General features: G+C 47.8%; 1 protein-coding gene and 1 pseudogene across 3 annotated transcripts; one reads left to right on the top strand and one right to left on the bottom strand.

Moving 5' to 3' along the window:
* Window positions 1-8579: 8579 nt before the first annotated feature.
* Window positions 8580-59613, bottom strand: Steap3 (STEAP3 metalloreductase). Of its 3 annotated transcripts, none has more exons than XM_004659655.2 (5): window positions 59562-59613; window positions 28403-28902; window positions 26019-26546; window positions 17904-18068; window positions 8580-9852 (listed from the first exon to the last, which is right to left on the bottom strand). In XM_004659655.2, the coding sequence occupies exons 2-5, from the start codon at window positions 28880-28882 to the stop codon at window positions 9571-9573; spliced, it is 1455 nt and encodes a 484-aa protein (XP_004659712.2). In that variant the 5' UTR covers window positions 28883-28902; window positions 59562-59613; the 3' UTR covers window positions 8580-9570. The 3 variants fall into 3 exon arrangements, with proteins under 3 accessions (XP_004659712.2, XP_045006782.1, XP_045006781.1); XM_045150847.1 differs by lacking the exon at window positions 59562-59613 and adding an exon at window positions 58691-58774; XM_045150846.1 differs by lacking the exon at window positions 59562-59613 and adding an exon at window positions 50656-50788.
* An 11325-nt stretch (window positions 59614-70938) lies between these two features.
* LOC101597992 lies at window positions 70939-71345 on the top strand (annotated as a pseudogene).
* The last annotated feature ends 58185 nt before the right edge of the window (window positions 71346-129530 follow it).

The raw sequence follows: 129530 nt of genomic DNA, 5'->3' as shown, positions 1-129530 counted from the left end.
AAACTAAGGTAGACAGCAGTTAAGGAAGGCATTCGGTGTTGATCTCTAACCTCCACACACACGTGCATTTGCATCTTTTTCCACACACACATGCACACTAAAAAGATGACCTGCTTTATATTTCAGTGAATGAATTGAATGTCTAGATACATTTAGGGAAAACTGAAAGCTCTAAAGCCTTGTCTCTACCTTACCAAAATGCATGATATATAGCTTGCATTCTTTAACGTTTTTAAGACAATTCTGTAATGCTCTCATCACAGGCCTCTACAGGTAAATCATGTTTATTTTATGTAGCTTATACTTTTGTTGACATTGTAACCCATTTTAAAAAGTATATTACCGTTTGTTGTTAGCATAGGAGGATTTCGGAGTTTATTATATGCACATGTGTATGTGGGCATATGTGTTTTCATATCTAGGCACATATGTATCAGTAGATTTTGATACTGATGAAATGCAATTTCATGGATAAAGTCATATTTAATATAATATAATATAATTTAATAATATAGTATAATTTAGGTTCTTTTGGTTTTCCAGTGTGGGCAGTTGTGTTACCTGAAAATAATGAGTTTCATATATCTTTATATATGTTTTAGTTCTTTCATTGTTTGCTTCTTTTGCACTGGCCAGGACCTCTGAGATATCATCCTAAATAGGAGTGATAAGCATGCTTGTCTTGGTCCTGGGATTATTTGTTTACTGCTCTGGTCATGCTGGGGGTGGACTCCAGTGCTCTGAGCATGCCAGGTACTGCTGGATCAAACACTCGCCCAAAGCAGCTCATGGTTGGAAGGTTTACTTCAGACATAGGTTGGGAGAGAAGCTTCATCACGCTAGAGCAGGAAGCACCACCTTGCTGGGTACAGGTAGTCTCAGTCCTGGGCTTGGAACTGGGCTAGTAAACGTCAAGGTCCAACTGTAGAGACACACCTCCTCCACCTTCCAAATTGCTAGCCCTGGGGGTTGGGTATAAGGCTTAGTCACAAACACATGAGGCTGTGGGAGGGAAGCTCACATTCAAACCACCTTCCTGGACAAGTGCTTTACCACTGAGCTACACCCCAATTCTTTTTTTTTTTTTTTTTTTTTTTTTGGTTTTTCGAGGTAGGGTCTCACTCTGGTCCAGGCTGACCTGGAATTAACTCTGTAGTCTCAGGGTGGCCTTGAACTCATGGCGATCCTCCTACCTCTGCCTCCTGAGTGCTGGGATTAAAGGCGTGCGCCACCACGCCCGGCTACACCCCAATTCTTGTTCTTAATTTTCAAGTGCAATGTTTCACCACTAGAATGATACTTCCTTTAAGTTTTTAATAGATTATGAAAAATCCCTTGTACTCCTCTTTATCTAAGAGGTGCTTCTTTTTGTTGTTGTTTTATTTTTATTTATTTATTTGAGAGAAAGAAAGAGGCAGAGAGAGAGAATGGGCATGCCAGGGCTTCCATTTCCACTGTAAATGAGCTCCTGATGCATATGTCCTCTTGTGCATCTGGCTTATGCAGGTCCTGGAGAATCGAACTGGGTTCCTTTGGCTTTGCAGGCAGGCACCTTAACCACTAAACCATCTTTCCAGACCCTTGTTGTTTTTTGGTTCTAAAACCATGGGTAGTATATGAGTTTGTTTTCTGTTGCTATAACAAAATACCCTAGGTTCCATGCATTTAGTTCACGTTCGAAAGCCACAAGTTCATGATTGGGCAGCCCTATCTATTTGGCCTCTTGTGGCCTCATGGTTGGTGACATCACAATCATGGGAACACCTGTAGAGGGAGAGATATCATGGCAAGAAAGAAGCCAGAGAGCCTCCAGAAAGGGGTCAATCTTGCTTTTTTTTTTTTTTTTTTAAATGCAATGACCAACTGTTATGGGAATATCCAGGGTCCCTTGAGAACTATATCAATTCTTTCCGAAGATGATTACCCCAGTGGGGACCTAATAGCCTTTCACCAGACCTCATCTCTTAAAGGTTCTGCCACTTAATAATGCCATGTAGGAGAACAATTTTCTAACACATGGACCCTTGGAGGACACATTCACACTATTTCCAAACCATGGCAAATGAGTGTAGGATTTTATCATTTTCATTTACTCTTTCTATTGAGATGATCAAAATTTTCAATGTGGTGAATATGGATAGTGATATTTATAGAGTTTATGTTAAGCCACACTTGCATTCCTAGAATAATCCAAACTTAGTCATGATGTCTGATCTTGTTATATATCACAAGATTAATCTTGTTAATATTTTGGCTTGACATTTTTGAATCTGTTAGGAATGTGAGTAGACTTCATCATATATTGTCCAGTTTTAATTATCTCTCATGGTCTCAGAGAATAAGCTGGGAAATAATTCAGCTTTTTAAATACCTTTGAAAGAAATTACAGCAGGTAGAATTATTTCCTTTTTAAAACCTTAGTAGAGAGCTGGAAAGATGGTTCTCAGTGGGTAAAGGTATCTGCTTGCAAAGTCTGCAGGCTTGCGTTCAGTTTCCCAATCACTTATATAAAACCAGACTTAAGTGGTACAAACATCTAGCATTTGTTTGCAGAGGCAAGAGACCCTGGCATGCCCATACACACACACACACACACACACACACACACACACACACGTCTAAGACCAAATGGTTTTGCAACAAAACTCTACTAAAGCTTCTTAAATTTATGTGTGTATGTGTGTGATTTAAAGCTACAGATTTGATTCTTTAATGATTTTATGAATATTCAAACAAACCCCTCCCTTCCTTCCTTCCTTCCTTCCTTCTGGGATTTTGTGTGCGTGGTGTGCTCATGTGTGTTAGCGTGACCATGCGTGTGGAGCTCAGAGGACAACCTCGGGTGTCCTGCCTCGCCTTCCACCTTCTTTCAGACCAGGTCTTTTGCTATGCACTATTGTATTCACCAGTCCAGCTTACCCAGGAACTTCGGGGAGTCTTCAGTCTCTGCTTCCCCTCTTGCTGCTGCCCTCTGACCTTACAGGACACACAACAGCATCCAACTTTATGGGGGTTCTGTGGATCTGAACTCAGGTACTCATGCTTGTATGGCAAGAGCTTTACCTCTGAGCCAGCTCCCCAGCTGATAGGTGAAACTTCTTAATATTGTGATGCCATGTTGTCATCTACAAAGTTCATGCCTGAGAACCGCGTGATCAAATTACTACAGAAAATTGCCCAAACTCTTATTTTTTGACAATTTTTATGTATGTAATGTATTTTCATTATAATCCCCTCCCATGACCTTCTCTTCTTTAACTAGGTCAACAACCTTCATACATATAGGCGATATTCTATGATCCATGACCTCACAGTGCCTGACACTACGTGCACAAGACCATCATAATAGGAGGAAAAGATCATAACATCAAAATAAAAGAGAGACTCATTGAAGGGGGGAGGGGATATGATGGAGAATAGAATTTCAAAGGGGAAAGTGGGGGTAGGGAGGGCATTACCATGGGATATTGTTTACAGTCATGGAAGTTGTTAGTAAAAAATAATAATTATTATTATTATATTTTAATTAGCTAACAAGGAAGTAGGTTCCCATATAACTTTTCTGTATGTCTTTAGCTTTCGTTAGCCCTCATGCCTCCTCTCTTCCTCCTCACTCCATCCCTGGTATTCTCACCCCCGTAATTTCTTACCACATGTGCTCTGCTGACTAAAGCCCTCCCCTTCCTTTCCCCCTTTCTCCTGGCCCATTTCTAGCTTCTCAGCATCTACTGATTCCTACTTACATATATAGCTCCTATGTACATATGTATCTAGAAATTTGAAGCTAGGAACTGCAGATGAATGGGAATACATGGTGCTTGCCTTTTTGAGTCCAAGCTCCATCTATTTTTCTTTATAACACAGAATTTTATTTTTCCTTATGGCTGAATAAAACTCCATTGTGCATAGGTCCAACATCCTCATTATTCATTCATTAGTTGATGAGCATTTAGGCTGGTTCTATATCTTAGTTTTCTGAATAGCACAGCAATAATTGTGAACGAGCAAGTGTTTTTGTAGAAACCCATTGGGTTCTTATGATATATGCTCAGGAGTAGTTCTGGTGGGTCATACGGTGCTTCTATTTGAAGCTTTGTAGAAACGTCCACACCGATTTCCATGGTGGATGCACTAGTTTGCACTCTCACCAACAGTGAGAGGGGATCACAAGGGCATGCCACCATCATGTCACTGCCACTGGCATTTATGAGTACTAAGGATTGAACACAGGCCCTCATACCTGTGAGGAGAGTGCCTGACCAACTAAGCTGTCTTGTCTCCCCAGCTCAACTTTCTTATTTTTGACTCTACTTAAAAAAATTCAGAAGAAATATGATACATTATTATCATAGTCTTTGTTCTCTGTACCAGTTTCTACTCGTTGAAGTCCGTGGGGATGCTTCTCTTGACTCCCACCCGTGGTTTGTTGATTGTGGGCACTGTGCTCCTATTGAGGTGTTATGAACTAAGGTTGAATTTTCACCAGAAAGGACTTGAACTTGCCTCTGCCATGAGCCAAAGAGCATTTTGTTTATTTATGTATTCCAGTTTGTTTCTTATTTTTGCCCTGGTGTTTTCCTTTCCTCCTGAGCACACAGCGATGCTTTATAGTGTGTGTGTGTGTGTGTGTGTGTGTGTGTGTGTGTGTGTGTGTGTGTGTGTCTAGGAACAAGGTATTTCATAGTAGGAAGACTCTTCAGGAGGGATATTTCCATTATTGCCTGAAAGTATATTTTCAAGAGTGGGCTCTGGGTATGATGGGGGTTTATGGGAATGAGCCAAGTCTCTGGACCAGCAAGTGAAGGCAGCACTCAGCGACAGAGGGTCATTGTTCACCGCATGCGAGGGGAGGGTTTGGTTGTGTAGTGCATCGCAGGTTCCGTTTGTGACTGCTCATTTCTGAGCAGAGAAACCAAAATTGGAGCCAAAGTTTGTCTGATGAACCGTTACAGACCAAACAAGCAGAGATATTAATAATCTAGAGTCAATATAAAAATTTGTGGGGGAACAAAATCCACTTTGCACACTTAGAAAGCACAAATAGGTCTCTTTCTTTCACATGGACATTGACAGCGGTGTGTGTGTGTGTGTGTGTGTAACGTATGCATGTGTGCATGTGCGGGTGTGCATGCGCCATGCACACACGTGGTCAGAGGAAGACAACGGTGTTCTCTTCTATCACCCTTCTGCCTTATTTCTCTGAGACAGTCTCTCACTGAAACTAGAGCTCACCATTTTTCCATCAGACTGGCTGACTAGGGAGCCCCAGCGGCGCCTCTCTATGGCCCCCTCAGTGTTGGGATTACAGGCGTGCGTGGCCGTGCCTGGCATTTCACGTGGGTGCTGGGGATTGAACTCAGGTCCTCATGCCTGTGCAACAAGCACTTTTATCCACTGAGCCATCTCCTTAGCCCATAGTTCTCTCTCTCTCTCTCTTTTTTTTTTTTGCGGTAGGGTCTTGCTCTAGCCCAGGCTGGCCTGGGATTCAGTGTGTAGTCTTACTTAGGCTGGCCTCAAACTCAAACTCATCTTCCTACCTCCACATCCCAAGTGCTGGTGTGAAGGGTGTGGGTCACCACACCCGGCGAAAATATTATACATCCATTTGTTTGTGAGAGAAAGCATGGGCACACCCGGGTTTCCTGCCACTGTAAACAACCTCCAGACTCATGTGCCATGTTGTATATCTGCCTTCATGTTGGTACTAGGGAATCGAATGCAGGCCATTATACTTTACAAGAAAGCGCCTTTAAACACTGAGCCATCTCCCCAGCCCCCATAATTCTCTTTAGACAAAAAAAAAAAAATTGTTGGGCTGGGGAGATGGCTCAGTGGGTAACATGCTTGCCCCCAAGCACCTGAGTTCAGATCCCCAGTCACCATGCAAAGCCCAGCACGGTGGTGTGCGTCTGCAGTCCTAGTGCCGGGGAATGAGACAGGAGGATCACCGGGGCTTGCTGGCTAGCTAGTCTGGCTAAACTGGGGAGATCTAGGTTCAATGACAGACCCTGCCTCATAACATGCAGAGCAAGTGATTAGGAAGCTCCACATCAATCTCTGAACTACACTTACATCCTACACACATGTACCCAGAAACATATAAACATACACCACACATCACATACACATGCAAAAAGAATGTGATGAAGTGTTTTCACTCCTTAAGTTTTCCCTTTCACTTTTTCCAATGATTTCCATACCTTCTCAACCCCGAGAGCCCAATCTTCCTGCTTCCTGGGCACTTAGTAGGTGTCATTGTTCTCACTCACCCAGGGCCTCTGCAGGCTCACTCCAGAGTGCCTGTGCTTACCCCACTGGCCCAGAATACTTGAGTCATCCTTCAACTGGCTATGTCATATGACCTCACCCATTTCCTCTGGTTTGTCACTACTCTGCGCTCCTACCTGTCCTGCCTCAGTGGCTGGCTCTGGTATACGTCTCTGTGCCCACCCTGGCGATGCAGGCACGTTATGCATGGATGATTGTGTGCAGGCTCCAACCAGAAGTCTGCCATTGTGGCCTGGGCATGCAATGTCCTGCATAGGCATGTTTGAACGCTTAGGAGTCCCCAGCTGGTGGTGCTGTTTGGGAAGGTTGTGGACCTTCAGAACGTAGACCCTTAGTGGAGGAAGTGGGTCATTGAGGGGTAGGATTGCAGCCTTAGAGCCCGGCCCCAGTTCCTGCTTCCTGAATGCACATGTACCATGATGGACTGTACCCACTGGAACTGTAAGCCAAAATAATCCCTACCTCCCCTTAACTGCTTTTGGTCAGGTTTTTGGTCACAAAAACCAGGAAAGTAAGTAACACAAAGGAGCCAGTGTCTGCACGATCTGCTCACCAGAAGCAAAAGCCTTGGAGCTCACAGGCTGCATGTTTATTTTCACTGGTTCTGACACAAGATCTACAAGGTGGAAACAAATAGACTCTGTCAACAGTATAGATTTGACAAGTGCCCCTCAGGCTGTGGCACGTAGGATTTCTAGAGCACCAGGCGTAGGCACTTCTGTACCCAGAGGCACACACTTACCCAGGTATAGGAAGTGACCTGCTTTCTTGGGGAATGCCGCCACCAGCTTTCTGGTGACACGGGGCGGAACCTCAGAGACAGACACAGGTCAGGGCCAAGAATACAGCTCACCTTCAGTTTACAAGTGGATTAATCTAGCACGGGTGACAGACAACTCCTCTGCCTCACCTCCCTCTTGGTAAGCACCTTCAACAGGAAGAGGGTAGGGAATGGTGTCTGTGGGGAGAACACCCTTGAGTCCCCCTGTGTGGCATCTTTGGTACAAGGAACCATGTCCCTTCAGGGAGGGCTGGAGAAGGAAGGTAGCTGATCCCCACTGGGGTAAAACCATCTGTGGCTTCCACTTCCTGCTTCCAAACAAATGTCAAACAAATGCTCAAATATCTTCTCTGGGGCTGGAGAGATGGCTTAGCTGTTAAGGTGCTTGCCTGTGAAGCCTAAGGACCTGTGTCCAACTCTCTGTATCCCATGTAAGCCAGATGCACAAAGATAAGGCAAGTGCAAGGTCACACATGCCCACTAGGTGGAACAAGTGTCTGAAGTTTGATTTCAGTGGCTAAGGTCCTGGCACACCAATTCTTTTTCTCTCTCCCTCTCTCTCAAATTAAAAAAAAAAAAAATTTGTAAAGTCTGTTCTGCTTGAACCCATTCTACAGCTTCTGTGTGGCCTGTGGATGGCTGATGGTCCACCAGGACCAACTTATGTCACAAGCTCTCCCCTCACGCTGGAGAAGAAGCTGGAAATATCTGCAAGGAAGCAGTCAGCTGCTCCAGTCCAGCTATAGTACTCGGGAGAGGTTCTTCTGAAATCGAGCTTTTATTTACTTTACACTGAAGGACCTTCATGTGCCTGGAAGCCACCAGGGACATTTTATCCTGCGCCCTCTAGCTCTGCCACACAGAAGCCCAACTGACCTCTACGTTCTGAAATGAGTTTTTGGTAGCAGATTACTCTGGCTCTGGGGAGCCCAGGGAAACTTGTCTGGGAACAGCTGTTTCTCCACAAGGGAAGTAAACCATTGTCAGTGTGAACCAGTCATGGATGGCCCAGGGCTGGAGGACAGATGTCCTTTGGCCCTGGAGGTGGTCTGGACCCCTATACTCTGGGGAAGCTTAGGGTCCTTAGGCTTGTAGCTTTGGTGGTAAAGACCCCCTCCCAGCTAGTTTGGGTTATAATTACAGTCATCTCCCCGTATCCGCAGGGCCATTCAAGACCCCAGTGGATGTCTGAGCCCACAGTGCTGCACCCTATATGTATGTGCTGTAGGTTTCTATCATTCATAGCTGTGATAAGGTATAGGTAGTAAGTTGGCACAGGAAGAGATTAACAACTGATAATAAGATTAGGCAATTATAACAGTACATTGCAATAAAATATGGGAATGTGATCTCTCTCAAGAATGCAGACAAATAATGATTTCAGACTGCAGTTGGCAGGGAGGAAGGTGCATCCACAGACAAGAGGCACTGTTACACGCCATCAGGAGGAACCCGGAGCTGGTGTGGATTTCTGGGTACTTAGAAGGGAGGGTCCACAGACAGAAGAGAACATTTGTAAAGAGGTCTCTGTTATTTTCCTCAAACCCAACTCAATGAAGATAGTCTCAGCCCCTGGGCAAGTCCAAGCACGAGCTGATGCATCCCCGCCCCCTCTGACTGCGCTGTCAAGAGTCGATTCCACGCCTTCCCAGGAGACGGCCGCATTCATGACAGAAAAGGTGAGAAGGCACAGTGGTTTGGAGAGCGGTCACCACTGACTTAATGGAGGGAAAGCAATTACACTTGTTCCGAGGGCCAGGCTCATTAGTGGCTCTGGTGAGGAGGTGACTTCACACCTCCGCAGAAGGATCAATTTGCAGACTCCATGGTGATTCCGGACTCCTCAGCTCAGAGAGGATCCGTTGGAGGTAGCCCTACCCTGTCTGTGCAAAAGAGCAGCCTGTGAGGGCTCTAGGACAGGTTCTAGGCTCTAGGTTTCCTGCTGGGCCTCTTCCCGGCTGCCCAAGGGTGCAGGGAAAAGATAAATCCAGCCACCACCAACCTGCCTCCCCCCCCTCCGCTTACCTGAACTTTCTTTAGCCCTGGGGTGACAGGTGGACTGCACCCAAAGTTGTTCTTGTCCCTTGTCACTTATGAGTGTCAGCTCTGCACCAGCCAAGGGAAGTGGGAGGGAGAGGAGAAAGGGCGGGACCTAGTAAGGTTCAAGTGTCGTGTAGGCCTCTGCCAATGTCACATGAGTAGGTCTGCTGTTTAATACGTGGCACTTGCTTTGAAATATACAAGCTGAAATCTCAGGGGTCCAAGTTGTTAACTAAGCAAGAGTAACTACAGATCCTGTTATATATACGAAACATATGTACATACATATCACCCGCATGGATGTGCCATTGTGAATACCAGTGTGCATTTGCACCCCATGAATTCCGATCTCAAATCACCCATGCATATATTTATCATCTTCCCACTGGACCGCCCAGAAGAGAGTTGAACTCGACTCGGGGGATGGATAGGTTGGGCCTGGTTTCTGAGGCCGGCACACTTTAAACGTGGCTTGTTTTCTCCACCAGGACCTGGTCAGTAGGCGGCATGAACTTGACAGCCCGGTCCTTTTCCCAGCCCCTGCGGATCTTGGCCAGTCTGCGGCTGAAGCAGGGCAGGAGGAAGAGGCCCTTGGCCAGTATGATCACGCAGGGCAGGAGCAGCGTGAGTGTGAACGTGGGTGGCAGGAAGAACTTGTAGTAACTCTCCTTGAACGCGCGGGTCCAGCCGTAGGTGAGCGTGTGCAGCGTGCACAACAGCAGGGCTACGAAGCCTAGTGTGGACTGCGGAGGGAAGAAGGAGGGTGAGCGGGAGCCTGGGACACACAGCCTGTGGCTCCTCGGAGCGGGGAGCAGAAGGCCATTAGGACCACAGCTGCGTGTTCCAGTCGCAGCCCCCCCAGCTTGTCCTCCCTCCTCCTCCCTTTTTGTTCTCCTTCCCTCCCCTCTTCTCTCCATGTCCATCTAATGGAGCCCAGAGTAGCCTTGAATTCTCTTTGTAACCCTCGATGACCTTGAACTTCTGACCCTCCTGCCTCCAGGTCTTCCACCTCCCCAGTGCTGGGGTTGCAGGCATGGGTCATCACACTGGCTTTATGTGGTGCCGCGCAGCAAACCCAGGGTTTCCTACGTGCCAGGTAAGGCCTCTACCAACCGAGCCACATCCTCAGCCTCCATTACTCTTTCTATGGAAAATCTCACGATCGCTTCTTAAACTCTCTGTGCTTCAGGGTTCCAAGCAGAAAATGGGGACAATACTTCCACACTGCAGGCATATGGGGACTGACCCTGGCAGATTTCACAAGACGACAATGTTTTCCTATAAATGTGTTGTTTTGGACCTCTGGTGCCTGCTAGTTTTAGATTAAATGACTTTGAAAGGGGATTAAGAATGTTCTACTGGCAACAGGTGTCTGTTGACATGCCTAAACCAGAATTCCACAGCTGATGCCTGAATAAGGTAAGACTGGCTTAAAAGGGATGAGGCTGGGGCTCGGTTAGAGGAATCCTTGCTTAGCATGCACGAAAGCTTGAGCTCAGTCTCCAGTACTGCATAAAAGTGGGCATGGGGGTGCACACTTGTAACCCTAACACTTGGAAGGGAGGCAGAATGATCAGAGGTTCAAGGTCACCCTCAGCCACATAGTGAATTCCAGGCTAGCCTTGGCTACATGAGACCATGCCTCAAATAATAGATGATAGACAGATAGACAGATAGATAGATAGATTTGTAAGTTGACTTGAAGAAAGAGAAACATATAGTAAAAAGAAACAGTAAATAACTTACAGATGGCACAGGGACTTGGCAACAAGAGTGAAAGTGGCTCCAGGGGCCTGTAGTCTAGGTGACCTGGCATTTTACAGACAGCCACCAAAGACCACACAGAAGCTGTCTGTACTCTGACCCTTGATCTGCCCCACTTGGAACTAGAACCCGCCCAGGACTCCCGCCCCTGGAAGGAGGTGAAAGGCAGCGCAAGCCCCCATCCCTGCAGCATCAGGCAGCTTTTGTGAGTCCCTTCCAGGAAAGAGCAGCTCCTGACTGGACTCCCCACCAAAGGCCAGATGGGAAGTGCCCTGGAAGTGAAAATTCCCTAATGGCTTTTGCATGCTAGCAGGCTCTTGGACACAGGGGGAAATGCAGATTCTGCCATGAGTGCTGTTCTCTCTCAGCTGGCACCGACCCTGAGCATGCCACTTTGTCAGCCTCAGCAGGAAGCACAGGATTGACAGCAAGTCTCTGAGATGGAGGCCCCACACTGCGCAGTGGTCTGCTTGGGGCACGGGCAAGGGCCTAGGTATCTCTGGCTAAAATTCTGTGCCACTAGGAGCCATTGGGAATTTTATTTATCAGCTAAGTGGCCCATCAAGAAATGAGCACTCTGGGGGGGGAGGGAGGGCATTACCATGGGATATTGTTTACAATCATGGAAGTTGTTAATATAAAAAAGTAATAGGGCTGGAGAGATGGTTTAGCAGTTAAGCGCTTGCCTGTGAAACCTAAGGACCCCAGTTCAAGGTTCAATTCCCCAGGACCCACGTTAGCCAGATGCACAAGGGGGCGCATGCATCTGGAGTTCGTTTGCAGTGGCTGGTAGCCCTAGTGTGCCCATTCTCTCTCTCTCTGCCTCCTTCTCTCTGTCGCTTTCAATAAATAAATAAAAATAAAACAAAACAAAAAAATAATAAAATAAATTAAATAAAAAATAAATTAAAAAAAAGAAATGAGCACTCCACAATTTCTCCAAGGAGCCATGCCCTGGTTTAATTAAAATGTGGTTGCACACCAATATGGCTGATGCTGCTGCTCGGCAGACATGGATTTGAAGCTTTCTAGAAAAGCTGCAAGTGGCCTGGTTTGTCAGCATAGGTCCGAGGGTCCTGCTGAGCGATCTGCCTTGTTTGAGCTTCTCTTAGACACTTTCTTGGGAGGCCATGGACGTGTGTGTGAGGTGTGCATATATGTGTATATATGTGAGTGCACATGTTTGTGGGGGTGCCACTGTATGCACATGCATCCAGAGGCCAGAGGCTGACACTGGGTGTCTTTCTCAATCTCTTTCCACTTTGTCCTTTGAGACAGGGTCTTTCTATGAATGGGGACCTCCCTGATGCAGCTGGACTACACAGATTCCTGTTTCTGCCTCCCTAGAGCTGGAATTACAGGAGTGAACCACCACATGTGGTATTTTATGTGGGAGCTGAAGATCTGAACTCAGGTCCTCATGCTTGAGTGGCTAGCACTTTACCTGCTGATCCATCTTTTCAGCACCTTCAGACAGCTTTCCATATGAGGTCAGGGGACTGGTTCAGTGCTACTGCCCTTACCCAGCATGCACAAGGGCCTTGGTTCCATTGCCATCACGGCCAACGAACTTTTGACAAGAGGAATGACTAAATGAATGGCTGTCTCTGCATTGAGTCTTATTCTTTCTCATTGCTCCTGTGCAAATAGCAGGATGGGGAGCCCCAGCCAGTGAAAGAATACCGCACACAAGAATTCCTTGGAATGCTTCTGCTCAACACAATAAGAAAGCATTTCCTGGTGTCTGCACACTGTGATTTCATGGACAGCTTCCCAGGGACAATTTTGCTCCAAAAAAATACCCAAATAACAAAGAGCCTCCCTGGCCTGTATCTATCCTTCTTGGCCATCTCTGGTTTTCTGGTGTCTGCTTCAAGCATCTTATCTTATCCTTAATATATCCCCTCTCAGTGAGGCCAGTTGCATAGACGTTGTTGGCTTGATGCTCTGACCTACACTTAATACACATGTCACCTTAATGCCATCAGTTCTCAAATGGAAGCCTCCTTGACTGTAAACCACGTGGAAACACTTGTCACTTCCAGAAATGTCTGTCAAGAAATGTGTCTCAGCAACTTCCAAGCCCCACTGACTTTCGCTGAACTCTGAACTCTCACCATGGAAGACTTAAGGTTACAAAGGTCTCCCAGCACTGGCCATGGAGATAAGTCTTGAATAGCTTGTCAGTCATTCTGACATTTTCTAATCAGGTGTCCAGTCCCAGCTGGTGGTCCCCTTCCTCCTTTCTCTTTATGGAGTCACTGGGCCCTGAGATAGCCAGGCAGCACTTACTATCCTGGAGAACCGATCAGTTGGCAACTGCATTCAAACCTATGCTAACATGCTAAGAACACCTGGGGAGGGCTGTGGAGATAGCAGCACACAGTGTTTGCCTCCAAAGCATGAGGATCTGAATTCAACCCCCAGAACTCACATTAACAAAAAGCTCAGGGGCTGGAGAGATCCCTTGGTGGTTAAGGCACTTGACTGCAAAGCCAAAGAACACAGATTCAATTCTCTAGGACCCACATAATCCAGATGCACAAGGTGGTGCATGCGTTTGGAGGCCCTGGCACACTCATTCTCTATCTCTGTCTCTCTCAGATAAATAAATAAAAACACAAAATTTTTAAAAATCTCAGAGTATGTATGGCATGGTGGCACACACCTTTAATCCCAGCACTCAGGAGACAGAGATAGGAGGATCATTATGAGTTTGAGGCCACTTTGAGACTATATAGTGAATTCCAGGCTAGTATGGGATAGAGCAAAACCACACCTTGAAAAACAAAAACAACAACAAAGATAAAATCTCAGAATAGTGATAGATTCTTGTAATCCTAGCACTGGGGAAGACAGGAAAAACCCTGGGACTCTCTGGCCAGTGAATTTGTCCTTATTGGTAAGCTCCAGGCCATTGAGAGACCCTGTTTAAAAAAAAAAATAGGTAGACAGAGTTCAAGGAATGACACCTGACATTGCATCCATACTCACACCCACACATATGTACTTGTGTACACACGAGCACACACGTGTACATGTGCATGCACATACAAACACACACACACACACATACACACACAATGACCTGAGGGGTTAGGGAAAGAATTTGAGCTCCCCAGCACAATCCACAGAAATTCAGATTAAACTGGTTTGGGGTGGGGCTCAGTCATCTGTTGTTTTTCACAGATCAGCAGATGATACAAATGTGTCTCTAGGACTAAGGCACTAATTTTGGAAACTCTCACCCACACCCTTCTAGCTGAAGGTTGAAGAGCCCAAATGGGTCCCGGTGCTCAGGTTGCTCATTGGAAAGAACATAGACCTATCTTTCCTTTAGACAGAGACCCACTGGGGACCCTTGGAGCCCACATAATGTGTCCCGGGCTTTCCAAGATGGGGTAGCAACGAAAACCCACCCACAACAAATGCCCCTCAGGTCTAGGATAGTCTCAGCATCCGGGCCATGCCAAGAACCCCTAGGGTTTGGTCCTCTGCGGCCCTCATTACTCCATCTGGACCCAGAAGAGGGAATACTGCTTGCCTTGCATTGGCACAGTGTGATGTTTTCCCCATGGACCCACCAGCCACAGTGGGCACCTTCTGTTCATGCATCCTTTTTCTTTGCCTTCCAAAGTCTCATGGCAAAGGTGGCAGGCATTAGCCTTGGACTAATTGTTCCTAGCAAGGGCTGACAGCCACAAGGCCAGACCATGAAAACAGACCCTTTGACTTTCCAATCCTGCTGGCAAGCCTGGATAATTCTAGAGAATTTGTTTTCCCAAAACTCCTTTTCTCTGAGAACAGTTTAAAAATCCAAGGATGGCCAACAGAGAGCAGAAGAACAGGAGAGCTGTTATGGACCATTAATAACCCCTCCCCCGAGGTGGGGCTATTTTTATTACACAGAAGCTTGTTAGCCAGGAGGCCACAGCGAGGTCGCTGGTAGCGCCCCACCAGTGCTCAATTACTGTGGCAGGAAGGGGCCGTGGCAATCACTCACCAAGTGAGGGTCAGGCTGGTCTCTGTCATTATTTCAGGTAAGTAGCTGTACTGAGGCGAAGTCAAGGGAAGCTCCTCTAGCTCAGGAACAATGTCAGCTCGGGTGCTAAGAGCTCACCCATGGGTGTTTTATGAGAGTGAGCTTTACCCAGGCAGGCACTTGGGGATCGAATGGCACAATGGGTTGGACCGGGAGAGTTCAGCACAGCACAGCTGAAGCCAAATGAAAACACCCAAAGGAACACAAAGCAAGGGGCTGGGGAGACGGCGCAGTGAGTAAAACACTCGCCACACAAACGTGCCCTGAGTCTGGATCCCCCGCCCCCAGCGGTACACACCTATAATCCCAGTGCAGCGGAGGAGGATCCACGCCACGAGCTGGCCAGCTAATCTAGCTGTGCCTGGGAACTGTAGATTTAGTATGAGACACTCTCTCAATCAGGTACACAAAGCATAGCACGGTGCTTTCGTGCTTTTCGTACATACGCAGCCTCTCATTCTAGCTCACAAAAATCCCCTAAGAAATTCACTGCATGTTTTAAGAGTGTCCAGGGAGGCTCAAAGGGTAGAAATGGTCTTCCCGCACTTATAGAGCAGGGAGGGTCATGAAAGGGCCACTGGAAGTGGACTTCTCGGCGCTGACTGTGCCTCCCCACACTGCACTCTCATAAGATAGAACAGCAAGTTTTTCTCTTTTTCTCTCTCCCTCCCGCCCTTCTTTGCTTCCTTTCTTTCTCTCTTTATTTCTTTCTGATAGAAGTACAAGCATTGGATTTCCACAAATGAAACCCAGACTGACTTTCTACCATCCAGCTCCTTCCCCATTCCTTGCGGTGGCAGATGGACTTTCACATTTTTATTGTCACTCGTCAATATGTAAAGCACAGTGTGGCTTCTGGGGTCCCCGTCCGCTTCTGCTAACAAAGCCAAATCCATAGGCTTTCTCTGGCAGCCAGAGCCAGGGCGTGTAATCTGTGGTTGCTTAAAGAAGGAAACTTCTGGAGAGGGGAGCAACCTGCAGTGTGCTGTAATTGTGGACAAACCATATACTGGGGTTACTCCAGGCGAGACAGGAAAATCTGAGATTTGGGTGCAAGGCACTCGGGTATTAGTGGGCTATCAGTAAAATTCCTTCCCTCCCCGCCCTCTTAGGCTAGCCCTAAGCCTCCTGTAGGGACCTTCTGAGACAAGCAGAGCCTTGGAGATCAACAGACATATTTTAAAAGCCAACCTCAACTATTTGTTTCTAAAGTACACTAAGGGTCCCCAGGCACGAATAATTAATTTTGGTTACATAAGAGCAGGATATTGTCACTGTCCCTCTGAGTCCTTGCTACACAGAGATCTCAACAGATTTTAGTTGACAGTGGGGGTGGCTGCAATGGCTGTTCTCTGCCCTGATGCACTACAACTGCAGTGAGTCAGCTCCCATCCACCCAAGAGATGAGTTCATCCGCCAACACTGACCCCTTACATACTTGCGGAGAAGAGCTGGAGGCGCCTGGGAATTTAAGCGTGTTTGGTCCTATGCAACTGAAATAAGACTCTGCCAACTTTGACTTCTTGCATCCAGGCTTAGCATGGTGCTTGGCATGCAGCAACTGCTCATTAAGTGTGTTCTGCATTGACAAATACATGGAGACCCATTCTCCTGACGTTGTTTCCTAGAGGACTGTCAGCTGTTTTCTACCAAGGAACAGAGACAGCGACGTTGAAAGTCTGTTTAACAGTGGTTTGTAGGGCCGGAGAGATAGCTCCGTTAGTAAAGTGCTTGCCACACTGGCATGAAGACCTGAGTTTGATCTCCGGTAATCATGTCAAAAGCTAGGCATGGTAGCACATGCCTGGAATCTGGGTGCCTGGGAGGCAGAGACAGAAGGATCCCTGGGGGCTCGCTGGCCAGCTAGTGTAGCCTAGTTGGTCGACTTCAGAGACCCTCTCTCAAAAATGGTGGTCACCTAAGGAATGATGTTCCAAGTAGTTCTCTAGCACACACACACACACATGCTCACACACACTAATGCACACACAGACACACACAGCAAAATAGAGGTCTGTTTGTTGTAGACCTTACTACTAGATTCTTTGATGTGCCAGAGTGTGTGTGTCAACAGAACAGACTGGCCCCCCTTTTTTTTAAGGTGAGAGAACAAAAGAGAGAGAGAGAATTGTGCACACCCCCTTGTGTGCATGTGTGACACTGGTGCTTGTGCCATTGTATGTCTGGCTTATATGGGACCTGGAGGGTGGAATAGAATATAAGTCTTTAGTCTTCACAGGTAAGTGCCTTAACTGCTAAGCCATCTCTCTCTCCAGTCCATATGTGACTCTCTTGAGGGAAAACATCTTTTCTACTGTCTGTTCATCTATCGCTCCTAGCTCATATTGTACTCTATCCCATCCCATCCCATCCTATTCTACATTTCTATTACAGTGCTAGGAATTGAACCCAGGACCTCCCACATGCCAGGCAAGTGCTCTAGGACTGAGCTACATCCCAATCCCCAGGCCTCTGTTTCCCTGGATTTGTCCCAGGAACGCTGTCTTGCCTCATCCGGTATATACGTAGTGATCCTCATTCTCAACTCTGATCTGCACTACATGGGAAAAACTGCGCCAGGTTAAGCTGAGAGCACGGAGGGTGGACTAGACGTGCCCAGAGCTCACTCACCCCTACGTCCACCAGCAAGCGCGCGGTGCCTACGCTTCACGGTCAAGCATGGTGTTTCTCAAGGAGGCTCAGCACAGGGTTCTGTACTCTGCCCACCGGCCTAGATGCAGCCTGTGTGTGACTTCCCAGGGTTAGAAAGAAGAGCTTGTCCTAGGCAAGCTGAGATCAGATCAGGAGGCTGGGGGTGGGGGAGCTCATGGGGCAGGAAGGCCTGGACACCTGGCAGGATGGTCTCACTGCGCCCAGGACCCAAGCTGGGGTATACCGTTCATGGAGCGCAAGAAGGGCGGAGCAGGGCGGCGCTGCAGCTGGCTCCTGGCAGCGAGGGCGGGGGAGGGGCGGAACGACTCACTTTACCTGCACGAAGCTGAACTCTCTCCAACTGAGCGAGTTTGCAATGGACGGAAGTGAGGTGACAGCCAGCAGGGACAACACGCCGAGGGCCAGCACTCCCAGCGAGAGGTATATCTCCATGCGCCACACTTCCTCCTCCTCCCAGTAATGACTCTTGTTGGCCAGGACCTGACACAGAGGGAAGGAACTCAGTGACCACTGGGGCAAAGACGGGCACCCTAGGACGTGTAGGGATAGGCACCAAAGAACCGGAGTAAGACGGTCACAGCTGTGTTCATGGCGCAGCAAACAGGTAACATGGGCCTGGTGTGTTCCAAGTGCTTCTTGGTCTTAGTAACATTTAATCTCTCAACCACCCTCTCAGATAGAAATCACAATCAATAGACATGAGAGACCAGATCAGGTTGCTTTCTCAAGGTCATAGCTCCTGACAATGTGGCTGACCAACTATAACGATCACCTCAACTGGAGCATAGAGGGTCAGAAAAGTTGACAGGCTATTCAGAATCTCATCCGGGCTTGGCGGTATGTGTCTCTAATCCAGGCTGAGGCAGGAGGATCACCAGTGGAAGAGCAGCCTGAGCTACAAGGTGAGACCTTGTCTTACCCTGTACTCCTCACCCCCCCCCCAAAAAAAGAAACATACACCCTCCAAACATGACCATGTCTCACTGCTTTCTGGGCCCCACGGTGCAGGATGGCAGAGTGACATATGCCAGCTCAGAATCTCCCTAGCTGCATGGCCCACATCTCTGCTACCTGCCTTCCCTCCCAGCTGGTCTGCCATGGACCTAATGTGAGCCTGTCCCATCACGGGCTTGTCATTCAGGGCACACCATGATATTCACTGACCCCTTCACATCTTCTGATTGGAAGCCCCTCATTTTTCCCCCTTGTCCATTTCTCTGTGAGGCATATGGCTCTGGCTCAACTGCTGCTAGGCAACCGACTGACATCCCTTCACCAAGAAGTTCAACAAACAGTTTGGAAACACCTACTATGTGCTGGGGCCTGGGCTTGAAAGGATGAGCTATTAGGGAGCTGGGGTCCTCTCACACCAAGCACCAGGGAGTCGCTCTAAGCCCATAGACCCTTCCTTCTCTATGTCTGGAGTCTCCCTCCAGCTGAGCCCAAGCTAGCACTCCCTTGTCCAGCACCTGCAGGAGGAAGAACTTGAATCAAGGTCCTTCCATTAGAACTGTCATTTCCCAACTGGCCACAGCAACCAGTTTCCAGGAAGACTCTTAAAATGCCCATGAAATTTGCGTACTTTTCAATTCTTCCAGCAGAGCAAGTGACATTGCTTTCATGAGGAAAGAGTGTTAGGAGACAGGTCTCTGCCTCTCCAAACAGAATGACTCAGACAGGGTGTTTTTTTCTTTTTCCTTGAGAAACAACTTCAGCAGGAAAAAAAGGCAACATAAGCCCACTTATGAGATAAAATATTAAAAATGAATCCAGGGGCTGTGCAAAAGTGGTTGCAAAGCTTATAAAAGACAGTTTAGCTGGGCATGGTGGCGCACGCCTTTAATCCCAGCCCTCGGGAGGCAGAGGTAGGAGGATCGCCGAGAGTTCGAGGCCACCCTGAGACTACATAGTGAATTCTAGGTCAGCCTGAGCCAGACTAAGACCCTACCTTGAAAAAGAGAGAGAGAGAGAGAGAGTTTAGGGCCGGAGGTGTGACTGCAGTGTTGAATGCCTGCCTAGCAGGCACAGAGCCCTGGGTTTGATCTCCAGCACCACATGAACTGGGCAGGGTGGTGCATGCCTGTCACCCCAGAGATGAGGGCAGGTGGATCAGGAGTTCAAGGTCAGCCTCAGCTTCATGACAGCCTGTCTCAAAAAAAAAAATAAATAAGAGGAATGGGGCAGGGGAGGCTAGTGGGTAAGAGCACTTGCTGCACGAGCATGAGGACCTGAGCCTGACCCTCAGCGCACACGTCAAACGCCAGGTGTGACCACACCTGCCCGTAACCCCGTGAAGAGGAAGCGGAGACAGGGTTCCCTGCCTTGCTGGGATTCCCTGGTTACCCAGTCTAACCAACAAACAGAATGCTCCAGGTTCACAGAGAGACTCAAGGAAAAACAGGACAGAAGAGCAATAGAACACCCAGTGTCTTCCTTTGGCCTCCACGTATGCATGCCTGGGGCGTTCCTGCATGTATGTGCATACACCACATGTGCACACATATACCATACATACTACATATATATAACACATGTGTGCCTGCACACACACATACGGAAGGTTTAAAAATGTCATCCAGTGGGCATGTTACCTACAATTTGTGAGACAATGACTGCCTCTGTTATTTGAGGGCAGACTGGCTTACATTGGTGTCTGTGAGCCTCAAAAGAACCAGGAGTCCGGAGACCTGCATCTTTCCTAGCCACTAGCCTTGTGGGATTTTGGGAAAGTGTCTTTATCTGAGAGGTCTGAATGAGGCCATGTCTAATGCAGGGATTGTTCTCCTAAGCCCATGATGTGGTGGGCATAGCTGAAGGGGCATTAGCTAGGAAAGTGTGGCCAATCTGACCCTGTAAAGCGCTCAGGTCCTGCTGTTAGCTGCCCTCAAGGAGAGTGACTCACTGTTGGTGGTGTTAACTCCCTAAGTCATCTCTGCAGAACGGCTGTTCATTACTCATCCCCCTTGCTGAGCTTTAGTGGTAAATGTCACAAGCCAGGCTTTGGATAGCTGCAACACATCCATTCCACAGCAGTGTGAAAAACTTGTTTTTTTTTTAAATGCATGTGAATGTGTGCATGCACACACACCATTGTGTGTGAGGGGCTTCGTGTGCATGTGTGTGTGTGCATGAGTGTGGAAAACAGAGGACAATCTCAGGTGCTGTTTCTCAGGACTATCACTCACTTTTTTTGAAGCAGGGTCTCCCAAAGACATGGAACTCACCAATTAGACTAGACTGCTTCCCAGTGAGCTCCAGGGATCCACCTATCTCCTCTACCCCAGTGCTGGGACTACAGGTATGGACCACCACACCTGACATTGATATGTGGGTTCTGGGGACTGAGCTCAGGTCCTTTACTGACTGAGCCATCTGCCCAGCCCAAAGCATCGCCCTTTGCTGAGTGAGTAGTTACCTTCTGTGGTGATGCTGCGAACAGAGGGACATGGTGGGAATGGGAACCCTGTATGTGGGGAACCTGCCAGGGGTCTGGATCACTGCCACCTTTAACAGCCCCTGAGAACCAAGTGAGACCTTGGAGTCCACAATGCTGGACTTGCAGCTCCTTAGAGGCCAGTGCCATGTGCCTCATAGCAGCTCACATCTCTGGCTGGATTCGAGGCCCACTCTACAGGAAGGCTCTCATGCCTGGTACTGTCAAGCTGGCCAAAGACACTATAGCTAGGGACAGAGGCCTAGGGGGACCCTCCTACCATAGCTATAGTGAATGCACAGCATGTCAAACTGCCTTCTGAGCATGCATATTTACTCCCATAAATTATACCTGAAGCCTTGACCACTAACTTTCTTAGTACAACAGGCACTGGCTAATGAAGAGATGTGAGTGCCCGGTGTGTGCTCAACCTCGAAGAGGACATCTAAGCCACCCCATCTAAGGTTTAGGGAACTTTATGTGTGTGTGGGGGGGGGGGTTGGAGGGGGTGTAAGAGAATGAGGATGGGGAGGAGAGCTGCAAATGCCTTCTGGATTCAACATGGCTGTTACATGCATGAACTCATAGCAGTAATGGTTTCCAGCACAAGATTGAGCCTGTCAGTGTCTCAGAAGGATACACGAGACTCCAAACCTCCGAAAGTAGCTACTGGCGCTGGAAGAAGGGGAGTCAGGTTTTCCAGGTGTATAGACAGGTGCTCATTCCACGCTATATAGCTGTCTACCCATGATCATACCAGCTAAATGGGTTTAAAAAAAAAAGGCAGAAAGTAAGGTGGGGATTAATGGTGAATAAGGGAGTCAATGGGGGCTGGAGAGATGGCGTAGCGGTTAAGCGCTTGCCTGTGAAGCCTAAGGACCCTGGTTCGAGGCTCAGTTCCCCAGGTCCCACGTTAGCCAGATGCACAAGGGGGCGCACGCATCTGGAGTTCGTTTGCAGAGGCTGGAAGCCCTGGCGCGCCCATTCTCTCTCTCCCTCTACCTGTCTTTCTGTATCTGTCGCTCTCAAATAAATAAAAATTAAAAAAAAAATAATAAGGGAGTCAATGGGAGGAGGAAGAAGAGAGGCTTAATATCAAAACACATTATATATATGTATTGCAGTGTCAAAAATGGAAAAGAGTAAATACATTAATAAAAAGAGAGAGAGAGAGAGAGAGAGAGAGAGAGGCCTGCCTATATTGGCTTTGTGTTGGCCACTTTCACTCAGTTAATGAAGATGTCCTTGGACTCTGTTAGGAATCACAGGTCTTATAGTGTGGAAGATTACAAAGTGGAGTGTAAGAAGAATGATAGAAGTGTTTACAAAACAGCTGATTTCAGAGGTGGGACTGGGAACGGGGACAGGCTGGAAGAACATAACAAAGGCGGAGTTTTGAAGGAGTTTGCCAGACTGGGTATTCAAGGTCAAGCAACATGCCTGGAAGACAGCAGAGGTGACCCTCAAGTGATACTGAGATGGGTCAGGCAGTGGGAGCTGTTTGAACCTGGACGTGCTTAAGCAGGAGTTGATGGTCCACATATCAGCCAGGCCCTTGGGTCGTGGGCGTGAGCACTTGAGGGAGTGCTGTATCCAGTTCTTGATGCTCTATCTACAGGGCTCGTGCTGGGCCTCAGCTACCTCCCAAGCTCTCCCGTGGCTGTTGTCCGCTCTGGCTTCTGTAGGGCCCTGTGAGTATAGGGAGGCAGTCGCCTGAGCACATGAAATGCTTTTCAGTAGTGACATGGTTGGGTAAATTTTGTTTTATTCTCTGGTAGTTCTTGGGTGGATTAGAGTTGAGGCAAGGACAGGAAAACTGTGTGGGTTAAACGTTGCTTTCCATCTTGATCTTGGACTAATCAGGAAATGCATTGCTAGGCAAGTCAGAAAGTGCTACATGTACTCAACCGACAATTAGGGTTTGTTTTTCTGGAGAAAGCAGTATGGGCACGAGCATGGATCTGGAATAGAGCGGCTCCTGCGGAATGTGAACGCTGCTTCTTATTGGCTGTGTAGCTTTGGTCAAGTTACTTAAACTCTCGGTGCCTTTGTTTTCTCATCCGAAAAGTAAGAATAGTGGACTTGAAACATAGCTTAGCAGTTAGGTGCTGGCCTGTAAAACCTAACAACCAGGGTTCAATTCCCCAGTAAAGCCAGATGCACAAAGTGGCACATACATCTGTATTTTTTTTTTTTTTGCAGATGGTGGCCCTGGCATTCCAATTCTCTCTCTCTCTCTCTCTCTCTCTCTCTCTCTTTCTGCTTGAAAATAAATAAATAAAAATATATAAAAAATAAGGATAGTACAACGCTTGCCTTACAGAGGAGAATAGGGTTTAGTGAATCCACAGTGGGTATGTAAAGCTTTTAGAGTAGCACTCGGAACACAGCAAGCTTTGTGTAAATCTTTGTGTGTGCATGTGTATGATGTGTGTGTGTGTTTATGTGGGTGTATGTGTGTCATAATGTACATGTGGAGGTCAGAGGCCAGCCTTGGGTGTTGGTCCTTGCTCTCTATCCATTTGTGACAGCATCCCTCATTGCTCACCACGATGTTCACTGGGTTACGTGGCTTTGGGGTGAGCTGCTGGGAATGCTGGGATTACAGATGTGTGCTGCCACATCTGGCCTTATGTGGGTTCAGGGTGACTTGTGTAGTAAGCATTTTAACTGTAGAGCCTTGTCCCTAACCCAGAAAGCTCTTTGTGAAGGGCTCATGACTGTTCTTTCTTCCCTTCCTCTCACTTCCAGCATTCTCCCCGCTTCTCTGCCTGAAGTCTGCGGTTCTTCCTCTCTCTTAGGAAAGTCTAAGCTCACAGAGGCGGCAGTGCCAGGTGTCCGTGGGTGGGAAGATGGGGCCTCTGAGAAGCTGCCACCAGGAAAATGGGAGCCCCAAGAGTGGGCAAGGGCGGAGGCCTGTGGTTCCCAAGCAGCACTGCAACCTTGCTTGCTGGTCTCCTGAACCCCCATGCTGAGGGGATGGCCACATGGGGAGCATGCCTAGGCTGGGGTGGCCTCCAGAGCAGTGTGCAGGGCCCTCCCGGGTGGAATGAGAGCTGGAGGGAGACTTGACTCATTGGGACTGGGCTGAACCCTTCTGGGGGTTAGAGATTGGAGGAAATAAATAAAGGCATGGTAGGGCCAGGGAGATGGCTCAGTGGGCGAGAATGCTTGCCATACAAGCAGGAGGGCCTAGGAGAGTTGGATCACCAGCACTCACATTAGAACATGCTTGTCTGGGACCTCCGTTTTGTGGTGGTGGGGGGATGGAGTCAGGGAAATTGTCAGTCAGTCTGATGGGGGAGGAGTGGCAATTCTGGGTTTGGGGACAGATTCCATCTCAAGAAAACTATGGGGAAAAGAGATGTAGGAAGACACCTGCGTTGTCCTCTTGCCTCCATACACATGCAAAAACAACCAAACAAGAGGGCCGAGTACAGGGCTCAGTGGGTAAAGCGCTTCGGTGGAAGGGCAGCTCCGAGTTTGGACCCTCAGAACTACACAAGGCGAGATGCTGTAGTGCGAGCCTGCCCTTCGTCCCAGCAGGCCTGCTGCAGGAAAGGAGGTGGAGACAGGAGGGTTGCCTGGAAGCTTACGGGACAGGTAGCCTGGCAAACGCAGCAGTGAACAATGAGACACGCTACCTCCAAAGCGAAGACCTCCACGTGCACGACATGACGCGTGCGCGCGCACCCCCCCTCCCCGCCAAAGAAAAGCGCAGTGTCTCTTGTAGGCCTGAGCTTGGGGCCAGGAGAGAGCTGTGGGCCCGCTTCCGTGTGCGCAGCTGGCTGCCTGCTTGCTGTCACTTCCTGTTCCCATCTGCTTGGCTCAAAGATCTCTACTGTCCAAGAACCTGGTGAGTCAAGGGACACCGTGTGGCTCTCCTAAATAAATAAACAGAACACCGCCCCCCAAATAAAAAAAAAAAAAAACACCACCCACCAGAAACCCTCAGCCTGTGTGTTTCCCATCTCAGCGGAGGGCAATTCTATGTTCTGGGTGCTTGGCCATCAAACCCATATTTTCCATCAGCAATGCTGTGGACCTGGGCTTCAACTTCTGCCTTCCAAGCCTGGAGAGATGGCTCAGTGGATGAAGCACTTGCCCCAACAGCCTATGAACCAGAGTTCAGCTGCCCGACGGGTGTGGCAGCTCACCTGCGACCCCAGTTTTTCGAAGGTGGAGACAGGGGATCCCTAGGGCAAGCTGGCTAGCTAGACAGGCTGAATCAAGGTGAGCCTTGTGTTCAAGTGAGAGACCCTGCCTCAGTAAATAATGTGGAGAGCAAATGAGGAAGACATCGGATGTGAATCTCTGGCCTCCACATGCACTCGCACATATGTGCGCCCATATGAACGTGCATACATATACATATACATATACGATTGCACACACGTGCACATCATGTACACATACACGTGCAAAAATATCCTTCCCATAGTCCTGCCCAGATTGGTCCCACCTATTCCCTTCCCTCACCATCCCTCATGAGGGGTCTGGTATCTGCCTTTGAACCCTCCAGTCTGAGCCCAGCAACCAGTGAGCTAATTTCAGGCACCCCAGGCATATGCTCACTCTTCAAGCCAAAACCTTTCCCTGGCTTTCTGGACCCTTCAAGGCCCAAGGCCTTCCTCTGCCTTCAAAGCTCGGTGCCTGGCTGCCCCACGCCTTTCAGGCCTCGTCCTGCGCTCCCCGGGCCCCAGCTCCCAGAACTCCTAGCTGCTCCTGCACTGTGCCAGCCCTGCTTCTAAGTTGAGGGCCCTGCTCTTGCTGCCCCTCAGCCTGCAGCCCCTTCTGCTCACACCCCGCCCACTCAGCAGGGCCTTGGCCACCGCCTTTAAGAGGACCCACATCCTCGCTGCTGCTCTCCGGCCCTCGGGTGCTCCTGACCTCGTAAGTGCCTGCTCTCAGCAGGGCTTGTCTTGTTTAGCTTTGTGCTTTTTCATCATTGGACACAAAGCCCTGGGCAGCCCCAGGTGGCCAGGCGCGGGCGGTACCTGCTTCACGGCCAGGTTGACCAGATCGAAGCGGTGGGAGCGGCGCAGCGGCAGGCAGAAGCTGTACAGCGCGTGCAGGACGGCGCAGAAGAAGCTGAGCAGGCCTATCTGTTTGCGATGCTGCAGCCAGTGGTCCAGCCAGTCCGGGAAGCGCTGGTACTTGGTGCCCCGTTGCAGCTGCAGGGCGGCCGCCAGCACGCCCGGGAGGTAGACCAGTGACAGCAGCACGTAGGCCACACATGGCAGCGTGGTGTTGACCACTGACACAGGCAGCTTGTAGAACCTGTTCTTGCCTTCCTGCACGTACGGCTGCAACACATCCCGGGTGAAATTGTAGGCATAGAAACACACGAAGAGTCCCAGTGCCAGGAGGGTGGGTACCTTCCAGCCAGGGAGGAGGCGCAGGGGTATGGCTTCTATCTCCCGGGCTGAGGCCAGGGATCCCATATCCAGGGGTATGAAGCCCATGGCATGCGCCATTTCTGACACAGCACGCTTGGCTTCCGGCTGATCGCTGCAAATGGCCACCTGTGGAGACACAGGACGGAATAGCTGGCTGAGAGGTCACAGGCATGGGCATGACCTTAGGGACCATCTGGGCCAAGCTCCTCCCTGAGCAACACAGGAAACCCAGGCACAGAGGGGACGGGACCTGTCCCGGTGAGTTGTCAGTTGACGGGTCAGCCAGGAACTTAAAATAGCTGATTCCTAGGCCAAAGGACTGCCCAGGGTCCCTCCTCACCAAGCCCACCATTGCGAGACAGAAAGCTCTCCCAGTAAGTGTCCTGCTGGCCCAGTATCCTCATATCCAGGGCAGATGCCTGACCAGGTAGCCCAGTGATCCCCAAATGGCCGTTTCCAAACACCAGGGCCCCAGAGATTACCATTGCTCTCAGCACCTGCTTAGAGAAGCTTCTTTTTGCAGTTACTATGGAGACTCATAACTGGTCAAAGGGCTGAAAATATTTGCCAGTTGAATGCTGAGCCTTCAAAGGGCATCTGTATCACCTCCTTGAAGACTTAAGGAACATTGTGGAAGAGGGAATAAAAGAATGTAAGAGAAACTAATTGAGAGGGGGAGGGGATATTATGAAGGGTGGATTAGTGTAGGGGAAAGTAGGGAGGGAATTATCATGGTTTACTGTCTATAATTATGGAAGCTGTTAATAAAAAAATAAAAACAAGAAAAGAAGAAGGAGGAGGAAGTAAGAGCCACAGGATGGGAAGGAGTGCTGTGAAGTGCTGTCTTCTGCACCTGACATGGGTGTTGCACACATGAACTCACAGCAGCTGTCGTTATCTATAGAAGACCTGCACAAGATTGGGCCTGTCAATACTTCATCATGTATGGGGGCTCCACCGCTCCCTGAGGAGCTGCTGACAGGTGCTAAAAGCAGAAGACATTTTCTATAGTGGTATCGCCCTTGGCAAGTTGCCCATGTGCAAGCATAAGAGCCCAAGTGAGCTTGAGACTGCCCGAGTCCAAATCCCATCTGGACATGGCCATGCACACCTGGAGCCCCAGTCCCACAGGGAAGCAAAGCCATGAGAACTGTTGGATCCCCACAAGCTCTAGAATCAGTAAAATAATAATAGTAGTAATAATCATAGACTCTGGCTTAAAATAAGACCTGGCAGAAGAGCAATGGAGTGGGACACCCAACAGTCCACTCTGGTCACCGCAGATGAGCATATAGGGTGCTTCAAGGGCAAGTACAAGTGCATTTACCACACACTGCATTACACACACAACACACACAGTATGTCACACACACACACCCCACAACATTACACACACACCACAACACCCAAACAAAAATAAAGTAAAATCACCTTGTCAGCTGGAGCGACAGATCAGTTTGTAAAGAGATTTGAGACCCTGATTTCAGTCCCTAGTTCCCTTGTAAAAGACCACTTATACGCCCCAGTGCTAGTGAGGTGGAGGCAGGTGGACCCCTGAACTTCCTGGCTAGCTAGTTTAGCTGGAACAGTAAGCCCCAGGTTCAGTGAGAGACCTTGTCTCAAAAATAAGAGAGGCTAGGTGTGGTGGCACATGCTTTTAATCCCAGCACTTGGGAGGCAGAAGTAGGAGGATCTCTGTGAGTTCAAGGCTGCCCTGAGACTACATAGTGAATTCCAGGTCAGCCTGGGCTAGACTGAGACCCTACCTTGAAAAAATAAATACATAAATAAAGAGACTGAAAAGAATAAATAACGAAAGAGATTGAGGCAGACCCCCGAGATTAGCCTTTGGTCTCCACGTGTATGTGCACACCCATGCACACACACACGCACACACACACATTGGCCCATACACATGTACACATGCCTGGCCTGCTGAAAGCCCCTGATTGTGCTGCTGGCTGCCATTTCCCAGAACCTACCTGCCTGTTCCCATCCCGTGGGCCATGCTGCATCGTCCAGGCAGAGATGACGTTGAAGGCCTTGACCACGGGGCAGGCAGGGAAGAGGGAGGCCAAGTACTCTGCATTGGACTGGCAATGCTCGTGGAGCTCCCGCTCTGTAGGGTTGCTCATATCCACCAAGATCTTTCCGGCCAGCTGCTCTCGGAGAGCACAGAGCGAGGGATAGTGCTCTCGGAACATAGCCACGAAGATGATCTCAGGAGAGCTCACTGCCTCTTCCTGGAACGTCACCTGTGCCGAGGAGGGGAAGAGCCCAGCTGTGCGTTTGGGGTTCCTGCTGCCCACCACCACGCTGAAGCCCGCTCCCACCAGGCGTGTGGCCAGGGAGCGGGCAAAGTCCCCGCTGCCCAGGATCCCCACTTTGGGGGCCTCGCTGGGGACCTGGGCCAGACTGCCATCGCTGTCCACCAGGTGGCGACTGATCAGTGGCTTGTCCATCTGCCCTGGCGTTCCAGCGGCTGCAAGAGAAGACAGGGACATGGTTACTAGAGGGGCCCCAGGTGACCCCGCCTGCCATCGACCCTCTTGTGTCCAGAAGTGGGTCAGTGGCCCGTGTGTAAGCACAGGGTCCAGGCTGAGCAAGACCAGACCCTGCTGGGAAATGATTCAGAAAGGGCGTAGGGGATGTCTGCTCTCTGAGGAAGGATAGAAAGATAGGGAAACTTAAGGGGACATGAGAAGGGAAAAGGATGAAGCTTCTTTCAAGCTAAGAATCAAGAAAATTCTAAAGCTGGGTATGGTGGCACATACCTTTAATCCCAATACTAGAAAGACTGAGGTAGGAGGACTGCCATTGCCATGAGTTCAAGGCCAACCTGAGAGTACATAGTGAATTCCAGGTCAGCCTGGACTAGAGTGAGACACTACCTCAAAAAAAAAAAAAAAAAAAAAAAAAAAAAGAATTGGGGCTGGAGAGATGGCTTAGCGGTTAAGCGCTTGCCTGTGAAGCCTAAGGACCCCGGTTCGAGGCTCGGTTCCCCAGGTCCCACGTTAGCCAGATGCACAAGGGGGCGCACGTGTCTGGAGTTCGTTTGCAGAGGCTGGAAGCCCTGGCACGCCCATTCTCTCTCTCTCCCTCTATCTGTCTTTCTCTCTGTCTGTCGCTCTCAAATAAATAAATAAATAAAAATATTAAAAAAAAAAGAATTGCAAAGAAATGTCTCAGTGACTAAGGGTAGCACTTGCTTGCAAAGCCTGACAGCCCAGGTTTGATTCCCCAAAACTCACATAAAGCCAGATGCATGCATGCATCTGGAGTTCATTTGTAGTGCCAAGAAGCCCTGGCACACCTATTCTTTATATCTCTCTCCTTCCCCATTAAATATATAAATAAAATATGTAAATTTATTTTTTAACTTTTTAAAATTTTTATAGAGAGTGAGAGAAAGAGAGAGAGAAATGAAGAGAGAGAGAGAGAGAAAATTGGTGCTCCTGGGTCTCAGCCACTGCAACCGAACTCCAGATGCTTGAGCCATCTAGTGGGTATGTGAGGCCTTTCACTTGCCTCACCTTTGTGTGTCTGGCTTACGTGGGATCTGAAGAGTTGAACACGGGTCCTTAGGCTTTGCAGGCAAGCGCCTTAACCACTCAGGTATCTCACCAGCCCTATTTTTTTTTAAGGTGAGAATCCCAGCACAATTAACATGTGCTGTGAAAGCTGCCTACAAAGACAATTCTTTTCATACAGATTGTAAGAGACTGTTAAAAGGGGGCTAGGGAGATGACTTGCTGATAAAGTGCTTACTGTATAAGCCTGAGTTATGCTCCCAGCACCCACATAAATGCAAGGTGAGAATGGTAGACCATCTATAATCTATAATCCAAGAACTCAGGAGGCAGAGACAGGGGCAAACTGGCTAGCTAAGCTCAATCAGAGAGCTCATGGGTTCAAGTGCGAAACTCTCCCTCAGTAAATAATGTAGAAGAGCTATAGAGGAAGAGACCAGATGTCAAACTTTGGTCTCTATGCACATGCAAATGAACATGCATCTATACATCACGAGAGAGGGATAGAGTTAGGGTAGCTGGACCCCTGAAGGTGAAAAGTGTAGGCTGAAATCTTATATTTTGCCTAGTTCCCTACAGACCTGCTTTTCCATAAACAATCAGGTCCCCTCTGGGACGGAGGTCTTTCATAGGATTTAAACATTGTGGTTGGTCAAGTTTAGCCCCTGGAACTTGGTGCCAAAACTAATCTCTTCCTGAGACAGCCCTTACCCCTAACCAACGAGCTGTCCCTCTGGTTCACATGGGCCAAAAGACAGCCCACCACCCTAAGGTCATAAATACCTTTGCTAGGGGAGGGCAGTATCTCCCCCCCACTCTCTCTCTCTCTGAGCACTTGGGAACTTCTACTGTGGGTGAATTTTTCCCTTGGCTGGACCTGGGCTGGCTTGTCCTGGGCCCATGCCCAACCAGGATGGCCCCTTAGTCCTTATTTTCTGCATGGGTTCTTTATCCCCTCCAGCTCACCATAAGGTAGGGGCCCCTTGAACTTTGTTTTCTCTTTTCTTCCTATGCTGTTTTCTCCCCAAGCCTTCCATGTGGGATCTCTAGCCATGTGGATGTTTTCCTTGGCTCTACTTCCCTCAATAAATATAATAATTTAATAATTATCCTTCTCAGTTTTCTTTCAATTCTTTGGCTAAAATTAGAAATGAACCTAGGGTTTGGGGTGCACAGACTTTCCTGGACCCTTAGCACCCTGTTACAATACATGCATACCATACACAAACCCAAAGGGGGGGGGGGTGGGAAAGAATGTGGCTGGGCAGGGTGGTGCATACCTTTAGTCCCAGGATGCTGTGGTAGGAGATTACTGTGAGTTCAAGGCCAGCTTGGGACTACAGAGTTCCAGGTCAGCCTGGGCTAGAGTGGGACCCTCCCTCAAAACAAACAAACAAACAAACAAACAAACAATCAGAATATTACGACTATTAAAATAGCAGGGAATAGAAAGGGGGGAATCTGATAGGATGGTGTTGTATATAGGTAAGTAGAAGAACAGATTAATGGGGGAGAAAAGGCCTAAGTGAGGTCAGGGGAGGAAATTGAGTAAAGGAAAGGTAGACGCAGGGCTAATCAAAATCTAAGAGGATATAAATAAATCATATAGAAACCTGCTTTTTTGGACAGTGGAACACACAGGAGCCATAGATTGTTACTAGAAAACTTTCAGTGACAGGGATGGGATACTTTCCAGTGAGTTGTTGGCCAGGGAGGTCCCTGATGCCCCCAAAACATTATAGACCATTGCCAGGGCCCTTGGTTTCCCACCATGAATAGATGGTAAGACACTATTGCTGAAGACTCCACATGCTTGACCTGAGAAACCCTGCTGGAGCTGAGCTGAAAACCTCCTCCATGTAGACCAGCTAACATGACAGAAAGCTCAAAAAAGCCACAACACATGCAGTTCAATGAGAGAGAGAGAAATCACCAGTGGAGATACTCAACAGTGGACACTGCAAGCCTTAAATTTGGCCAGCCAGGCAAAATGAACCAATGGGTACAACAGTGGCACGTCTGTTATGGGGGAAGCCAACCATCCTCTAATTGGACTGGAGGCCTGCTCCATTGGGAGGGAATACATCCCTGATACTGAAAACCTATAAGGGTAGTCTTGAGCCCTGGGGGTGTAACATCTGTTGCTGTCTGGCTAAATGTATATACTATGCTCACCAAATTGCCCAGTAAGCACTTCTCTTAATGTTCATACCTATATATTAATGCTACTCTCACTTTCAGTTAGAAAACCTTCTCGTTTCAGATGGCAGTGACCTTGGGATGACTCAGAAGGCATCATGGTGCTGAAAAGAGGTGACAGGAGTGCTCAGCACTGCAATATTTCAGTCATACCTTCCATGGCTCAGGGTCCATGGAGGCAAAGGTGGCGGGAGGAATGTAAGAGCCAAAGGAAGGGGAGGACTCCTTACAACGTGCTCCTCCAGGCACAAAATGGCCTGGATATCCGTGACCTCACAGTGCCTGACCCTACCTACACAAGACCATCATAATAGGAAGAAAAGATGATGACATCAAAATAAAAGAGAGACTGATTGAGAGGGGGAGGGGATATGATGGAGAGTGGAGTTTCAAAGGGAAAGTGGGGGTGGGAGGGAATTACCGTGGGATATTGTTTACAATTATGGAAGTTGTCAATAAAAAAATAAAAATAAAAAATAAATTAGCAGGGAACCATGCTGAAATAAACAAACCAACAAACAATAAGAATATTATGACTATTAAAGTAGCAGGCAACCATGCTGAAGGCCTAACCCTGGAAGACTCTCAAGCCCAGTCTCAGTCTTTTCCCAGTCACTTTCTGGAATCTCACAGCCTACTAAAGCTTTGTTTACAGAAATCACATCTGAACTTCCCCTGCAACTTTTGTAAGCTAGGGCTTTACCTTTTCAGCTGTGACCCATTCAATGCATAGGAATCATCCTAGGACCTTATTAGGATCCTCAGTCACCCTTGGGCATGCAACTTCAGAAGCCACCAAACACTAGAAAGACACTTAAGCATGGCGTTCTTAACCCTCATACTTAAAAGCTATATTAGAAATGTCTTCTGAGGGCTGGGTAGACAGCCCAGTTGGTAAAGTGCTAATCTCACCAACACGAGGACCAGAGTTCGATCCTTAAAAGTCACATACAAATGGTGGGCATGGTGGTCCTTGCCTGTAATTCCAACAACACAGGGAAGTGGACCTGGGAGGATCATTATGGCTTACTGACCAACTAGTCGAGCCTATTTGGCGAGCTCCTGGCCAATAAGTGACACTGTCCAAAAAGGTTTAGAAGGAGAGCTGGGGAGATGGCTCAGTGGTTAAAGGTACTTGTAAGGCCTGCTGGTCCAGGTTCAATTTCCCATTGCCCATGTAGAGCCAGATGCACAATGTAGTGCAAGTGTCTGGAGTTTGTTTGCAATAGCAAAGGCCCTGGTATGCCCATTCTTTCTTTCTCTCTCTTTTTAATAAATAATTGAATCAAATATTTTTGGAAAAAAGGTAGGTGGAGTTGCTGAGCATGACACACAAGTTTGTCCTCTGACCTCCACACACACGAACATACACACACACATACACAAATGTGCATCAAGCATGTCGCTTAATAAACCCTAGCTCTTCTTCATACTGGTGCATTTGGAGATTCTCACACTGAAGTCAGCGACTGGGCTTTACCAGAGTGGAGGTTCCTCAGAGACTAAGGGAACCCCCCAGACTGTGCTGCTGGGATGGATTCTATGGCCACCACCAGCCAGCACCATGCTTCTTAAGGTGTCACAGTGAGCAGTGGCATGAGCCAGGAGTGACACTTCAGCACTAACAGAAGCACTGCCAGGCATCATTTGTGACCATCAGTGTGATGAGGTGTCCATGTGCCGTCTCGCACTCTGCAAGGTAGAGCAGTTAGTCCTTCTCACGCTCTTCCTGAAGTAGGCCTGAGCAGTCCAGGGCCTGCGCCTCCTCGTCACCATCTTTCATGGGGCCCAGCAGTGAGGCGCTCAGTGCTTGCTGAATGAAGAAATTAATGGATGGTCACTGAAGCATTGTTCTCTGGGGGGACTACAACCAAGTCTGGGACCCCGAGGCAGCACAGGAATAAGCTTTAGGGAAGCGCCAATCTAAGTGGACAGCTGGATACAGGCCAGGACTCTGTGGTAAACTTGGATGGGAAAAAATATTTCTTTGAGGGCTAGAGAGATGGCTTAGTGGTTAAGGCACTTGCCTGCAAAGCCTAATGATCCAGGTTGAATTCTCCAGTGCCCACTTAAAGCCAAATGTACAAAGGCATCTGGAGTTCATCTGCAGTGGCTCGAGGCCCTGGCAAGCCTGTATTCTCTCTCTCTCTCTCCCCTTTCTACTTCCTTGCAAATAGCTAAACAAATAAATATTTTTAATATATATATATATTTTTGAGTCACAGCCTCATGAATCTCAGACTAGCCTTGAACTTGCAACTTGTTATATAGTTGAGGGTTACCTTGACCTTCTGATCCTCCTACCTCCACCTCCCAAGTGCTGGGATTACAGGTGTGTACCAGCATACCTGATTTTATGGCATGCTGGAGATTTGAACCCAGGGCTCCATGCATGCTAGGTAGGCACAGGACCAAATGAGACACATTCTCAGCCCAGGAAAAATGTTTTTCCCATAATTGACACTGGTGATTTCCTTTAGGGATGAAGGAGTGCTGGAGAGCTGGCAGAACTTGTGGCTTTGTTACCAACACTGATCAATGTCAAATCCCAGATTCTACTGCAGCTGTGTGTGGTGGTTCACACCTATAATCCCAGCACTCGGGAGGGTGTTGAGACAGGAGTATCACCTTGCCTTGAGTTCCAGTCCAGCCTGGGCTACAGAGTGAGACTCTGTCTCAAAAAAAAAAAAGCAAAAAACAAAAGCCCCAAACCAGGACCAAAACAGTTTCCATTATAAAAGACCTCTGAATGCTAAACTTCTTTAACTTAATGTTATGATGGAGCTTGGTGTTGACACCTTTAATCCCAGCATTCAGGTGGCTAAAGTACGAAAGTCTTGTGAGTTCAAAGCCAGACTGGGCTACATTTAGTTCCAGGTCAGCTTGGGCTGGTGTGACACTCTGCCTCAAACTATATAAATTATGATGGTATCTGAGCTGCCAGCAGATCTTGTTTCTCAATGTTGTGCTAAAGGAGCAATGTATATTACTAAAACACATTTCTTTTTTTTTAATATATTTTTAAAATTTTTTATTTATTTGAGAGTGACAGACACAGAGAGAAAGACAGATAGAGGGGGAGAGAGAGAATGGGCGCGCCAGGGCTTCCAGCCTCTGCAAATGAACTCCAGACGCGTGCGCCCCCTTGTGCATCTGGCTAACGTGGGTCCTGGGGAACCGAGCCTTGAACCGGGGTCCTTAGGCTTCACAGGCTAGCGCTTAACCGCTAAGCCATCTCTCCAGCCCTAAAACACATTTCTTAATAGTAGTTATGAGGCTGGACAGATTGCCCAGCGGTTAAGGTACTTGTCTGCAAACCCTCATGACCAAGGTTCTATTTCTCAGTACCCATGTAAAGCCAGATGCACAAAGTGGCGCCTACATCTGGTGTTCATGTGCAGTGGTTAGAGGTCCTGGCATGCCCATTTTCTCTCCCTGTCTCTCTCTGCTTACAAATAAAATAAAGTGAAAAAAAAATTTTTTTAATAGTATCTGTGTTTCATACTTGGTGTATTGCATGTTTTACACATTAATAGTTCTTTTATTTTTCTCATGGAGCCCAGGCTGGCCTTGAACTCACTATGTAGTCAAATATGATCTTGAACTTCTGCTCTTCTTGTATGCACTTCCCAAGCACTAAGATTACAGATGTATGCCACCACACACGGTGCACATGATGCTGGGGAATCGAACCTAGGCCTTCAGGTATGCTATGCAAGTGCTCTACGCACTGAGGTACAACCCTAGTTCCCAATAAGCAGTCTTTTAATTTTTAAAAAAAGTTTTTCAAGGTAGGGTCTCACTCTAGCTCAGGCTGACCTGGAATTCACTATGTAGTCTCAGGGTGGCCTCTAACTCGCAGTGATCCTCCTACCTCTGCCTCCCGAGTGCTGGTTTTAAAAGCGTGTGCCACCACGCCTGGCTTTAAAATTGTTTTAAAATTATTTTTAAAACTTTTAGTCTCTCAGTAAGTACTACAAACAGCTTCTGCTCTGCACCAGAGCCAAGTTTCTCCTCAGGCTCTGGAAATTAGAGAGCTGGCCTAGAGAAGAGGCAGGCAGGGACTTTGTGAATCTACCTTAGGAACCCTGTGCCCTGCCGTCTGGAACCTAGGGGGAGGTATGTCTCAGCCAGACAGGGAAAGAGAAATCACTCTGAGACTCCCACATTTGGGAGACTCCCCAACTGGGTCCCCTTGTGGAAGGAAGCCTGTCCCCCATCTCTGCTTTCCCCCTCCTGAGGTTGGAGGGGCAGGAGAGTGAGGTTTGGAAGCCCTTGTACAAAGCTTTACAAAAATAGCTTTGAAAAAAATTGGCAAAAAGAAGAAGGCTGGAAAACCCCTGGCCGAAGCAGATGAAATTCAGCCACTGTCGTAAGTACAGAGGGACTCTGGAGTCCAAAGGTGACTGGAAGCACACCTCAGGATGGAGAGTTAAAATGCTAATCAGGGATGGGGAGATGGCTCATTGCTTTAAGGCACTTGCTTGCATAGACTGATGGCCCTGGGTTTGATTCCCCATGACACATGTAAGCCAGATGCACAAAGTAGAGCATGCATTTGGAGTTCGTTTGCAACAGTGCACTCATATTCTCTCTCTCCCTCTCTCTTTCTCTTTCTCAAATAAGTAAAAAATTTATAAATAAAATGCTAATAAGTGCAATAAACAAAGTTATATGTAGAACTATGGTCTGGAGAGATGGATTAATGGTTAAGGTGTTTGCCTGAAAAGCCTAAGGACCCATGTTTGACTCCTCAGAACCCATGTAAGCCAGATGCACGTGGTGGCACAGGCATCTGGAGTTGGTTTTCAGTGACTAGAGGCCCTGGCATGCCCATTTCTCTCTCACACACACAAATAAATGCATTAAAATAAAATATTTTAAAAAGATTTTTGGGGGGCTGGAGAGATGGCTTAGCAGTTAAGGGCTTGCCTGTGAAGCCTAAGGACCCCGGTTCGAGGCTCAGTTCCCCAGGACCCACGTTAGCTAGATGCACAAGGGGGTGCACACATCTGGAGTTCGTTTGCAGTGGCTGGAAGCCCTGGTGCGCCCATTCTCTCTCTCTCTCCCTCTTTTTCTCTTTCTCTGTCACTCTCAAGTAAACACATAAGAATGAACAAAAAAAAATTGTTTTTATTTTTGAAGTTCTATGTAGATCTATGTGTAACAAAGTGTGCACAGAAAAGCTGATACTATTCAAATGATCTCCTTCCCCTTATGTATGTGAACGCTAAACTTTTTCATTGCTTTGGCCAGCTTCTCTTGTCCTCTGCATTTTTTTTTTTTGCATGTGTGTGTGTGGGTGCACATATATAAGGGAGGTGCTTGTACACATGTGTGCTTGAGTGTGAGAGTCAAAAGTGGGCATCAAGTGTCCTCAGTTTCTTTCCACCTTTATTTATTTATTTGAGGCAGGGTCTTACTTTAGCCTGGGCTGACCTAGGCCTCACTGCGTACCCCAGGCTGGCGTTGAACTCACCACAATCCTCTTACCTCCATCTCTTGAGTGATGAGTACTGGGCTAATAGGCATGAACCACCACGACCCGCTCCATCTTGTTCCTTCTTTCTTTCTTCCTTCCTTCCCTCCCTCCCTCCTTTCTTCCCATCTTTCTTTCTCTTTCCTTCTTTCTTTCTTTCTTTTGAGACAGGGGCTGTCACTGAATCTAGAGCTCACAAGTTGGGTTAGACTAGCCAGCCAGCCAGTTTAAGCCCTAGGGATCCACCCACCATTGCCTCTGGAGTGGTGGGATTACGGGTATATGCCACCACCCAGAGCCGTTCCATGAGTGCTGCAGATCTGCATCCAGGTCCTCATGTTTACTAGGGAAGCACTTTGCCCACCGAGCCCTCTACCAAAAACTTTCTCTGCTTCTAAATTTGGTATGCGGCCACTGAGGAGAGGCAGGTAGGTAGTCAGGCGGGTAGTAAAGGCCATGGGGACTGAGCCAGGTTGCTGGATCAGTTACCACAGCTGCTATTAGTAGCGTTGGGTGAGTTATTTATGTCCTTGGTGCTGTAATTCCCTCCACTTTAAAGTGGAGACATTGTACTTCCCTGTGGTTGTCAAAGGATGAAATGGATTGATAAGCGCAAGACCTCAGAGCCACCCTTTCTGACCATGCAGGGGTGTGTGCGCATGTGCACGGACTCACCACCCTCTGGCTTCTTCCTGGTCATTGCCACGTCCAATTCACCTGCTTCCCAGTGCCCAGTACAAGGTCTGAAACTGGTCTGGAGGGCAGTGGGTGGGGGAAGGGTTCATGGTACAAGCCCTGGGGATCTGAGAGGCTCAGCAAGCCCTCTGTGGCCTGCACAGTAGAGGAGAGGGTGTGAGCAAGCCCGTCTGGGCATTTCTCAAGGCCCGAGTTCACCTACAAGCTCTATTTATAGTCGAGGGCACAGGGGGGAGGGGATCCAGTTGCAGCTGATTTATCCAGGCCTGAACCCTCACACACAGACCTGCTGACCTCCCTGCCAAGCTATGGTGTCCCTGTCTCCTCTGGGTCTCTGCCCAGGCTTCCTGGGTCCTCCCATTTCCCAGTAGGGCAAAAGCATGGGCAGTGATTGTGGCTAGAAGCCAAACTGGCATACAGACAGCCTTCTGGCTCCTGCCTGAGCTTGGGCAGGCACCAGTGGTAGGTCAACAGTCCTCAGCCTCTTCTTCACGGACAATGACAACCTTCTTGATACAAAGTGGCCAAGGCAGGCCACCATTAATTCTTGGAGTGCAGAAATCCTTCCAAAATACAGTATATATTATAAGGGAAAACAGGCAGATTCACACCCAGCATTCAGGGATCACGAGCTGGAGAAATGGCTTAGTGGTTAAGATGCTTGCCTACAAAGCCAAAGGACCTAGGTTCAATTCCCCAGGACCCATGTAAGCCAGATGCACCAGGCAGCACATGCATCTGGAGTTCGTTTGTAGTGGCTGGAGGCCCTGGCATGCCCATTCTCTATCTGCCTCTCTCTCTACTTCTTTCTCTCTCTCTCTCTCAAACAAATAAGTAAACAAGTAAAATATTTAAAAAGAAGAATTCAGGAATCACCCCAAAACACAGTGAGCTTCCTCTCATGTTTTTGTCTTTGTATGTAGCGTGTGTCCACCCAGGCCTTTCATATGCTAAGTACGCATTCTACCATCATGCTACACTTTCTGCCTCCTTATGTTTTATAACTGCATTCCGTAACCCCAGCTATCCTGGAACTTCCTAAGTATCAGAGGATGTGCTTGACCGCCTAATCCTCCTGCCTCCAACTTCCAGGTGCTAAAGATTACAGACCAGTACCACCACGTAGCAAGGGCTGGGGCACAGGGCTTCACGCGCGCCAGGCAAGCACTCTACCAACTGAACTGTGTCTCCAACCCTCTCATTCTGTTGCCATATAATATTTTTGCAGTCCCCAGCCACCTCCCTCACAGTCAGGGCTTTGTCAAAGCTGTCTGTCTGCTGTTTGGCTCCACTAGGCCCTTTCCCAACTCCAGGTTTGATCAACTTACTGCAGATAAGAAATTCCCAGTACCCACCATTAAGGACGTGAAGGGCTTACCCACAGAATGGCTTGTCGCATATCGGATAAGGCACCTGTCTCAAAATCTGGAAAGAATGATTGCTCAAAAACCACTGTTACAAACACAAACAAATGTCATAAAACTAGACAGAAATTTTGAACAGGATTTTTTCCAGAGAAGATGTGAAAGTGAAGCGGCCACCTATCCTGAAAAGGCACTCGATATCATTATCCTTCACGGAAATGCAAATTTTAAAACCACAATTTCTTCACACCCTGCAGGATGGCTAAACAGATAGTACCAAGAGTGGTGAGGAAGGGGAGAAGACAGAGCCTCGCACACTGCCGTGGGGATGGGAAGTGGCGTGGTCACTGTGGAATACGATCTGGCAGGCTCTCACAAAGTTAAGCAGAGACTGTCATACAGACCCGCTGATTCTGCTCCCAGGAGACCAATATATGAAAACATGTATTGTAGTTTGAATCAAATGTTCCCCCATAGCTTTGTATGTTTTGAATGTTTAGACCCTAACTAGTGGCAATCTGGGAGGTAGTCTGTCTTGCTGAAGGAAGCGTGCTGCTAGGGGCGGTGGGCTTTGGGGTGGTATAGCCAGCTTCCCCCTTGCCAGAGCTCAGCTGGCTTGCTGCCAGCTGCTGTGGCAGAGGTGCTGTCCAGCCTCTGCTCGGCCACTTCTGTCATCCTGAAGCTTCCCTTCAGGACTGTAAGCCGAAATAAACTCTCCTCTCATCGGCTGCTCTTGGTCAGATGTAGCTATAACACATAACCATATAAAAATACGTATGTCAGTGCTCAAAGCAGTAGAACGAAGAAGAAACCCAGATGCTTGCTAACCCATCCATGGTTAAATGAAGTAGTTTATCACCCGATGGCACACACAGCCATGAAGAGGAACTGCCTACTAATACCTGCCCCAGTGGGGATGAACCTTGCAAGTATTATCCTTCCCAGAACCTATGTGGTTGTACAGGAAAATGGCAGGTTTGAGGCCAGACTGGGCTCTTGGTGAGACCCTGTCTCAAACACACAAATGCAAGTAGTAAGTAAAGAGGAGGAAGGCATCACAAACGTACGTATATCATATGATTCCGCTGATAGGAAATGCTAGAGCAAGCAGATTTGCAGAGACAGAAAGCAGGCTAGTGGTTTCAGGGAATGGGGGACTTGGGGGGAAGTGGGAGTGAGCTCACCAGCACCGGGCTTCTTTCTGTGGTAATGAAATTATTATAACATTGATTGTGGTGACAGCTGCACACCTCACTACACTGCACACTGGGCTGGTGCAGTTCAAATGGATGAGCAGCAGGGTATGGAGAGTCTAGCTCAGTTAAGTGTTATAAAAAAGGCTTATAGCAGACTGGAGATGGCTTAGCAGTTAAATGCACTTGCTTGCCAAGCTCATTTCCTCAGCACCAACATAAAGCCAGATACACGAAGTGGCACATGCATCTGGAGTTTGTTCACAGCAGCAAAAGGCCCTGTTTTCTCTTTCTCCTTGAAAATAAATAAAAATATTTCAACAGTTTTCTAGAGGGCACATAAGAATACAACCTAATGGGAATAAGACCAATGTATAATATGTTCATACACTAAATTCCCAGTAAAGAGTTACAGGGCTGGGGAGATGTTCCAGTGGGTAAGGTCCTTGCCATGCAAGCATGAAGACATGAGTTTGATCCCCAACGCCTAAGTAAATCTGGGCATGGCGGTGTGTACCTGGCGAGTCAACAATAGGAGGATTGCCAGGATTTGTTTGCTAGCTAGCTTATTTAGCTGAATTAGTGAGTTCTAGGGTTAGCAAAAAATCTTGTCTCAGAAAATGAGATGGAGAGAAATTGAAGAAGATACCCAATGTCTGTCTTTGGCCTCCACATGTGCTTGTACACACATGAACATGCACACACATATAAGCAAGTATGCATGCATGCACACCACACACATGTGCACATGCTAAGAAAAAAAAGTTTGGGGGCTGGAGAGATGGCTAAGTGATTAAAGAAGCTTGCTTGCACAGTCTGATGGCCTGGGTTCAAGTCCCTAATACCCATGTAAAGCAAGGTGCACTAAGTGGCGCCATGTATCTGGAGTTTGTTTGCAATTGTCTCTGTATCTTTCTTTAATAAATAGAAACTATTTTTAAAGTTTTATATGTTTTTCCAGCATCTGTGAGACCCTAGGCTCATTCTACATGCACACACACACACAAATTAAATGAAAAAGACAAAAAAAAAAAAGAACTTGAGAGCCAGAAACTGTTGTGTGTGCAAACGATGAGTTAACACGTTTTGGGTGAGAGCCTGGGCTCTATACATCATGTTGGCTCTGTCATCTCTTAAGCTGCTTCCTACTCTTTTGTGTGTAGCTGAGGTCTCTCAGCCCCATGACCTGCAGAGAAGGGAAGCTTATGCAACAACCACCATTAACTGTTGAAGAAGCAGCCGTGCTCGCTGCGTCTCACCAGCCCCCTTACCCTTGTAGGGCCCTGTGGCTTGTGCTTACCCACAGAAGCAGGCAGACATTCCAGGGTGTGTGATCCATGTGTAAGTGCCGAGGTCTGAGGTCTGCTCTACAATAGCTGTGTTCCAGGGTAGACAAGAAATGGTACAGATGTGTTCCTATGGAAGGGCTGAGAGACATCACCTGCTACTCTACCAAATCTCCATGGCTTAATTAAGGGTGAGCAATAAGAAATGGCACCCAGCCACAATCTGGGAGGAGCGGCACTGGGTCTCATGAGTTCCACTGGTTAGAATGTGGTTTGCCCCCTCTGAAACTCACAATGAAATGTTATGAGACATGAAGATGTAGGACCTTTATGAGGTGATGAGAGGCTCTGCTCTTATGAATGGATTAATTCACTCATGTAATTGATGGGTTAATGGATTAGTTCTGGAGTGGGTGGACTATAACAGCCAAGGGGGTTGGAGCGGAGCTAGGGAGATGGCACAAACGCTTGCAAAGCAGACGTGAGGACTTCAGCACTTACACAAATTCTGGGCATGTGTGGAAGTACACCTGTTACCCCAGCACGGAGAGATGGAGAAAAGAGTATCCCCAGGTCAATCTGGCTCACTAGACTAGAAGAACTGGTGAGCTCTGGGTTCAAGTAAGAGATGCAATGTCAATAAATAAGGTGGAAAGTGGTCAAGGAAGATCCATGACATCAACCTCTGGCTTCCACATGCACCCACACACATATCTGTGTCCACACACAAGCAAACATATACACTACATATACAAAAAGGAAAACAAGCCAGGTGAGCTAGATTTCTCTGTATGGGATACCCTTCACTACTTGAGGGCTCTACCAGCAAGAAGTCCATTACTAGACAAGGCTCCTAGACCTTGGAGCAAAACCAGGAGCCACAATAAATCTCTTTTCTTTGTAAAACACTCAGCCTTGGGCATGCTGTTCCAGCAACAGAAAACAAACTAAGACTCCCAAAGTCATCCTTTCCCTAATTATAGAGAAAATCATATTAGCTCCTGGGACTCTACAAATTATTCCCTTAGGCCACAATCAGTCCTTGGAAGTGGCCCAGCCTAACCTGGCTTCTGCCCCAATGCTACCATCAGAACATGAGCTTAAGAAAACATTTGAACAGTTCTGGGATAATTCAGGATCCTTTCCTTAGGAAAATGCAAGGTCAGCCAGCAATGTGTGTGCTGGGAAAGTCACTTTGTCACTCTGAGCCTAGTCTCTGCTACATAGGGGAAGGATGGCATTATTTTAATAATTTGTAGTAAGTGGGGCTGGAGATATGGCTTAGCAGTTAAGGCACTTGCCTGTGAAACCTAAGGATCTAGGTTCGACTCCCCAAAACCCATGTGAGCCAGAAGCACATGTTGGCACATGCGTCTGGAGTTCATTTGCAATGGCTAGGGGTCCTGGCGCACCCATTTTCTCTCTCGCTAATAAATAAATAAGAATAAAATCTTAGGACTGTTCATGTCTTCTGAACTTCCAGGTTCCTGTCCTGGCAAGCCTCCCCTCCAAACAACCAGTCAGGCTGAGACACAGGGAGACCCCAACCTCTACTCCAGCAAGGGCCTCTGCCCACGCCTGCCTTCCACGTGGCAGGAGCTCTCTCCACTTTCTTCGCTCTACTCTCTAAACCACTCTTCATGTTTCTTCTAGGCCCATGATCAATTCCCACAATGGCCCTCACACAATGTGGGTGTATCCATTTCTCTTCCCTTGGTCCATACTTCCCTGAATAAATGCTATAATTTAATTTAAAAAAAGAATAAAATTTTTTAAAATTGCAGTAAGTGCCAGGGATGGTGGTGCACACCTGTAATCCTATGTAATCCCAGCACTGGGGAGGCAGAGACAGAGCCTCCCTGGGGCTCACTGATTAGCTAGATCTGTGAGCTCTAAAGTCAATGACAAGCTCTGTCTCAGAAAACAAGGTGACTGAGAAAAACTCCTTATGTCAACCTCTGGCCACCACATACATGCACTAGCACATACATGTGCACCCATGTACATATAAACATGCATGTATGCATACCACAGGTACACACACATGCAAAAAATGGTGCACTGATAAGAAAAGAGCCTGTTAATTCACTCAGTTTTCACTTTATTCCTCTCTGTGTAGGATTTTATCTGTGGAAAGCAGAAATAGATGCACCCAGATCAATACATCGAATGGAAAAATTAACTTGTATGTTCTGAGATAATGACTTCAAGGTGTGCACATGTGCACGTGTACACACACACACACACACACACACACACACACACACTTCCCCTCAAGAGAGCTGGAAGGGACTCGGTTGTCTGAGACTCAGAGGACAGTGGGCATTGGAGCCAGGCATGGGGCATGTTAGCGGGATGCTGGCAGGGAAGGCAGGTCTCAAGGAGTTGGGGAACTTAGTCTGAGCTCATGAGGGTCCTCATGCTTTGGGGTTCCAGGCCACTCTTCCATGCCTCCCAGGATCCCTGCTCTTTGATAGCCTCCATCGATAGATCATGGTGGTCCACAGCCCCCTCGTGGGGCAATGTGATGGCAGTGCTGGCTGCGAGGAAGAGGAAGGGTTATCCACCAAGGCCAGGGGCTAGGAACCAGAGTGTGCTCCGGCCCGGCAGCCTCTCATCAATCTCTGTGTGTGTGTGTGTGTGCATATGTGTGCATGTATGTGTGTGGGTGCATGTGTGTATGTGCACACATGTGGAATCCAGGTTGAAATCAATTTGCTTCCCATATTATTATTGTTAAAAATATTTTTATTTTTATTTATTTATTTGAGAGAGAGAGAGAGAGGGTGTGCCAGGGCCTCCAGCTATGGCAAATGAACTCCAGATGTGTGTGCCCCCTTGTGCCTCTGGATTACCTAGGTCCTGGGGAGTTGAACCTGGGTCCTTTGTCTTTGCAGGCAAGTGCCTTAACTGCTAAGCCCTAGCTCCAGCCCCCATATTATTAAAAAAAAAAAGTTTATTTACTTATTTTCAGAGAGAGAGAGAGAGAGAGAGAGAGAGAGGCCGGGTGTGGTGGCGCATGCCTTTAATCCCAGCACTCAGGAGGCAGAGGTAGGAAGATCGTCGTGAGAATGAGGCCACCCTGAGACTACATAGCAAATTCCAGGTCAGCCTGAGCTAGAGTGAGACTCTACCTCAAAAAGAGAGAGAGAGAGAGAATGGGTATATCAGGGCTTCTAGCCACTGCAAATGAACTCGAGATGCATGTGCCACTTTGTGCATCTGGCTTTACATGGGTACTGAAGAATTAAGCCTGGGTCATTAGTCTTTGCAGGCTAGTGCCTTAACCACTGAGCCATCTCCAGTCCCTGAACCTTAGTTTTGAGTCAGGGCCTGTTATTGGACCTGAAGCTCACCAATCTGACTCAACTAACTTGCTAGCAAGGCTTCAGGACCCTCTCATCTTGGCCTCCCCAGAGATGGGATTACAGCTGCAGGCTGTTGGGCTGCTCTCTTACCTGGGTGCTGGGTGGTCAGACTCAGCTGTTCCTGCTTGAGAGACAACCACTTGCCTCACTGAGCCATCTTCCCAGTCTCTTCACCTTGTATGCACTCCTTGGGGACATCATTGACATAGGAACCCCTGTGCAGAGCACCCCTTTGCAGTTGAGCATTGTACCACAATGCTCCTTCCTTCTAAGCTTGTGCCTGTACAAGGGCTTTTAGGAGGCGGGCTAGCTGTGGAGTGCAGCTGGGGGCCACGGACTCCATGAGGGCCCAACCAGGTACCATGGGAGCCAAAGAGGGCAGCTTCACTGTGTCCAGGAGCGGCCGGTAGGGTCAACAGGCTCCCTGTGGGCTGGTTAATCCAACCAGGCTGGGGATATCAGGCCTGAATCTGCAACAGCCTCAGCCTCTGAGATGGGCTTGTTTCTTGCTCTTCTTTGTTAAACAAACAAACAAACAAAATAAAAAAACCTGTTTACTTGACAGAGAGAGAGAGAGGGAAAGACAGAGAGGGAGAGAGAATGGGTGTACCATGGCCTTCAGCTGCTGTGAACGACTCCAGACACGTGCACCACGCTGTGCATCTGGCTTACGTGGGTCCAGGGAAATTGACCCTAGGTCCTTTAGGTTTTGTAGGCAAGCATCTCAACTGTTAAGCTATCTTCTAGCCCTTGTTTTTTGCTTTCTAGACAGACTATAGATCTTGCAGGCTGTGGCTGCCCACCCATGCAGAATGGGGAAGGAGGTTCAGCCAGGCCCACTCCCGGGCAGGGAAAGTGGGGAGCAAGGCAAAGGGACGGGTTGCGGCCAAGACATACAGAGGGAGTGCCAGGCTCTCCTCCTTGGGAGTATGCCCGCACCTCCCACCCAGTGAAGCTCAGTCCCAAATTCCTTTTCCAGGAAACCTTGGGGGTGGGGGACACTCCCCTGGCCCTGAGCTACCACTTCCTCTAGACTCATAAGGACACTGAACTTGGCAGCCTCCACCCTCTCTCCAGCTGTGCTGTGGGGGGTGGTGAGGATCATACAGCCATTTCCCAACCCCTGCCAGCTTGGGCCAGCCCATACTTTCGCAAGAGTCCTTGGAACTCAAAGGGCTAGCTCCAGGTGCAGTTTTTAGCTTCCTCCTGGGCCATGACAGGGTGACCTCCAGAGCAGTGACACTCTGTACTTCTGTCCCATTGCCAACCCCCTCACCTACTGGCTCACTTATCTGTCACTCCACCAGGTGGAGTTGATTCTTACTCATTCCTGTGCCTCCAGCACCTGGCCTGCAACCCAATATATGCTCAGTTAAGTTAAGGTTGGTAACTTAAATGATGTAACTTCTGGATTCTGGACCTGAGGGTTAAGGCCACGCTTACAGATCCTAGCATCTCTTCTGGACCTGGCTGTGTCCCAGTGGTGATGTAATAACACCAGTGGTGTGTGTGTGTGTGTGTAGAATGTAGGGGCCAGAGGGACAACCTCAGGTACCATTTCTTAGGTGCCACCTATTTTTGTAAACAGGGTTTCTCACTAGCCTGGAATTGGCCAAGTAGGCTAAACTGGCTACCAGTGAGTCCCAGGGATCCACCTGTTTTTGCCTCCTGGGCACTAGGATAACACTTGAGTTTCCAAGCCCACTGTGACCCAATGATACATCTAGACCAGGACCAGCATTTTGCTGCTTGAAAAGCTTAACTGGCTCCCAGACCCTATGCGTAGATGAATTGAAATACAGCAAGTTAATAGAAGATTCCTGCAGCTCTGATCCAAGTACAAAATCAGCCACCATGTTTGAGGGACCTTGGATTACAGCTTGTTATGAGGTACCCATGGAAGGAGGTTCAGGTATGCTGGGCCAATGGCTCTATTGTCCATGGGTTTCTGGGACATTCTAGGACTAATGGCAGATGTGTGTCTCTTTGGACCTTTTTCAGCTGACACCTACCTGATCTATGGCTTTGTTTTAGCCCTTCCCCACCCAGATATCATGTTTTTATTATTTATTTACTTATTGATTGGTGTGTGTGTGTGTGTGTGTGTGTGTGTGTGTGAGAGTGTGTTGGCTAAAGTTGTCATCGGGTGTCTTCCCTGATCATTCTCCACCGTATTTATTGGGCAAGGTCTTACTTAAACCTAGAAATCACCAATTTGCCTAGTCTAGATAGCCAGCTTGCCCAGGGGATCTCCTGTCTCTGCCTCCAGAGTGCTGAGAGTATGAGATTATAAACAGACCGCCACACCTTCCAGACATTTACAGAGGTGCTGGAATTTGGAACTCAAGTCCTTACGTTTATGTGTGAAGCTCTTCCCTGACTGAGCCATCTCCCCAGCTCCTTGTGCTTTTTTCAGACCTAATCTTTTGGCTTGAAGAACCACTTCTCTCTGACTAACAAAACGAACAGAAGGCCCAGTCCCTCTTTTGAGCTTGAAGGTAGAACTAATGTCTTGTCCTCTGGTCTCCTGGGTTCTCTGCACACAGTAATAGAAGCAAGGTATAATGAAAGGTTCTTTTCCTTCCAGGTGGGGAAGCCAACTTTCATCATCTCCATCATCCCTCCCCACATGCTGATGTTCAGTTCACACTTAACCGCCTTTGACATGAACAATTCAGAGCGGGCAGGCAGGCTGGGGTGCTTAACAATAAAGTCCATAAAGTTTTCCTCACTTTATGGACCTGCAGGCACGAACGCTCCTTGACGTACAATGGGGCTGCAACTGACAACTGAGGACGCCACAAGTTTAGCAACTGCTTATTGCCAGCTTGGGAAGAGATGCTTTTTGTGTGTGTGTCCATGTGTTTGCATGTATGTATTTAAATGCATGTGTCCTGTAAGCATGTGTGTGGAGGCTAGAGGATGATTCCAGTGACCTCCTTTATCACTTCTCTGCCTTATTTCATTGAGATAAGAGTCTCTCACTGAACCTAGGGGTTGTATCTTTTCAGGTATAGTCTTGCTGAGCAGGGAGCCCCTGGTGACTCTCCTGTTCCTGCCTTCCTCAGCACCGGGTTCCAAGTATATGAGGCACATCCGGCTCTTTATGTGGCTGCGGGAGCTGGAACTCGGGTCTTCTACTTGCACGGCAGGAGCTCTTACCACCGAGATAGCTCCCCAGCTCCCCAATTCAAAACTGCACAAACAGTGTGACAGAAGGCCCAGTCTCTATAGTCAACAGTTTCTATTGAGTGCTTACTGTTTTGGTATTCTCGTAAAGTTGACAAATCTTAAGTCAAGCCATTGCTGAGCACAGAAGAAGTGAAAATTGGCACCCTCCTTATACAAACAGAAGCAGCTCTCGGGGAAGTCCCCTGTTCCCCCTTTCTGCCACACGACTTCTCCACGGTAATAATCCAGCCCTTACCTGGTGCATATGGCTAGGATTCCTACCAGAGATCTGCCCATACATCTCAGCACCCAACAAGTGCCTGGCACCCACATAACCCAAATACACAGGAGTCAAATGAAAAGATTAAACAGAGGATGCCAGCAATCATGACCTTGGATGTGGACCTGTAGGTGGCTGTGACCTTCAGAAGGTCTGCACATCACAAACCAAGGTCCAGACAGGTTAAGGACCCCCGAGCTGGCATGGAGCTGGCCTGAATGGACTGCACCTTCGTCTATTCCACTCTCGGTAGTCCCCTGGTCTCGAAGGTGGTGGGAGCGCTGGCTCCTCTGTGAGTGTCATGTGCAGTCAGCCGGCTGAGACGCGAGCTGCGCCTGCTTTCTTCCCATTTGCTGCCAGGATAGCCTCCCAGACGCTCTGGGGGCCTGCAGACTCCGGACTTCCCTCCATCCAGGTCCTAAACCAGTCCAAAGACCACCACAGCCCCAGATCTCATATTTTTCTGTCCTTTCAAGCTTTGGGGTTCAACCCCCCAGCCCCTTCTCCCCACCCTACCCCTACCTCCCGCAGCAGATGGAAGGGGAGAGGACGGGGCTAGCAGTCCCCAGTCAACACTTAAACCTGATGATACAACTGGGGAGGTGGCTCAGTTGGCAGAGTGCCTAGAGTGAAGCCCTCGGCTTGATCCCCACACCACAAAAAAACCAAGTGTGGTATGGTATGCATGCCTGTAATCCCAGAACTCAGGAGATAGAGGCAAGAGGATTAGAAACTTAAGGTCACCCTTGGCTACACTTAGCAAATCTGGAATATATGAGTTCCTGTCTTAAGAAACAAACAAACAAAAACCACCCCAAAAGCAAGTAACAAAGACACACATCTTAATTGGCACCTGTGGTGGACTTCTATTTTCTTGGTTGGCATTTTCCCCTTCTGATGGGTTCTTACAAACATTTTACTGTTACATTTCTTGTAATAGTGCCTGGAATTGTTATTTAGACATCATTAAAAAATCATATTTTTAAAAGGAAGACAGGCGGATATGCCTCTACCAAGTAGAAAGCAAATTTCCAGCGCATGCATAAGCCACCCTTCCCCCCCCCACCACACACATACTCAAGTTTTGTCTGACAGAAAACAGAATTTTATCCTCATAGCACTTTGCAAAATAAAAGTGAATGAATAATTTATAGGGCTTTTACAAACATGAGATCTGTGAATCATTCTAGAAAAATCCAGTTCGATTACTTGCAGCAGGCATTTCTGTGATAAACCAGGGCAGAAATGGTTACTAATTAAGTAAAATTTCTAATTCTCATGGGCTTGCATTCTACAGAAATACATTATGAGCATTAACATTTTTTAAACACACACCAGAACCCACAAAGCTATTGCTCTCTCTATCTGCAGAAACTGGAGCCCTTCACTCTGAAAACAAAAACAAAAACAAAGTACAAAAAAGCAAACAAACAAAAAAACTCCTGACAATCACCTGGGCTCCCCTGTCTCAAAAGGGGGCCGTGAAATGGACAAATGAGGCAATCTCCTGCTTTATTTTGCCAAGAACCTCATTCTACTAGATTGTCTGGTGCTCTCTGCCCTCCTGGGATGCATGAGGTAGGTACAGTCCAGAGGCTAGGGCTTGGTGGGCTCATAGGAGAAGTTCACGCCTTGAAGTTGGGCCAGAGCTCTACCTAATCAGACTTACCGGCAACAGGCAGATGTGACATGTGGCTGAAGCGAAAGTCTGAGGTCTGAAGTCCTGGAGCCCCTAAGCACCCCTACTGTGAGCCAGGCCCCTCTTTGTAACTCAGGCCTCTCCCTCTGGCGGTCTGACTGTGGGGTTTTAGAAGGCAGAGCCCTGCCAGGGGCGTGGACAGCTGGGCCACTTCCCACTCAAGCCTGCAGGCCTGGGCTGGCCACAGGGACCAGCCTGGGAGTGGTGACTGATGCTCGGTTAAAATGCCCAGAGAGAGCAGTTCTGTCTGAGACTTCCTGTTTGGGGAAGAGACCTCCCTAGGATGGTAATTAGTGGCTCAGATTCTAGTGTCGGCTACAGGAACTGAAGGAAGGTGGCCAGCAGAACCCAGGATGCATGAAATGAACAAATGTCATCCAACATATGAGAGAGAGAGAGAGAGAGGTGCATGGAGACACTGCAAGGTACAAAACTAAACATAATGGCTCCGGAAAGTGGCAATTGATCAGTCCCTGCAGGGGTAATTCATCGCAAGCCCCTCGGCTTTTTTTTCCCCCATAGGCTTTCTGATTATCATCTCAGCATTTTCTGCAGACTTTATTGTCATCTTTATTTGCCAGACAGCGCCCACGGACAGACCTACAAACACCATCTAGCTCTGCCATCTTCAAGGGTGGCTGAAAACATAGGCACGGGCCCACTGGCTGCCAACGGCTTTCAGCTGACTCTGGAGGCCACACACAGTTCAAAAGGGCCAGAGTTCTGAAAACGTCTGTATTTTAAAGTCTGTTCTTGCGTGTGTATGTGTGGTGTGTGTGTTTGTGCTGGTATGTGTGTGAATACATAGTGTATTCAGGTGCATGGGGGGGGGGGCAGACTTCCTCAGTTGCTCTCCACTTAAATTTTTTGTTTTATTTTTTGTTTTTCAAGGTAGGATCTTGCTCTATCCCAGGCTGACCTGGAATTCACTATGTAGTCTCAGGGTGGCCTCAAACTCATGGAGATCCTCCTACCTCTGCCTCCTGAGTGCTGGGATTAAAGGCATACACCACCATGCCTGGCTTTTACCATCTTATTTTTGAGACCTAGACCTGGTAGCTTCCTCTGACCCTCTCCAGTTAAGAGTAACACCTCCTGAAGGAAGGGCTAGATTCTGGAATCTTCCTGAAGCCCACATGGGTCAATTTAGTAACTGACTTTCCAATTCCCTCCTTCAGGCCCTGTCCATCCACACGTCATCTGTTCCAGAGTCTTAATATTTCCCCGCCCAACCCAAACTTCTTTTCCCCATTGTTTGGTACTTAAAGCACTCGCAATAACTTCTCCTTACTCTGAATTCACCTGGAAATTTGTTAGCTGGTGGTTCTACTTAGACCTTGGTGTGACTTTGGGTTCAACCACATTCAAATAGGGTCTCACAGAGCAAAGACAGCCTTTGAACTTGCTATGTAGCTGAGGATGACCTTGAACTTCTGATTATCTTGCCTCCTTCTGATCCTGGGTGATTGAATTACAAGTCCATTGCTACCAAATCCAGTCTTAGGCAGTGCTTCATATAAGCTAGGCAAGCACTCTACCAATTGAACTATGTCCCTAGACCTTCTCTGTTTTGATCATTGAGTCACAGTGAACAAATGCAAAAGTCCTTACAGACACACATGCTTGGAACTATTCTTGTTTGGACCTGAGCTTGTGCCCCAGAACTGCTTTCTGTGCTTCTGCTGAGATAGGGGTCTGTGTGTCTCCACCTTCATATTCCCACAGCTCCTCATCTGATCTGGGTGCACTGTGCTCTTGGCATATGCCTGTTGGGCCAGTGGGGCTCGAGCAGGGCTAGTGAATCCCAGAATCCACCAGCATTGCCCAGGGAGCTTGAGCCTTGGGATTTGGGGCAGAGTTCCTGAGAGTCCGAGGTAGGGGAGGGCTCTTAGCACACTGTGCTCCCATCAAGGCTGCTTAGTGGTCCCCGGTATTCCCTTGGCCAACCTACTCTGTTGGAAGGGACACTTCCTTAGGAAAGAACACTTCCGTAGGGTGGAGCAGGAAGGGGGGTATCGAACTCCCTCCTCTTGTTTGCAGTGAGACCCTTACGGCACAGGAGACTTTCGACCCCCGCACTCAGATTCAGGATTCCCTGGGGCAGAACCTTCTGAGATGACCCACCCCACCTCATCAAGACACAGGGCTGCTGGGACCAGCACCTTTGACTTCTCTTCCAGCTCAGGCCAGCTTGCAGCCATCTACAGGGACTGATCTCACTTCTCACAGCAGATAGTCTGTCTACACATGTGGACAGGAGATGTGTCGACACCTCGCTGCTTCTAGTGTTCTCTGTGCAGGTGTGACTGCCACTCAGCCAGCCCCAGCACAGCCCCATCAGATGTTCGCAGCACCATGAGGCCAGCTCCACTCAGTGCTCAGCTCATAGCCTCACCGGATGAGTCATCTTTAAAGACCCTCACCCCTCACTGTTGGGGTCCTGTCACCCCCCATAGTTCGCCAGAAGAATCACTCCCTTCACATCTTGACGGCAACCCCAGAAACAAGTGCCCGCAGTAGCACGGAAGGAGCGCTATGCCCCGGACCTTGTGCCTGTGGTTCAGGGACCCTGCTGTCTGCAGATGGCCCAAGAGGACGGCCTCACCCTTCCATGATCCTCACATTCCTTTACACTAGACCACTGACTGCTATGATAAACTGGGGGCTGTATTTTCTCTTTATAGTTAATCACCTAATCTGATATCTTGGGAAGGTTTAGAAATAGGCTTTGTGGCTGGAATGTAGCTCAGTGGTAGAGCTCTTACCTAGCATGCTTAAAGCCTTGGGTTGGACCCCCAGCACAGTGAATAATATTTTAAAACTGAGTTGTGGGTTTGGTGAGATAGCTCAGTTGGGAAATTGGCCCCAAATTCAAGCCCCAGAAGCCAAAGGCAAAAAAACAAAAAGCCAGGTGTAGTAGCATATGCTTATAATCCCATTGCTGGGGACAGGGGGACAAGCAGATCCATGGGGCTGCCTGGCTGGAAAGTCTTGCCTATTTGGCAAGGTCATTATCAATGACAGCCACTGACTTAAAAAGAAAAGGGTGGACAGTGCCTGAGGAATGTCGGAGGTTGTCCTCTGGCCTCCACGGGCATATGCACACACATGCATCCCTCATCCATGAACAGGAATGCATACACACACACACACAAACACACAGACACACAAACTGTGCTTGCTTAGATCACACGTGCCTGCCATCTAGTGAGAGAAGAGGTGGAATCAAGTAGTGCCTGACTGCAGAACAATGGTGCTCACCATTACTTGTTCTACTTGTGACTCAGGTGACAGATGACAGGTGACTGTGCAGCTGGACGAGGGTCATTCTCCAGCACGTGGCTCTTGCACTAAGGAAGCAACTGAAAGGCCTTACTTGTTTTTGGACAGAAGGACACACATGGAGGGAAATACTCTGTCCTGGGTTGAGCAAAGTGCAGGAGTTTGTGATTCACTAGCAGGGGGGCTGTGTGGATCCTTCTAGCCTGGGGTGGGGATGGGGTGTCATCTCTGGACGGGAAGCCTGGCCAAGACTTTTTCCCTACTTGTATTCAGAAATGTAGAGAGAGAGACACATGATAGCCCTCACACTCACCCCTGCAGGAGAAGGACTCAGATGGACTGTTTTATTTCTGTACTCATGTATTTGCAAGCAGACAGAGTTAGAAAGAAGAGAGACAGAGAGAATGGGAGTACCAGGGCCTCCAGCCACTGCAGATGAGCTCCAGATGCAGGTGCCACTGTGCATCTGGATTTACGTGGGTACTGGGGGATCAAACCCCAGTCCTTAGGCTTTGCAGGCAAGTGCCTTAATCTTTCCAGCCCTGTGCATGTATGTATGTGTATTTGTATGTGATGTGCATGTGTGTATGCATGCATGTGTAAGGCAAAAATGAGAGGTCAGAGGACAACTTTGGGCACTGATTTACCTTCCACCTTGCTTCTGACAGAGACTTTGTTATGAGGGCGTGTGCACCCCATGTACATGTACACATGTGTGGAGGCTAGAGTAGGACTTCGGATGTCCACCTCTGTCCCTCTTCTGCTGTCCTTCTTTGCGACAGAGTCTCTCACTGAGTCTGGCACTGCCGCTGTTTCAGTCTGACTGGCTGATTAATGAGCCCCAGGGATTCTCCTGTGTCTGTCTCCCAAGGACCGGGGCTATAGGCATGTATTGCCAAGCCCAGCTTTTTACGTAGACACTGGGGATCAAACTCAGGATCTCATGCTTGTTGTGCATGTGTTTGTACCCACTGATCCATTTCCTCAGGTTTTAAGGCTGGCCTCTTGTTCACCACTCAATATAGCAGGCGAGCTGGCCCACAGGCCTGGGGAGGTTTTCCAGTCTCAGCCTCTTGTCTTGCTATAGGCACCACAGTTACAGATGTTCCCACTACCATGTCAGGCTTTCACATGAGTTCTAGGAATCCAGATTGTCATGCTGCTGTTATTCATTGGACCATCTCCTCAGCCCCTCAACTGGTATTAGGGTGCCTTGCACAAAGTTAGTGTTCAGCTAATGTTGGTTGGATGAATAAGCAACGATGCAGATGTTAGAATATAGAGTGGAAAGGAGTCTCAGGCTTGGGGTGGAAAGAGACTGGAGGCTAGTCTGTCCTTGGAAAGGTCACATGGTCCACTCATCTCCTAAGAGTCTCAAGGTATAATGAGCTCATGTGTATACTGCTCAGCCCTGGGCCTGGTGCCTGGGAGGTGAATGGTCAGGGACAAGGATGGTGGGTGGCATGGTGCTGGTGCTGGTACGTGCCAGGCCCATGGTGGGAAGGGTTCATGAGCTGGAGGCACTCAGACCTGTGAACTGTGGGATGCTGAACTGAACAAGGGTGGCCTCAGTTGCAGGGGATCAATTGGAGGAGGTGACACTCCCTGGCCACCAGATATTTGTCAGAGAAGCCACCTTCCTCTAATCTTCACAGCCAATGAGTATGAGGTTAGAATTGGAAAGAACAGACTTTTCAGGAGGAAGGAATCCATGTAGCATTAGGGTTTGTGTGTACACATGCGTGCTTGTGTATGTGGGTGCACATGTGTGTGTGCATGTGTGGGGAGGCCAGAAGTTGATGTCAGGGGCCTTCCTTGGTCCCTCTCCACTTTATTCTTTGAGACGGAGCCGCTCGCTGAACCTAGAGCTCACCAGTTCACTAGATTAGCCAGCCAACAAGCCTCAAAGATTCGCTGTCTCCATCTCCCCAGTGCTGGGATTACAGACATCCACCACCATGTTGCAGCACCATGCCAGACAGTTTTTTAGGTAGGTTCTGGGTCTAGAACCGCAGCACCTCATGTTTGTGCAGCAAGCATTTTATCAACCCAGCCATCTACTCAGCTCATTTGTTCTGGGTTTTAAGAACTATTTAAATTAGCAAACTTGCTCCTTTTAAATCCAGAGACCCATTCCTGAGCCACATACTAAGACGCAATTTCATGGAGTGCTTTGCACACGGTGCTCCCAACTGCCCATCTAGGAAATCCTGGTTACTTTGCACGACAGTGATGGCAAAAGGGGTGAATCCACACTCAGCTGGGGAACAGGGAACCCAAATACCTAAAGGCCTGCTTGCTCTACACCCCCAAGCCCACTGAGGCTTCCATTTGCAGGCAGTACAGAGAATAAAGTAGATAGTGCAGATTTCTCCATACATGCACCAAGCCACTGGGAAGGGACGCCTGAGGCCCAGGGCAGAGGCCATTTCGGGTCGCAGTTACCTTCTCTAAGAACTAGTGGAGCAATAAACCTGTAAGGTCCCATGAGATGCGCAAGGAAAGCGATACTTAGTGCACGCCTACAACACAGCATTCTTCACAGTTGAGCTCAACAGGCAGCACTCACTGCCCTTGTTTCATGGAGCTATCACTTCCAAAGCCTGCAAGGTTAAAAGCTGGAGAGATGGCTTGGTGGTTAAAGGCACTTGTCTGCCAAGCCTGATGGCTCAGGTTTGGTTTCCCAGTGCCCATGTAAAGTGAGATGCACACAATAGTGCATGTGTCTATGCAGCAACAGGAGGCCCTGGAACATCCATTCTCTCTCTCTTTCTCAAATAAATAAATAAATAAATATTTTTTTTCAAAAGAAGAACCAAGTTCAGAGAGCTACAGATTTCAGTATCAGCTGAAATTCAGTCTTGGATTTCCCTGACTCCCAAGCCAGGCTCTCTTCCCTATAGACAGTCACCTGTCTTTGTTCCACCCACTGCTCAGATGTGTGGCTTTGGACTTCTGTCAAGAACTTTCACTGTTTGACTCCCTCTAGCCTTTCCAGCATGGCACGCTGATCTCTGATAAGTCCAGGGAAGGAAAAGCCATGGGACCAGGTCAAGAACCATGACAGGAGAGGAATCCACCTGTTCGACACAGACTGGCCACATCTTGAGGTCCTAGAAGGTCTTGAGGCACATTGACCGATGCTCAGGTGACCAAGTGGGCTGGCTTGAGCTCCCTTCTGTCTCTGAGACCAACAGTCCCACCCAGCATGCCAACTCCATCCCAAGGCCACTTGTAAGAAGCCTTTCCCTCCTCCTTCTCCCCACCAGGGACCCCCCTGTACCCCATTCCCTCGGATGTGGATTCAGCACTTGCAGGTCACTGGTGACAGAAATGATGAGTAAGAGACAATGGCTCTGGGCCCTCCAGGTACTGGAAGAGGATTCAGTCAGCTGCCAGTGAAACTTGAGCATCTGCTCTGTGTGTGTGTGTGTGTGTACACATACACATGTTTGCGTGAGTTCACATACACATATGGGTTTGTGAGTGGAGGCCAAAGGGCAACCTTGAATGTCATCCCTCACGAACATTGTCCACCTCATCGGCCTGAAACTTGCCAATTAGGCTAGACTAGCTGGCTGGCAAACCCTGTGGATCTGCCTGTTTCTGCCTCCCCAGCACTGGGATTACAAATGCATGCTCCCATGCCCAGTTTTTTATTTTTATTTTTATTTTTTAAATCACGGATTTCAAGGATTGAACTCGGGTTCTCATGCTTGTACAGCACTTTACTGACTGAGTTATTATTGTCCCCGCTTTCATCTGCATTAAAAAAAAATCACTGGTGGGCATGATGGTGAACCCCTTTAATCCCAGCACTCGGGAGGCAGAGGTAGGAGGATTGCCTTGAGTTCAAGACCACTCAGAGACTACATAGTGAATTCCAGGTCAGCCTGGGCTACAGCAAGACCCTATCTCGAAAAAAAATATTTTTTTACATGTGTAGGTATGTGTGGTGTGTATGTGTTTATGTATGTGCGTGTAAGTGTAGGCACATACGTATGCACAGGTGCACATAAGTGTCGGCATGCATGCATGTGGAGGCCAGAGGTGGACCTTGGGGGTCCTCCTCTGCCTCTCTCCACCTTATTCTTTTTTTTTTTTTAATTTATTTATTTGAGAGCGACAGACACAGAGAGAAAGACAGATAGAGAGAGAGAGAGAATGGGCGCGCCAGGGCTTCCAGCCTCTGCAAACGAACTCCAGACGCGTGCGCCCCCTTGTGCATCTGGCTAACGTGGGACCTGGGGAACCGAGCCTCGAACCGGGGTCCTTAGGCTTCACAGGCAAGCGCTTAACCACTACGCCATCTCTCCAGCCCCACCTTATTCTTTTGAGACAGGGACTCTCACTGAATCTAGACCTCACCGATTAGGCCTGTCTAGCCAGAAAGCCCGGCGACTCTGTGTTCACTTCTCCAGAGCTGAGATCACACAGCCACAGCTGGCTCAGAGCCTCATGCCAGCACAGCAAGGGCTTTTACTGAGCTATCTCCCAAGCCACCTCCGCACCTCCTCCCTCCCCCCACATGTGCATTTTTAACCAGGCTTGCAGATGACTTCTGACCAGGTGACCCTCTCTGGTCCTCCCCGCAGCACTTCAATTCTTTAAGCTGCTGGAATGCCCTGAGGTTTCTTTCCAGATGAGAGGCTCTCGGCTGGGTTCCCAAGTCTGTAACGTCTGGGCTTTCAAATCCTACTTCTCCAACTTGCTACCTATGTACCTTGCAAAACACTGAAGACTCCAAGAGACTAGGCACCCGCGTCGGCAGCCAGCGAGAACAATGGGGCCTTCCCGCTGCGAGGATTAGCTAGGATTCGGAGTGCTCAGCCAGCTGTCTGACAGAGTGCAGGAGAGGTGTTTGCTAGTAATTAGTCAAGGCTGCGCTCCCCCGGACATTTCCCCAATCCCTACTTTTAAAGTCCGCCTCAGAGGTGGCCCTGGGCACCTGCAAGGCCTCTCTGTGCCCTGTGCCCTGTGCCAGGGACCCGTACGCGCGTACACACACACACACACACACACACACACACACACACACACACCCCAGCACCGAGCGTCTCCTGACTCTCAAACATTAGGTATAACCTAATCAGAGTGACAAAGTTCCCACTACACTTTCCCCTGTAACTTGCTCCCAAATTCCGGGGAAATGGACAGGAGGAAGAACTTTCTAGGCAAGCGCAGGCTTTAGGGAACACTGGTCAAACCTGCCTAGTGCTTACGGGGCTGGGAGCCCCCGCCCAGGCTTCGAAGGGGCAGGGCAAATCTAGAGGGTCCCGCCCACGGCCACTCGCCTTCCCCTGGGACTGGCTGGGCAGAAACGTGGGGCTCCGGAGACCTGTGGTCACCAGCAGCTCAGGAAGACTGCTCCTCCCCATTCTGTGCCCACCGTGCACCCACTGCGCCTGGCACCTGAGGGTTCGATCCCTACGACCAGGAAGCACACCTGGCAGGGGACCAAGACTGGGCTCCTCTGCCCCAGGCACACGTGGCTTAGTCCTAAGGGACGTGAAGAGATAGATCAGGGTGCATCCGGTTGGGCGCCTGGGCAAGGGTCCTGGGGACAGAGCGCAGCCCAGATGGGGGTCACTCACCTCGGTGGCCCGCCGCTCCCAGCAGCGGTGGCGGCTGCAGGTCGCCGGCAGAGGCGGTGGCTCAGCCCCAGACTCCTCCTCTCCCCCTACCCCGCCCTCACTCTGGGCGGACCTGCCAGGGAGGTGACCTCCCTCCAGGCCACAGCCGCTTATCGGGCTCAACCACCCCTGGGGCGGCAATCCTCGGACCCCGCCCCGCACTGCAGCGGAGAAGGCCTGCGGTGGCTCTCCTCCCCGTCCCGGTCCCTGGGAGGAGGTTTGGAGCCAGCCTCGCCACTTCCTGGTCGGCACTTAAGTAAGAGGAACTCCTTAAAGCTTCAACCAGGATTAGCAGGAGCGGGTGCAGGGCATGGCAATCTCTCCTCCGCCTCCCCACTTCAAATCTAAGTCCACTTTATAACCAAAGCCAACGTGGGAGGTCAGGTGGCAGGTTGGGGTTGCATAGGTGGGCAGAAGCCAAGGTGACAGGTGAGTATGGGTCCCTTCCTGCCCGCCCCTTCAATGGAGGTGGGGCAGAAGCCCCTCTCCTCTTCCCTCTGCTGCACAGGCCACCGTGCTCACTCACACCATCATCTCTTGTCCATCCATCAGATTGCACCTTGAACTCCATACTTAAAGAGTGTGGTTTTGACATAAAGGCTGGAGGGATGGCTCAGCCGTTACAGCGCTTGCCTGGGTTTGAAGACCTGGGTGCTGCTGGCTAGGCCCGAGCCCTATCTACACCTTTGGGTTCCAGACTCCATTTCGACAGAGGTGTCTCCTGCCCTGGGGCACTGCGCTTTGCTGACCTGCCCCTCACCCCAAATACCCACGGCTTCAGGGCACAGCATGGAGTCAGGGCACAAGGGAGGATGTGATGGGATAGCCCCTCTCCTATACACACTGACGGCTGCGTCATTCCCCTCCCAGTGGAGGTGAAGAAACAAAGGCTCTGATAGTGAAGGAGAGCACCAACTTCACTCCACTTCTAGGAGGGCTTTCCTGATCCCTGGGACTGTCTAGAATATTCTGGAGGGTGGAGTAGGGTGTAATATATTCTGTCAACTCCTGATAAGGGGTTTCAAGTGACTTGTTTTCCCCTTTTTTGGGGGAGGGGCGCAGGTTCATGTGTGTGCAGGCACACGTGTACCACAGTGCGCATGTCAGAGGACGCCTTCGCTTCTCTACCACCCTTGAGGCAGGGTCTCTGGCTCACTGCTCTGTTGCCAGGCTACCTGGCTGTGAACTTTCAGCATATTCCCTGTTTCTACCTGCCTACTGTGGGCCTGCTGGGATTATAGGTGTCTGGCTTGCGATTCGAACTCAGGTCCTCACACTTGTGTAGCAAGCGCTTTATCCACTGAGCCATCTCCCCAGGCCCATTTTTAGCAGACACAGGCTCTCTCAAAGTATCTCAGTCTGGCTTCAAATTCATGGAGATCCTCCTGCCTCTGCTTGCATGCTGGGATTATAGGTGTACACCACCTTACTGGCTTCAAGTTTCTCTGAGGAAGAAAGCTGTTTTCCAAGAATCCACTCTTTTTTTTTTGGTTTTTCAAGATAGGGTTTCACTCTAGTCCAGGCTGGCTTGGAATTCACTACGGAGTCTCAGGTGGCCTCGAACTCACGGCGATCCTCCTACCTCTACCTCCCGAGTGCTGGGATTAAAGGCGTGTGCACCATTCCCGGCTAAGAATCCACTCTATTAACAGAGATAGATGGGGGGGGAGGGTGAAGAGCAATGGCCCTACAAATCAGATCCTGACAGGAGAGCTGACCGAGGTGGCTGCCTTCCTGAGGAGTTCTGCCTTCCTTAAGGAGGAAATGCTGCTGCAAGAGTTCTCACTGTCCTCCCAGCACCTACGAGAGGCCCATGGATACCCCATGCTATCCATGCTGCTGTGTGTAAGCTTCCTGCTCTTTTGTCCTCCTTCCCGGCTCCCTGCTTGGCCAGGCCCCAGGGCCCAGACGCCCTCCAGCCTCTCTCAAGGATCCTCCTTGCCCAAACCTGCCCCAGGCCAGTTCTCTCTGTGAGCTACTTAGAAGGTTCTCCCAATGTTCTTCATCCATTCTGCTTATGAAGTCCCACGGTGCCAGGCAGGCACGTTTCCAAGGGACAAGCAAAGATGCCCAGAGCTGGTGTCTGCCCTAGGGGTGACAGGTCTGGTGACCGGCCCATGTAGTGGGCTGGAAACAGCTGTAGGAAGAAGACAAGAACAGCCTGCTAGAATTCTACTGTACCTGGAACATGCTGCCCTGTACAGTCTGTGGGGGGGCACATATGTGAGCAGGTGTGTTTGTGGATGTGCATGCACATCTGTGTGGAGGACAACCTTCCTGTGTTACTTGGCAAGCTCATGCTAACATGCCCAGCTTGCTTTACATGGGTGCAGGGTACTCAACCCAGGTCCTCATGCTTGACTCCAGCAGGTGGCACAAGCACATTTTTGTAGCGATTCCTACGTCAGAGAGTGTTGGGTGCATTTGAGCAGAGGAGTAACAGGGTCCAGTAAACATGTCACAAGAATGTTCTGGCTGCTCTGCCCAGAGTTGACTCAGGGGACCCTAGAGTGTGGTCCATAGGAGGAACACAGAAAGCCTTAGCACATTGTCCACCCTCCAGGAGCCGGAAAGAGCCCCCCAACCGTCAGGTATCTGTTGATCTGTCACCCATGCCTGACCCTGTGCTGAGAGGGACAAGTTCCCATTCAATGTACACACGCTGTGGGGAAGGTAGATATGCCCAATGCCCGAGACCAGTGGTGTGGTCTTGCTCTGTCTATCCAGGCATGGGACCCCTAATGGCACCTCCTACCTCCCCATGACTTTCAGGAAATTCCTTTTTTTTTTTTTTTCCCTTGGGAAGTTAATGTTCCCTGTAGGACAATCTTTCCCAGACCTGCCAGGTTCTTTCCACACCCATCTCCCCAGCCCCAGCTTTGGTGAGACAGAGTTTCACCTAGCCCAGGCTAGCCTCGAGCTCCCTGTGTAGCCGAGGATGACTTTAAGCTGCTGATATTCCTTCTTCCACTTACAGAGTGTTTGGACTTCTGTTTGGTCTACTTCTGAACACCACCATGACCGGTTTGTGGAATGCTGGGGACGAACCTCATGGTGTTGTGCATGCGAGGCAAGCACTCTGCCTGCTGGGGTGCACCTCCACCCCGGAGCAGGGATTTTGGTCTGTTTTACTCTTTTATGTGGGGGTGGTACATAGTAGGTGCTCAGGAAATATCTGCATCTAGGAGAAGGTGCCATCTTCAAGGGTTGGTGGCAATCCGACTCCTTCCATGTGCCCCTAACTGGTGTGTGAGAGATATGGTAAATCATGGCTTCAACACACTCTGCTGTTGCTGGAGAGCCTATTTACAGAGCCCTTGAGATAGCCCCCTATTCTTGAAGATAAGGCCAGCCCTTGACTAGGGCCAAATGCCTTCAGAAGGAGAATCTGGATTGATCTGGTACTTGGATCAGCGACATTGTTCATGCTCAGCTTCTTGGATTGATTCTGCACATATAGACCGCGACAGAGTACATCACATCCACTTCACCACACAAATGCTCTAATTGACCACTAGAACACATCGCCACAGAAAGGCATGCTGTACTCTGACAGCCCTGGCCAGGAGCCAGGCCACCTGGATCTTGTTGTGCCTGGCTGGGGAGGATGGGCAATGGCACCAGGGCTGGTGTTGCTGCTCAGTCACTATCTACTCCTGCACCCCTCAAGTTTTTGGGATACATGGAGTTGAACCTTTCTATGAAGGAGGGAGGGAGGTTATGCTCTGGGTGGAAGTTCATGAAGGTTACTTAAGCAAATGAAGCCAACATGAGTAATTGTCTTTGCTATGTTATCATGATTCAGTGGGTAAGGCCAGGTAAGTTCATAAAGGTAACTTAAGCAAAGGAAGAATTGTCTTGGGCTGGAGAGATGGCTTAGTGGTTAAGATGCTTGCCTACAAAGCCTAAGAACTCAGGTTTGATTCCACAGGGCCCACAAAAGCCAGATGCACAAGGTAGCACATGTGTCTGGAGTTCTTTTGTAGTGGCTAAAGGCCCTGGCCTGCGCTCTGTCTCTCTCTCTCTTTCTATCTGCCTCTTTCTCTTTCTCAAATAAATAAATAAATAAAAATATTTTAAAAAATAATTGTCTTCAGCCGGGCATGGTGGCACATACCTTTAATCCCAGCACTAGGGAGGCATAGGTAGGAGGATCACCGTGAGTTTGAGGCCACCCTGAGACTACATAGTGAATTCCAGGTTAGCATGGGCTAGAGTGAAACCTGACCTCAAAATCCAAAATGAAATAAAATTGTCTTCACTATGTTATCATGACCCCATGGGTTAGGCCATGTAGGCCACACCGGAGAACTGAGGTCAGTGGGCGAGAGGAATGGTCCATGAGGCCAGCTGGGGCCTGGGGTTGAAATGTGCAGATTGCTTTCCACAGTGGACCACACGACATTGTAAGGTATAGTGGATGGGACATTGGGAAGCACCCTATATACTCCCCAAATGGCCTGCGTGGAGGTTGGTACCCTGCAGTGCATCAGCCCTTTACTGATGGGCTCCTCAGAGAGGAAAAGCTCTGAGTCTGTGATAACTGGACTATGGAGACCACGAGCATGAAGGAGCATCTGCAGGTGGGTGTGGGGTGGCAGTGTTGCTCATTTATGTCAGGGTGCTCTCTGCTATATGACTTTAGGCTTTTTGTTTGTTTGAGGCAGGGTGCCATTCTAGCTCAAGCTGACCTGGAACTCACTCGCTCTACAGCCCTCGCTGGTCTCGAGCTCACAGAAGTCCTCCTACCTCAGCCTACCTCAGAGTACTGGAACTAATGGTGTGAACCTCCATGTCCAACCCTGTAACTTTCATTTCTGATCAAGAGTTCTGACGATAGAGACTGGGGAGATGCCTTGTGGGTAAGAGCTCTTGCAATGCAAGCATAAGGACCTGAGCTTGCTTCCCAGCACCCATAAAAAAGCTGGATATAGCCATATGTGCCTGTGACCCCAACACTGAGTGAGTGTAGGGAAAGGATTAGATTGCTCGAGCTCCCTTGTCAGTCTAACCCAAAACTGGGGAGCTCAAGGTTCACTGAATGAAGGAGAGTGGAATAGCAATCAAAGAAGTCCCCGAGGTCTGGACAGATGATGAGTCAGCGGTTAAGGCACTTGCCTGCAAAGCCTAATGACCTGGGTTCAATTTCCCAGTACTCATATAAGCCAGATGCACAAAGTAGTGCATGTGTTTGGAGGTTTTTTTTTTTCCAGCAATCAAAGAGGCCCTGGCTCACCCATTCCCCCTCTCTCTTTCTGTCTTTCTCTCCCTTTCTCAAATAAATAAAGTATTTTTTTAAAAATTTTAAGATTTTATTTTTATTTAATTATTTATTAGAGACAGACACAGAGAATGGGTGTGCCAGGGCCTCTAGCCACTGCAAACGAACTCCAGATGCATGCGCCACTATGTGCATCGGGTTTACGTGGGACCTGGAGAATCAAACCTGGGTCCTTAGGCTTTGCAGGCATGCACATTAACTGCTAAGCCATTTCTCCAGCCCTAAAGTATTTTTTATAACAAAAGAACTCACAACTTCTCTCTCTTGCCTCCACAAGCACACATATGGGGCACGTGCACATGCACACATGCATGCATGTACCACATGGGCACACGCTTCACATACTACACAAACATCATATGCCACACACACACCAACAGCAAAAATAAAAAGAAGAGGCTTGTGATTGGACCAAGGTGACCCACTGCATGTAGGGAAGCTGGCCTGGCACCAGCAGGGAGCAGATTTCCCATGACTGTTTCTAAACATAGCATCATTCCAGTTATGGTAAGCTAGAAAGGCACTTCCAGACAGCCAGAGAAGGCTGGCCTCTGGCCCCTTGCTGCCCCTCAGGGTATGCCATGATGACCCAGGAAGATCTCTGAGCCACAGGCCAGCACAGAGATCCCAAACTAGAATTGCACTTTTATGCATATATGTGTATATTCATGTGTAAGAGTTACATATGTGCACATGTGTGTGGAGGCCAAATGAAAAACCCAACCGTTGTTCCTCAGAGACATCATCCACCTATTTTTTTTTGTGGGGTCACGGTTTCTCATTAGCCTGGAGCTTACTGACCAGGCTAGACTGGCTGGCCAGTGAGCCCCAGGGATGCTCTTTTCTCCACCTCCCTAGCATTGGTAGGGAGGATTGAACTCATGATTGTGAGGCTAGCGCTTTGCCATCTGAGTTACTTCCCCAGTCCTAGAACTGCTTTTTAACCAGAACCCTTCCTGTCAGTAGTGTGTGTATGTATTAAAGCCTGAGAACACTGTCGAGCCCCAGGAGCGTAAATGGGCACTTCCTAGGGTGCCTGGATCCCTACCAGATCAGCAAGAATCTTCCTCGAACAACAAGTGCCTTCAGTGGGCGGCTCTTCAGCATCACACCGCGTCCTCAAAGATCCTTGGGAGGCACTGGGAATGGAGCTTAGACCTTTAGGCGCATGTCTATAATCTCAGCACTTGGAAGGTGGAGGGAGGCAGGAGAATCAGAAGTTCAAGGTCTACTGATTCTTGGTACTGAAAATCTAGTCAAGAGCCTGTGGCTGGGAAGGTCATCAAAATGCCCTCTAAATATTTCTGCTTATGTTCATACATTAATGCTGCTCTCAGCTTTGGTCAGAAAGGCTCCCCTCCTCCCAGGGGCCAGAGACTACTGGGCATACTCCAAACTCATTTAAGCACTCCTGAGTGGCTGCTGAACGTTCAGTGCTAAGTGGGGTACCTGTAGCACACCCTCCAGGGCTCCGGGAACGTTGTGGAAATGGTGGTAGAAAGAATGGAAGAGCCAGAGGACGGGGAGGAGTGCTGCCTTCTGGACATGACACGCCCACTGCATTCTTGAGCTCATGGTGGCTGTCGTTACTTGCACAAGACATAAAATATTAGGCCCATCAGCGTTCCCATCGTGGATTGTTGGAGACGAGGAGATGAGCCCTGAACAGATCTTTGCCCTGAGATAACCTCTGCCCTGAGATAACTTCTGCCCTGAGCAACTTCCGACCTTTCCTCATCCCCCCACCCTGCCATACCTAACTGATTCCATCCCCTCACCCCGCCACACCTAACTAATTAACATCCTGCCTGGCGACTGCAGAGACGTGAGAACTATACCGTGAATTTTTGGAATAACCGCAAACTGTCCTAGGCCAAAGGCCAAGAAGATTCTGTAACTTTCCACCACCTGCCTCCTCCAGCCCCCCCCCCCTCACCCAAGACCCTAACCCTAACCCTAACCCTTAAAAAGGCCGCTGTGGCTCAATAAAATTGGACTCTTGACAAGTGTACATTTGCTTGAGTCTCTTCCTCTCTCTCGCCCATCTTATTTCAGGTTAGGGTCTCCCTCGCCCCCACGAATAACGAGGTCCCGCGGGTCGGGACAGTGGATGGTGGAGGAGCTCATGAAGTCCCCACCGATCCCTGAGGAGCTAATAGCAGCCGATGGTTGCTGGGAGAGGGGAAGCCAGGTCTCCAGTGGTGTAGCCGCCAGTAAATTACCTGTGCTCCAAAAAAAATAAACCTCTGCCCATGCTCTTGTAAGTGACCCTAATTCAACTGGGCGGGCCACACACACAAGGCATCAAAAATGAAGTGGAACTAACTGGAAAGAAGGGTGTGGTCTTTTGAATCAACTGCCCCCCAAAATGCACACATTTTGAATGCTTGGTCCCCCAACTGGTGGCAATTTGGGAGGTGTGTTTCTGGGGTTGGGGTTTGGGGTGTTATTGCCCAACTTCCCCTTACTAGAACTCAGCCCATCCTCTTGCTGCTGTCAGCTAGCCACTGTGACGGACTTGATGTCCCGCCTCCGCTCTGCCATCTTTTCCTGCCTTCATGGAGCTCCCCTTGAGACCGTAAGCCATTAAATACTCTTTCTTCCCATCTGCCACTTTTGGTGGGGTGTCTTATCCTAGCAATGAGAGGGTAACTGCAGCAAAGAGGTTCAGCAGGAGGAGGTCAGGGGTCAGGGAAGGAAATGGGAAGGTGAGTATTATCAAAGTACATTATAGGCATATATAAAAATTATGAATAATTAATTAATTTAAAAGTTCAGGGTCATCTTTGACTACATAGTGAATTTGAGGCAGCCTGGGCTATTAAGAGACCATGTCACACAAAAAGATTCTTGCTTTTTGTTTTGTTTTGTTTTCTTTTTCTTTCTTTCTTTCTTTTTTTGTTTTGTTTTGAGGTAGGGTCTCACTCTGGTCCAGGCTGACCTGGAATTCACTACGTAGCCTTAGGCTGGCCTCAATCTCACAGCAAACTTCCTACCTCTGCCTCCTGAGTGCTGAGATTAAGACATATATGCCACCATGCCCAGCTGTTTACCCCCTTTTAATAGCTAATCTTATTTCTTTGCTGTGGTAATGAGGATACTTTGAGCCACGTTCCTGACAATTTTGTCCTTATTCAACAATATCACCCTCATTAAGCTCATTCAAATTCTACTTTTCCCAGCCCATGATTTTGTGTGTCTAGCTTACTGTTAGCTTTATTGTTAAACTTTTCACTGTGAGCTATCTTGAGTGGCCTTTGGGACCAACCGACTCTAAGCAAAATAAATGGCGAGGCATGCCCACTACTCGGGCAAGCTCCCTTGTCCTTTGCCTGCCATCGAGAAAACATGAGGGCTGAAAGGTGGGCAGATGGCTCACTGGGTCAAGCGCTTGCTACAGGAGTATGAGGACCGGAGTTCCCATAACCAACACCTACATCAAATTCTGGCTGTGTGGCAGCCACATGACTCTAATTCCAGATCTGGGGAGGCAGAGACCCGGACCCCGGAGGCTCACTGGCTAGCTAGTCTAGCTAAATTGGATGAGTGGAAGTCTAGCAAGAAACCCTGTCTCAAAGAATAAGGTGGAGAGCAACTGAGAAAGACCCCCTCCATCAACCTCTGGCCTCCACGTGCACACATACGCACACGCCCATCCTCGTGCATGCACATGCACACATGCATATGTGCCCATACCATACTTATCAAAAAAAAAAAAAAGCACAACGAGGACTTGGACGAAGACTACCTACTTGGACTTCTGCCAGGAGTCACTGGGAAAAGGATCCCCAGCACTAAGCGTCACTTTGAGGCAGAGGGACTCCACGCCACGGCCGCTCCCTGTCCGCAGAGCTCAGCTTACCCGGTCTGGCGCGGACAGCGCAGTCCTTCCCAGGCAACTTCGCACAGCCTGGAGTGGGGGTAGGGCAAGAACCCCGCTCACCACGGGCCTCTGCTGCCATCTCTCCGTGTGCTGCTCCTTGTGCCCTTACAGTGCCAGGATCCGGGGCCGGAGCTCTCAGCATAGCCGGGAATGTGGAGATCAGTGTGAGCTGGGCCTCTGGGGTGTGGGTGTGAAGGTCATAGCCCCACCCAGCACAGGGGGGTGGGTGGCAAAGGTCAATCGCCTCTGGTCATCTGCAAACACTGCGGTCAAGGGCAGGCTCAACGCCTATTGATCAATGCAGCAGGGAATTCTCAACTTCCCAGAATTTACCTCTCCTCCAGCCCCCACTCCTGCCCCTCCCCCATTTAAAAGGAGGCCAGGGTATGGTATGGAGTTGATTTGTACTAATCTGGTGGCTCTGTTACTTTGAGAATTCTGCAGAATGAATGGACTAGCCCACTTTCCAGATAATGATTGTGGTGGTTTGAATGCCCCCCCCAACAGACTCAGGTATTTTTGATTGTTTCCTATGTAAGTCTCCACAGATAGATTCCTGCTGGAGGGGGAGTGTCACCAGGGAGGGGGTGCTCAGTCAGTCCAGCCTTAAGGTGTGTAGAGAGCCAGCTTGAGCTCTGGCTATTGTGCTTTCTGGCGTTGACTTCTCTCTCTGCTGTAGATGACGAAGTGAGCCAGCTTCCCCCACCATGATGGAAGTCACCCCAGAAATCTGTAAGCCGGAAGTAAACACTTTGATCCCATAAGCTGTTTCTCCCTGGATCTTTGTCCCAGCAACAAGAAGATAGCTGACACAATGATGTAACTTGTTTGGCGTCATCCACGGAGGGAATGGGGCACCTGAGACCGGGATCAGGCCTCTCTGAGCCCTGGATCATCATCTTGGTCTCACCCACCCAGGCGGACGGTTCCTGTGGGCAGGGTTCTGCATGCCTTTGGCCTTCGGTGACCCCTTTAGTACATGGAGTGGGGCCACTGGGTGTGAGGCCTCTCAGGGACCGCATGTGCAGAACAAAGAGAAAACTCCCTCCCACAGCTGCCTTGCTGTCCACATAACTGTACTTAGAAAGGGCTCAGCTGCCATTTCTAGCCTGGTAACAAGGTAGCACCCCCATGCTGCGTGTCCTCAAGATCTACCTTGGTGGAAGGCAGGTGCACTGGATGACAGGTAAGTCACAGAGGGTGGTTCTACCTAGTGTACCAACCCCATGGTCACCTGTGTGACATGGCCATCCCTCAGAGCTATCTTGAGACATGGTTGGTGAATACAGCACCAGGAAAGCCCAGGCCCCAGAGAAAAAGATGAAGGAGAAAATGGCAAAGACTTGCTGTGTGCCCAGGGCCCTAGCCAGAGTCAGTCTGGGCCTCCAGGGAAGAAGAGTGAAGACTTGGATGTGCAGTGGATTCTACAGGGCAAAGGAGCATGCGTGGTAGTTTGAGCAGAATGGCTCTGGTTCAAGGTCACCCTGTCCGCTAAGCCTTGCTGTCTCTTTCCACCATTGCAAAATGGGAGTGTTTGCCTCCTCAGCTATTGGGAGCAATCATGTCCGCAGACTATCACGGGGTGACTGTTTATTGATATGCAGTCAGACCAAACCTAATCGTGCACACCTCTAGTCCCAGTTACTTGTGAGCCCGAGGCAGCAGCACCACCTGTGCCCAGAAGTTGGAGACCATGTCTCAAAACAACCAAACAGGGCTGTAAGGATGGCTTAGTCATTAAGACACCTGCCTACAGAGCCTAACCACATGAGTTCAATTCCCCAGTATCCACGTAAAGCCAGACACACAAAGTGGCAAATGCATTTGGAGTCCATTTGCAGAGGCTGGAGGCCCTGGTGTACCCATTCTCTCTGTCTGTCTCTCTTCTATCTCTCTCTACTTGTTAATAAATAAATAAAAATATTTTTAAGATTGATTTTTATTTATTTATTTATTTATTTGAGAGAGGGAAAGAAGGAGGGGGGAGAGAGAGAATGGATGCCCCAGGGTTTCCAGCTACTTCCAATGAACTCCAGACGCATGCGCCACCTTGTGCATCTGTTTTTTAAAACAAAAAAAACACCAAAAGGCTCTTTCCCTGTGGCCCATCGCACGGAGGCGGCGGAGGAGGCTCAGGTGCTTTCAAGATTCAGCTTCATCTGAAACCCGCCGCCATGGCCGAGGAAGGCATTGCTTCTGGAGGTGCAATGGACGTGAACACTGCTCTGCAAGCCGCTGAAGAGCGCCCTCGTCCACGGCGGCCCAGCACGTGGAATCGGTGAAGCCGCCCAAGCCTTAGACAAAAGCCAAGCCCATCTCTGTGCGCTTGCATCCAATTGCATTGAGCCCGTGTATGTCAAGTTGGTGGAGGCCTTTGTGCTGAACACCAAATCAACCTAATTAAGATTGATGGCAACAAGAAACTAACGGAATGGGCAGGCCTCTGCAAAACTGATGGAGAGGGGGAACCCCGCAAGGGGGTTGGCTGCAGCTGTGCTGTTGTTAAGGGCCACGACAAGGAATCTCAGGCCAAGGATGTCATCGAAGAGTACTTCAAATACAAGAAATGAACAAATAAAAATATGGCTCATTTTCATTATCTCTTCCTTTTATTGGGGATTTCTGTCTGGGAAATAAAGTTGTAAAATAATTAGAAAGTTAAAAAAAAAAAAAAGTAACCAGAGCATTATAGAGGAAAATACAGAGTGTTCTGGGCCTGGGAGATGGCTCAGTTGGTAAAGTTCTTGTCTTGCATTCATGAGGACCTGAGTTCAATCCCCTGTACTGTTAGAAATGAGTCTGGAGTCTGCAATTATCACACAAAGTAAAGTAGGCTGGCAAGGCAATGTTGACTCCTGCAGAAGGTTGCATGGTCAGAGCCCAGACTGGCAGTGTGCCCAGCAGGGTTTTGTTTCCTCATACAGGGGTCCTGTGTCCCACTGTGATTCATCAGAGCTTGACTTCACACTATTGTGCAATTGGCTAACATATAAAAATGGTATAGTTTTTAGGACTGGAAGCTTTAGAGACCTTTTATCAAATGCAGAAATAAAAGCTTTTGTCTCAAGCATTGTTGACTCTTTTGGTCTCAAGGATGGCTGACTCAGGAAGGGGGTTTCTTACAGAATAGAGTCTTTCCCAAACTGAGTTTCTCTTTCTTTTTAACCCTATGACAAAAGAGACAGCATGTCTCTCACTCCCTCTATTTCTTTTCTTTTTTTTTTTTAAATGTTTTTATTTATTTGTGTGTGTGAGAGAATGTGGGTGCACCAAAGCCTTTTGCTATTGCAAATGAGCACGAGATACATCTGCCACTTTCTGCATCTGGCTTCCATGGCTGGCTGGGGAATCCAACTCAGGCTGGCAGGATTTGTAAGCAAGTGTCTTTAACCACCGAGCCATCTCTCAGGCTTGCTGATTTTTCATACTCATGTAAATAGTAGGTGTGATTACACATCCTGTAATTCCAGCCATGGAGGTAGAGACAGAAGGATCCTTGGAGCTCAGTGGCCAACCATTGTAACCTAAATTGTGAGCCCCAGGCCAATGAGAGATCCTGTCTCAAAAAGAAGTGAACGGTATACCTTAGGGTGACACGTGAGGCTAGCTGCCCCTCTGGTTCACCTTCATCTGAGCCACAAGACAGCCCACCACTGTAAGGTTAAAAATATCTCCGCAAGGGTAGGGCAGGCTCTCTGACCACTTGGGAACTTCCAGCTGTGGGTGAGATTTCCCCTGCTTTGGGCCCCGGGCTGGCTTTGCCCAGGCCCACTGGGGTTAAGCCTAGGGGAGAGCCCCCTAGCCATTGCTATCCATGTGGACCCCTTTCTGCCTCCAGCTCCCCGCATGGCAGGTGTTCCTTGAACGTTGTTTTCTCTCTTTCCTTTCCATGGCTTTCCCAGGCCCTCCACGTGGGATCTCCTTCTCTCTCTCTACCACTCCTCACACAAATAAAAAAATAAAATATTTAAAAAGAGTAAGAAAACAGAAAGGAAGGAAGAAGGGCAAGGGAAAGAGGGAAGAAATAGAAAGAGAAGGGAAGGGGAAGAGGGAGGGGGAAGACAGGGGAGGGAGAGAAGGGAAGAGGAGTACGCACGCAGACATGGGGCCACCAGAGCCTTGGTCCAGTCTGATGGTCGCCCCACCCCTGTGTGAGGCCTTTTAGCTATCACAGCAGCCTTCCCCTCCATTCCCTAGCCTGGTGTGTCTGCTCATTCAGCGTTGCCCTTAATGTGTGAAAATTCATCGTGAAGGAATTAAAAGTCTGTCTCAGCTGCTGAGGGCCTTTGCTACTTTTTCTTTTCTTTTCTTCTTCTTTTTCTCCCCCTCCTCCTCCTCCTCCTCCTCCTTCTTCTTCTTTTTTCAGGTAGGGTCTCACTCTAGCTCAGGCTGTTCTGGTATTCACTATGTAGTCTCGAGGTGGCCTTGAGTTCTTGGAGATCCTCCTACCTCTGCCTCCCAAGTGCTGGGATTAAAGGTGTGTGCCACCACACCTGGCCCTCTTTTCTTCTTTACGGTGGAAGAGATAGAACCCTGGACCTGGTGCATGGTAGGAAAGTGCTTCACCACTGCATTATAGTCCTAGTACATTTTTATTGTGATAATTTTCATATATGTGCATGTATTTTGATCATAAGCCCCTCTTACTTTAAATAGAAGCTAGTTCTGCTTCTAGTTTCATTCATTCTTTTTGTTTTGGTTTTCCTTCATCATCCATGTCAAAATATTGACAGGTCAAATATTGCACAAGGTATGTGGTACAGGTAATAACAGCCATTGTGAAGTCATGAATACAACACCACTTCATGTCAGGAAGAGAGTGGTCACCAAGCACTCTTCCCTTTCTTCTGGACCTTATATTCTTTCCACATACCTCCCCGCTTCCCCATTGTTTCCAGAGCCTTAGAGGGAGTGATAGAGATGTCTCATTTAGAACTGAGCACTCGTTAACCATCCACAGCATTTTGACAAGTTTATTTATTTATTTTTGTTTTTCTTTTGTTGAGGTAGGTTCTCACTCAAGGCCAGGCTGACCTGGAATTCACTATGTAGTCTCGAGATGGCCTTGAATTCAGGTCAATCCTCCCACCTCCGCCTTCCAAGTGCTGAGACTAAAGGCATGCTCCACCATACCTGACTATTTTGACAAGTTTTAAATCTCCCCAGTTACCATTGCCAACTGCAAAAAGAAGCTTCTCTGACCAAAGTTGGGTGCTCACTAATCTATAGGCACAAATGTAAATATTTAGAGGAAGCTTAATGGGCATGGGTTTTCCCCCTATGATCTTCCCAGCATAGGACTTTGACTATGTTTTCAGTACCAGGTATGAATTTCCGCCATGGGCTGTCCCCGTTAACAGTCATGCCACTATTATACCAGTGGGCACATCATGCCTGGCTGGTCGGATGTATGGCGTGCAGGATAGATGTGCGTGGATGATGACTGCTGATGACTTGCCTTCCTCTCCCAGCAGCCTGCGTAGCACTTTCTCGTAAGGTTACAGCTAGCCGGTAGGGAAGAGGCTCCCAGCTCGATTTCTCAGTGTACTGCAACTGAAGCATATGGTATTGATCTCCAAGAACTCAAGCATATGGTAGCCTTACTTTAGCCCAGGCTGACCAGATACTCACTATGTTGTCTCAAGGTGGCCTTGAACTCACAGCAAGCCTCCTTCCTTTGCCTCCCAAGTGTCAGGATTAAAGGCATGCACCATCAAGCCTGGCTGGTATTTTCAACAACAGAATATTATCATCAAATTCTGGTGTAGCCTTTTCTTTATCCTTCTTTCTTTCTTTCTTCTTCCCTCCCTCCCTCCCTCCCTCCTTTCCTCCCTCTTTCTTTCTTTCTTTCCTTCTTTCTTTCTTTCTTTCTTTCTTTCTTTCTTTCTTTCTTTCTTTCTTTCTTTCTTTCTTTCTTTCTTTCTGTTGTTGTTGCTGTTGTTTCTGGAGATAGGGTTTCACTATAGCTCAGGTGACTCCTGAACTCAAGACTCTCTTGCTCCAGCCTCACCAGTATTTATATTTCTAATATGTGTCACCATGCCTACCTGATGATTTTTTTTGTTTTTGTTTAAGTCATTCATCATGCCAAAATGAGCCCAGAACTAGCTGTGAATGGGGGAAGTCATGATATAAGGAATAGGTATGTTTCTAGCCAGTGCCTTGGGGATAAGGTAATTCTAGGGTCAGAACTAGAGAAAGGAGGTCTCTCGGGGCCTGGCTGACTTGGCCTGTTTGCTTGGGTGTGGACAGGGGACAGTGGGAGCTAGTGGGGGCTGAGTGGCCACTTCCCTTGAGCGCAGGGAGTTGCTGTTAGAACTGTTAAAATGCAGTCACTTTAAGCAACCAGTGCTGCCTGGATTGAGGCTAATTTAAATTATAATCTTACTCTGTTATCTAGTGTCTTCCTAACTTCCCAGCTGCATCCCTGCCTGGAGCAGGAGCAGGGCTGCAGGCAAGGAGAACTGCATCTCCATTGTAGGACCTCTAAGGACCAGAGGCCTTAGGAACTCATGACAGGAAATGCCTCCCTTTGTTCCCCAGAATACCACCATGCTCTTCCATGAATATTAACCTCTCCCCACAAAAGAAATTTTTCTCAGCATCTCTCAATCAAACCTGTATCCAGAAGATTTCCTTTGAATATTTAAATATTTATTATTCTTAATTATTAATGTTAAATATTTAAATATGTCTTTTAAATATTAAAATATTTCTTTAAAAAGTCTTATAGTCATGTGGACATGGGCAAGAACTGGATGAGTGGAGCTCTTTGGTCAGTTAAGGTCTATAGGTGGAAGGGAGAATGTGAGCTAATTACAACCTCAGGGTTCATGAGTCGCAGCTGGCTGGTGGTGCAATCAGGGATTCCATTCCCTCTCCCAAGCAAACTGGTTCCCACTGGAGAGAGCTGATCTCCTGGTGCTATCAACTTCCTTACACATCATTGTGGTGGCTTGATCTGAGGCTAGAGGAACATTTGTCTCTCAGGAGATAGTTTTTTGGGAAATATTCACAAGTCACAGTGGTGGGATGGGGATGGCTACATGTACTGTGACAGGCTAGATTTCTAGACAGATGGTGGGCAGGGTCTTGCATCATGGAGATTTCTGCCTCAAAATCAAGATTGTTGTTCCCAGGGCAAGCAATAGAGTGGTAAGCTCAGAACCACACAGCCCTCCCTCACATTTGCTGTGTCCCAAGGAATGAAGTGTGGTAATATGACTGATTTTTTCATAAGGTTCCTGTCTCTCTACCCTGAAGAATGAAGTGGGTAGCTGGCTAGCCCGGAGGCATGAGGATTTATTTATAAAGCAGTACAACTTGAAAGGGTCAGTGACAGCTAGAACTTTCAGTAGCAGTGGGATGACAACGTGAAGGGATTATAGCGCTGAACCTTCTTGGGACGCTGGCCACGAGAGGTCCTTCTGAAGCAGGAGCCAGAGCTATGGATCTTGGGGTCAGGGACAGGTATGATTCCTCCCATCAGCGGTCAGCTCCCTGAGGCAGTCTCAGGAGTACCAGGTCTTACTCCAGCGAACTAGAATCATCTGGTAAGCCTGAGAATCTGACAGAGGCTGTGAGTGGGCATTTATATAGACCAAGGGAGCTCTGGTTGGTCAGGTGCATGCACATCAGGTGGAAAGCTCAGAGACCATTCAGGAAAGAGCCAGCTAACCTGAGAAGGAAAAGCTAAAAGATGGTGACTTAATATCCCTTGTTGCCATGGTGATGATGGCAGAGTGGCACCTGGATGTCCGAAAGCACTTAGCAAAGCAGTTTATACCTCAGAGGTACTGTTTGAGTCTGGCCTACAGCCTCTGATCACAGTGGGTGTGGGTGGGGGTGGTACTGCCCCTGTCTTTGGGAGAACACCCACTGAGGCCAAGGTGAGCATAACAAATGGAAGGCCAGGGCACAGGGTATCTGTGGCAGCATAGGGTCTCCACACCCAGCACCAGCAGTCCCCCACCACCAAACTCTGAGCACCAGAGAGCTTGCTCAGCCATGTGGTGCTACAGGATTTGACTGGATCCAAGTGAAATGAAATGTTAACTTTTCACTTCATAGGAAGCAGATGGAATTGCTGGTTAACTAAGATGCTAACTGCACAGGAGAAGCCTGAGTCCTTCTTTTTTTTTTTTTAAATTTTATTATTTATTTATTTATTTGAGAGCGACAGACACAGAGAGGAAGACAGATAGAGGGAGAGAGAGAGAATGGGCGCGCCAGGGCTTCCAGCCTCTGCAAACGAACTCCAGACGCGTGCACCCCCTTTTGCATCTGGCTAACGTGGGACCTGGGGAACTGAGCCTCGAACCGGGGTCCTTAGGCTTCACAGGCAAGCGCTTAACCGCTAAGCCATCTCTCCAGCCCCTGAGTCCTTCTTAACAGAGGGCAAATCAGTGTGAGGAGCACGGCTGCCCCGGCGTCTTGCCTGGACAGGGAAGGGACGGGGGATGTCAGAGGAAAATTAACCACAGGCTTCACGGCGCACTTTGGAGAGGAGCCTCCCCGCAGGAGCTCATACAATACAATGTATGAGTGAGGCATGAGGCAACCAGGGTTCACTGCTTTTTGGGAAAGGACAGTGAGGAGGAGAACAAGGAGCCTGCCCCACACAGACTTCTTCAGGAGTGTTTCTGGGCATACAGAGGTATCTCTGACACGAACTAGGCCCAGGAAGCCTTCTTTGCTCCTTACCTGAGGCTCCGACTTCTCCATGGCCAGCTTTGACATGGGTGCTGGAGTCTGAACCCAGGTCCTCATACTTTTGTAGCAGGCACTTTACCAACGGAACCATCTTCCCAGCTCCTATAATTTTATTTTTAAAAAGTAGGCTAGGGCTGGAGGGATGGCTTAGTGGTTAAGCACTTTCCTGTGAAGCCTAAGGACCCCAGTTCAAGGCTCAGTTCTCCAGGATCCATGTTAGCCAGATGCACAAGGGGCACACGCATCTGGAGTTCGTTCACAGTGGCTGGATGCCCTGGCGTGCCCATTCTCTCTCTCTCTCTCTCTCTCTCTCTCTGCCTCTTTCTGTCTGTAGCTCTCAAATAAGTAAGCAAACCTTTTTTTAAAAAAAGTAGGCTAGGGATGGAGAGATGATTCAGCAGTTAAGGTGCTTGCCTGCAAAACCTCACCACCTCGGTTCAATTCCCAGGGCCCACATAAAGCCAGATGCACAAAGTGGCACATGCATCTGGAGTTCGTTTGCAGCAGCTGGATGCTCTGGAGTGTCCATTCTCTCTGTCTCCCTTCTGTCTATCTCTGTCTACTTACAAATGAATAAATAAATAAGGGCTTGGCAGGGTGGCGCATGCCTTTAATCCCAGCATTCTGGAGGCAGAGGTAAGAGGATCACTGAGAGTTCAAGGCCACTGTAAAACTACACAGTGAATTCCATGTCAGCCTGAGCTAGAGTGGGACCCTACCTTGGAAAACCAAAAAATAAAAAAAAATAAAAACAAACAAATAAATAAATAAAATAAAATAAATGAATAAATAAATAAAGGTGGGTTAATAAATGGGGCCCATTTGGGCTGGGAGAAATACACAATTCCTTGTAGTAGACAAAGATACAAATATCTGTTCCTTTGGGACAACGCCTTTTAATGAGCCATTTAAGTGAGAAGGCAGACTGCACTCCACTCCTTCACCCTAACCCTGGGGCACAGGGAGAATACATGAGCCATAAATTGTCCCCCATCTTTAAATAACTGGAATTGCTTTCAGTACTCAGGAGGTTGTGGCAGGAGGATGTTGGAGCTTGCGAGCAGCCTGGACTGCATAATGAGGGCCCAAGAACTACTATTACTACTAATAATAACAGAAAACCCCAAAATTTGAATTTCAGATGACCAAAGGGAGAAGAATGGGAAGCTAAAAGTTCAAAGCCCAATAGAAGGATGGGTGTAGAGAGAGATGGGTCCTCCAAATACCAAGCTTGCTAGATGGACATCTTGACGGATAGGTGCGCTGCCTGTGCAAGCATGAGGACCTGAAAGAGCCGGAGACTCCAGGTTCCATGGGTGTGGTCACGCACACCTGCAACCTCAGTCACACAGGGGAGCAGAGACTGGAGAATCAATGCAGTCCTGAAAGCTCTGGAAATAGAAAAGAGAGAGAGAGAGAGACTTAGGCTTAAAAATAAAAAGCAGGCAGGTGGACCATGTCCCCTGAGCTGTCCGGACCTTGCATGTTATTCTGGATTGACACCTTTCTAATCATGGAGCAAGCACCGTGGAAGAAGTCTCTTGGGGGTTGAAAGCAGCCTGAAATCCGATACACCTCTCCCTCTCCCACCTTCAGCAATCAGCGTTGTTCTATCCACGCCCACACTAGCATGAACTTGACTGACCATGGGCTCTTCAGAATCCAGAGAGGCCAATGGGGACAGGCAGGTGTGACAGGCGGGATCATAGGGTAGGGACCACCTGGTCAGGACTCTAGCCATTGATGTGGATACTGGACACCGCCTTTGGTCGTTTTGCTTCTGTAGGTGGGAGCTGGATGCCACCTCAGCACCTGCCCTGCATGTGGGTGTCAGTCACCAAGTTCCTGATTGGAGTATCTTGCTGTCTAAATGCGAGCTGTCTGCTGCCCAGGCCAAGGAGAGTGAGGCAGGATCTTGTGTGCTTTCCTGGATGAGGCAGGCCTACTCCTTTCCCAGACTCCCTAAGACCCATTCCTAGAACTTGTATTCCTTGCCCTCATGCTTCCCTGTACCTGCCCTGTGCCTATTGTTCCACAGGAGGGTATATGCAGTGGGGGACGGTGGTGCAGGAAAAGTGAACCTGAGTGGGCCGGCATTCCTCAGAACCCATGGCATGGCACTGCCCGTTGCTCGGCTGTGGAGCTACTTTCATAGTTCTCTGGCTATGTTAGAGATGTTAATTTTCTGAATACAAATTGTTATGCCAGGGCTTTTGCTTTCTGATGGCACAATTGGTCTCAAGGGCCTGTGAGCCTTTGGGGGTGACATCTGCCTGTGTGAAGGAACAACAGTGGCATTTTCCTCTGGCCATGCACTCCCTTGCGTCTGGAGCTGATGGGCCCCATGGCATGCTTATTGTTCAGACAACAGGAGATGGCAGTGACCCACATAGATCACTCTGACACAAGCATTGGTTCACTTATTACTAGCCCTTCCCATCCATCCATCCATCCATCCATCCATCCATCCATCCATCCATCCACCCACACATGCATGCATTTCCCTGTCTATCCATCTACCTGTCCACTCATCCATCCGGTTGTCCATCACATATACATCTATTCTTTCATCTGTATATCCATCCAGCTGTCCACTCATCCCTTTTTTCATGCAATATTTCTTAGCACCCATTTCTATGTGCTTGGAGAACTGCAAGGCGAGGGGAAGGTGGAGATGCAGATATGTAAAAAATACTTTGTGTCCTAAATGCTGATACAGGGACAGGTTGACACAATCAATTTCATTTATTGTTGACCCTGTGGGTAATAAGCCTCCCTGGGCCTCACCTGGGCTACAGAGATGCTGAAAACCCCAGTCTTTCTCCCCAAAGGAGATCAAGACCTCCTGGGGAAGGATTAGTTGCATAGAGAGCTACTGTAATGGGAGGACCTTAGGAGCAATGGAAAAAGGATTTAAGGGCTAGAGAGATGGCTTGACAGTTAAGGCACTTGCCTGCAAGGTCAAAGAAGCTAGATTCGATTCCCCAGGACTCACGGAAGCCTGCACATGCATGTGGAGTTTATTTGACTGGAGGCCCTGGTGCGCCCATTCTCTATCTGCCTCTCTCTCTGCTTCTTTCTCTTCCTCTCAACTAACTAACTAAATATTAAAAAGAAAGAAAAAGGACTTAGTTCTAGCTGAGGGCAAAAGAACATCAGCTAATTTTGTGCGTACATGCCTGTGTGTGTGTATGTATTATTACTTGAGAAAGACACACACACACACACACACACACACACACACAGAGAGAGAGAGAGAGAGAGAGAGAGAGAGAGAGACAGAGACAGAGAGAGAGACAGAGAGAGACAGAGAGAGACAGAGAGAGAGGAGCACGCCAGGACCTCTAGCCACTGCAAAAGAACTGCAGACGCCTGTGCCACCCAATGCATCTGGCTTTGTGTGGGTGCTGAGGAATCAAACCTGGGATTGGCTTCATAGGCAAGTGCCTTAGTAATCACTGAGCACTCTCCCAAGCCCCTTGTTTCTTTTTTCTTGAAAAATGTTTTATTTACTTATTTGCAAGCAGAGAGATGGGGGGAGGGAGAATAGGGTGTACCAGCACCTCCAGTCACTGTTGATGAACTGCAGATGCATGCACCACTTTGTGAGTGAATTGAACCTGGGTCTTTAGACTTCGTAGACAAGCTCATTAACTGCTAAACCATCTCTCCAGCCCTTCCTCCCTTAATTCTGTTTCGTTAAGTCACATTAAATGGCTGCAAGGACTATCAAGATATGTGAGAAGTCCATGTTCACCGGATTCTGACCAGCTCACCTAGGGAGAGAACTTGGGCAAAAGCCTTCCATTCTGGGCTCATTCTGCCAATTTTCTAGCCCAGCAGGCGTGTTCTTCTGCTCCATGGCAGTGAGGGTTTGGGGAATTACTGAGGTTGGGAACCCCAGGTGATGTCATCCCCTCCTTGTTCATGAAGCTTTCGGTCTGCTTGGGAAGGGTTTAAATGAAGGCTCAAGTTTCTGACATGAAGGAGAAAGTGAACAGTGGGTGTTCATGGTTACATGGTCACATGGTTACATGCTCACGTGGTTACATGGATACATGGATATGTGGTTACATGAACACTCAGTGGGACTGCACTATAACCTTCTAGGTCCCCCCCCCAAATATATCTCCTGCAGCACCACCCTACCTCCCAAAGACTCCACTAGCTGGGGATTAAGTATGTGGTTTAATCACAAATGCATGAAGCCATGAGGGGCACGTTACATTTCAACACCCCCCCCCCACACACAGCCAGCCCTTAGCTCCCTAAAGTCCAATTGTCATACATTTTGATGTCCCTTCCATGGCGGGGTGTGATGGCCTGCCATGTAATGCTAGCTTTCGGGAAGCTGGAGAAGGGATCTCCAGATCAAGCCTGACTATGGAAACTGGAGATCTCCTGGGTTTAAGAAAGAGCCTTTGTCTTATTAAGGTGAACAGCAATTGACGAAGACACCTGACATCAACCTCTGCCCTCCATATGCAAACACATCCACACACACACACACACACACACACTCACTCTCTCTCTCTCTCTCTCTCTCTCTCTCTCTCTCTGTCTCTCTGTCTCTCTCACAAACACACACACGTTATAAGAAGGCGGGGCACAGGGAGCTTACGTAGTCTTTCATTATTTTTGTGTGACTTTGGGCAAGTTATTTAGCTTTTCAGAGCCTCACTTTCCATGTATGCAGGATGGGAGACAGGAATATTACAATTCACCCAGCTCTGGTGAAGATAAACTAAGCCGAGCTAGCGGAAGAGCTTAGCCAGGGCCCGGTCACAGTCAGCGCAGAGGAAGCAGGGCACTAGCAGGCTTATCTCCAGGACCTGCAGCAGGAGTGGAAAGTGGTCTGCCTGACCTAGTACCTGAGCCCGCTTGAGGCCAGAGGAAAATGGGAAGCCTGGCCTGCCCTCTTGCTTCCTCCCAGACTTGGCCATCCCCTGCTGGGGGTCGCAGAATTCCCTGCAGCAGGAACAAGGCAAGCCCGGCTTTGTGAATGGATCCCCTGGGCTCACAGGCGAGGGAGTCTGGGAGTGGGCAGAGGGGAAGGCGAGACTGATCTGCAAGGAGTAGCCGGAGCGCAGGTGCAGAGAGAAGGGGGGTGGGAAACTTCCCCGGGTCCCTCACGGCCCCTCACCCGCAATGGTCTGCACCATTTACCTTCATCATGGGTCTGCGCATAGCCGTAAAAGACGGGATGACACTCGATTTGGTCATTAAGTAAATGGGATAAGGAAATAATTGGAAAATGGATCCCTGTCCGGAAGAAGCGGAATTGTTCCCCGGGCTATTGTCCGTGCCCTGCGCTCTGAGTAATCTGCTGGAGTCAGGCAGAGTCTGAGGATAAGAAGCGGCGAGAAACTCCTCCTCAAAAAGAACCAAAAGAACCGGAAATTACCCACAGCAGTGACAAGAGCCTTTGTCTCTGGAACACAGAAAAAGAAAAAAAAAAAGGAAAAAAGGCCTTGAGTGCTTTCCGGGGGGCGGGAGCAGAGATGGAGGGTGGTCACAGCGAGCCCGAAAGACACCTGAGTCCCAGCACCTTCCCTAGGGGGGATGAGTGACCAGGGGACATCAGACCCTGACAGCAGCCTGGGGTGACCGGGTGTCCTTGGGCCGTGGAAACTTAAGCCTACAGGCCCTTTCTTCCATCCCTGTCAGTCCTCACACAATCGGCCCACAGAGCCAGAGCTCCTCCCTGTACCCCAGCAGAAGAAAGTTGAATGATTAACCAAAACGAAACTGGTTTTCGGGGGGGGGGGGGGGGGGGGGGGGAGAGTGTTGACACAAATACACAGCTCTCTTGGGCTGGAGAGATGGCTTAATGGGTAAGGCGCTTGCCTGCTCAAAGTCAAAGGACCCAGGCTCCATTCCCCCAAGACCCACCTAAAGCCAGATGCGCAAGGTGGCACATGTGTCTGGACTTCGTTCCCAGTGGCTAGAGGCCCTGGTGTACCCATTCTTTTTCTCTCTTTCAAATAAATAAAATATTTTTAAAAACACAGCTCTTATCTCAAAGGGAATAGGAGATCATTTATCTCAGAGCTCAATATGAGGGGCTATTGCCTGGGAAGACAGATTAAAGCTCTACCCTAAAACTATGTTCCACCTTGTTAAGAATTTCATGAAGTTTTTATAGTTATAGAACCAAAAGAGGTCATACATCAAGAAATCAAGACACTTCTTTCTTTTCAAAGCAGTCTCACTCTAGCCCTTGCGCTGGTCTTGAACTCACACTGATCCTTCAACATCGGCCTCCTGAATATGGAATCTGTTTGTCCATTCCCAAAGGTCTTACCTGATATGCACAAGCATGTTGGGTCAGGCTCAGAGGCTGGCAGTAAATGGCTCTTAAGGGGGCTAAAGATAACCCAAGATAAATGGACTCTAGACCTGAGACATTCCATCTCTCCACAGTCAAAGTTCTAACCAGCCAATCAGCCTTGCAAGTCTTGAACATAGGAGTAGCTAGCTCCTCATCCCTGCAGGAACTTCAGCTCACAGGAGCCTAGAGAGGATGGTGGGGACTACCCCTTCCCTGACTCCCTCTCCCTCAGATTCTTTAAAAAGAACCCATAGTGTTGTGTCAAAATGCCAACCTGATACGGTATTTCAGGAGCGCTCATGGGGTGCAGCTGCTACTGGGCTTTTCAGGTGCAGACCCTGGGCTCCGACAGCCCTACACGCTAGTCTCAGCCACCCATGCCCAATGTGCCAATTAAGGAAACAAGTGATAGTGGAAACAGAGAAAAGAGATTTAGTCAATAGGGCCTCATCGGGAATAGAAACAAAGAAGTCCACTTGAGGCAGACAGAGAGCCATGGGAATATGGTAAAGGGAAGGAAGCCCTCACCCCAGAGCCGGGTGAAGGCCTCTCCCTGGCTGAGAATCACGCATTGCAGCACAATTAACATTTGCTGTTGACATAGAGACAATATTTCTTTTATATAGAGATGGTTTCAGAAAAGAATGCTTAAATAGCAATGAAGTACACTTACGGCCCAAACATGTGTGACCTTTCTCCCTCCCCAGCATAGTAAAAGGACATGTCCTAAAGCACTTGTGCAGCCCTAGTGGCTCCTAGTTCTCTTTTGTCAGAGTGTAATCCCATCCTAGGTAGCCTCTGAAGCCGCCCTGTAATCTCAATCACTGGAAAAGGGCATAGAGACAAAGGAGGTTAGAGACCTTAGAAACTCACTGAAAAATGAAGTGTGAAGAGCCGGGTTTGGTAGCTCATGTCTGAAATCCTAGTGTTCGAGAGGCTGAGGTAGGAGGATTATCATGGTTTTGAGGCTAGCCTGGGCTACACAGTGAGTTCCAAGTTGGCTGGGAGAAAAGTGAAGCCAAACAAAACAAGAATGAAATTCTAGAAGGCACCTCCTCTGAGGAGGCTGCGTGGACGCTCTCAGGCATGTGCCATGGCCCTTCCCTATGCACCTTGTTTTTGTTTTACTTCTTCCCTGCCCCCAGGTAGGGTTTCACTCCAGCCTAGGCTGACCTGGAATTCACTATGTCTTCTCAGGGTTGCCTCGAACTTACTGTGGTCCTCCTCTCTCTCTTCTAAGTGTTGGGATTAAAGGTGTGCACCACCATGCCTGGCCTCTTCCTCCCTTCCTCCCCCCTCCCGTCGCTCTCTCTCTATCTCCTTCCTTCCTTCCTTCCTTCCTTCCTTCCTTTCTTTCTTTCTTTCTTTCTTTCTTTCTTTCTTTCTTTCTTTCTTTCTTTCTTTCTTTCTTTCTTTTCTCTTTCTTAGAGAGAGAGAGAGAGAGAGGCAGAGTGAGAGAATGGGTGTGTACCAGACCTTTAGCTACTGCAAATGAATTCCAGATGCATGCACCTCCTTGGGCATCTGTCTTACTTGGGTCCTGGGGAATTGAACCTGGGTCCTTTGGCTTTGCAGGCAAGTGCCTTAACCACTAAGCCATCTCTTCAGCCCTCTTTTTTTTTTTTAATATTTTTATTTATTTATTTGCAAGCAGAGAGAGATAGTGAGGAGATGGAGAAAAGATGCATGCCAGGACCCTCCAGCCACTGAAAATGAACTCCAGATACATGTGATACTTTGTGCAACTGGCTTTCCATGGGTACTGGGGAATCTAACCCAAGTCTTTAGGCTTTGCAGGCAGGTGCCTTAAACATTGAGCAATCTCTCCAGTCCCCCTCCCCATGAGCCTTTCTAAGTTTAATAAGTGCCAACTCTGCTTCACACTGGTTTATCCTGAAATTTTATTTTCTGCAGTGAAGTCAAGAACTCTGCCTTTCTTAAGCAGAGGTCCTTATGACATTAAGAGAATAGTCCAGACTGCTGTAGGGAGCAATTGTAAAGTGTGTCTCCTGCTCACACCACTATGGACACAGTGACCCCCAACTCCATCTTTGGGGTCTTGATATGAGGTTCAGCATTAAGTAGCAGACAAGAGGTATTGCTAAAGAAACAGCGCTGGTCAAGGTGTAGTCTAACCTATCACTGACCCACCATTGTCTCAGCCCCAGTCTTTCCTACAAGGTAATCTCACAGCTTGTCAACATTTCATGTAATCTCTTCCTAGGAGGCAACTTTCTGTCCTGGTTGGTATGAGTCTTCAACTTTTCCCTTCCCCCAGCATGAGATTTCTGGGGAAATTTTAATTTTTTAGAGTCCATTGTTTCAATAGTCTGATAGCACCAGTGTCTCTTTAAAATATTTTTAATGTATTTGCAAGGAGAGGGGGTGGGGGGCTTGGGTACACCAGGACCTCCTGCCACTGCATAGGGACTCCACCTGCATATGGCACTTTGCGCATCTGGCTTCATGTGGTTACTGGGGAATCAAATCCAGGCCGTCAGGTATTGCAAACAAGTATTTTAACTGCTGAGCCATCTCTTCAGCCCCCTCAAATGTCTCTTTAAAGTATCTTCTTTCTTGCCAGGATGGCTATACAGATAAAACTACCCACCCTACAGGTTTCTAACTAAAGATGAATCAAACCAGAAACTGCCTTCTTCCCCACCCCTGGCACTACATGGCAGCAAGGTGGCAGAGTGGTCCTGTTGGCCTTTTCAACAGTGTCTCTTCCTTTAAAAAGTCAAAGGCAGGTGCTTTTATGGAATGGACATATAATGTTGTTCATAGACTCATGTGTTTAAATACTTGGGCTCCAGCTAATGGCGCTGTTATGGGCTGTTGTGGAAACTTTTGGAGGAAGATCCTAGATCTTCTCTCTCTCTCCCTCTTCTTGCTGATGTGAGTATGCAGCGCCATGCTTCTGCCACCACAGCTGTGACCCATGCCTCCCTCACCATGACGCCTGCACCCTTGACCTGTGAGCCAAAACAAACCTTTCCTCCTTAAGCTGCTTCTTTGCTTCTTGTTGGGTATTTGGTCACTTGGACAAAACAAAACAAAACAAAACAAAACAAAACAAAACAAAACAAAACAAAACAAAAACAAAAACCTCCAAGACAGCTCCCAACAGAACTCCCCAAGTTCACACAAACATGTTGGGCTATTCCTTAGTTTTTCCATTCTAGATTGGAAGGATGTGCCTCCCCCCTCCCCCCAGCCCAGAGCTCATGAGAAGTTGTAGCATTTGTGCTTGTTTAAGACACAGATCCTCCCTCAGGCTACGGCAACAGAATCCCTACAACCGAGAAGTTTAGTTAAATGACTAGATGTTTCATGTGAAGGGAGAACTCTATTTAGATGTCACATCCTTACCTAAACACAGGCCTATGTGAAGTAGTGGCAGAAAACACAGTTATGACAATGTCTTTGGGATTTCAAAACAATAGTGCAATTCTCTAAATAGGATACACAAGGTTTTGTTTTGTTCTATGTTAATTATAAATAACAAAACAACTTACTAAGAGATAGAGGTAAAATTTAAATAAGGAAGCCAATAAAGGACAAAGGGGGAGTTTCTGAAAACTTATTTTTTCCTTACTCCATCATTATTTGATGCCTATCAAAATATATCACTGGGCAAGGTATGGTGTCTCACACCTTTAATCCCAGCATTCAGAAGGCTGAGGTAGGAGGATCACTGTGAGCTTAAGGCCAGCCTGAAACTACATAGTGCATTCCAGCTCAGCCTGGGCTAGAGTGATACTTTACCTCAAAACCCAACATATTTGTATATAGAAAATCATTGGCCATGCATAGAAAAAAAAAAAAAAAAGAAACCTGCTGGTGCAGACACATTTGTGTCGTTTCATATGTGATGATCAACATTATCTTCAGCTTAACATCATTCTAAAATCACTTCTGGCCACGTCTGTGAGAACTTCTAGACTGGGCCAACTGAAGTGGGAAGACCCACCCACTTCATGTGGGTGGCACCATGCCGTAGGCCAGGGTCCTGAACTGAATAAAAAGGAGAGCTGGAGCGATGACCCAACAGTTAAAACACTTGCCTATGGAGCTTAACCACCTGGGTTTGATTCCCCAGTTCCCATGCAAAACCAGATGCACAAAATGGCATATGCATCTGGAGCTCATTTGCAGGAACTAGAGGCCCTTGTACACCCATTCTTCTCTCTCTCTCTCTCTTTCTTTCTTCTTACAAATAAGCAAATAAGGGCTGGAGAGATGGCTTAGCGGTTAAGCACTTGCCTGTGAAGCCTAAGGACCCCGGTTCAAAGCTCGGTTCCCCAGGTCCCACGTTAGCCAGATGCACAAGGGGGCGCATGCAGCTGGAGTTCGTTTGCAGAGGCTGGAGGCCCTGGCGCGCCCATTCTTTCTCTCTCCCTCTACCTGTCTTTCTCTCTGTGTCTATCGCTCTCAAATAAAAAAAAAAAGTAAATAAGTTATATATATATATATATATATATATATATATATATTTAAGTAGAAAGCAAGCTGAGCAGCAGCATTCATCTCTCTCTCTGCTTCCTGGCTGTGGCTGTAACATGACCAGCTGTGGGCCCTCCTCTCCTGACACAGCCTCAAATTGTGAGCCAGAGTAAAACCCTTGCTCAGGTACTTTCTCCTTAGCATATGATCACAGCAATGAAAACAGTAACTTATATATAGTGCACAGCAAATGAAAGGGAAGGGTAGAGAAAGCTAGGCTAAAGCCAACGGCATGGGACCTTTGTGCCTGCTGCTGGCCGAACACAGCAATCCCACGCTCACCCTCCAGCTATGACTGGAACTGTTTCTCTTCAACAGAGCTGCTTATCCACTCAAAATATACTGGTCAACAGTGGTTTAACTCAGAACTCCTGCCTTGTACTTGAAAACCTTATCATAGGGCTTTCATGCCCTGCCTCTTTCAGACCAATATGGAAACTGCTCTCAGATCCTCTCTTTTGGCTTTTCACAGGCCGTGACCCTGACCGGTGATGAGGTCCACCCAGCTGCTGTACAGAGAAGGTCCTGTTCCACACTGGTGATGCAAGGGGAAGGCCCCATAGGAATTGGTTTTCTTCCCAGAGGATCCAGCCTACTGAGCTGAGACCCTGGTTTTAGGCCAACCTTACTTTCTGTTGCACCATGTCACCTCCATCCTTCTCTACATTAGAAATTGAGGAGATTAGAGACCTTTAGAAACCTACTGAAAAATGAAATTTGAAGAGCCAGGTTTGATAGCTCACACCAGCATTTGGGAAGCTGAGGTAGGAGGATTATCATGAGTTTGAGGCTAGCCTGGGCTCCAGAATGAATTCTGAGTTGGCCTGGATTAAAGTGAAATCCTGCCTTAGAAAACTAAACAAAACAAGAATGAAATTCTAGAAGCCACCACTAGTTAGAACACAGCATTCCACAGCCATCCCTCCTAGAAGAGAAACAGCCAGGCGGTATGCTGTTACCAATCATTTTTCTCTCACACACAAAGACATCTGCTGTATGGTCAATTTAAAAAACTTTATTAAAAATTTTCGTACTTCCCTCTTACCCCCTTCCTTGTCTCTCCTTCCCACTCCTTACCTCTGAACCCCCACTGCTCTTTTAATATTTCTATTTATTTATTTGAGACAGAAAGAAAGAGGCAGACACAGAGAGAGGGTGTGCTGGAGCCTCTCGACAGTGCAAAGGAACTCCAGATGCATGCACCACTTTGAGCCTTTGACTTTATGTGGGTGCTGAGGACTAGAACCCAGGCTAACAGGCTTTGTAAGCAAGTGCCTTTAACCACTGAGCCATCTCTCTAGTGCCAGGAACCCAATTATTTTCTGCCATTCCTTCTTCTATTTTGATGTCTCATATTTATTTATTTATTTTTGTCTTCCACTGTTTCAACATGCTGATGGTTTCAATACTGGGCTGTTCTGGTGCAGTCCACTGCAGGGTCATTATTTTGGTGACCGCTGGGACATCATTCCAAAGTACCCCTCCTTCAAAGCAGCACACGGAAAGAATATCAGAGCCACATATTGGGTCATGATATGCAGACACATTGATTGTGCCAATAACTGTGGGCTAACTCCACAACGCACAACCCATATACCTCAACAAGGAGGGGCCAATGGGGAAGGGGCAGGTCACGGATGAGCCTAATAATGGTACCAAACTGCCTGCATTTGCTGAATACAAAACTAATAAAATGTAAAATAAATAAATAAATAAAAAGAATATCAAAATAAAAAGCAGCACCTGGAAGGAAAAGGTTAATTTCAACTCATAGTTCTGAGGAGAAGTTTCATCATGGCAGAGGCAGCCTGGCACCAGCAGGAAACTGGCTCACGTGGCCACATGTCAGCGCCAGAGAAGGAGCAACAGGAGTGAGCTGGCTCATGAACACCTGTAAGTCTGGACCAATGAACCTCAAGGTCCAGGGCTGGAGGGATGGCTTAGCGGTTACGGCACTTGCCTGCAAAGTTAAAGGACCCAGGTTTGATTCCCCAGGACCCACATAAGCCAGATGCACAAGGTGGCACATGCATCTGGAGTCTGTTTATAACAGCTGGAGGCCCTGGTGCACCAAGTCTCTCTATCTACCTCTTTCTCTTTGTCTCTCTCCCAAATAGATAAATAAGTCTAAAAAAGCCCTAAATGTTCACCCCCCAGTGACACTCCTCCTTCAGCAAAACCAACTCCCTAATTGTTACTAGTTGGGGACCAATGAACTTATGGGGACATTTCATTCGAAGTACCACTTAGACACAACTACAAAGGCAAAAGGTAGGTAAATAGTATTAAACTATGAACAACTGCAGGTCAGTAGAGTTGGAGATATAGATAAAATGCTTTTGACAAGCATGAGGAAATGAGTTCAATCCCTAGCACACATGTGAAAGCTGGGCGTGGTCCAGGCATGTCTTGTAGACCAAGTGCTACTGGGGTGAAGCCGGGAGAATCACTGGAGCTCACTGACCAGCCAGTCTAACCAAAACTACAGCCGTTCCAGCTCAGGGAGAGATTCTGTCTCAAGGAAATAAGATGGAAGAGTGAGAGAGAACACCTGACATGCTCCTCTGGCTCTGGCATGCGTGTTCAAGGTGGGTACATCTGCACACATGTACACACATACATATCTCACCCACATATCTCTCACATACATGCACACATGCACACACACACACACATTAAAGAGGGGAGTGGCCTTTCAAGGCCCTCCTCTATGATTAACAATGTTTTAAAATATTATTTATTTGCAAGCAGAGAGAGAGAAGGAGGGAGGGAAAAGAGAGAGAGGGGGAGAAAAGGGAATGGGCATGCCAGAGCCTCCTGACACTGCAAAGGAACTCCAGATGTATGTGCCACTTTGTGCATCTGGCTTTATGTGGGTTCTGGGGAGTCAAACTCCAGTCGTTAGGCTTTGTATGCAAGCACCTTAACTGCTGTGCAATCTCTGCAGCCCTAACAATATTTTTTAAAAAATATTTTATATATTTATTTGAGAGGGAAAGAGAGAGAGAGAGAGAAAGAGAGAGAATGAGTTCACCAGGTCCTCTAGCCACTGTAAAGATACTCCAGGTGCATATGCCATCCTTTGCATCTGGCTTATGTGGGCACTGGGGAATTGAACCTTTGGCTTTGCAGGCAACTGCCTTAACTGCTAAGCCATTTCTCCAACCCCCTCGCAATATTTTTAGTTAAGTGTGTTAGCATGCATCCCACCAAAAACCTGAGAGAAGCCGAGTAGTGGTGCATGTCATTAATCCCACCTCTCAGGGGGCAGAGCTAGGAGGATCACTGTGAGGGCAAGGCAGTGTGAGACGACTACATAGTGAACTCCAGGTGAGCCTGGGCTAGAGTGAGGCCCTGCCTTGAAAAACCAACACACACACACACACACACACACGCACGCACACCAAAAGCCTGGGAAAGGATATTGCATTTAGTTAAGTTGTTTGGAGAAATGATTCCCAGCACAAGGAGTTGTGACTGAGAAAAATGACCCAAGCAGAGATGCCAGTTATTGCTATATGGCCTTCCAAAGAAATCGTGTGGAGTTTTCCTGTGGATTGTGTGTCTCTAACCTGGAGCTGCAGGATATTTATTTACGGGCCCCCATGTCTGAGTGGGCAAGAACTGCCTCAGGGAGATATACTTCCCCATACTTCTAGATTTGCCAGTTTCCCAGGAGGCTGGGGTAGATAGCAAAGCAGGTGCATTTGGTGCCACTGAAGGGAAGCTAGAAGGCCACATCTGGAAACAGCTGGTTGCCATAGCAACTGCTGTACACAAATGAGCCATGAGAATGTGAGGCAGGGCTGGGAAGATGCCCAACACAGTATGTGGGAAAGCCAAGTTCCAGAATAAAAGACACAGCAATAGATTTATCTATTGCAGTATATCTTGTATGTAGCAATCTAGATCTTGTCGATAAGTAACAAAACCACCAGACATCTAGTCTGCATAATGATGATTGGTAAGTGAGGGATACCTACAGACAGTGGTCCATTTTTATGTGCATTCTGGGGACCAAACCCAAGTCGTCACGCTTGTGAGGCAAGCATTTTATTGACTGAGCCGTCACCCATCTCCTGTTGAATCTTTTCTTAATCCCTTGGGAACTGGGAGCTGTTCTGACAGATTAATTGAACTCAATGGGGGCATTGTGGGATCCTGATATAGAATCACTTGGTGAGAAGCTCAGGTCACACACCATGCTTGAGATCAGAAGTGGGGTGGTCTTCAAGTCTGAGCCCTCAACCTGGGGATCTGATGCCATCTCTGGATGACAATATCTGAACTGAATTAAGAAAACACCCCTAGGTGCCCCTGGAAAACTGCTTGGTGTCTTGGGGATGTGAAGTTCTGTGCTGAGTATTATACAAGCAAGACATACCTAGCATTGAATATGTCAGCATGTGCTTGCAACTGCAGTGGCTGGGGAGACTGAGGCAGGAGGATTCTTGGAATTCCAGCTAGTCTAGCTATCATCTACCTGAATCGGTGAGCTCCAGAATCAGTGGCAGACCCTGTCTCAAAAAAATAGGTGGAGGGCTGAAGATATGGCTTAGCAGTTAAGGCACTTGTCTGTGAAACCCAAGGACCCATGTTTGACTCTCCAGGTCCCACTAAGCCAGGCATATAAAGTGGCCCAGCGTGCAAGGTTGCACATGTGCACAAGATGGAGCTGGAGGCCCTGACTAATTTTCTCTCTCTCTTGTACTCTCTCTCTCTCTCTCTTTTTTTTTTTCGAGGTAGGGTCTCACTCTGGCCCAGGCTGACCTGGAATTAACTATGTAGTCTCAGGGTGGCCTCGAACTCACGGCGATCCTCCTACCTCTGCCTCCCAAGTGCTGGGATTAAAGGTGTCCGGCTCACTCTCTCTTTGATCAAAATAAACTTAAAAGGTGTCTAAAAAAATAAGGTAGAGAGTGACTAAAGAAGAAATCCAGTGTCAACTTCTAGCCTCTGCACGCACATGCACGTAAATGTACCTCTACCCACATACACATGCTCATACACACTGCAGGTGCACTGCACACACACAAGTGCCTGCCTTTACCCCCAGTCAGGAAGCACGATCCATCAGGACTCAGCATTTCCCCTTGGGCAAGGCAAAGACATGCCATGCTGGTTTCCTACAAGCCAGAAGGACCTTTCAGAAACTGGCCTGAAGCCGCCTTGAAAGAAGCCCAAGAAATTTGCCTGTTTAAGGAAACCCCCTGCCGGGAAAGGCTGTGTGGGGGAGATCTGAGGGGCTGTCATCAAGAGCAGCCAGAGACCGTGAGTCACATCCAGGAACTCCCTGTGGAGGCTCTGCATGTACTGTGACTCCCAGCGGTCTAGACTTCCCCCTCCCCAACTCTTGTGAGAAACCGGAAGGCTTAAAGGAGGAGCTCTGGAGAGGGTAAGGTCTGAGGCCAAGGAGGAAGAAGTTCATGCAAGACTGAGTTTTGATTTAAACAAGGCTGTTCTCCCATGCTTGAAAATACTACCAGGATCATGATGACACAAAGAGACTGAAACACTACAAGATTGCCCAAACTGTCATCCAGAGTCTTGGAAAAAGGTCTGATGGAACAGAGCTAAAAATAGTGCTGAAAGCCAAGGTAGAGCCATTTCTTGAATGGAGTTTTGTTCCTGAAGGCAGCTCTTCCTATCTGTATTTAATTGTGTATAGCCAGGCTATGGATGTGGCTCAGTTGGTAAAATACTTGTCTATCATGCATGAAGCCCTGAGCCTTGATCCCCAACATCACATAAATAGATACAAAGCACATGCCTGCAATCCCAGTATTCTAGAGGGGATCTGGCAAAAAGAGGAGCAGAAGTTCAAGGTCATCCTTGGTACATGAGCCCTTGTCTTAAATTAAAAAGGTGGAGATGGGGAGAAGGCTCAGTGGCTAGAGCACTTGCTGTGCAGCTCTTGACTGTCTGAGCTCAGATCCTCAGCTCCCAGTTAACCATCAGAAGCTGTGGTGGGTTTGTGGAATCCCACAGGAAGGGAGGTGAAAATGGGAGAACTTCCTAGAAGCTCGAGAAGAGAGTGGTGAACAAGAGACTACTTCAAAATCGACGAGGAATGGCTTCCAAAGTTGTCCTCTGACACACACGCACAAACACACATACACACCACCTGCAACCACACACAGGAACATGCACAGACACATCCAAACTAAACTACAATAAAAATTTAGCCGGGCTTGGTGGTGCATACCTTTAATCCCAGCATTTGAGAGGCCAAGTAGGATCACAATGAGTTCAAGGACACCCTGAGACTACATAGTGAATTCCAGGTCAACCTGGGCTAGCGCAAGACCCTGCCTCAAATGATAATGAAGTAAATAAATAAAAACTTAGAAAAATAAAATAAAAACAATTATGTGTAGCCAGGTTCAAGTGAGGCAATCTTGCAGTCTTAGGTATTTGAGAGGCGAAGGCAAGAGGATTAAACTCTGGAGTTTGAGATCAACTTGGGTAGGATAGCAAGATCCCATCTCAAAAACAAGCAAATGAAGCCAAGAATGGTGGTGCATGCCTTTAATCCCAGCATTTGGGAGGCTAAAGTGGGAGAATTGCCAGGAGTTTGAGGCCAGCCTGGGGTTGCAGAGTGAGTTCTAGGTCAGATCCAGCTAGACTGCGACCCTGCCTTGAAAGAAGAAACCAAAAATAATAAATATGTGAATGAATGGATTTGTATATATTGGAAAGGCCAGGTGCAGATATAGCTGCTTCCTGTGATGAAGAGAGTCATGACTACTTATCTAATCTCAAATCACTCCATATTCTATCAGAGATGTAGCTCAGTGATAGAGTGCTTGCCTGATATGCATGAAAACATGAAAAAGAAAAAAAGCCAACTGTGGTATACACCTAGCGTCGTGAGATCTCATGGGAAAGGGAACGGCTACTGGGTCAAGCCAGTAGTTCTCAAAGAAGACACCACCATTAAAATAGTGCTGAAACTGGGGAGTGCTTTGACATTTTGGAAGGACCCCTGTGACAGGTGTTCAAGATAGGAAGTTTAGCAATGCAAGCCAGTCTGTGGTGTGACTGTCTTTCCACTGAAAGAGAATATCCCTATATCCCACGTGACTTTCTGAAATCCCATGAGACTTTCATGTGGGCAAAACCTCTTTGAACATTAAAAATGACATTCCATTTGATATTTAAGCTCCAAGCAGGTTTTTATGTGGCTTAAATACCCTGACATACCCCACATCAGAGGAAGAGGGTACTGTGTTTTAGTGAAAGCTTTACCCAGAGTTGTTCACCACTTGGAGGCGTCACACTATCAATGGCAGTGGCCTGGGGTGGGTGAGTCACCCCCTGGAGCTCCACTGGCACAGCCTTGGCATTTCCATGCAGCTGCAAGTGCCTTCTCCCTCCCCCAACCCTGGCTGTGTCCTCAGAGGCCTGAGCATCTGTTTGGTAAAAGACCTATGCTTCCATTCTGTTATTAGTTGAGACAGAATTTTGTGTATCCCAGACTGGCCTCAAGCTCACTATGTAGTTGAGGATGATCTTGAACCTTATTTGAGGCACAGCCTCTCTTTGGCTAGACTAGATGGCCCCAAGATTCCCCCGTCCCGCCTCGCCAGTGCTGGTGTCTCAAGTATGCGCTGCCATACCGGGCATTTTCACATAGGCTCTGATGATCAAACTCAGGTCCCTCATGCTGGTTAGACAAGCACTTTACCCATGAGCTGTCTACTCACCCCTAATTTCTTTATTCCTAAATACTGAAGGGAAGGGATCATTGCTTTTCTCCCTCGATCACATGTTGAGTCTCCAGCCATGAGGTTAGGAAGTGGAGGACAGAGTCCACTAGCTGAGGTGGCAAAGCCAAAGGAAGGGAGGCCCCAGTCCCCTGCCATATTGTTGCGCTGCTAAACAGCCAGCCCCGTGGTCACCCTGCATTTGCATCTAATCCACTTGTAAACCCACGGATTTGTGTGATTCAGAGAGGGGACTGTGTCTGGCCATTTTATTTTGTTACTATTGAAATGTGCCTCCCCAGGCAACATAAAACCAAAAATCCCATCCAAGGGGGAAAAAACTATTAATGCACCTGACGCTGTCAGTAAGTGGAAAGGATTGTTCTAGCAGAGTATAGCCCGCACTGTGTTCAGAACAGTTCTATTAGCCTACGGCTATGCTGCTCACCCATCACAAAGCCTGGTTTTGTTATTGTTTCTGTGTTTCTGAGACACGGTCTCATGTAGCCTAGGCTGACCTCAAACTCACCAGGTAGTAAGGATGACTTTGAAGTTCTGATCTTCCGGCCTCTACCTCCCCAGGGCTGGGCTGGCAGGTTGGTACCATCGTACCTGGTTTATGTTGTGCTAAGGTCTGAGCCCATGGCATGCTCAGCAAGCATTCTACCAAAAAGCTCTATAGCCTGAGTTGGATTTTTTGAAAAAAAAATTGTGGCGATAAACACATTAAATTTACTATCTTAACCGGTCAGAGATTCACTGTTCATTAGTGTTAAGTCTGCTGAGCAACAGGCCTCCAGAAGTTCAAAGTGAAATGTCCAAACAAAGCTTTCAAGAATCCCAAACATGCTGGGTGTGGTGGCACACGTCTTTAATCCTAGCTGGGGACCAAGATAGGCGGCCAGTCTGAGGCTGCATAGTGAATTCCACATATTCTGGGCTAGAGGGAGACCCTACCTGGAAACACACATCCGCCCCCCCCCCCCCCCCCCCGCAAGAAAGAATCCCAGATTCCTCTGGGGGATGCTAGCTCATTAACACTTTGTTCTGAGAATTGGTGCTGCACCAGAGCAGCTAAGTGGGTAAGGTGCTCATAATGGCACCTAGCTGATGGGTTCTAACCTGCTCAACAAAGAATCAGAAGGTGGGAAGTATAGCTAGGCAGGAGTGGAAATTTATTGACTGAGGGACAAGGCTCCCTAGGACATCAATAGGAGTTCCCACCCTTATCCATGGCATGTAGAGTGCCATCCCTTTCTTTCCTTCCCCGTCCTTGCTTTGGTCCTCAGGAGTACAGGCTCTGTTCCCACCTTGTTTCTAGGCTTGATCTGTGTCCTGTCTTGGTCCATGGGTGGGGCGACATGAGGTGGGGAAGATCCTGACTTTCTGCTTTTCAGACAGAACAGAAGCAGAGATACAGGGGAGATCTGAGCCCTGCAGGAGATCTGAATCCAGGAGCTGGGTACCTCCTGGCATTCTGCCCTTCCAGAGACCCTGTGGGGAAAGATGGGAGCTTGGGTGCTGGAACCCAGGAACCTATCCATGTGGGGAAAATGGGAGGTGGGGGCTGGCTGAACTGGGGCCCTAGTTATCATCTTTTTTGCAGGGCACCTGACATCCTTGTGCCCCAAAGGTTCTGGAGAAATTGTGCACTATGGTGCTAGGGGTTCTGGAAAGTCCTTAGACCCCAAAGTTGAGGTTCATTTCTAATTTTAACCAAGGAAAGTGTGTCTTCCCTTTGCAAATGTATTTATAACCTTATGGTGGTGGGCCCTATCTTCCTATTCAGGTGAGTCAGTGGGACAACTGGATGGTTAGGGCTAGGGGCTGTCTCAGGAAGAGGCTATCCCTGAAGCCAAGTTTCTGTGGCTGAACATGACCAACCACAGTGTTTAAATCCTAGGAAAGACCTCCCTCCCAGGAGGGGTCCAGGTTGCTTGTGGAAAAACAGATCTAGGTAAGAGACAAGAATCCAGATCATCCTTTGATTTCCAGCAAGTACAGATCATCCTGTCTTTTCACTTTCTGGGGCTCACCCTAACTGTCCAAAAGAGCCACCTGACTTTTTGTCAATTGGTTTCAGTACTTGTCATGAAGGCATGCGATCTGAGTTTGAATCCCTCGCATCTGAGTAGTAGAGCCTGGGTTTATGTCACAGACGTGTAATTCCAGTGCTGAATAGGGAGAGACTGGAGGTTCCAGCTCTTACAGCTGAATTAGTGAGGTCCAGACCAATAAAATTTCCTTGTCTCAAAAAATAAGATGGAGAGAGAGTGAGGAAAATACCCTATGCCAGCCTCTGGTCTCCACACAAACACACATATGAACAAGCATGCACACATAACATGCATGCGCGTGCACACGCACACACGCACACACACACACACACACACACACACACACACACACACACACACACACAAAATCCCTGGTAAGTAAATGGACAAAAGATGGAGCTGGGATGTAACTCAGCTGTAGAATGCTTGCATAGTAGCCATGAGGTCTGGGTTCAATTCTGAGGCGGGGGGGGGGGGGAGGGAGAGAAAGAAAAAGAGACAGAGAGAGAAGAGTGACCATCTTGCCTTCCCTCTATAAATCATACCACTGGGGAGTCAAATAGTAGAAGGGAGCTGTTTCTTTTTAGAGAAACACAGGAAGAAAAGATAAAATTGGATAATCACCATTTTGTAACTGCCAGTGTGTTCGAGATCTAGGTACTGAGTACCAGCTACTGCTATCATTGAAAAAAAGAAAGAAAGAAAGAAACACACACAGTGTGCCTTTCCATGGAAAAATACAAGCCACTTTTGACGGAGTGTTGCCAAAAGTTCTAACCCTAATGTGATCAAGATCCAATTCTGATTTACAGAAGACAGAGGGATGAGTGGATGAGTAATCTACACCATGGGGCTGCGATCAACATGATCCAGACTGAAATTTCAGAGGTAAATCAATCCAGGGTATTCAGTAATTGAACTGTAGGGTTGAGAGAGGGGAAGGGGAGGAGAAGGAGGAGGAGGAAGAGGAAGAAGAGAAGGAGGGGAAGAGAGAGTCACAGATTTAAAAAAAGCTCTCACACACAAACCCAGCAGCAGGGCAGGGACCTCAGCTGGTTGCTGAGTCAAACAATCTGTGAAAATAATATAGCATTTAGACATCTGGAAATGTGAACACTAACCAAGTATTTGATGACATTAAGCAATTACTATTAATCTTTTTAGGCACGACAATAGAATTGTGGTTATACATACACTTAAAGTTCTATTTTAGGATGTTGGTGCCCAGACAAAAATATGCCAAAGGATAGCACTTTGGCACATGGAGCATTTTGAACTAAAGGATGCAGCCTCAGGAGCAACGACCTCCTTTTGTGTGCACGTGTGCACGTGTGCGGGGGCAGGTGCGTGCGTGTGTGTGTGTGTGTGTGTGTGTGTGTGTGTGTGCGCAGCACGCGCTATATGGAGGTCAAAAGACAACTTTGGGAGCCCTTTAGGTTTTAGAGACAGAGTCTCAATTTGGCTTAGAGACCATAGTTAAGCTAGACAAGCTGAGCAGGGAGCCCTAGGGATCCACCTGTCTCCAGCTCCCCAAGGCTAGGATTACAGGGATAAGCCACCACACCTGACTTTTTTAATATGGGTTCTGGGGAATCAAACTCAAGTCCTCCTGGTTGCATGTTTAAGGTACCTCTCCTGCCCAGGAGCAAGGGCTTTCAGACCGGCCCTGTCCTTCCCAGGGCAGAGTGGAAAGTTCTTTCAGAAGTTCCCTTATCTGGACAAATGCAATTGCCTTTGCTTCCCCATCCCTGCCCTCCAATCCCCTTTACTAGAGAAGGTTAACCTTTTTGCAGGAAGAAAGGTTGAGGAATGCCACAATTTACAAATAAACTACACTACTGTCTGTCTGTGGGGTCCATTCAACTCCTGAAAACCAGATATTACCGCTGCAAAATTGCAAAGTGTCCATTTCCCGCCTTACCCCATGAAGACAGCATAGACTTCAGAGATACCCTGAGGTGATTCCCAGGAGAACATGATCAACTTGGATGTCTTTTTTCTACTAGAAGCCTGTTGCTAATTTATTGCTGGTTTATGTGAACCTTTGAAGGAAGAATTTCTTTCCACACTTTCAAGAGAGCTGTCAGAACGGATGACACCTTTGTGTCTTTATGCAATGTCAGATTTTATTCATTAATGATTCCCAGGCTCTGTCGACTTCATTGGCTACTAATTTCACTTAGTAGACATGGCCATTGGCACAGGTTCTTTCATTCATCTCAATTGGGATTTTTAGGTATATAGATTGTATAGGTAGATATATATACACTAATTATATACTAACATTAATTCTCACAGCATGTATATCACACTGTAACACACATATGCATCTACATGTTACAGAACGCCTCAAAAGGGATTAAGAGGCAGCAGAAACAAGGAAGAGCCTCTGTAGAGAACAAGATAAGAAATTTTACAAACCTCAGGCACAGGGCTGTAGACATGAGACTGTTCCGAGTGCAAAGTTGTCAAGTGCTGTTCTGGGTGGCAGGTGGTGTTAGCGTCAGTTTGATGTGGGCCGAGTGTCATGGGCAAGAGAAGCTGTGCTCAGGCTGCAGCTTCAGGACAGAGGCAGAAATCCTTCATGGTGGCAATTTTCTTGGATGAAATTTGTGACGAGTGACCGGGTGACAGTGGAGCATGCTTGCCATGACAGCCTTGGAGCATTCCTTCTTTTATAGCACCAGCTGAAGGGCTTATATCTGGTATTATTGATAAGCTCATGTCTGGTGTCTCTGCCATGGTCTGATATACTCCTGGGTGTTATTATTTATTGATACAAATAAGTTGTTGATCAGTTTGTACCTCCTCATGTGCTGGCATATGGTGGTTGCTCACTTATGGAAACATGATGTAGAGTCATTCTACCTTGGCACTTGTGATCAAAATGGAGTAACTCATGTCAAAGCTGTTCTTTCACAAAGATAAAGTAATTCCAGGTTAGGCATGGCCTGAATACTGCCGTTCTGTACCACATAGACCAAGCCAGGGAAGCCCGTCTGCTTTCCTTACTGCTACAGGTAGCTCTCTTGAAATACTCATGAGCAAAATAATTCTTGAGTCTTGCCAAAGTAACAAAGGAATAAATGGGCAACAAGAGAAAATTGGCTATGCACTGGCACTTCTGGTAGGCAGTTGGAGGACATGGGACATTTCATTCCATAATTCTCTTTTTGGATATATTTGAATTTCCCCACTAAAAGAAAGATAAGAACATTATAAAATGAGGGTTTGGGTTCAATCTGAATGTATGTCCTGTTTTTGTCACACCAGACATGCAAGAGATGAAGCAAATGTCTTATTCTTTTTGGATCTCAATTTTCTCATCTACAAAATGTGTATTACAGCATGTGTCTCAAGATGTTATTAAGGGTTTTTCTTTTGTGTGTGTGCGAGTGTGCATGTGTGTGTAGGTGTATGTGTATGGAGCCAGAGGACAATAGTCACCTTTATTTGAGACAGACGTTCTCACTGGCCTGGAACTCGTGAAAGTAGGCTAAACTGGCTGACCAGCTTGTCCCAGGAGTCACCTGTCTTCTCATCCCCAGAGCTGGATTACAAGCATGCCAATGCCATGTGGGTTATGTGGGAACTGAGGACTGAACTCAGGCATTGAACTCCAGCACTGGAAAGGTGGAGATAGGTAGATCCCTGGGGCTCACTGGCCACTCAGTGTAGCCTCTTGGGGAGCTGCAGGCTGATGAAAGGCTGCCTGAGCAAAGGTAGCTAGCACCTGAGGAACACCCCCATCGCTGCCCTTTGGTGGCTACAGCATGGATACACACTCTGTAACATACACCAGAGAGGGAGGCACAGCTGGGGTGACTGGACCCCGAAAGTAAGAAAGTGTGCCCTTGCTAGACATCAAAGATAATCTCATTTCTTATCTCGTGCCTAGTTCCCTAGACCTATTTTTCCACAAACAATCATGATCCCTCCAGAGAGGGAGGTCTTTCATAAGATTTAAGCATCATGGTTGATCAAGTTCAGTCCTGAAACTTGGCATCAGGGCTAGCCTCTTCCTGGTTAGGGCTAGCCCTAACCAACCAGCTGTCCTTCTGGTTCACCTGAGCCAGCAGACAGCCCATCACTGTAAGGTTATAAATACCTTTGCAAGGGGAGGCCAGGCTCTCTGACCCTTTGGGAACATCTAGCTATGGGTGAGTTTTTCCCTCGGCTGGGCCTGGGCTGGCTCTGCCTGGATCTCGACCCAGGCCCAGCTGGTAGGCCCCTAGCCTTTACTCTCCACATGGGTTCTTTATCCTTCCAGCTCCCCATGTGGAATGGCTACATGAACTTCTTTTTGTCTTTTGTTTCCACAGTTTTTCCGGACCCTCAGCATGGGATCTCTAGCCATGTGGGTGCCTTTCCTTGGCTTTGTACTTCCTTCAATGAATATAATAACTTAATAATTATCTTTCTCGGTCTTTTAAATTAATCAAATAATTATTTGATTAAAATTAGAAACAAACCTAGGATTTGTGGTTCAAGGACTTTCTTGAACCCCAAGCATCCTGTCACACACCCGCACACAAATTTAAATTTTTGTTTAAAGGAGGCAAGCAGGGAGCTGAAGGGATGGGTCAGCTGTTAAAGGGGCTTGCTTGCAAAGTTTGGAGGCCCAGGTGCGATCTCCCAGTATCCATATAAAACACACAAAGTGCACAGAGTGATGCATGTGTCTTCAGTTCATTTGCATTGGCAAGAAGCCCTGATGCTCTTTCGAGCTCAATCACTCTTGCTCCCTCTCTTTCAAATAAGTAAAAAATATTAAAAAAAGAAATGAGATGAGTGATAGGGAAAAGCAGAGAAAGGAGATTTACTCAATGTAGTCACGTTGGAAAGAGAAACACATAGAGAGGCTAGTGACCATGTTGGATGAGGTTACACAAGGCCAGAGGTACATATACCCGTGCGGTCTTGGTCAAGGCGTGTTTCTCCCCATCACTGACCCATCATTTTCTCAGCTTCAGTCTCTCTTGCAAGGTGGTCTGACAAGTTGTTAGAATTGTGTAAAATCTTGACCTGGACACAAGTCCCACCTATGCCTGGTACCAGACTTCAGTCCTTTTCCTTTTCAGCATGAAATTCCTGAGGAAATTTTAATTCTTTGGGATCCATTTTTCTAATAGTCTGATAGCGCAAGTAGCTTCTCTTGGGCGGGGCGAGGGGGGCGGGGGCGTGGCTTAGCGGCTAAGAGCGCTCCTACCTAAGCCTGAAGACACGGGGGCGGCGGTGGGGGGGTAGGGGGTAGGGGAGTGGGGGGTAGGGGGGTGGGGGGTGGGGGGCTGAGACTACTCAGGTTGGAGTCCTCAGCACTGATGCACAGCGGGGCATAGCCTTGCACGTCTGGAGTCCTAATCCTGTGTGTGTTGGGGGTGGGCAGAGGGCAGATACCAGTGAATGTCTGGGGCTTGCTAACCAAAAAATAAAAATTAAAAGAAATAAACAAACAAAGCTGAGGCAGAGGTAGGAGGGTAGCCATGAGTGCAAGGTCACCCTGAGACTACATAGTGGATTCCAGTACAGCCTGGGCTAAAGTGAGACCCTACCTCAAAAAATAAGAAAAAATAAAATAAAACAAAGAAACAAAAACACGGTAGCTCTGGGTGAAGTAAAAGACTCCAACTCAAGGCACCATGCAGCCAAGTGAAAAAAAGACATTCAACATTAACTTCTGGCTTCTGCTGGCACACATAGGACATACACATGTGCACAGTACATGCATAGGTCGCACACCACACCACATGTACTCTACACATCACACATACACATTAAGCAAGGAATTGAGCATTGGTTTCTTTTTCCATATTAATTTTCATTTCCTCTTGTAATCATTGAAGCAGCTCCCCAGGAGTTGAATCCATGGCTAAGTTCCACTGGCAACATGTCTTTTTGCATGTGTGTGAGTAGTGTGTGCATGTATCTATGTGTGTTTGTATACTTGTGAGTGTGTATATGTGTGCAGGTACATGCATGTGGAAGCAGGAGGGCACAGAGGTGTCGTCATCAGGTGACTTGCCCACCATTGTTTGAGACAGTCTCTCATTGGCCTGGGGTTCACCAATTAGATTGGACTGGCTGGACAGTGAGCTCCAGGGTCCTCTTGTCTCTACTCAGGAGTACCTGAATCTGCAGTGCTGGGATTACAGTTGCCTGTTCCTGTGTCTGCTATTTAGGTGGTACTGGAGCTAAATCTCAGGTCCTCATGCTTACAAAGTAAGCACTTTACCTGTTGATCTGCTTGTAATTTCTGTTGGCATAATAATACAGCTGTCCCCTCAAAGTTTATTCTGGAGCCAAATATGAGTGACCATGGCCCAGGAGCTTGGATTCAGGTTAGCCCAAATATCAGGTTCCAGCTTGGTGAGAGTTTCATGGTATTACTATAGTAACAGAACAAAATAAAGTCACAGGTCAAGTTATAGCAAAGCTGGGAAATTCTCACTATAGGCCTCAGATGCTGTCTGATGACATTCTTAACCTTGGGGTTGGTGGAAGCTGGAGACCGGTTGATGCATTCCAAAAGGATTTACCTAATGTTCACAAGCAATATTAGGTCACACAGAGGTGGGCAATGAATGCCTATTCCTTAATTATCCTAAAGATAGCCCATGATAATTTGTGTCAGGACCTGTTACATTCTAACTCTTCATAGTCATGGAAGTTCTAATCAACCAGCCATGTAGAATTAAAATTTTTTTTTAATTAATTATGGACATAGTATGGAAACATCATATGTTGGAACCATCCTTCCCTTCATCCCTGCCATCTTTCTGAAGGGGGCTCTCTTCATTGGGGTTGCAAGTTATCTCCCTGAGCATTGTGGGTTATGCATTGTGGGAGCACCATGTAGAATTTTTAACATAGATATAGTTTATTTCTTTCTGGGAATTTCAGTTTATACTTGCATCATCAGTATCTCCTCAGTATCTTACTGCAGTATAACTGTTACTCTTACCATGACAACAATATGGTCTCCAGGAATCTGAGTTCCTCATCTCCCACCTTCCATCCCTCCTCTTCCCAAAGTATGTGTTGCCATGAACCAGGTCCACCATAGTAAATCACATCTCTGCAACACTAAGGACAGGTTAGGCAGCTTTTGTTGTTCTATACCATCACAGTGCTCCAGGTCACCAGTGTTTCCCAAATCACAAGCCTTTTGTCCATTCATTGAGAGTGAAACCTGGATAGCCTACAATTCAAATTAATTGGCTCCACTCAAGTTTAGCATAGAGCCCATGGGTTGAGGGCTCAGACTCACCACACTATCTCTACTTCAGATGCCAAGCATAAGAGGTAGGTCCCAAGGTTATCCACAACTTCTGTCCCACTTGGTTTCAAATCCAAGGTTCCCATCCCTCCCTTCCCAGGTCCCATCATTTGCTAGAGTGTCTCACAGAACCCATGAACACAGTTTACTTACTATTGCTGACTTATTACAAAGGATATTGTAAATATTTAATGAAAGGATTTAACAAAGGATATTTTAAATATTTAATGAAATATTTTATTTCATTGCAAATGAGCACTAGATGAAGAAACACAGAGGGTGGGGTTCAGAAAGTCCGTTAGTGCAAGCACTTCTGTCTCCTTGGAGGTGAGGAGTGCTAAACCCCGACATGGAGCTGGACTCTTGCTCACCAATCTGAAAGGTTTAAAGTGTTGACAAAAGCTTCATTATATAGGCGTGACTGATTACATTTGTGTGTTCGTGTTTTGGTGTGTGTGTGCACATGTGTATGTGTGCACGTAGAGGCCAGAAGTCAATGTCGGGTATCTTCTTCAAGCAGAACTGGGCTACAAAACCTCAAAGCTCACCACCCCGCCCTTCCTCTAGTAAGACTCTACCTTCTAAGTGTTCTACAACTTTCCCAAGCGGTCCCCTTAATGCATCTGGCTTTATGAAGGTACTGGGGAATTTAACCCAGGCTGTCAGGCTGTGCAACCAAGAGCCTTTAGGTGTTGAACCATCTCCCAACCACATCACTTTTAATAAATCCTTGCTTTCACTACAACTTCTTGTATCTTGCTCAATTTTTTTTCAACATATCATATTGTGGCACCCACCAAATTGTCCACAGACACCAAAATATTAAATGTACTGATTTATGACTTTCTTGGTTGTTTGTGAAAGTGTCATGTATGTCTTTTATGGTGAACACTTTACTTAGGGTAACTTGAATCTGTGCTCTGGGTAGAGATTTTATACACACACACACACACACACACACACACACACACACATATAAATATAATTTCTCTTTGTGTGCCTGTGCATGTTCTTGTGTGTGTGTGTGTGTGTGTGTGTGTGTGTGTGTGTGCATGCCTGACATTTTATGTGGGTCCTGGGTGCATCAAACTCAGGTCCTCATGCTTTTAAAGCAAGTACTTAGCATTGAGCCATCTCCCCAGCCCCCAGGTGCTTTTTGACTTTATACTGGTTTGTCTAGTTAAAAGTTTTATTAAAACAGATGCATTAACATTGCTATGTAAATAATTTTTTGGAAGGGGAAAAAAGAAACACTAGTTAGTCCCTTGTTCAGAGTGACAAATATCAAGTGACATACACAGGAGAGACTGTGTGTTAGGAGCAGTGTGAGTGGAGACAACAGGGTTATAAATTCCACTCCCACATGTTATTCGATCCTGTTGCTCCAGTCTCTGTTCTCCCAGGCATCTTGCTCTCTGCTTTTTCTCCCTGTTCCCTTCTCAAGCCTCTTTTTCCCCCATGGATAGCATTTGACAGCCATGACAGGTTGGAAGAGGACAAGTTTAGACGCATTCCAGTATGCTGGCTGGACAATCACATGCAAATGAGAATGGCCGCCCTCCTGCCTCCTGGCCTCTTCCAGGGCCATGCCAGAGGTCTGTGGGTGCTCTCCTGCCCATCCTGGCACCACTCCCACAGCCTGTGGCCTCTGGAGCTGCAGTTCCCATCCCCCGAGCAGGACAGGGAGCCCTGCACAGTCAGGACAGGGGCTGAAGCCCTCAGGACTCGCTGCTCGCTGTTGGTCTCAGTACTGACAGATGGAGTCATACGGGCAAACTAATTATATTATTTTCATTTTTTTCTGGGTATTTGTGAGTCTGCAAGAGATTAATTTATGTATTAATTACACCTCAGAGCTAAATGAGGGGGCGGGCACACCTCAGACAGTCTTTGTGTTTTATTAGGAAACGTGGCACAAGTGCTTGGCTTCATGAGGAAGAAGCTACTCTAACTTCCTTCTGAGGAGCCAGTGGGCCTTGGAGAAGCAGAATCCTCCAGAAGGCACAGGTGGGTGGCCCCAGTGAGCCATGCTGGGCCAAACCCCCATTCCAGCTGTAGGTGACTCCAGAGTGGCTAACTGGTCTCTCTGGTTTCCTCAGGGCACCTTCTGTGCTGAGGCAAATGGTGCCTCTGCAGTCCTCAGTGATCCCCTAAGCTCCTCCCTGCCTGGCTGAGGGCTGGCGGCCCAGGCCTGGGCCAAGCACTTCCTGTCAAGGCCCAGCAGGAGGCATTGGACCTGAGAGGGCCTGGGGCTACTGGGAGGCCATCTTTCTAGGCAGGACAGCCACTCAAGAGCCTGCATGCTTGTGAGGTGGGATCTCAGGTGGGTGGAAGGAGAGAGAAGCCTGCTTCTCTCTTCTCTCTTACTCTGTCTTTCTTCTCCTCTTCTGTTCCCTCCTCTCCTCTTCTCTTCACTGAGGGACTCAGCCAGGGCCTAGGAGGTCGGGCTAGGCAGGTAGGACACCTGCAGATTTCATGAAGTTGGCAAAAAAAAAAAAAAAAGGCATTTTCTTGTATGACAGGCCACACAGCCTGGGGCTCCTTAATTCACTTCTGCTTCTCTCTAAGATAATTTATGTTCAGATTACTTTTTATTGTATTGTGTTATTTGTTTTCTTTATTTTTGGTGTATGGATGTGGTGTATGTGCATAAGTGTGCAGGTGTTTGTGCCCCATGTACATGTATGCAGAGGCGGATATCCTGTGTCATCTTTTTTTAAAAAAAAAGTTTATTTATTTATTTATTTATTTATTTATGAGACAGTGAGAGACAGAAAGAGTCAGACAGATCGAGAATGGGTGTGACAGGGCCACTAGCCACTGCAAACTCCAGACACATGTGCCACTTTATATATTTGGCTTTATATGAGTACTGGGGAATTGAACCTGGGTCCTTAGGCTTTGCAGGCAGGCATCTCAACCTCTTTGCCATCTCTTCAGCCCTCCTGTGTCCTTTTCTATTGCTCTTTTGCCTTCTTTTTCTGAGACAGAATCTCCCACTGGATGTGGAGCTGCTATTTTTCTGTTAGACTTGCTGGGCAGGCTTTGTAATGCCGCTCTCGTGGGTCATGGGTTGGGGACACGGGGAAAAAGTCCTAAGGTAGTCTTGGGCCAGTTTTCATCAGAGAAGCAGCACTTAAGGCCTCCTGGTGATAGTGACTGGGTCAAAATGGTCACCAGAGGGGAAGATAGCATCCCTCCTACCTGGGAGCCCCCTGAAGGGACATGCTTGGAGGGTCTCCTCTGGAGGAAGCATTGTCTTAGAAGGGCTCAGGAGAGTCTCAAGTTTTCTCTTGTACCTACAGGTTGTAAGGTGCCTAGTAGTAGCAAGCTCTAACTCACCCACCTGTCCTTCACTGGTGGGGGGCCTGCCATCTGTACCCCCACTGGTCTTTCCTGTAGCCTTTGCTGTCACGAGATGGAAATAGTCTGCTTTGTGTAGTTAGAACTTTCACAAGTGTCTCACTGACAGCTAATTCAGCAGTGAGCTCAGGATGGGCTTTGACATTACAACGAGGAGACATCTGGGGATGAAGGAGTAAGAGGGGTAAGGGGTGGCAAGGAGCTAGCCAGGGGCCGCGATGGGCTCAGAGGCTGGTGAGCCTCATTCCCACTATGCCATCCGTCTATGCAATACTGCTAGCAGCTTGTCTGCTTAGGGAGTGTGTGACAACACGTGAGACCTGTCTCACCTCTTCCTTCATCAGCCAATCAGTAGATGAAAGCATGGCTGGAGGCTCTTGCATGATCAGGTGTTCCACTAGGTGGAATCTTCTGGAATTCTCTTGGCGTCAGGAGTCAGGAGTCTGAGGCAGGAGCAGGCGCTCTGGTACTTAGCTTCCAGCTGGTCCTGATACCTTTCCTTGGTGGCCTGGTGCTTGCTTCTGGCTTCTCCCATTTCTTCCTTGGAACCTCAGGTCCCACTCCACATCCTCCTCTTAAAAAATTTCTGTGTGCATGTGTGTATGCATGTTCATATGCGTGTAGGTTCACATGTGCATGCAGATGCATGTGTGCGTGTGTGTGCGTGCAGGTAGAGGCCACAAATTGATGCCAGTGTCTTCCTCAGTCGCTCTCCACCTTGTTCTCTGAGACAGGGTCTCTTGCTGAACGTAGAGGTCTCTGAGTCAGCTGAACTAGCTAGCCAGCGAGCCCCAGGCCTTCTTTCATCTCCTCCCATCACTGGGATCATAGGTGCGTTTCTTCTTGTCAAACACTTTGCATGTGTGCTAACTGACCTGAACCCGGGTCCTTGTATGACAAGCGCTTTGTCTCCTGAGCCACCTCCCCACCCCCTCCACAGCCTCCTGCAGATGGGAGAAAGGGAGCCTGTAAGATCTTCTAGGAGAAGAGGCCAGCATGTTTGCCATCCAGTGCTTGAGACTGAGGCTGTCTAAATGCATTTATCTTGTCCCCTTGCATGCACCAGCCGGGAGACAAGACTAACCCTTCCTGACAGAATCAGTTCAGCCCTGTCCTCTGAGCAGTGCCCAAGGTGGGCAGGATCTAGCTGAGGCTGGTTGGAGTCTCTGACCCTGCTGGCGGAGGGAGGAGACATAGGGAGCCTGTTAGCCCAGCAGTCAAGGGACTGAGCTGGACCTAGAAGATCCTCAGATGGATCTGGCATCTGCAATTTTCCCAAACTCCAGGGGAATGTTGAAAAAGAACAAGGAGACAGGCCTGGCATAGTTTCTGCTACCATATCTCTCTCCCATTTTTTTTTTTTTTTTGCTATGTTTTTTTGAGGTGGAGTCTTGCTCTAGCCAAGGCTGTCCTGGGACTTACTCTAGCCCAGGTTGGCCTTAAACTCACAGCAACCCTCCTACCCGAGGCTTCCAGGTGCTAGGATTAAAAGGTCTACCATAACTGGCTCCTCTCTCCTTTTGAGGTCCAGCTTGTTGTGAAATGTCTTCATGTTAGGAAACGAGACTCATTATGGACATTGATGGGATGTGGAAGGTCATCTGGGACCCTGAAAGAGCAATTGAGTGGGCTCTGGCTTGCAAGCCCCCTCTGACAGGTCTGCCTTCTTGCAGAATACCATCCCTTCCTCACTTGAGTACCACCATGTTCTGTCTGATCGCCAGTGCCTGAAGGGAACTATCTGGGTTCCACCCCCTCACCGCAGCTTTACCCTTCGCGGTTAGTAAACCTCAAATTCATAATGTGTGGGAAAGTGCCTTTGCACTGGGAAGTTGTTGCAGTTACGTTCTTGTTGCTGGGACACATACCTGACTAGAAGCAGCTTGTGGGAGGTAAAGGTTTATTTCAGCAAAGGGTTCATTACCGATTCCAGGCGACGCTCCATCATGGTGGAGTTAGCTGGCTTGCTCCATCATTCACCCACAGCAGAGAGACAACACCCGGGACCAGCCAGCACAAAACAACTCCAAAGGCCGTAGGCGTGGACTCAAGATCCTCCCTCAGCGACATCCCTCCTCCAGCAGGGCTCTGCCTGCTGGACACTTGAGTTGGAAGCTTAATCTTAATCAAAACATACCTGAGGCTATGGAGACATTTACACTCAAACTACCACAGAGGTGTTGGTGACTTCTCTCATTGCTGTGACAAGATGTCTGATAAAAGCAACTTAAGGAAGGCAGGGATTATTTTGGTTCACACTTTGAGTGTATCGTGCATCATGGCAGGAGCTGGAGACAGCTAGGCACATTGCATTTGTAGTCAAGAAGCAGAGAGTGAGGAACACTGGCACCCACTATCACTTTCATATTGCCCACACTCCCAGCCCATGGCATGGTGCTGTCCACAGTTACGTGGGTCTTCCCACTACAATTAACCTAATCTGAAAACACCTATCTACTAGATGATTCTAGATCCCATTAAGGTGCAATATTATCCATTACAGGAGGGGTGAGGGAGGGACCACAGACTTAATTGAATCACTTAGGGGTGACGAGGGTATGAGTGGAGTTGGGGAGAAATAGGGAATGAACTTGTGTGCTGAAAAAGAGAGCACATGGGGCTGTGGAGACGGCTTGGTGGAGAAAGCGCTTACTGTCCAAGCATAAGGACCTGAGTTTGGATCCCCTGCACCAGCGTAAATGCTAGGCATGCTCTACCTAGGACCCTTGGGCAAGCTAGCTAGCTGAATGGATGAGCTCTGGAGTCATGTGAGAAGGCCTGCTTCGGTAAATAGTGCTGATAAATTGAAGAAGGCCTCTATTATCAACCTCCGATTTCTACAGGCATGATCACAGACATGTACATGTACCTGCATATATATGGACTCCCACACATGTGAACACTCACAAACACACATCCACTTGGGGGTAGGAAGAAGAGAGGGAGAGGGAGGAAGATGAAGAATGGGAGGTGAACTTGGGTCTCGTGAGATCTTGGGACACAAGATTGCGACAGCACCTTTCACTGGAGCTCCAAGGATGCCAGGGGAAGAGCCAAGCGGCTGAGATATGAACAAGGTCCCAGGTGGGGCCGAGGTCAGCAGGCTCTCCTTTCTCTAACCCTGCTGTAGCCTGAGGACCGAATAGACCAGAGGCTGGTAAGGCTGGATCTCTTCTTGGGATGCCAGCAAGGAAGTTATCCTCCCGAGGCTCTGGAGCTGAGGCTGGGGGCAGCCAGGAAGGGGCCTCCTAAACTCAGGAAAGTCAGAGCTCACGGGAGATGCAGATTCCTGGTCTAAAAGTGTTGTAAATTTAATATTGCCCTGACTACCCACAGAATGGCAAGTGCTCTTGGGTGCTTAGCATGGATACAGGAACGCACCTTTCAGCCTACAAGGGAGCCTGAGACAGACAAGAGGGTGAGAGCAGCTTGGCCAACCACACACAGCAGTCCCTCAGGATTAAAAGGGAGCTGAAAAACTTCTATCATCCACTGACACATGCTCATCCAATTGTCTGAGGGTGGCAGGCCTTAGGTGTGAGCGTGTGTATGTGTGGTGATGCTGGTATAAGCCAGTCTACTACGCTGCAGGTGCTGTAAAGTTCAGCACAAACAACTGTGTACAGAACACCGTAGATGCCTGGGCTACTGATTTACGTATTTACTGCGCTACGCATTTAGGCATTCGTTTAGAGTGCTCTTCTCCTGCTTGCGTAAAAACAGTTTACTCTGAAACAGTCTGAGTGTCACGCTCGCAGCTGCCTCGTACATCTCATTTGCATCTCTCTCTTTAAAAAAAAAAAACTTTTTATTGACAATTTTCATACAGACAGACACACACACACACAATATATTTTTGTCTTACTCCCCCTCTCTTACCACTTGTTGTTCCCCCTCCCCAAGCTCTCTTCCACAGAACCCTTCTACGTTCCAACTGACCTCTCTTACACGCTGATGTCTTTTTTCTTCTTCTGCCTTCCTAAACAATCCACGACAGAATGCTAGAGGTCCAATATTGTACAGGTATTGACAGCTACTGTCAGATCATAACTGCTACGGCCATTTCATGTCAGGAAAATAGTGTTCCTCATCCTCTGGCTCTTACATTCTTTCCAGTTCTTTTTTCCACACTATTCCCTGAGCCTTGGAGGAGGTAATAGCTATTACTTACTTAGCACTGAGCATTCAATAGATGCTTATTCTTGGTTTTGCGTCTTCCCAGAAGTCACTGCAAATGACAAAAAGAAACTTCTCTGATCAAATATTAGAGCAAAACTAACCTATGGACATGAACAGAAAATTTTACAGGGCATTATGGTGGGGAAGTCATAGTCATAGGAAGCAGCTAATCATGTTCAGTCCACAGTCTGGAAGCAGAGGAAGAGGAACACTTGTGATCAGCTGGTGTTCTTCTTTTTTACACAGTCCAGGATGCCAGCCCATGGAATGGTACACTTCCAGTTAGGGTGGGTCTTCCCACCCCGATTAACCTAACCTAGAAACTCCCTCCCACATTGCTGAGGTAAACATCCAACCAGACATAGCTTATTGGAGAAAGGGGTTTATTTCAGGCTTACATGGTCCAGAGGAAGTTCCATCAATGGATGAAGAAGACAGCTTACTCCATCATAGAACAGCATAGTAGAGAGAGAGAGAGAGAGAACAAATACCCAACACCAGAAAGCATCAACTGCTAGAACTCAAACTGCCCTGAACATGGCTAGTAGTTTGGGGTACTCAAATCTGCCCCAAACATACCTTAGGGCTGGACTTCAAGATCTGTGCCCAGTGACATTCCCCATCTACTAGGGATGTGGATGCATCTGCTAGGACCTCATGTAGGAAGATTAATCAAAAATGACTGAGTTTATGGGCCTATCCATTCACAGAATCCCATTTAAACTACTACACCTCAAATCATGCTAACAGGTTTGTTTCCTAGGTGATTCCAGATCTAATCAAGTTGACATTAGACACTAACTATCACAGTGTCCTGTTGTTAAGTGTCATACAGCTGTAGTACATTTGGGAGGTAAGGCTAGGGGTCCCAGGAGAGGTTGGGAGGCGAGACTGGCCATGTGAAATGCAGTGTGTCTCAGAGTGACCATCTTCAAGGATGAAGACAGTGACCCACTCACACACGGGGCCCTGTGGGGCTGGTACAAGGCCCTTCTACTGAGCATTTGGCCCCAGGGATGCTCTGGCCTTCAGGGAGAGGAGGAAGAGCAGAGTACAGAAGGGTCCCAGCCTGGGCGCACAGAGCTGCATGGACTTGTGATGTCTGCCATTAGTCCTGTTGCCAGGCTAAAAGTGGGTCTCACTGGGATCTCCTACCCAACGTCCCTTAGCTGGTGACTGCTATCCTGGCATCGGCTACCGAAGTCTATAGACTTCTTCTCTTTTTTAAAACAATAACTGTTTAATTTTATTTTTGACAATATTGTACCTGTACATAATGTATTTTGATATATTCATTTCCATTACTTTCTTTAATCCCCCTCCTATTCCCAATAAACAGCTTTCTCTTCCCAACAGATCCCTTTCCTACTTCCATGGTAGTTTTTGTGATCCGCATGAGCATAGACAGGGAGTTTTGACTGAAAAATGGGCAACGTGTCAGTGGCTATGCCATTGAAGAGCATGATTCCTCCTCTCCCAGCACCCATGAACTGCCCACAGCTCTTCAGGGAGCCCCTCCTCCATCTGTGATGGGCTGCTGATGGGCCCATTCTTTTGCCTGTTATAAGCTACTTTGAGTCCATGAGTGTAACAGTGGTATGATGTCATATCATACAGCATATCACAGCATTGCTTCCCATCCTGCCTTGGAAAGGAGGATATAGATGTCCCGTTTAGGACTGGTTAAACAATAGTCACTTATTCTTAGCACTCTTGCCAACAGTGCGTCTCTGTGTTAACTTCTCCCCACTGCACAAAGAAACTTCTGTGATTGAGGCTTGGGGCTGGAATTGGGACTCAGCTGGTAGTGCGCTTGAATTACATGCACGAAGCCCTAGATTCCTTCCCTAGCCTTGCATAATCTCAGCATGGTGGTGCATACCCGCAATCCTTACCACTCAGGAAGTGGAGGCAGGAGGACCAGAAGTTCAAGGTCATCCTTGACTACAAAGTGAGTTCCAAGCCAGCAGGGGATATATTAAAGCCTGTTTCCAAAACACCAAACCAAACAAAATAAATTAAAAAAAAAAAACTCAATTGTTAGTCAATTCTCTCTTTTTTTAAAATTAGTTTTCTATTCAGCAAATACAGGCAGTTTGGTACCATTATTAGGCTCATCCATGACCTACCCCCTCCCCAATGGCCCTTCCTTATTGATGTATATGGGTCGTGCATTGTGGAGTTAGCCCACAGTTATTGGTACAATAAATGTCTCTGCATATCATGACCCAATATGTGGCTCTGACATTCTTTCCACCCCCTCTTCCGCAAAATTTCCCTGAGCTATGTTGGGTTCATTTTTGGTCTGTTTCAGTGATGAGGTGTTGGGGGCCTCTGAGGCTCTGGCTCTCTGATTTGGTAGGAGTTGATTTTTCTCTGTGTTGGTCTCCTTCCCCCTTGTCTGGTATCTGGATTCATCAGGAAAACAGCACCCTTGCTTGTTTTGCCAATTTTCCTTAGTTTCAGTCGGGGCCTTTTGGAGGTATGAATGGGTGGCTCTCTCCTTAGGATCTGCATCTATCTGAAAAAGAGAAGCAGAATCTCCAATGGAGAGTGAGTTAGCATCAGGACAAATGCGATAACCCTTACTTTTTTAATAGAGAGTTTAATAGGTGTAGGCCCTATTGTACCCCATGATTGATGGTAGCTTGATATTGGAGAGTGAGCTTATGTTTGGATATGGTTCTGACTTGTTTCCCAGCTCCAGCTATGGGTCCCGCACCACTGAGGGGATCAGTTGCTCAACCCTGTTTGTAGCTGCACAATTCGTAATAGCTAAGAGGTAGAATCAATCCAGATGTCTATCACTAGAGAATGGATAACTAAGATGTGGTATATCTACACAATGGAATTCTATACAGCAGTAAGAAAAAAATGACACAAAGAAATTTGAGGAAAAATGGTTGAGCCTAGAACAGACCATTCTCAGTAACTTACCCAATCACAGAAGAAAAATTGCCACATAATCTCACTCATCTACAGCACCTAACCTTAATATACCCAAGATACCTTACACACCCGGCAAGCATCTCATGGACTAGACACTAGGATGGAGGGGGAGGGAGGAGAGGCCTTCAAAGGGGTGGGAAACACTAATCTAGACCCAAACGGCAATGGTACCATAAAATTCTACTTCCTAAAAGGCAGACCAAATGGCTGAACCCTCACCAGGCCCTTACAGGAAACACCTGAACCACAAGACACTGGAGAGTGTAGGATCAAGTCTAACCTAAATCTTCTACATCTTCCCTCCCTCTCTCTCCCGCCCTCTCTAACTTTTGTATATTAGTTATCTTTTTCCTCATTTTCTTAGTGGGCACTGACCTGTACCAGCATGGGGCTCTCATCCACAATGAGCTTTTGATCAGAGAAACCTATAAGGTTTCCTAAAAGAATGACAGATTTCTGTCAGAGTACTTGATGACCCACCAAAGATCAGTGGTAAGACCCTGTTGCTGAAGACTCCATATGCAGCTGACACGTAAAATGGAATGGCATGGCCGGAGGCCAGGAGAGAGTCAGTCCCCAGATAGTCAGCATGTCTAGTGCCAGAAGGTGCTACATGGGCAACTGGGGAAAATAACCAATATCTGGCCAAGCAACTCATGGTCTAACCTACTTAGCAACAAATAACCTGTTGTGATGCCCACACAAGTGCAATAGTGGCACACAGCCATGGTGGGGAACCAACTGCTCTTGATTTGGCTAACTGATCTCTCTCTTTTTTTGGTTAAAACTTTTCTTTGTGTGTGCAGGGGAGTGTGTCCCATTGGCATGTAAGTGAGGGCCAGAGGAGACTGCTGTGTAGTCTTTTCTTATTGCTCTTCCGGGGATTTCTTTCCTTGGGATGGGGTATTTCTCTCCACCCAGTTTTTCTCTGGCAAAAAGCCCCAGTGATTCTCTGGCCTCTGCCCTATGTGGACAAGTGTTACAGACATATATGGCTGTGCCCAGCCTTTAACATGACCGCAGGTGTCTAACCTGTTGGTTTCTGAGAGGGCCTCGTGCCTAAGTGCTCTTCTGGCTGAGCCATCCTCCGGCCCACCTCCTGAACTTTCTATCCAGCACTGCACATCTGATTCTCCTTCTCCGATGGAGTGCCCCTGCAGTAACTCTATGCCTGCCCCAGCTGGTACCCAGCATGTGCCAAGCACAAGGCGGGTGCTCAGTAAGTGGCAGGCACACAGATTATTTCTGGCTCCCAGTATCCGATTACAGGTAGAAAGGCCTCATTAGTGCCATGGATGTGGACCTGGGGAAAAAGCGAGGCATCAAATTCTCTTGTAAATGCACCAGGGAGCTCACTGGGAAATTGTGGCTGAAACTTCTTTATAAAATGAAGCATGTCTCATTGCGCATTATGAGCCCCTCCCCCAGATTCCCATGTTGAAGTCCTAGCCCCCAGAACCTCAAAATAGGCTTGTACTTTTAAAGAATGAAGGTAAAACCAAACCTATGAGTGGCCATTAATACGCCACAACTGGTGTCTTAACAAGAAAGGACATTAGGACCCAGGTGCACACAGACAGCAGTGTGGAAATAGGAAGACAGCCATCTCTCTAGGAGAGGCTTGGAGGAAACATTCTTGCTGGTTTCCTTTACTTTTCTTTCTTTCTTTCCTCCTTCCTTCCTTTTCCCTCCCTCCCTCCTTCCCCTCCTTCCCTTCCTTGCTTCCTTCATCCCTCTTTCCCTCCTTTGCTCCCTTCTTCCCTGTTCTCTCCTTTGTCTCTTTCTCTCTCTCTCTCTTTCTTTCCAAGCAGAAAAAGACAGAAAGAAGAGAGACAGAAAGAGAGAATGGGCATGCCAGGGCCTCTAGCTGCTGCAAATGATCTCCAGATACATGTGCCATCTTGTGCATCTGGTTTACGCTGGTCCTGGGAAATTGAATCCTGGTCATTAGGCTTTGCAGGCAAGCATGTCAACTGCTGAGTCATCTCTCCAGCCCCTTGCTGGTTTCTTGATCTCAAATTTCCAACTTCCAGAACTGCCCAAGAACAAACTTCATTTGTGTAGGTGGTTTTTGATAGTGATCCCTGCTGATCAACACAGCCTGTTACCTGAATCCAGGACTCCCATGGGCCTTGTGAGCCTGAAGATTCTCTCTCCTGCTTTCTTTTTCACAGCAGAGGCCACCGATTCAGACAGCTGCTCTAGCATGCTCAGATGCATGGTAGGCCTGAGCTGGAACTTTTTCATAACTGGAGTATGCTTAAAGCAAGACACATCTGTGTTTCAGGAACCCTTGGGCCAGGCTCAGGGGTTGTTTTATTAACTAATTAATTTATTAATCTTTAAGTTTGTATACATGTATATATTATAATTTTGAGCATATTATTCATGCCCCTCCCATTCTTTTCCTTTCCCTTCCCTTCCTGATGGTCCTCTTTGTTCCCTTACACAGTTTTACTTATACTTTCATATCTCTCTCTCTCTCTCTCTCTCACACACACACACACACACACACGGAGGAACAAATAAGATGAAATATATTTGTCTTTCTGAGGCTGGTTTAAAATGATTATCTCCATGTGCATCTGTTTTCCTGCAAATGACATGACTCCTTTATGGTTAAAAAAGATCTATTATGTGTATAGTTCACATTTTCCTAACCCATTCCTATGTTGTTGAGCAATGAGGTTGCCCCACACCTTAACTGCTATGAATTGTGCTGCAATGAACAGTGATGCAAGTGTTTCTGTGATACGTCAACTTGGAGCCCTTTGGGTAAATGCTTAGCAGTGGTGTAGCTGGGCCATATTTTAAATCTACATTTTGTTTTTTTGTGAATTAGGGTCTCACTCTAGCCCAAGTTGGCCTGGAATTCACTATGTAGTCTCAGACTGGCCTCAAACTCATGACGATCCTCCTACTTCTGCCTCCTATATGCTGGGACTAAGGATGTGTGCTACCACACCCAGCGGCTTATGTTTAGTTTTTCTGAGTAACATCCATGCTGATTTCCATGGTGGGTACGCTAGTTTATATTCCAGCAGTATGTAAGAGTGTCCTTTTGTCCACAACCTGGCTAGTGTTTGCTGTTGTTGTTTTAGGACTGGCATTCTGCTTGGAGTAAGATAGAATGTCAGTGTAGTTTTGATTAGCATTTCTCTGATAGAGAAATTGAAATTTTTTTCATGTTTATTGGCTATTAGTGTTTTATTTTGTGACAGTTCTCTTTACTTTCTGTGTGTATATGCATGTGTGTGTGTGTGTGTGTATGTGTGTGTGTGTGGGTATTGGGTGAATGTGCATGTTTGTGCATGCAAGTAGAGGCGAGATGTCAATGTCAGGTTCACTTTATTCTCTGAGAAAGGGTTTCTCACTGAACTTAGAGTTCACCATTTGTCTAACCTAGCTCACTGCTCCAGGGGTTACCTGTTTTTCCCTCCCTAGCACTGGGATTATAGGTGCGTGCTACCATATTTTATGTGTGTTCTGGGGATGTGAACTCGGGTCCTCATGCTTCTATAGCAGGCGCTTTACTCACTGAGCCATCAGCCCAAACAGACAGTTCTCAAAAGATGACACAGAAATAGCCAGGCTTGGTACTCTTGGCTGTGGTTTGGGAAAAAACTGCAAGTACTCAAGGTTCTGCCACTACAGTCAGGGGAGACGTTGGGTTGTAGGAGAAACAGAAGGAAGTGACCCGCCCTCATCGGAGAGAGACTTCCAGCCCTGACCAATGGAACCATAATGTCTATGATCACAGCTGTGATGGCAGTGCGCCCTTCCTGCAGGCTGCTTCAGGGTGACTAGGATGACATGTGTCTGGCTTCTGAATGTTCAGGCACCAATGGAACCTAGCAGGTCTCAGAAGGCTTTTCACAGAGACGGGTTCATGTGTTGCTTGTGCTGCTTAGAAGCTGTTTGACTTTGGAAAAGGAGTGCAGCCTTTCAGAGCATCACTGTCCTCAGCTGGAAACGGAGCTGACCACACCTACCCGCATACGTTGTTGTGAGGTTCCGTAAGAAAAGTCTGAGATGTTGAGGAGACAGCTTAGTGCGTCTAGTGCTTGCCTTGCAAGCATGCGGACCTGTGTCTGTCCCCCAGTACCCCTATAAAGTGCTGATTTGGAGTCACGTGCCTGTAATCCCAGTCCTGAGGAGGCAGGGATAGGTGGATTCCGGGGACCTTGCTGGTCTGTCAATCTAACCTAACTGGTGAGCTCTTGCCAATGAGAGACCTTGTCTGTGAAAGAAGTGGATAGCATCCCTGAGGATGACACCCCAGATTGTCCTCTGGCCTCCATGCCACTTGCACACACACATGCACTCACACATATAGCACACATGCAAAAAAAAAAAAAAGGAGAAAGGAAAGGAAAAAGAAAACTCAGGTGATGTGGCTGTCCTCAGGGGCTGCATATGTTCGTCATGTCCCAAGTGCTCCGCTCCTTCCAGCCTGTTATCATTTTGTACGCATCAGACTTGGGATTTAGCACCTCTTACTGGTATTGAAGCACTAGGGCAGACCTCCCTGATGGAGGGCATGGGTCTGTGTTTGGTGTGGGTGCCAGGTCCCTGCCCATCTCTCCAAAGCCTGGCTGTGAAGGTGAACTGCATTTCTTTTTGCCTGAAGGCCTCTTTATGAGTCATATAACCCGGGGCCTGGCAGGGATCCTTTGGAAGCGCTCCAGTTTGCCTACTAATGAGGCCCCATCCGATGGTGCATCCCACAAAGGTTTGCTCCTGACTACCACAGGACACACACGGGGAATCCCTGTGTCTTCTTATATTTTACCAGACCGCAGGATTTACTGTCCCTCTCCTCAGTGAGCAATCCTTTTCATGTGGTTTCTGGAACCCAAAAGTACCTTCCTTTATTCCTGATTTATATAACTTTAAATTGTGCTGGAGATGGGGGATGGCAGTGTGTGTGTGTGGGTCAAACCCAGGACCTTAAGCATGCTAGGCAAGCACTCTACCACTGAGCTACATTCCCAGTCCTTTGTTTATAAAACTCACATCAGATGGTGACCTTATTTGGTAACCTTCTTGGCCTTTGCCAACCAAGGAAGCCCCTTCTCTAAGCTGGTGGCCAGGTTTAACCCAGCAACCTGGGTGAAAAAGGATTGCTAGGAGAGAGCTGTAGGCGACCACTAGGGGGCGGTCTGCACAGGAAGCGCCTCGGGGCTCTTTCCAGTTTGAATCCCAAGCAAGAAGTGTCATGTGCCTCAGTGTGCAGGAGTACTGGACTAGCCAAAGCAACCAGAAGTCAGGAGGTGTTGTCCTGAGACAGCAAGAGGACTAGCGGAGGCCCTATTTGCATCTGCAGAATTTTGCAGAAGGATCAGACTTAGCACTTGGAGATGAGCTGAGACAGAAATGAAGTCTGTCAGAGGTCATGCAGATTTCTCATCAGGAAGAACAAAAACACATGTCCCAAACCGGGCATGGTGGCACACACCTTTTATCATTACTCGGGAGGTGGAGACAGGAGGATCAGAAATTCGAGGTCATCCTCTGCTATTGTAATTTGAGACCAGCTTGGGCTAGACTCTGTTTCGGTATGTCAGTCTTAATGAATGAATGAGTGAATGAATGAAACCCATTTTTTCCTGAAGTTGCCCAGCCATGTAATAGAGGTGGGTCCATTTGGCAATTAGAATCCAGATTCAGTGGCTGAGGTGTGGCTCAGTGGTGGGACACTCAGCTAGCATCCTAGGAGACATTGGATTCATTCCCTGTCTAGCAAACAAATGATCAAAAACTGGGGGAGGGGCTGGGAAGATGGCTCTGTCAGCAAGGTGCTTGCTATACAAGCATGAGGACCTGAGTTCAGATCCACAGAACCCACATAAAATGCTGCAGCATGCCTCTAATCCAGAGGCTGCCAGGTAGAGACAGGAGGATCCAGCTAATTTAGTTGAATCAGGTAAGCTCCAGGGTTAGTGAAGCTTTGTCTCAAAAACTGAGGTGCGGAGCCGGGCGTGGTGGAGCATGCCTTTAATCCCAGCACTCGGGAGGCAGAGGTAGGAGGATCGCCATGAGTTCGAGGCCACCCTGAGACTACAGAGTTAATTCCAGGTCAGCCTGACCAGAGTGAGACCCTACCTAGCAAAACCAAAAAACATAACAAAAAAAAAAAACTGAGGTTCAGTCTGGAGAGATGGCCTAGTGGTTAAGGTGCTTGCTTGCGAAGCCCAAGGACCCATGTTTGATCTCGCTACAGATCCCACATAAGGCAGACACACAAAAGGTGAGGCAAGAGCAAGGTCGCACATGCCCACTAGGGGGCGCAAGTGTTTGGAATTCGATTGCAGTGGCTGAAGCCCTGGCATGCCAATTCTTTCTCTCTCTCTAAAAAATATTTTAAAAAATACAAAAATTAAGTTGGAGAATGACTAAAGAAGACATCAGACATTGAACTCTGTTCTCTGCACACATGAAAATACACACACACACACACACACACAACAACAACAACAACAACAACCATCACCAAATAAACAAATGAATGACAGTTGTGGTCCTAGTCCACACTCGCAGATCTCCATCCAAATCCTCTCTCAGAAAGATTGTTGGCTCTCTGGGTGAATGCTGCATATGATGTGAACTTCTTGAGGGAGCCTCATCTGCCTCACTCTGCCTGCCCGCCCTCCAGGCAGCCATTGGAAAAGAGAAGCTTCTCTAACTGAAAGGGAGAGCAGCATCAAAATATGGGTGTAAACCTTAAAAAAAGTGTTCACAGGGCAGTTTGGTGGGCATAATATATACATTTAGTCACCCAACAGCAAGTGTTATCCTCCTAGGGCTCATGACCTCCCCAGCCATAGGCTTTTGACTAGGTGTTTAGTATCAGACATGTATTTCCTCCTGTGGAGTGGGCCTCCACTCCATTAGAGAGCAGCTATTATCCCCATAACAGACATGCCACTATTGACCAAGTTGGCACATTTGGCCTGGCTGGCCACTCTTAAGACTTGCAAGGTCCACTGTTGCTTACCATAATTGATGACTTTTCTCTTTCATAAAGCTGCATGCAGCATAGCTTTTTCCAGCTTTCTTACAAGTAGTCAACAGGGAGGAGGTTTTAGCTCAGCTCCAGCTTGACTTCTCGGTGACCCTGCAGCCTATGCACGTGGCGTAGTCAGTGATAGGATCTTACCATCTAGTTCTGGTGGGCAAAAGAGCCTTGGCAATGGCCTGTAATGTTTTTGGTCATCAAGGACCTCCCTTGCCAACAGCTCATGGGAAGGTATCCCACCCCGGGCACTGAAACTTTTCTAGTAACAATCTGTGGCTCCTGGTTATATAATTATCCGAAGAAGTAGGTTTCCATATGGCTTATTCATAATATCTTAAAAATGATCAACCCTCTTCCCACCCTTCCTTTACTCAATTCCTCCCCCCAACCCTGCTTAGACCATTTCACCCGTAGTAATCTGTTCCTCTACTTACATAGATGTAATAACCTCCCCTTAAGACCTCCCTTATAGCTCCTTTCTAGCTTTCTGGCCTGTATTACTTGGCTTTTACTCCAACTCACATGCAAATATAAACATTTGTAGCTAGGATCTACACAGGAGAGAGAACATGTGGTATTTGACTTTTTGGGCCTGAGTTATCTCACTTAGTTTAATGCTTTCCAGATGTATCCATTTCTTTCAAATTTCATTTTTTCTTTACCACTGAATAGAATTTCATTGTATAACTATATCACCTCTTAACCATCCATTCATCAGTTGAAGGATACATAGGCTGGTTCCATTTTTTAACTATTGTGAATAGAGCAGCAATAAACATGGATGAGCAAGTATCTCTAAGATAGTGAATGGAGTCCTTGGTCTATGGGCCAAGGAGTGGTATAGCTGGGTCATGTGGTAAATCTATTTTTAACTCTCTCAGGAACCTTCACACATATCTCCTCAATGGCTGTGCCAGTTTATATTCCCACCAACAGTGTAGAAGGGTTCCACTTTTTCCACATCCTCACCAGCATTTATTGTCATTTGTTTTCTTAAAAACATTTTTTTGTTTATTTATATTTATTTACTTGAGAGAGACTGACAGAGAGAGAAAGGGCAGATAGAGATAATGGGCACAGCAGGGCCTCCAGCCACTGCAAACGATCTCCAGATGCATGCAACCCCTTGTGCATCTGGCTAACATGGGTCCTTAGGCTTCACAGGCAAGCGCTTAATTTGCATTGCCATGATGGCTGTTGCGGTCACATTCTCACTGCTGGCAGAAATCATCTGACCAAGAGCAGCTTTTGAGAAAAAAAGGATTTATTTTGGTGTATAGACTCGAGGGGAAGTTCCACGATGGCAGGGAAAATGACAACATGAGCAGAGGGTGGACATCACCCCTTGGCCAACATAAGGTGGACCATAGCAGCAGTAGAGTATGCAAAACACTAGCAAGGAGGAGCTGGCTATAACACCTATAAGCCCGCACCCAACAATACACCACCTCCAGGAGGCGCCAATTCCCAAATCTCCCTCAGCTGGGAACCTAGCATTCAGAACACCTAAGTGTATGGGGGACACTTGAATTAAACCACCACATTCCGTCCCTGGCCCGCATAAACTGATAACCATACATGATATAAAATGAAATACATTCATTCAACTTTAAAAGTCCCCATAGTTTTTATCAATTCCAATGATGTTCATACACCAAAACCATAATCCAAGGTCTTTTAACTGAGCCATCATGCCAAAAACAACCTCAAAAAACACATAATGGCACAGAATAAACATACTACAAAAGATAGCATTGGATAGCAAAGAAACATTCAACTAATACAAGATTTAAACAGCAAACATCAAACTCTGTAACTCCAAGTCCAACAACTGTAGCCAGTGACAAATCTCCAAGTCTAGTAATTCTAACCAGTAACAAGTCTTTGGAATTCCAATTCCACCCCTCCAGCTAGCTACTCACAGTCCTGGAAAACTTTGTTGGGGTTGACAGCTTTTCTTGGCAGCCATCTCATGGTCCTGGGATCTCCATTGGGTCTCCGCTGCAACCCATAGTTCATCCTCATGGCCCCATGGGGTCTCCATGCAGGCATCCAGCAAACCTGCTTCACACTGCCCATGGCCATTTCCAAAACACAAGACTGTATTGCAAACTCTATGACCCTCTCTTCTTGAATTTCTTTTTTTCTTTCTTTTTTTTTTTTTTTTGACGTAGGGTTTCACTGTAGCCCAGGCTGACCTGGAATTCACTATGTAGTCTCAGGGTGGTCTCGAACTCACGGCGATCCTCCTATATCTGCCTCCCTAGTGCTGGAATTAAAGGCATGCGCCACCACGCTTGGCTTTCTTTCCTGCATTCCTTATACTCCACAATACCAGGTAGGGTGCCAATTGGTTAATCCAGGGGGGAATAAAGCAGACTTTGAAGAATAGGACACTCCTTGAACACTCAGGCCCCTTCCAAAGAGTCTACATGCTTCCTGTTGCCCCAGTGCAGGTCAGCTGTCCCAATCTCAAAGGTTGTAATCTCTCAATTGCAACTGAATGGAGAGCAGTTCACCCAAAGATTTCATTTTTTTTTTTTCTGTGCCATATCCCTCTGCTCACATCAGTCTGTTTCTATGCAAAGCAACCATGCACAACTTTTCAGGACACAGGCATAATACCAAGCTTCTCACACAAACTGCTATCCCAGTCCAAACAAAGCTCTTTCTCACCCTCACAAGTCAAACCTCATAGTCCACAGTTCTTACGGCATTCAGGACTTTCAACTCTGACCAGAATAGTCCATGAAGCTGTACTTACAGCACTGCAAGGCATCTCTCAGGCCAAGGAATATCAGCTCCAAGAGGCCAAAGCTGTAGAACATGTTTTTAGATGTTTATTTGCCATCTGTGTTTCTTCTTTTGAGGACTCTGTATTCCATTCCTGTCTACTTTCAATGGTCTCTAGAGGACTCAGAACACACAATATAAATGCTGTGTAAATAATCATGCTGCATTGTGTCGTCTGGGTAGGTGTGTCCAACCTTTTGATATTGCTGCAGGACATTATCATCTACAAAATATGGCTTCAGAACTATGCATTCATGTTCCAAAACACAGAAGTCCGGGGCTGGGGAGATGGCTCAGTCAGCAAAGTGTTTGCCGTACAAGCATGAGGATCTGAGTTTGGATCTCTAGCATCCATGTAAATGCCAGGCAAGCAAAACTGCCTGCCTGCAATCTCAGAGCTTTGATGGATACAGGGTGTGGTGTTTGAATGTAAATTGTACCCCCTCCCCCCACACACATAGCTTCATGTGTGAAACAAACATTGAAAAGTTTTGGTACCCAATAAAGTTGTGCTGTCTGGGAAGGGTGTGGAACCTGAGAAATTGGCACCTTGCTGGAGGAAATGGGTCTCTGGGAGTGGACTCTGCGGTTTAGAACCCAGCTCCATTTCCTGGTTTTTCTCTGCTTCCTGTACTACAATGTGACTAGCCAGCTTCCTGTTGCCTTCCTATCCTCATCATGAAACTTCTCCTCCAGATCACATTTAATGCTCTTGACATCTCCACGGGAGCACACACCCAACTGAAAGATCCCTGCTTCCATCTCTTATACATCCTTGCCCTGGTTCTGGGTCCCAAGTCAGACCTATTTGTATTTTCCACACGTCCCTGCTGCCACTTGGAAGCCTGGCTCTGCTACATCGCTCAGGGACAGAGGCCATGGCTATGCCTGTTTCCTGTGGCCCCTTCCTGTATCTGTGTCCACACAGTGGCTGTGCTCAGCCAGCTGAGCACAAGAGTAGCTGTGCCCTCGGGCTGGTAGCCTTGGAGGATGAGGAGGCAGAGTCTCCGGGTGGGGGGGTCTGGAAGGAGCAAGTCCATCACCCTGCCCACCTCCAATTGTCCAGGGTACGGGGCTCAAACATGCCAGTTACGGAGACCCTCTGTACTCTGTATAGCCTTCCCCACCCGCCAAACAACCAGCCCAGTCCTAATAAATTGTTCTCCTACATGACAGCTTGAATTGGACCTTGTCCTTTGTCTTAATTTTCTCATTGCTGTGACAAAACGCATGATAAAAGGCAATTTAAGGATGGAAGAGTTTGTTGGAGCTCACAGTTTGGAAGGATGTACGCCAGCATGAAGGGGAAGGCATGGTGGAAGGAGCATGAACTGTGAGTTCTCAAAATCATTTTCTTTTATTTGAGAGAGGGAGAGAGAGAGAGAGAGAGAGAGAGAGACAGAGGGAGAGAGAGAGAATTGGCATGCCAGGGCTTCTTCCACTGAAATTGAACTCCAGACACTTGCACCACCTAGTGGGCATGTGCAACCTTGCGCTTGTCTCACCTTTCTGTGTCTGGCTAACGTGGAATCCAGAGAGTGGAACATGGGTCCTTAGGCTTCGCAGGCAAGAGCCTTCACTGCTAAGTCATCTATCCAGCCCAAAATCATTTTTTTTTGAGGTATGTCTCCCTCTAGCCCAAGCTGACCTGGAACTCACCCTGTGGTCCCCGATTGGTCTTGAACTCATAGTGATTCTCCTACCTCTGCCTCCCGAGTACTGGGATTAAAGGTGTGTGCCATCACCCCCAGCTCAAGATCAATTTTATGTAAAAGTACTTTGTGTGTGTATGCATGCATGTGATGTGTGTGAGTGCAGACACACCTGGGGAGGCAAGAGGGCAACGTTGTGTATCTGTCCACATGTTGCACCTTGTCTGAGGCAGGGTCTCTTGTTGGTCACCACTTATTTGCCAGGAAGCTAGCATACACATGTTGGGAGATTTTCTTGTCTTTGCCTCCCGTATCATCACAGGTACGCTAGGATTACCGAGAGTTTCACTACAGTGTCTGACTGGGTGCTGGGTATATGAACTTGGGTATTCATGCTAACACAGCAAGTACATTCTCCATTGAGTCATCTCCCCAGTCCCTTTTGCAAGGATGGGAAGTCTTTTCTTTTTTCATCTATTTTTATTTATTTATTAGAGGAAGAAAGAGAGAGATCAAGAGAGAGAGAGAGAGAGAGAATGAGTGCACCAGGGCCTCTAGGTACTGCAAACGAACTCCAGACGCATGTACCACCATTTGAATCTGGCTTATGTGGGACCTGGAGAATTGAACCTGGGTCCTTAGGCTTCACAGACATGTGCCCTAACTGCTAAGCCAACTCTCCAACCCAAGGATGGAATATCTTATTAGAACTGCTGTCGTGTCCCTAAAGAAGTCAGAGCTGTGACTGGTGAGTAAGGCAGGGAAACCTTTCTGATTGCCATAACCCTGAAAGTAAGTCCTCTGCATGACCAGCTAACAGAGCCATGGCCCGCTCTAAATGGACCTTCCAGGGTCACATACTCTTCCCAGATTCTTTACATACTGAGAAAGCATGAACTGTGATCTGTTTGGAGAAAGCCCTTCTGATGTTGTTTGTCAAAGTGTTTCTCTTAGCGCAGTGCACAGAGCAAGAGCCAAGAGGAAGGAGACAGGAAGTCAAGAATAAGAACAGAGTTCTCTTGGATCTCTGCATCTACCCTTGAGCCAAGCTGCTGGGCAAGGATGTGCTGGGATCCAGAGAGTCATATATGGAGTATCTTATCTTTCCACAAAGCTGTGGCCTCACCTCCAAGCCAGGCGATGTGAGTTAATGCTTAGATCTATGAAACCTGATTCCTTCCAGACAAAGGAAGTCGGCCGGCCACTGATATGACACCACAGGCAGATGCCGGGCAGCAAGTACATCTTGAGGAAGGAAGGGCTGGGCTTAAACTGCTCAAGCAGCAGAAGAGGCCTGAAGAGATAGCTCAGTTGTGTAAAGTGCTTGCCTTGAAAGCATGAAGACCTGAGTTTGATGCCCAGAACCCACCTTTAAAAACAATAGAATGTTGTGACTCACACTTGTAATTCCAGAACTGGGAGGTCTAGGGCTGACTGGTTTGGAGGTCTAAGATTATTTGGTGACCTCCAGACCACGAGAGACTCTGTTTCAGAAAAGGTGGATAGTGCCTGAGGAAGACAATAAGGGTTGGCCTTTGGCCTCTGCATGTACCCCCATCTCCCCAACATGAACTTGCATGTATACACAAAAGAAGCACCCAGATCACATGGCGTCCTGGCACAGTTATGGATAAAGCCACTGACCCATCCTCTCTCCTACCAAATGGATGCGGGGGCAATGGGTACAGACTAGGTGTGGTTAGTGGTACTTCTGTGCCCTTTAGGACAGAAATGACTGGGGATCAACAATACCGTGACATCATATTACTCGACTCCCTGCCTTGTCAGAATCCTCAGGGCCAGGGTATTTCTTTGATGTCCAGCACACAGTAGCTTCTCCAGTTCACGTGGGTGCAGTGGGAAGATGAGCCAAGTCCATGGCCAGGCTCTATGTCTGCATGAACGCAAGGCTAAGACTCCCTCTAGGGGAAGTCCATATGGTTTCCCATGAGCTATATGTCAGAAGCCTGCCTCCTCAGTCCATAGGTGTTTGGTCAAAATCTAGAAACTTGATTAACAAAATAGCCAAGAACAATCAAACTAATAACCACCCCTGGGACTTCTGGGGCTGTTGGCAGGCTGTTCTGCTGGCCAGGGGAAAACACCAGCAGCTCTGGGCTGGGTGGAGTGTGTGCATGTATGTTCATCTGTGGGCGCATGTACATGGAGGCCAGATGTTGATGTCAGGTATCTTCCTCAATCACTTATGTCTTTTAAAAATTAT

The sequence above is a fragment of the Jaculus jaculus genome, chromosome 5, assembly GCF_020740685.1.
Source record: "Jaculus jaculus isolate mJacJac1 chromosome 5, mJacJac1.mat.Y.cur, whole genome shotgun sequence".
Classification (NCBI taxonomy): Eukaryota; Metazoa; Chordata; class Mammalia; order Rodentia; family Dipodidae; genus Jaculus; species Jaculus jaculus.
The sequence above is the reverse complement of the archived record's forward strand: the minus strand, read 5'-3'. Positions and strand labels throughout refer to the sequence as shown.

Bases quoted from the DNA above. Each gene is read 5' to 3' on its own strand.
- Steap3 (XM_045150846.1), bottom strand. From the start codon at position 50,677: ATGTCACATCTGCCTGTTGCCG. The intron at 28,903-50,655 runs GTAAGTCTGATT...CTTCTCTTGCAG, and splicing joins GTCACATCTGCCTGTTGCCG to CCGCTGGAACGCCAGGGCAG. The intron at 18,069-26,018 runs GTACCGCCCGCG...CCTCTGTGTCAG, and splicing joins TCAACCTGGCCGTGAAGCAG to GTCCTGGCCAACAAGAGTCA.